We start from the raw sequence: 144,179 nt of genomic DNA on the forward strand, positions 1-144,179 counted from the left end.
TCATGTGCAACAACTTCCTCTAATGCTGAATTATTATCATCATGAGATCCACATGTCTCTACTTGAATTTGTTGAGAACGCACTCTACGAGTGGAAGCTGTAGGTCTATTACGTTTGCTCGTGTATATCTCCTTTCCTGAAAAGTGAAAAAATTACAGGTTTTAAAAAAAGGTATAAATTGTTGCATTTTATGCATAAACTGCATAATTAGAAGCTTCTGTCGTTTTTCATTAAAAAAAATGACATACACTGCCGTTTATCTTTATTAGAAATGGCAGGCTGTGTCGTTTTTTCAATGAAAAAAAGATAGAAGCTGTCGTTTTTGTTGAAGTAAAACGATAGGGCCAGTCATTTTCCATCAAGGAAATCGGCAAGCTGAGTCATTTTCCAGGTAAAAAAATGGCACTACTATGCTGTTTTACACATACAAAACCTGACCTGGTTTGACTTTTTTTGCAAACTGATTCAAACCCAAAAAGCTCCCCATTTCACAATTACCCACACCTACTTATGCTATGTAACAATTGACAAACCCATATTGTTTGATTTGATAGATTTCATAAGGCATTTTAAGAGAAATTTGAATCAAGGGTTTACCTACTTAAACTCACGGTTTGAGCTAGATGTTGGCATTTTCTAGGTTGGAAAGTGACGACGAAACTAGAATGAAGACTCGATAGGGGCGAGGAGATGCTGTATGTGTATAATCGGTAGACCCAATCTTTTGATTGTGATGAAAACAGTAGCGAGGAAAGCTTTTTTGGGTTAAATGTGTGTAAACTTAACATATATTTATAATATTGTATAATATAGGAGTAATTTGGCCTTTTCACTACAAAATTGTGTGTAAACTTATAATTTTTTGGTGTCAACTTATCTTGTTTAAAAAGTGGTGTAAACGTAGTAGATTAGTGGTGTGTAGATAAAATTTCTCGAAAACAATGTTTCAAGCACGTTTTTCTCAAGTATGGCTTTAAGCCTACTCCATTCTTTGACTAACAAGGCCCAAGGCCCACACTTTGTACACAGGTCCAATACGTCGCTTATGGACTACTCATGATTAGGTTCACAGTCCAACATAGGTATGATAGCTATACACTCTACTTTCACTATTCATATCACGTGCATGACTGGAAGCTCTGTCCACATCGCCAACTTTCAGTTTACTTGTCACCCCTATTCCTCTTTTGCCCCGCCATCATCATTGGCTCCAGTAGTAATCACCAAAGTCGACATCAGAGATTACCTAATCAACTACCTTCATTTAGTATCAATGATGCTAGCTCACCTACCCCTTGTAACCTTGGAACTTGCTCCTGTCCTATCACAGAAGACAAGCCACAATTGGTGACAATCTTTTTGTTACCAATTGATGTCACTACTATTTACTTCATACAAATTATAGAAATCTTTCGTCATTCTCGGAGAAAAGAGGATGAACCAGGTCTAACCACGCTCACACTCTTTCAAAACTTGCACCACAATTTTTCCCTTCATCATCCTCTCCAACAATGTCTTCTGCCACGCAACCCTCCACGATCGCCGCCACCCTCCACATCCTTTGTATCTCTCTTTTTGGCTTTTCGTCTTTATTGACTTGACTGTCACCCCTCCAGTGCTAAGATTTTTCTGATTATCCATTACTTACATGTCTTCCAGGTTGCTTATGGCCCACCTTAACTTTTCAACAATTGTAGTTCGAGAACCTACAATTGTAAGTCTACGCAACATATAATTATATTTATTATATATATTCTAGGGTGACCACGCTATACGTGTTCTATAGTTTTTTTCGCAATGAAGGTTTGATCTTGGTGTCCTTCATGACTTTGTTCTCTTACAATCAAGTTTCAAATACGTGAAAACTACTTGATCTTCTCTCCCCTTAGTCACTCTAATATTTTTTGTGAGTGATGAAATTGCTATCAAATTTGTTTGAATAGAGAGAGAGATCAAGAGCCTTATATATAATTTTCTAAGTGACTCAATCCATCTAAAAGGCATAAATGTGTATTTAGCTCGTGTCTTGCTTTACGGTGAATGTATCTTTTTATATTCATCTTGATTAATGTGATACATTAACCTTAGTGATGCATTAATGTCTATCATACATGAATTTGGTCAATGAATTTGATTTTATATTTATGATACATGAATATATAATAATCAAATCTTTATTGTTTAAAACAACTAATGACATGTCAAATATGTCAAGAGTGTTCATGTTTATATGATTTCATAACAAACTAACATTGCAATCTTTAAACTTCCACTTTAGATTATGATATTGATTGATTTGATAAGCTGACAATTTATAGGCAACAATAAGAAACTCTTTTGACATTTTCTAATTTACACACATTTTCATCGAATCAAAATTCGATAATTTTCTTATTTTTCCTCAAAATCTGTACATTTATCATTCAACTATCATCAAATTTTAAATTTTCAACCAAATAAAATTCACCAAATTTTTGACATTTTTCTTTCACCCCCTTGAGACTGAAATCGTGGACTCAAAATAAACTCCAAAACAATGTTCCACTTAAAAACACACTTCCAATCTTACCATGAAACCATTTTGTATGACTTCATATCTTTGATGAATATTCTCCTTATCGCCTACATTTACAAAAATGATAATGCAAGCCTTTATTTTGTACAAACAAATACACACACAAATACATATAAAAACAAAACCCACCCTCAGACTCTCTATCTCTAGCTAAATGTTAGGAGGCCCTGGACTCTTAAGAAGTTGTTGGTCAAGGACCACCTTTTGTTAATTAGTAGTGTTTATGGTCTTAGGCTCATTCCTAGGCCTAGTCTCGTGGAGTTATCTCAGGGCTACTTGCTGGTAGTTAGGGTTATCTAAAAATCTTCTGTTTGTTCTTGTTAGGGTTCGTCCCTTTTCATGTGAAGTTCCTTTGTATTGAGACTCTAAAATCCAATACAAAAGCATTATCTTATCACTAAATTAAACAATGGACGGAGAAGGACATCATCACCACTTAGGAGTTTAATCCGCCTCTCATCGGCCTTCTCGGTATAGTTGCCGGAACCAGGGGCAGACCCAACCTCCCGAGCATAGGGGGTCAGGAGGAAGTGAAAAAAAATATTTGCGGGGTCTAGGGGCAACATCCCCGAAAATTTTTTTGGATTATTTATTAATTATTTCTTCAAAAGTATGGAAAACAATACTAAAAATCAAAATATTATAGGATATATGTGATAATAATTGAAAATTGATTTACAAATTTTGTCTTTTTTTTTTTTTTTTTTATATTTTGAAAGTGGATTATGGAGTCTTTTTATAAGAACTCTATTATGATTCTATCAAAGAATAAGTATGCGCCTTTAAAATACAATACTAATAATGGTTGCCCCCGGGCAGAACCATGATGGTCGTCCCCCCACCACTGCATCTCCGCTGCGTGCAGGTACTTAAGAGGAATCGAAGTAGAAAGGCCAAGGAGAGGCAGCAATGCAAACACCGCACGGACGTTTAGACGCGCTCCAGTCGTCAAGTATACAAAAGGAGGAGAGGAAGGAGTTTGTGCTGTGTGTTTGTGTGAGTTCACTCAAGGCGGAGGATGTTAGGGTATTGTGAGAGTGTAAACAATCGTTTCTTGTGGAGTGGCATGTGGTTGCATTCACACTTTAATTGCCCTCTTTGTAGGGTGGAGACGGGGCAGCGTCAGCCGTAATTGGCCTTGTCAATGCCGGAATCCGGTGGAGCACTACCAAAACAGGAAGCACATAACTAAAATGTGTTGGATCGGAATCCGTTGGACAACGAAATATTTAGATGTTCGGATCTTAACCCGGATAGGATTTCGGACGTAATTAATTGAACAAACTAGATTTGTTTAAATCCGGACAAGTAAATCGAACAATAACCTAATTCGGGTTAGGGTCCGGACAGCTAAATCGGACTATATTTATGTGTTTGGAGCCAAACTCAGTTTTAAAACTAGACAAAAAAAAGTTGTGTTTGGACCCGAATTTCGAACATATAACTTATGTCCAAACTTGATTTAATCTGAGTCAAACAAATTCGATCATCCAAACAAGACATAATTTTGCCACCCAGCCCACCCGTACTTTGAAGTCCAAACGATCAAACAAAGATCACGAAACGCATTAATTTTCAACCCAATTAAAAACATTTGATCTGTGAGTTTTGTCATTTTTTGTTTTTCCTTTCAAATATCTCTTCCATCCTATATTCTTATGGAAGAGAATGAAAAATAACCAAGAAAAAAAAAAGAAACAGAACAATCAACAAGCATTATCCTCTCTCTCTCCTTTTTTTTAAAACCTTTCTTTTTGCATTTTCCTTCACTTTCATGGAAAATCCACCTTCCATTCCCATTCCCCCACTACAACAACCTCCACCACTACTTTCACCATCTCAACGGGTCCATAAAGAGATTTAGGATGCTGACTGCTGAGTAGGCTTCTTCTTTGAGCATTGTTGTCACCAAAATGTGGCCTAAGGTGATGATGATTTGTAGGTGTGCCAAGGCTTATAGTTTCCTACACTAATGAAATGAAATACACCGAATGTAAATAAGACTTCTATCTAGACAATTGAACGAACTATCTTGGGACTTCAATAGCTATAGGTTCCCCAACTCCACTGAAGTGCGCTTTGTTGAGATTAGAATGAAGAAAAATATATAGACACCAAGAACAATTTACACAACGATAGTTGACATTGAAACTTGACAAGAAATAAATACAAGAGAATTTGGAATGAATGACATAATATTTGCTGGAAATTGACAAGGATTTGGAAATGTAATTGAAATGCTAAAATGCTAGGGAGCTTGAAAATGCCTTTGGGCTTGAGTTTTTGTTGTTTGTTTGACTGGTTGTTTGTGTGTCCCGAGCTCTGTCTATCTACCATCTTTTATACCTTCTGCTTTGCACGAAATCCTCCTCCATAAACCATGATCCTACTACAGTTATCCTTGATTTACTCCATGTTCTGTAAGTTGGAAGTTACTGCCATCTTCTCATAACAATTTTCCTCATTTCTCTCATGTGCTGCCACTTGGACCACCTTGTGATAACTGCCACAACTTCTTCCTCTTTTCATGGACCACTCTCAGCACAATTACACCTGGGCAGTTACTCACCAACTGGTCTTCATTTTCTTCTCAATATAATGGGCTCATGGGCTGTGATAAAACATCATGGACCGTATGGGCTGCACCTTGAGCCTCGTACATGGACTAGGCTTGTTAGGCCCAACATATTTTTTGATTCCAACAAGCATGAATCTTCAATCTTGAAGAATATATATAATTACATGAAGGGTGATCCACATGTCCAATTAATTAAGCTGATCAACTTGGGGCATACATATAATTTTCATTCACTTTCATGGGAAAATTGAGAAACTAGCGGGAAAATTTTGTAATTAATGGATTACATATTGAATTCCTTAAAGTAGTGTCCCAAATGATAAAGTGTGGATGAAAATCAGCTTCACATTTCACCACTGTTTTGGCTGGACAATAATGGGGCCATGCATATTCAACACATGTTTGTTACTTTAAAGCAATTCAATTTTAGAAGGACAATAAATGACAAAGTAATCTTATAACGGAAGCACTACATGTCCATAATTTTGATATCTATAATCTAGGTGGCATGAGGAGAAGTGTGGGGGACCTTAAATGGTCCCCCACACTTCTCCTCATGCCACCTAGATTATGAGCAATTATGGACACTAAAATTATAGACACATATCATTTTCGATCTTATAATCTATACGCAACTCCGAATCACAACGCATTTATTTATTTAAAAATATCTAAGGCAAAAAGACAATAAATATGATTGGTCTCTTCTGCGTTGGATTATCTACAGATTCCGACATTTGGGGATAGGAGTGTTTGGGTTGTTGTTGATGTGTGTGTTTACGTGTACCATGGTCCAGTTCAACCCAATCCACATATAAGGGTTCAGTTCAACCCTACATATACACGAGCCAGGCCTAAACATAAGTCTGCAAAGACAAGGTCAAAAATGCCCAATATTAATCAGACCAAGACATACAGTCCAAAAGGACTCGATCAAAATATGGCAATACAAATCCGATACAAATACAGAAGGCTAATATACAAAGGCCGATACACAAAAGCTGAACAAATAGCCAAGAGACGAAGCCGAAGCTAAGGTAGTTATACATTAAGCAGTTATGGTCGAAATCGATAGAGAACTTCTCCAAACTGCTATGAACTTATTAAAACTGTTGTAAACTTCTCCAACTGCCACAACCACTGGTAACTGCTCAAGACAAGTATAAAAGGAGTTCATTAGCAACGATCAAGGTGGGCGGACAACATTGCACCTTTGATTCTTGCTTACCTTGTAATCCACCGAAATAATAAGAATATTATATAGTTCTGCACCGTGGATCTAGGCTCAACACCAAACCACATAAAATCTCTCTGTCTTGTATTATTTTCTCCAAATCATTCTCAAACAATTCGATTATTGATTTATTACATCAACAATTTGGCGTGCCAGATAGAAGTCTGATAATTAAATCAAGATGGCAAGTTTAGAAGGTTCGCGAGATGATGCTATGATTGAGAAGATGAAAGCTTTAATTCAACGCTTCGATGAACACGAGAGAATGGTCCAGCAATTGGAGCAAGAAAACTTAAATGTTCGTGCGGAGAATCAGAGGTTGCTTAATCTAATGACTCCAACGTCAAGTCCTCGTGTTACCAGTACCATCCCTGCTAGTACTATTCCAAACACTTTTGCTCAACCAAACGATGGGCAAACAACATAAATTCCAAGGCAAGTTCTCCCTTGCCCGGATTTGTGCCTCAGACGGGATCTTCAGTAGCATCAACTTCAACTCAATTTCGAAGGCCAACAACGCAATCCATGACACCGTTGTTTCCAATACCAACTTTATCATCAGCTATCCCAGTAGTTGGTGAATGGTCAAACATAACTACGACATTACCAGAAATAGCAACTCAATGAAGTATGGACAAAAGATTGGAGGAAATGGAGTCTGCATTCTTCAAGATACCAGACATTCCACCACCTTTTAAGAAGAATCTCACCTTCCACAAATCTCCGTTCGTCCGTGCCATTGCCATGGAAGACTCCCAAAGAAATTCATCATCCCACATATCAAACCTTACGATGATACCACCGACCCAAAAGATCATATAGATCAGTACAGCCAATGGTTGACTCTGGTGCGATACCCTTTCAACAAGCATGAAGCATGTATGTGCAGAGGATTTAGTTCAACAATGGTTGGACCGCGTTTGAAGTGGTATCTCAGTCTTCCCGAAGGGCAAATTGCTTCATTTGTGTAATTGGCCGATGCATTCGTGGAACAATTTACGAGCAGCAGGAAAATAATTCCAACCTCTGATGATTTGTATCTGCTACGACATAAGCCAGGGGAATCTCTACGATCATTCCTAACAAGGTTCAAAAATGAGAAGCTTGAGATCCCAGGCTACTTAGATGATATCGCTGTCAATGCATTTCGCATGGCGCTTCTTCCTGGAAGCAAGTTATATGGTAAGCTTACTCGATATCCATATAAGTTATTTCAAGAGGTGCAGGCAAGAGCAAACGTCCAAATCAAATGGGAAGAAGATGAAGGAAGACTTCCAGAACGATCTGTAGAGCCATCGAAGAAACCTGAACAGAAGCGACCAAGTTCAGAGGCTTCACGTTATCCTCGTTAGGATCCTAAGCCGATGGACTTGAAGAAGAAGCCCGGTCTCCTGAGCATAATTTGGTAATACCACCCGTTAAAGTTTTATCGGTGCTGAAGAAAATGGGAGACGCTGTCTGATAGCCTGATAAATTTGCAAACCAATTGATCAACAGGACCAGTCCAAATGGTGTGAATATCATAAAGATTATGGTCACACGACAGACTAATGTTTTACACTAAAAAAGGAAGTGAGTCAATTGCTAAAGAAAGGCCATCTTTGGGATTTACTATTTAAGAGAGGAAAAGCGACAATGGCTCAAGCTGAAAAACGGGAAGAAGAACACAAACCACCACCTGCAGACAAAACAATCCATGTCATAATTGGGGGATCTGAAATTAGTGGCATCACACACTCGTCTGCAAAGAAACATGTAAAATAGATAGAAAATTCTGGAGTATGGATGGAGAAGCCGATGGTTCAATTCACAAGACAGGTTGTCAGCTTCACAGACGATGAGATGACTAGATTGCTCAATCCGCATGATGATGCCCTCGTGATCACTTTGCAAATTGCCAATTGTGAAGTCAAAAGAGTCATAATCAAAAGAAAGTAGAGAGCGACAGTATACTATCGGATCCATTCCTGTACAAGTATACGCGAAAGAAGTGAATCTACAGGTTCGATTTAATGTATTAGATTGTCAATCCCTATATAATACGATACTTGGATGACCTTGAATCCATGCAATGAGGGCAATACCTTCAATATATCACTAGGTGATACGATTCCCAACTCGAGATGGAGTGCAGGAGATTTATGGGGACCAACGTCAGGCGAGGAGTTGCTGTGAGCAAGCACTTAAAGGAAAAGCCAAATCCTTGTAGCCATTACAACAGCAACCGATTTTGAGCAGTCAAGAAAAATCGGCTAAGAAAGAGATAGAAGAAGTCATCATTCATTCTGACTACCCAGAATAGAAAGTACAAATTGGAGCATATCTGGATCCTCAACTCCATAAAAGCTTAGTTCAATATTTGAAAGACCATAAGCACACCTTTGCTTGGATGCATGTAGACATGATTGGAATTGATCCAACAATCATCACTCATCAATTGCAAGTAGATGCTAATTTCCCTCCAATGAGGCAGAAGAGACGAAGGTTCACTCCTGAAAGAAACAAAGTCATCAATGAAGATTTCAAAAGTTGATAGATATTGGCTTGTTCGAGAAGTCCAATACCCAGATTGGCTAGTGAATGTGGTCGTGGTGAAAAAGAAAAATGGGAAATTGAGAGTTTGTATCGACTTTACTGATTTGAATAAAGCTTGCCCAAAAGATTCTTTCCCACTTCCACATAATGATGTACTTCTAGATGCAACAGCTGGACATGAATTACTTATCTTCATGGATGCATTCTCTGGATAATATCAAATTTTGATGCACCCCGAGGATCAAGAGAATACTGCATTCATAACCGAATGCGACACTTATTGTTACAAGGTGATGCCGTTTGAATTAAAAAATGCAGGAGAACCATATCAACATTTTGTCAATCGCATGTTCGCAAGTCTACTTGGAAAGACGATGGAGGTGTGTATCGATGATATGTTAGTCAAGAGACTGAAAGCCGAGGATCATATCGAGCATCTCAAACAAGCATTTGAAATCCTGGATGCTCATCAAATGAAATTAAATCCTCTTAAATGTGTTTTCGGAGTCAAAGCAGGAAAGTTTATAGGGTTCATTGTTATACAGAGGGGTATTGAGGCAAATCCATACCAAATTCAAGCAATGCTAAATATTCTTTCCTCAGCAAGCATACAAGTGTACAACGATTAGCAAGAAAGATTGCGGCCTTGAATCGATTTATCTCCAAATCTTTCGAAAGATGTCATCATCTATTCACAGCTTTGAAGAAATCAACTGACTTCAAATGGACGGAGGAATGCGAGATGGCGTTGAAGAAATTGAAAGAATAACTTACTAGTCCTCTAATTCTTCCAAAATCAAAAGACGGTCGACAACATCCAATATACTATGTCAGTCGAAGCTTGTTAGATGCTGAAACAAGATATCCTTTAATGGAAAAGCTTGTTTAAACACTTATCACTACAGCAAAGAAGCTTCATCTGTACTTTCAAAATCATCCCATAACTATGGTGATGAGCTTCCCAATCAAAACAGTTCTTCACAAACCAAAGTTGTCCAGATGATTGACAAAATGGGCAATAGAACTAATAGAGAATGATATCACATATCAACCTCGAACGGCAATCAAGGCTCAAGTTCTGGCAGATTTTATTACCAAATTTAGCCCAGGGATGATCAATGATGCTCAAAAAGAATCGCGACAAATCAACAAATATGATGATGTAATATGGCAATTATTTGTTGATGGTTTGAGCAACATAAAAGGAAGCGGTTTAGGTATCGTCTTAATTTCCCCCCAAGGAGATCAATTCCGTCAGGCTGTGCATTGTGGGTTTCATGCTACAAACAACGAAGCAGAATATGAAGCTTTGATCCAAGGGTTGAAGCTCACAAAGGAAGTCAGAGTTCAACGCGTACATGTGACTTCGGATTCCCAACTGATCGTCAATCAATTAAATAGCGAATATCAAGCAAAAGGCAAGAGAATGAACGCCTATTTGAAGCTGTTGCAACAGTTGAAGCTTTAATTTATGGAGTTTCAAATCAATCAAGTTCCACGAGAGGAGAACCAACAAGCTGATGCATTGGTAAATTTAGGTTCAACAATCTCGACGCAGACAACTTAGACCATCCTTTTGATCTACATGGAGTCACCAGCAATAAATGAGGATGCCGTCATGGAACAATCATTCGTTATAACCACGAATGACGATGATTGAAGAATTCCATTCATGCAATATTTACAAGATGATGTATTGCCTTAGGACAAAAATGAGGCCAGAGCTTTGCAACGAAAAATATCTCGTTACACAATGGTTAATGGAACTCTTTACAAAAGATCATACTCTGGAGTTCTGCTACGATGTCTATTACAAGATGAAGCATAATATACCTTGGCAGAACAACATGAAGGCGTTTGTGGCAACCATTCAGGTGGACAAAGCTTCGCTAGTAAAGTCATGCTGTGTGGAGATGCATATGCTTATATGGCAAAATGTAATAAATGCCAGAGATTTTCACAAGTTCAACATCAACCACTAATGGAACTAGTTCCCATTTCATCTGCATGGCCTTTCATGAGATGAGGTATGGATATTGTTGGAAAGCTTCCACTGGCTTCAGGATAGAAAGTCTATCTATTGATCCTAACATACTACTTTACCAAATGGGCCGACGCTGAAGCATACAAAAAGGTCCGAGATACAGAAGTCAAGAGTTTTATTTGGCAAAACATTAATTGCATATTTGGGGTTCCTTTTGAAATCATTTGTGACAATGGATCTCAATTTATAAGCTACAAACTCCAGGACTTTTGCAATATATGGAAGATAAAGCTCTACTTTGCATCACCTAGACATCTGTAATCGAATGGGCAAGCCGAAACTACTGACAAGACGATTGTCAACACTTTGAAGAACAAGCTGGAAAATGCAAAAGGTGTCTAGGCAGAAGAACTTCCAGGGGTTCTTTGGTCATACCGAATAACAGCCAGAATGTCAACAGGTGAACTTCCCTTCTCCCTAACTTATGGAACCGAAGCAGTTCTACCAGTTGAAATTGGCCTCCCATCAGCACGATTTGAATGGACGAAAGATGAGGAAAATAACATCATCTTAGTCGAAGAATTGGATATGCTCAAAGAAAGACATAAAATTTCATCTATCAAGACGGCGGCCTATAAGCATCAGATTGCAAAATATTACAACAAAATAGTAAATCAAAGAATTTTCAATATTGGTGACTAGGTTCTACGAAAAGTTTTCCAAAACACTCAGCAATTGAATTCCAAAAAACTGGGGGCCACATGGGAAGGACCGTACATAATCGTAGATGTCATCGACAATGGTGCTTACAGATTGCAAACCAAAGAAGGAAAGATGCTTAACAACAGTTGGAACGCAAAGCACCTCAGGTTGTATCTTTTCTAAATATATATATATATATATAGTGGTCTGAATGATGAATCACTAAAATGTATATATTCTCTCAAACGAGTTGAGTATATACATATATATGCCTTAGTATATATAAGTGCCTGACAGACCGCATTAAACCATCACAATCTTTCTATACTCGATTTTTGCAACGTCTATTAATCTATAGGACGAAGATAAGACATTCGGAATAAAGGCCAAGAAGACGAAGGACAAGAGCATGAAGTTTAATATGCGATCTTCTGAAAGGTCCTGCACACTTAATTCTTTTATTAAGTCATGACTTTACTTTAAGATTCTTGTGGTTTCCTTATAATCTCGTTTTTAGTTTAAGTTATTTGTACAATAGTTAAAATCATAAAGAAATCTGATAAGAAATCCAAAGCTTACGGTATTATACTTAGGATTACAAAAATTGGAAAGGAAAATACAAAACAATAAGATCGCTAAGCTTAGGTATCGTCTTCGGCTTCAGAGGCAGAAGTTTGCATCGCATCGGCAGCTTTGAATTCTTCATATTCTTTGATCATACGATCAATCTCTTCCTCAATCAAAGTGCCAGCCATGTATTGCATCATTGCTTCTCCCAAAGCTTTGATCCTTTCTTTACCAGTTGCAAGAGCACCCTCTCCTTTATAAAAATCAGCATCTTTCTTTGCTTCTGTCAATTCATCGGATAGTTGATTTGCTTTCTCAATAGAAGCACTCAGTTCAATCTCATAATCACTTAACATGGAGTCAGCATCATGAAGGTTCTTCAGTTTGACTTCGTTTTCTTGAAATCTTGTCTTGAAAGCCGAGAGTTCTTCTTCAACTGTCTTCTTTTGTTGTTCCATATTAGACAATTGTCTACCTTGGTCAACAAAGTTAGCTTTCAAAGCAAGATGCCTTCCTTGCAGTTCATCCAATCTATCTTCTGCCTTCTTTAAAGCCTCAACAGTAGTATCCTTCATCTTCTCTAATTGAGTTTCGGCTTCCATCCTCAATTTCTTTTCTTGCTCTTCAGCTTTTGAAGCCTTTTCAACGTTGGCCTATAGAAGGTTGCCTAAAAGACGAAGACTCTTGTTCTCCTTCTTTAAATGTTCAACTTCCTTATGAAGGAATAGTTGAACTGACAAAGACTAAAAGAAAAAAAAGACAAAGGTTAGCCTTAATTTAGTATTGGAATAAAAAGAATAAATTAAGCTTTGGGAATACCTAGAAAGAATGAGAGATGCTATACAGAGAAACATCCTTGATGTCTAGTTTGGGAGGAGTGAAACCAAGAGGATAAGCTAGCTTATGTAGGTCAGGAAATAATTCTCCAGGTTTCGAGAAAATGGAGACATTCGGGATTGACATCTCAAAGCTCCTCGTTGAAAACTCAGATGATGGACCAGTACTAGCTATCGCTAATTCTTTTTCGATCAGACCTCTTAAAGGGGAAATTGAGGGAACAGGACCTTCTTCCTACCTACTTGCATCGTCCACCCTCATCTCATCATCAGCAATATGAATAATGTCTTCAGCTTCCTCACTTATTCCCGCATCTTTCCCTCCAAAAGAAGGAGATGGCAGCCCGGCCTTCTTTCTTATCACATCCCTAAGAAGCACAAACTCATCGGCTGTATCACCTTCGAAGATTTTTGGAATCTCGATAGCTTTAAGAATTGTCCCTAACTCACCTTGGACCCCCGAACTAGGCTCATGCCTTTTCTTCATCCTCTTCTCTTTCAAATTCCTTCGGCTTTTCTTCTGCTCAATTATCTCCTTCAAAGTTAAAAGGAACGATTGCCCTCAGAGCCATATGCCATTATATCAAACAACAAGAAAATCTATTATAATTAGACTTGTATCAAAGACGAAGACACCAAAGTGCTAACTTACTATTAAAAAGTATTTGGAGTAGACAGACTTCCAATCTCTTTCAACCCGAGGAACCATCGTTAGGAAATTCCAAAAAAATTTCTTGGCTTCCATGGTAATAATGATTATGGGAGATTTACCTGTAATAAAAAGATAGTTATTTATATCAGGAATTAGGCAAAGATAAACAAAAACTAATTGATTATACCTTGAATCTGCCAAATACTAAGAATGGAGTCATCATCCTCCAGGAGATTTTCCTTCCTTACCAAAAAATATCTCTTTTGCCAATTGTGATCACTGGATGTGGTTCCAGCAATCAAACCATCTTTGCCTTTCTTTGTCAACATATATCTACCTACATCCTTCTTTTTCGTTTGCCAAGAATAAGCAGCAAGAAATTCATGTACCCCAAAAGGAACATTGAATTTTTCACTTAAAGCTTCCAAAGATAATAGAATGCGCCAAGAATTGGGCATTAGTTTGCAGCGGAAAACTCCAAAAAATCTTATAAGAAATCTAACTAAAGGTCCTAAAGGAAATTTTAGCCCACATCTGAGTGCCAGAAGATATACAACAGTCCGCCCTAGAGTTTCATAGGAAGCTAATTCACCAGGGATAGGGAGTCGCATTTCTACTTCTAGAGAAATCTCAAAATCCTTCCTTATGTTATCTAGATCCTCTTCAGTCAGCACAGAAGCAGGGTCTTTATCGATTGTCACTTCTTCTTCATTTGGCTTTTTCTTAATTGCTTTCGAATGGGTATTCGGCACAGGAGCCCTATTTATGGGAGTAGCCATTTTCCTACCCAATCCTCCTTCGAACATGGGAAAGGACGAAGCTTTAGGACTAGTAGTTCTCCCACTTAGTTCCTCTTCGTGTAAATTACCCTCTTTGGAAAACTCATCTTGAGTATCCAAAACAGTACGATTTTCACTTAGAATAATTGAGGGGCCGAAGTTAGATTTTTCCTTCTCAACTTCCTTCTCCATCCTGTCAAGAAATTCTTCGGAACCCATCCAAGCCATAGCATGGAAATCGAAAGAAAGAACAAGGAGACAAGAAACGTATCGTATGTGATTCAAAACCGCACTCTCTAAGTTCTAGATAGTGAGTAGTTACAGAAAACCCATTAAGAACCTTGAGGGACTAAATGGCAATTTCAAAGCTCGAGAAGTTAAAACTTTTTGGAAACCGTTTTCCCGAATTAATCTCAACCGTCCGATCAATCTCAACTCTTCGATAATAGCGAGAAAGGCGGCGTCATTTAAGACATCTCTTTACAACTAGTTAGAATCAAACTAAACTCAACCCAAACGTTACATCCTCCCTCTCATTTAAATACAGAACGAAGACAGAAAGAGAGTCACAAAAGAAGAAACATTACTCTTTAAACTCCATCCATGAGCTCCTCACAAAACCCTAGATTCCCTCCTATTAGGCCCGAGTACCAAAAGATAATGGCCGAACCAGCATCCAACCAAGACAAAGAGCCACCTCAAATCACTATCGAATATGACCCTCGCCAGCACGTTGCCGATTTGCAAAAATTGGTGATACACCTGGACCAAGATCTCCTCAAAGCTGAAAGGAGAATAACGAAACTCACCAGAGCTTATAAACTGACAGGGCATTCCCTTTATCGGCTCCAAGATATGTCCAAATTAGCTGCCACGGAAGAAGATCCTCAGAAGCTGCAAGAAGCTTTGCAAATTATTAATCTTCTAATGAGAAATAATTTAGTTAGAATGGACCATGCCCTGTGGCCACAACCTTAGAAGGTCTAGTTTAGTTGTACTAACATATCAATGAATGAAATATTATATGAAAATTATTATTTTCCAAAATATCCCTATAAAGATGAAATTCTTAAACGAAGCTCGTAGATGAAACAAAACTGCCTCACCTAGGAGACAAAACTCCAATAAAGGGAGACGAAGCTTCAAAAGGACAAAAATCTCAAAATATTCAACAATGCATTCGATCATAGATGTAACACGATTCGTCTGTCTTGATATTTGCAAAATCATCTGAACCACAAATCGGTATTTTGCTCTAGAAGTATTTAAGCCGCAGATTTAACATTTAATTTTTAGCCGGCCAAAATGTCACAACTCCTCGAGAATGAACGTGAGCTGATTTCACAACCGTTCATCTTCCCACGCATTTGAGAATTAACTGTCATGTTTTCCAAAGAGATAACTTTCTCCATACTCTACCTCTATAAATAGAAGAAAGAGAAAAACAAAAGAAAAACAACAAAGAAAAACTTTCCGAAAATATCTTCGAAAGTGAGTACCCCCAACTCTCCATCAGCGAAGAAGTTGAAAACTGATGAAGGTTCTGCTTCTTGGTAAGATGAAAGACAGGGCGACACCATATTCAATTTTTCTCCTATAAAAGAAGAAATGTATGAAGGGGATCCCCAAAAATCCATCGAATCGTCAAAGGAAGCTTTGAAAGAAACTAAGAGAAGACTCAAAAGAAAACTGATCAAAGCCGAGAATATAGGAGACAACTTATGGTCTCAAAATACGCTATACAAGGAATTTGATACATGTCGTGGGGAAAGCAAGCAAGCAGTCAGGACCCAGAAAAATTATATGAAGCTATCACAGAGATATCGGAGCAAATCGGCTCTGTCATATATGGGATAGATATGTTCTTTACAATTGGGAATTAAATGGACCTTAGATTAAAATTCCATACTATTTTTCCTTTGTATTATCTTTTCTGTAATTCCAAGAAAGATTTCAATGAAGTCTACATTTTATACTCCATGAATAATCTTATGTTTTACAATGATGGTACGCACAAAAATTTCATCTAAGATCCTTTAGCCAATATAAGATGATATAAACTTAAATTATATGCAAAATTAAGATAGGAATGCTCTCTTCATCTTAAGCGTCGGGAAGGATGAAGAAAAAAATATTTGAATCATTTAATTCGAATTCAATACCGAGAATACAGAAAGATGCTAAAAGCTCTTTTAGAGGGTGCAACCGTCTAACTTCCCACGTTCTTCAAGAATAATAACTCCCCACTCCTCTCAATGTTTTTCCTTGGTCTTTAAATAAATGAGAGGAAGGAACAAAAGGGAGATCCTTCATCTTCTTAAAATTCTCCCATTCCTACGAAAAATGAGTTCTTCCGATTCCACTCCCGTAAAAAGAGCAAGGATTGAAGAAGAAGATCCTAATCCCACAAGGAGAGTAAGAACTGAAGATCCTACTTCTTCTAAGAAAGCAGGGATCATAGAGGAAGGTTCTATCTCCAGGACAAACAAAGAGTCAGACGACTCTATCGTTGAGGTATTTGTGGTATCTGAAGAGTTATATGGAGACAATCCTCAAAACTCTGTGGAAGAGTTAAAAGAACTTCTGAAGGAAGCTGAAAGGAACCTTCAGAACGAATATGAACGCAACTAGTCCTACACAGTTGTGCTTCGCTCGTCCAGGGACATATTGGTTAGGATTCGTGATAATGCTTGGGGAAGGACTTGAAGTCACAATACCTATCGGCTGCAGGAATCTCTCCTAGATCTTGCAACCTACATTGGGACTGCAATGAACAAGATAGACTATTACAATTACAGAAGAACTTCAATGTCAAAGGTGTGAAGCCACAATTGAAGTGAAGAAGAACAGAACTTAAAAGACGATGTAACCCCAAACATGATATTTTTGAGTTAAATCAAACTAAAAAATAGGGGGCAAAATGTAGGGGTCAAGTTCAACCCCAATCAAATATAAGGGTCCAGTTCAACCCAATCCATATATAAGTGTCACGCCCCGTTTTGGGTGGGGTCATGAGATATGAAAAAAACGCCCATACAAAATTCGATAGACATGACGCAACATTGTAGTACAATGAGCGCCAACCTGCACAGAAATCGACAATTGCCCTAAGGAGGACTCTAATGGCATTCAACCTCCAGAACATAATCCAATACTACTATAGTAATTAAGACCTCCATGGTCCACATCGAGCAGATGCAATAAAACAGCCCACAATCAGAATGCGACCTTAGTGGTCAATATCACAGCGGAAACAAAACAACAGCTCAAGTCAAAGGTGACTGAGTCATACATAAAGTTTAACAATTTAAGACGTCTAACAATCCTAAATAAAGGTAAGGAAACATATATCTAATCAACGCGGGCTACACCACACTGTCACGCCTCCTGCAACGTGGGCTCAGTAGGGAAATAAAAATAGAATGGTAAGCAACAAGGTATAGAAATACAATACCAGAAGGAATCGTACTAGATTCGGGCCCCTATAAAGATTTACAGCACTCAAAGTGCCAAGAGAGTATAAACATGACACATAACAACAATGAATATGGATGAATGGTTACAAGGTACAATATCCAATATGCATCAATGAATGCAATTTACAACATATATATACATTTAAAATATTGTATTTATTAAAAACAACAAGTGGAACAATTGAGGCACACCAAATGCCGAAGCACTCGTTGACCAAGTGTATACAAGTACACGTAAGGTCAGAATCACACACAAGTGCGGATCCATTTAAGGAAAGTGTACTCCCCAACAACAAGGATATCCGGACACCTAAACCGGTATGGGTTGTACACCCCACACCGAATAATGTGATACAAGAACAACGCAACCAACAATTGTCCACAAAACTTGGCTCAATATATGCCACATTACAATACATTTCAAAACATTTACCAATGATATAATTTTTATATCATTACAAGAATTTACTTTAGCAACAACAGTACAACTAGGTTGTCCCCAAAACAGTTTACAATACAGTTTTCTAAAATCTCATCTTGCGGTCCAATAAACTCGGGATCCTCCTGGGAGTCGCACAATATCCAGGCCGAAACCCCGGCATCACTCCTGACCCCTCATCCATTGAACTCCACAAGGGTGTAAAATATGCAAATTATTGGTTTTGAATAAATTTACAATTTTCCTCTTTAATGCGTTAAAAGAATTTGATGCAAATAAAAGTATTTATGCAATATCTTTGTTACGAAAATTTATAGTAAAACATGATGGATGCAAGACGGTCTAAACCCACAACAATGACTTAGGCCACAACATGTCTATGGAGGAAGACAAAGAATAATATAGGCCAACAATTATCCATGAACAACAATCAAACAATTGTAGGAACAAGGAATTTAAGAATTTAGGAAGTTCCTACAATGATTCAATACAAGGCATAAAAGATTTATCAAAGAGAATAGAAATTTTCCTAAAAGGATTAAATACAAGATATACAAAGAATTATTAGAGAGGGTGGTAGTTTCCCTACAATTAATACAAGGCATAGAAGGAATTATCAAGGAGGGTAGAAGTTTCCCTACCTCTTGTAGACACACTTCACAAGCTTAAGCAACACGCGTCAAGTATTATCCAATGAACCAATCCTATGAAAATTAACATAATATGACTTAATTTATCAAGCCTAGTATCAATTTAATAAAACCCCTATTTTTATTTTAACTTAGCACTCATATATAAGTTTTTACCTTAAGTTGCCGAAGAGTGATCGACTCTTGCCTAAGCAATTAAAGGCTATTTCAAGTGATTTTTGGTAGTTTGAATGGAAGATAAAAACTGGTTACAAAGTGCCCGAACATAGTGGCTTGAATTAGCCAAACTTCACAAAAAATTCTCTTCTTAATTGGCAAATCTGTAGTGGACATGAAGGAGCTGATTGAGCCACCTATGGAGCAGCAAATATAGAGGAAGGAAAACATGGGGAAAAAGTAAGAGGAAGGTGCTTACCAACAAGTAAAACAGGGGCTGCTCTTTGTAGTCCAATTTAGTGGGTTTTTCTAGAGTTAAAAGGGAGACTAAGAAGAGAGTGGTTTTTCGGAAGTAAGAAGAGAATGGGTTTCGGGAGTTATAAGGAAGAATAAGAAGAGAATGAACAAGTAGGGTTAAGTTGGAATTGACATTTTTACCATTCTATTTAAAATCAAATTCCTAAATTTCCTATGTCCATATATATTTGTATATTTTATTTTTCACACAATATAAACTCGTTATTTTTTTTCCCAAAGAATTTCAAAAGTAAAACCTTTAGAATACATGGTTCAATGGATACTATAATACTACTATGGACACTTGCCCATTTTAACGGGTCCCAAAAATACTGGATATTACAATAAGGGTCTAGTTCAACCCTACATATACATGGGCCAAGCCTAAACATAAGTCTGCAAAGACAAGGTAAAAAATAACCCAATATTAATCAGACCAAAACATAGAGTCTAAAAGGACTCGGTCAAAATATGACAATACAAAGCCGATACAAATACAAAAGGCTGATATACAAAGGCTGAAAAAATAGCCAAGAGAAGAAGCCGGAGCTAAGGCAGTTATATATAAAGCAGTTATGGCTGAAACCGACAGAGAATTTCTCCAAGCTGCTATAAACTTCTTAAAACTACTGTAGACTGCTCCAACTACCACAACCGCTAGTAACTACTCAATACAAGTATAAAAAGAGTTCATTAGCAACAATCAAGGTGGGTGGACAACATTGTACTTTTGATTCTTGCTTACTTTGTAACCCACAACATAATAAGAACATCATATAGTTTTGCACCGTAGACCTAGCCTCAACGCCGAACCACATAAAATCTCTCTGTCTTGCATTACTTTCTCCAAATCTTTCACAAACAATTCGATTGTCGATTTATTACATCAACAAAGACTAACTCCAGAATGAAAGTATTTCTATTAATGAAACGAAAAGAAAGAAACACGTCATTGAAATGCTTTGGAATCTTTAATTGAGAATACATCTTGAAATGTCTTGAGGGTGTGCTTTAGAAGCTAAAACTAAATATAGTCGTGGAGGCTACAACCATGGAGGCTTGAAAGTAAACAACTGGGCTAAAGATAATTGACTGGAGTCATGCTGAGAAAGTAGTAAAATTTGTAGATGCAAAGTTTGTGTTTGACGCGGGGTGTTTGTGAACTTCTCTTCTCCTTCTTCTTATAGTCCTCATGTTCTTCAATGGTGACCATCATCTCCTGTTTCTCTGGCACAATCTTGACATGTTCTAATACAATGGATCGTGAGAAATCTTGCTTGTTGCTTGAGTTGTTGGATCAAAACTTTTCATAACCGCAACATCATCAGAGTAATGAGAATCATGGTGAAGGTCTCAGGTCGTGTTCCTTCTTCAAGGTGGATATGGGAATACTGAAAACAATGTCCAAAACAATGAAATCAGTCGGGAAGAAGAATTTTTTCACTTTCACCAACACATCTTCAATAACTCCTCTTGGGTGCTTGGTCGATCTATCTGTCAATTGTAAAGAAATTGTAGTTGCCTTCGGCTCACCAAGTCCAAGTTTCCTAAAGACTGAAAAGGCATTAGATGTACGCTTGCACTTAAATCACATAAAGATTTTTCAAAATAAGAATTTTCAATAGTGCAAGGGATTGAGAAACTCTTTGGATCTTTTAGCTTTGGCAGAAGCTTTCTTTGTATAATTGTGCTACACTCTTCCACAAGCATAACAGTTTCATTGTCCTTAAGCTTCTCCTTCATAAACTTGACATAGCTTGGCATTTGTTCTAAATCATCTGCAAAAGGAATGTTAATGTGCAACTTTTTAAATACATCAATAAATTTAGAAAATTGCTTATCTAGTTTATTTTTCGTCAGACGTTGTGGGAAACGAATCGATGGAACATATGATGGTGGACTGACAACTTTGGGTTGTGGTGCATTTGCCTTTGCTATGCTTGAATCTCCCATGGTTTGCTTTGTCTCATTTGTTGGGTGTAAAATATACCTACTTTTACGGGCTTAAAATTACTATTTTTCTATGATATTTAGTGCAAACATACTGCCCATATTGGTATTTTTATGACAGGTATTACAGAAGGATAAAGCTGGCATTAGACGGAATTTGTGACCTGTTTTGCAGCCTGATGAGGTCGCGAATCGCGAGAGTCAAACTTGTGTGATTAAGTTGCTGACGTGGCAGGGACAATTGGGCCAGTTTAGGGCTTGCTAAGGACTATATAAGGAGTGATAAGCCTGGACAAAGGGAACTTTTGGGGGCTGCACGATTAAGGGCTACTATTGGAGAGAGTGTGACGACAATAAGGAGGAGAAGAAATATCAAGTTCAGCAGATCAATTCTCCAGCAACCAAAACTTTGACTTTTCATTGATTTGAACGTTGTCCATGAGTATTTATACTGTTTTAATTATGAGCATGTGTAGCTAAACTCTTTTCTAGCTAGGGTTTGGTAATTCTTCTACCATAAACCTTGTGCACAGATTTAATTGACAATCAGACTAAGTTTAATTCTTTAATCTCTGGATTGATTGCTTATTTCCTATTGTTATGCATGCCTGATCAACATCATAATTTTAGGAATTGTTAGTTAAACATATTCGGCTGACCATGACCCGGTGTTTGATGAAGTAACAAGAACTTGCGTAAGATCCAAGTTTTGGGAACATAGGACATAATTGATTGGGTAATAGACCATTATCCTAGATTGTGCAACTGTCGATTTCCTAGTGCTTATGCTTGTCTTAGGAAACTCTTAGGGTAGACCAACCAAGACTTCTTTCATAAGAAAAGATCTTGCAACTGGACCAAAGTCGGGATCGTTGTTTAGGGAAATCTAATTGACTGCAGCTGGACCAAGGCCTCTCAATTGACATTGTTAAACTTTTAAATTGTGTGATTGCATATTAATCTGTGTGCATAGGTGGAGGTAGTTGGCAAGCCAAACCCAAGCTAGTTTTTCATCCATTGATAGTTATCTAAATTTTATTGCTAGTTAATATTAGAAGCATCTGAATTTAATTTGCACTATTGTTAGTAGTTATAGTTGGTAGTTAATACAGTCCTCATGGATTCGACCACATTCACTATTATACTGTCAGTTGGCACGTACACTTGCGATTGGGATAAACCCGTCGGTATTGAGTTGCAAGTATTTCTTGCAATAAAAAGTATCGATCAAGTTTTTGGCGCCGTTGCCGGGGACTGTTAAGTTTATTATCGGTTGTTTCTTATGGCAGTAGTGTGTATTTATTTATTTAGTTATTGTTCCTACTCAAACTTACTTTAAAAAAAATATGTATATATATTTCTTGTGCAGGTCCAGAATTGTCTCTTAAATTGCATGGTCAACACTCGTTCTCAACATCAACCATTAGAAGAATTTGACCCAGAAATTGAGAGAACAACTAGAGCATTAAGACAAAGAAACATGGCTGAAAATCCACCCAATCGAGAGATTCAAATTGCTGGTGGTGCTGGGAATGCTGAGGGTAATGCGCGTATACCCATGATGAACAAATATATCCCACAGAACATTGCCCAGCCATCATGTATTACATATCAACCTACTGGAGCAGCTAATATCAGTTTATCACCTCAATTGCTGAATTCTGTACCACATTATGCGGGGCGGTTAGATGAAGATCCACACCAACATCTAAAGGATTTTACCGATCTTTGTCGTACTCAACACATGACAGGGATGTCTACTGATAATCTGAAACTGGTACTCTTCCCATTCACTCTTAGAGGAGGAGCAAAGATGTGCTACAACTCTATTGAAGCAGGTACTATTAGCACATGGGAGCAGATGGCGACTAAGTTTTTAAAGGAATTTTTTCCAGCTCATAGAACCAAGCAGCTGGTGCGAGAAATTCAAAATTTTCAGCAAAAAGATGGTGATCTATTCTATGAGGCTTGGAAAGATTTCAAGGGCCGCTTAACTCGTTGCCCAACTCATAATCTGCATAAGGATGATGTTGTGCTGCACTTTTATGAAGGGTTGAATGAGATTAATAGGATGAAGGTTGATTCAGCTTGTAATGGAGTGTTGATGCGAAAAAGTAGTGAGGAAGCGATGGAGCTATTCGAAGAATTGAGTGAAGATTCTCAACAATTTTCTACACGGGGTAGAAGCTCAACAAGGAAGCAAGGCATGTACGAAGTAAGTGCTGACACTATGGTACAAGCTGAGATGGGAAATATCAATCGAAAAATTGACATGATTGTGGAAGCCATGAAGGGAATGAATATGAAAACTTCGGTGCCAGCAAAGCCAGTTATTGTGTGTGTTATTTGTTCAAATAATGACCATGTGACTGAAGCCTATCCATTGACTTCTATGATGGACCAAGAACAAGCCAATTACTTGGGGCAAGGAAATTTCAACATGAGAAATCAATCTTACCTATGGCAAAATCACCCAAATTTCTCATGGAGGAATGAACAGAATTCTGCTGAAACAACAGCTCCTGCACAGCAAACATCAAAGAGGAGTGACTTGGAGACCACAATGATGCAATTTATGCAGCAAACAACTCAAGCCATTCAAAAGTTAGAGACCCAAGTGAGACAAATGGCTAAGGAGATGAGTGAGAGGAAGAAGGGAGAATTACCTTCACAGCCCTTGAATAACCCAGCTGGGCAACCAGAGCAATTGAAAGCTGTAACAACTCTCCGAAGTGGCAAGCAAATCAACAAAACAGAGCAGCTGCAAACAGAGTCCACAAATGGCAGTAAAGCTACAGACAGGGTACAAACAGGCCACAAAACTGCACCAGTGGAGACACAGGAATGGGAAAGAGATCCTCCACCTTTCCTGCAAAGGTTTGCCAAACAGAAAACTGATTCTAAAGCAGTTGATATTTTTGAGAATTTACGTAAGGTCGAAATTAATATTCCATTGCTTGATGCTATTATACAAATTCCATCTTACGCTAAATTTCTTAAAGAATGTTGTACTCAAAAGAGAAAATTTGCTGCTCATGAAAAAATTGCTTTGAAAGAAGAGGTCAGTGCTGTATTGTTAAATAAACTCCCACCAAAACTTAAAGATCCTGGTAGTTTTACTATACCATGTAAAGTGGGAAATCAATTTTTTGAAAAGGCATTATTAGACTTAGGAGCAAGCATTAATTTGTTACCTTACTCTGTCTATGAAAAACTTGGGTTGGGAGAGCTTCAAGAGACTTCTATAATATTGCAACTAGCTGACCGTAGTGTCAAAAGACCCAAAGGGATCTTAGAGGATGTTTTGGTAACTGTAAATGACTTAATCTTGCCTGCTGATTTTATTGTGTTGGATATGGAAGATAGTCCTAGATCCTCATCTTTACCTATCATACTTGGACGACCTTTTATGGTTACTGCTGACATGAATATTAATGTGAGAAAAGGGACTGTAACTATGACAGTAAATGACAAAGAGTTGGAATTTCGTGTGTTTGATGCTCTTAAATCTCATGATGATCATAGTGATTGTTTTGATGTTGATACTACGCATGATCTTGTGAGTGAGGCTTTTCAGGTTACTAGTGTGGAGCCAATTGTAGCAGTAGTGGCGTATGGGTTGAATGAGAAAACAATTTTGGAAGGAGAGTTTGAGGATGACCGTATAGAGGAGGTCATTCAAGCATTCCAGTTGGACCGGCCTTATGGTGGTAAGAATACTCCTCCCTTTGAGCAATTGACGCCTACTAATGCATCTCTTGTTCCTTCTACAGTTAAAGCTCCTAATTTGGAACTGAAGCAGCTACCTAGTCACTTGAAATACATCTACTTGGGTGAACATAATACTTTACCCGTGATAGTGGCAGCAAATCTAAGTTTAGGGGAGGAGGCAAAGTTGATCCGGATACTGAGGCAGCATAAAACAGCCATTGGTTGGACTATTGTAGATATAAAAGGGATCAGCCCCTCAAGATGCATGCATCAGATTTTTCTAGAAAATAATGCAAAGCCTACCCGAGAGGCACAAAGGAGGTTGAACCCACATATGAAGGAGGTTGTCAAAGCTGAAATTCTCAAGCTACTTGATGTGGGGGTAATTTATCCGATTTCAGATAGCAAGTGGGTCAGTCCAATTCATGTAGTCCCGAAGAAAAGTGGCATTACCGTAGTGAAGAATGAAAATAATGAGTTGATACCTACAAGAATGACCACGGGATGGAGAGTGTGTATTGATTACAGGAAGTTGAACAATGAAACGCGAAAAGACCATTTTCCACTACCATTCATTGATCAGATGTTGGAGAGACTAGCCGGGTATAGTCACTATTGCTTTCTTGATGGCTATAGTGGATACAATCAGATTGCCATAGCACCTGAAGACCAGGAGAAGACCACGTTCACATGTCCATATGGCACTTTTGCATACCGAAGGATGCCGTTTGGGCTGTGCAACGCACCAGCTACATTCCAGCGATGTATGATGAGTATTTTCTTTGACATGGTAGAGAAGTTTATTGAAGTTTTCATGGATGATTTCAGTGTATTTGGAGCTGATTTTGATGAATGTCTTGAGCATTTGAGGTTGGTGTTAGAGAGGTGTGAAGAAACCAACCTTGTTTTGAATTGGGAAAAATGTCACTTCATGGTGAAAGAAGGAATTGTGTTGGGTCATCTGATTTCCAGCCGTGGCATTGAAGTCGACAAGGCAAAAATCGAAGTCATATCAAAGCTGCCTCATCCTACCACAGTAAAGGGTGTGCGGAGTTTTCTTGGTCATGCGGGGTTTTACCGAAGATTTATAAAAGACTTTTCCAAGATCTCGCAACCTTTGTGTGTATTGCTGACAAAGGATGCTGAATTTGTATGGACAGATGACTGCCGGACAGATTTGATAAGTTAAAACAAGCACTCACTTCAGCTCCTATTATGCAAGCACCTGATTGGGAGCTGCCATTTGAGTTAATGTGTGACGCCAGTGATTATTCGCTCGGAGCTGTTCTGGGCCAGCGGAAAAATAAGACACCATATGCCATCTATTATGCTTCTCGCACCATGAATGATGCTCAGCTGAATTATTCAACAATGGAAAAAGAATTATTGGCGGTGATTTTTGCATTGGAAAAATTCATATCTTACCTCATTGGCTCCCGAGTTATTGTGTATATGGACCATGCTGCGTTGAGGTATTTAATGACTAAAAAGGATGCCAAGCCTAGGTTAATACGCTGGGTACTTCTTTTGCAGGAGTTCGACTTGAAGATTAAAGATAAAAAGGGAAGTGAGAATGTAGTGGCTGATCATCTTTCTCGGCTGCTACCTGACAATGAACATGAAGAACTTCCTTTGGGTGACTCTTTTCCAGATGAGCAGCTCCTGTCCATAAACACACTGCCATGGTATGTTGACATTGTGAATTATCTTGTTACTAATTATTTTCCTACAGATTTGTCTTACCAGGAAAGGAAGCGAATAATTTCAAGGGCTAAAAATTACATATGGGATGATCCTTACCTCTTTAAGATTTGCCCGGATCAAATTATTCGTAGATGTGTAGCACAAAGTGAACAACAAGAGATCTTGAATCATTGTCATGCCTATGCATGTGGAGGCCACTTTGGGCCTAAAAAGACTGCACTTAAGGTATTCCAAACTGGATTTTATTGGCCTACTATTTTTAAAGATGCTTGGATTTTTTGCAATAAGTGTGATAGATGCCAAAGGACGGGGAACATAGCTGTCAGGGATCAAATGTCATTAACAAATATTCAGGTCATTGAACTTTTTGATGTATGGGGAATTGACTTCATGGGTCCTTTTCCTAACTCTTTTGGTTTTGAATATATTTTAGTTGGTGTTGATTATGTGTCCAAATGGGTCGAGGCTGTCCCCTCACGAACTAATGATCATCGAGTGGTTGTGAAGTTTTTGCAGGACAATATTTTCTCTCGTTTTGGGATGCCACGAGCGATCATTAGTGATGGTGGCAGGCACTTCAATAATTATGCATGTTCCGCCTTAATGAAGAAATATGGGATCACTCACCGGGTGGGCACCCCATATCATCCTCAGACGAGTGGGCAAGTGGAGATAAGCAATAGAGAAATCAAGACCATTCTTGAGAAAACGGTGAATCCAAATAGAAAAGATTGGTCTCTTCGGTTGACTGATGCTTTATGGGCATACCGAACGGCTTATAAAACACAAATAGGGATGTCTCCGTTCCGGTTAGTTTATGGGAAAGAGTGTCACTTGCCGGTTGAATTAGAGCATCGAGCTTATTGGGCCATTAAAAAGCTCAATTTTGACATAAAGGCAGCTGGAGACAGGCGTCGTTTGCAACTGAACGAGCTTGAAGAATTACGGCATGAAGCCTATGAGAATGCCAAATTATACAAGGAGCGAGCGAAGCAGTACCATGACAAGAAGCTTGTGCGGAAAACTTTTTCTGTTGGACAGAAGGTGCTGATATATAACTCTCGTTTGAAATTGTTTCCGGGAAAGCTCAAATCCAAGTGGCATGGACCGTATGTGATCCAAGCAGTGTTCCCTCACAGTGCATTAGAGTTAAAACATCTGGATTCTGATCGGACATTTAAGGTTAATGGCCATCGAGTGAAGCCTTATTGGGAGAATGTACAAGTTCCTGTGGATAAAGTGGTATATCTCCACTCTATTGATGTCTGACCGAATCCAAGGCTATGTCTGGCTGAAGACAATAAATTTAGCACTTCATGGGAGGTAACCCATGTGGAAGAGGAGCACCATTTTAACAATTAAATCAGCTAAGTCTCTTTTCCTTTTCTTTCATTCACTTTTGTCATTCATTTTTGTCATTGCAATTTTCGTTTTGTTTTCTTTTTAAACATTGAGGACAATGTCAACTTCAAGTTTTGGGGAGAGGGAATTTGCTTTTGCCGAAAATTTTTTTAAAAACATTTGAAATTGTTTTGAGACGAGAATTGGCATACTTGTGCTTAATTGTTATGAAGTGCCTTTGAGACTGATGGTGTGATTATTTGCATAATCTTTTGCAATGAATGTCTACTTAGTTTACATATTATTTGCAGCATCAATTAACTTGTGAGGAGCCTTCAGAAATTTTGTGTGCTATGAATTTCATGATGTTGTATAGCCAGAACTTGCATTAGACCATCTGAAATAGATACTATGTTTTTGTTCTTTGAAAGTGATGAAGGCCTTCTTTGTCAATGTTGGCCTACCTTGAACCCTGCCTTTGCTCCCAGTCTTTTGATTGAATATTCTGCTCTTACGCTAAACCCTCCCATCTATGTGATGTGTTATGCCTGTGTCATAAGTCATAAAATAGAATCCATTATGAGACTATGGTTGAAGTGTTTGGAAGGTTATTGAGAAGGTGATGAGGAGTTCAAGTGTGGTGTTAAAGGGAGATAAGTCTGAATAGTGGAGAGAAGTGTATAAGCAGAGTTCTGGGGACTTTGTAGCCTTTTTGTGACATAAGTGTGGCCTGAAGCAGATCCAAATAAGCAATGACCCGTGTCCGTAAAAAAAAAAAGACGAGAAAAAAAAAAGAAAAAAAAAAGATATATACGGAGAAGGGTTGGTGCCTATTACCCACAGCCGCAATCCCTAACCTTTTACCTTCTCTGTCCAAAAGAGGTACCTTCCTAAAAAAGAGATTTGGCAGCAATATCGGGTTCACTAATGGCTACAAGAAGTGCAAAGAGGAAGAAGGAGTTAGCGAGCAAAAAGAAGGGAAAGGTGGGTGCAAGTTCGGATGTCCCTGTGGAAGAAGAGGAGAGTTTTGACCGATTCATATCCCCTGAGGTGCAGATCGAGTGTGAGGAAGTGTGGTCCAAGAGGGCTTTGCATGTGGAACCTCATGTGGTGGTGGAGCACTTCCAGCGGGTCAATTGGTATTACAAATTGAAGGAGAGGGGGTGGCTCAGCATCACCAGTGTTCCAGGTGTGGCTATTCGACAACTGGTTTACGAGTTTTATGCCAATTTAATAGTCAATGATAACCATTGTATGGCATATATGCGAGGTAAGCAATTCTTTTTCAACCCAAGGAGGGTTTCATCTGTTTTGAGCTTACCCGAACCATTGAAGAAACTAGCTTTAAATTTAGGGATTTTGGAACCTCAAATGTTGACACTGTGTGGCCTGATTGGAGAATTGTAGTGGAAACTTTGACTGGGAACTATAGTGATGAGCCGAACAAAAATGTGATTTTATATGTAGATTTGATGTAGCCTTATAGACTGTTAGCTCAGATAGTGACCAGGAATGTGATACCTGTGACTCATCTTTCCAGTGTCAATGCAAAATCTTGCTATTTGATGTATGCCATTATCTGTGATTTGGATTTTTGCATGGCAAGTACTATATATGATCACATTGTTAAAGTGAAAGAGGATAACAAACCTGGTCAAGTGCTGCCATTTGGGGTATTGATTACTACCTTGTGTCTTGCTGAAAGTGTGGAAAAGGAGTTGGGTGATGTTCAGGAGAAAAGGAAAGCACCTCTGAACAGGTTTTGGTTTGATAGAAGTGAGGTGCAGCTTGTTAGGCAGCAACAGAAAACTTCTGGGACATTTGAGGAGTCTCGGGTGCATAATACTGAAGAAGGAAATGATGGTGCAGGGTGTGGTAGTTTGGACGAAAGGTTGGAAGCTGTTAAGGAGAAAGTGACTGATTTGGGTGTCGAGGTTGAGCAAGTTGGGAGTTTGCAGGGGCAGGTGATCACCCGATTGGAGCATCTCGAATCAACAGTTGAGTCACTCCAAATGAGTATTGGAACACATATGTATGAGATGAAGGAGGCAATGCAGCGATTTGAAGCTCAATAGAGGGAGATGTTTGATCTGATCCGTGATAGGAGCTTACCCTGATGTTCTGTGGTTGAGAGCTGATGTCTAGCTAGTTTGCTGATACTCTGACTCATTGATTTGGAGTGGAGGGAGTTTTTTTTTTTTTTAGTACTTAATTATGTTGGTTCGGGTAGATGGAGTTAGGATTAGTCTTATGATGGATGCCTATTTTTGAGACTGTGTGATATATGGCATGATCATCACATATTTTGTTAAACCGTACCCGTATCTAACCTATGTTATTCATTGACGCTTATCCTTGTTGCATTGAGCTTGCTTGTGATTGGATCATGATAACTTTAGTTTGAATCCAGTTTACATTTATTTTGTTCATTTTTGAGCCTTTCTTAGCCAAATTTCTTGCCCCAATAAAGTCCTTCTGATTTATTGAATGAAAATTTTAGTGTGAAGTAAGATTGGTGGACATGTGAGCATATGACTGCAGGTTATGAATTCATAAGAGAGTAAACACCACCCTTATACACTTGAGTGAAAATTCTCTTCTATATATTATGTGTGTACCTTGGTAAGGGTGTGCAAAAATAATTGTGTAGACTAAAGTGGTTGTGAGCAGAGTTAAGGCTGTGCAACTTTCTACCGGATGTCAAGATTGCATTGAAATAATGAAATAGTACTTGTGCTGCCAATTCTTGATTGCAGATTTTCAACTGATGCTTAAAGGGTTTAAACTTTTTCTTGTTTGCTTGCTTGAGGACAAGCAAGGTTGAAGTTTGGGGGATTTTGTTGGATGTAAAATATACCTACTTTTACGGGCTTAAAATTACTATTTTTCTATGATATTTAGTGCAAACATACTACCCATATTGGTATTTTTATGACAGGTATTACAGAAGGATAAAGCTGGCATTAGACGGAATTTGTGACCTGTTTTGCAGCCTGTTGCGGCCGCGGATTGCGAGAGTCAGACTTGTGTGATTAAGTTGCTGACGTGGCAGGGACAATTGGGCCAGTTTAGGGCTTGCTAAGGACTATATAAGGAGTGATAAGCCTGGACAAAGGGAACTTTTGGGGGCTGCACGATTAAGGGCTACTATTGGAGAGAGTGTGACGGCAATAAGGAGGAGAAGAAATATCAAGTTCAGCAGATCAATTCTCCAGCAAACAAAACTTCGACTTTTCATTGATTTGAACGTTGTCCATGAGTATTTATACTGTTTTAATCATGAGCATGTGTAGCTAAACTCTTTTCTAGCTAGGGTTTGGTAATTCTTCTACCATAAACCTTGTGCACAGATTTAATTGACAATCAGACTAAGTTTAATTCTTTGTTCTCTGGATTGATTGCTTATTTCCTATTGTTATGCATGCCTGATCAACATCATAATTTTAGGAATTGTTAGTTAAACATATTCGGCTGACTATGACCCGGTGTTTGACGAAGTAACAAGAACTTGCATAAGATCCAAGTTTTGGGAACATAGAACATAATTGATTGGGTAATAGACCATTATCCTAGATTGTGCAACTGTCGATTTCCTAGTGCTTATGCTTGTCTTAGGAAACTCTTAGGGTAGACCAACCAAGACTCCTTTGATAAGAAAAGATCTTGCAACTGGACCAAAGTCAGGATCGTTGTTTAGGGAAATCTAATTGACTGCAGCTGGACCAAGGTCTCTCAATTGACATTGTTAAACTTTTAAATTGTGTGATGGTAGTTAAGCTTTCCATGGCATCTTTGACAACACTTTGGGGTTGCTCAAGTGTCTTTCCACTCCTCAATGTGATCACATTTGCTTGCTCTTTGGGATTTTGTCTCTATGGTCCTTGGAAAAGAACCTTGAGGTCTCTCAGTTAATATAGCTGCTAACTGTCCAATTTGTCTTTCAATGTTCTGCATAGTGACATCTTGATTTTGAAATCTATTTTCCACCTTGATCATGAATTGTGCTAATAATACCTCCTCCACATTAGCTTTCTTCACTTGTGTTTGAAAACCTGGTGGAGGTTTCAAAAAATTATTAGGATTGCTCCAAGAGAAGTTTGGGTGATTTCGCCATGGCTGATTGTAGTTGTTGGAGTAAGCATTATTTTACCTTCGTGGATTTGCAACATAGTTGTTTTGGTCCGCGTTGTTGGTGACAAATGGACTCCCCATCTGTCAATCTATATCTGCATGATTGTCTGCACAGAATTCACAAATGAGATTAGTAGCTTGAACTGAATTCACTTGCATATTATCTAACCTTCTTGTCAAATTTGCAACTTGAATAGCAAGGTTAGAAACAGTGTCAATTTCATAAGTTCCTGCCAGTTTTTTCGGTGTCACTCGTTCCAATGGCCACTGATAATTGTTGGCAGCTATTTCCTCTAGTAACCGATATGTAATTTTAGGACTCTTCCCCATCAAACTTTCTCCCGCTGCGGCATCTATTATAGATTGGATATTTTGTGCCAAACCTAGGTAGAATGTTTGCACCACTAACCAATGGGGGAGACCATGATGTGGACACTTCCGTCGTAGATCCTTTACCTCTCCCAAGATTCATACAAAGACTCCATCTCAAACTGCACAAAACTTGTGATATCGGTTCGCATCCTAACAGTCTTTGCTGGTGGGAAAAATCTTGCCAAGAATTTTTGGGCAAGCTCATCCCATGTTGTGATAGATCATGCCGAAGAGAATTCAGCCACGCTTTTGCTTTGTCTCTGAGTGAGAACGGAAACAACCTTAGTATAATCGCATCATCTGAAACTCCATTGTCCTTGAAAGTATTGCATATCTCAAGAAAGTTAGTAATATGAGCATTTGGATCATCACTAGGTAGTCCATCGAATGACACTGATGTTTGCATCATTTGTATAATGGTCGGCTTGATTTCGAAGTTGTTCGATTGAATATTTGGCCGCCTGATGCTTGCAGTTGCACCTGTGACAAAAGGCACAGCATAATCTCTTATAGCCCTTTCTTGTGAAACACCCCCAGCTTGGGCTCTATTCTCAGCACCATCACCAATTTGACCTCCAATGATCGCTTGATTATTCATCCCCTCACTAAGATCGTACATGGGTTTTTCTTTCTTTCTAAAGTTTTTCTTCTCTCTTTGTTCAAACGTCGACAAGTCCATTCAATTTCTGGATCAAAAGGCAATCCCACACTTTTGAGCGTCTCATGCAAAGTGCGAGAAACACTCGATGAAAAAGAAGAATGAATGGTAAATCTCAATATCGAGAAAGAGAGTAAAACTAAAAATAAAAGAATCCAAATTAATTTAGAATTAGTTGGTATCAATATCAATAGAACTAAACATTCTCCCGCAACGGCGCCAAAAACTTGTTACGCAAATTCGCAAGTGTACGAATCACTCAAGTAATATAGTGAAAAAAAAGATGTCGATCCCACGAGGACTATTCACCTATTAAGTACTAAAATTGTCCGAATCCTAAATTATTTGGAGAAGTCGAAAGTGATTGTTTGTGGACTTAAACTAAACTAAACTATACTAACAAGAACACGACAGAAAGGATTTAATCAGATTATGAAACACTAAGACATATGATTCACCTAACCAATCCAAGTCAAATATCAAGACTACACTATCAAATCATTATCAATCCTTATTGACGGTGAAATACCCTAACCTATCCAACACTCTCTCTCGTGTAGAATTGAAATTACCCACACACGATAACCCATGATATCTCTATGTGAATTTAAAAACATGCAAGCACATTAAGTTCTATGGTATTTCATAGAACACCGTACAAATCACGTTGACACATCGGTGTCTTTCGTTCAATCATGGCATATATCACAAGAGCACGTAACATGCATCCTCTCTCTATTCAACATGCACAACCAATCAATCGAATGGTGATCAAACATTCAAAAGCATTAAGCACAATGATATATACTCAACAAGATTGATAATCAATTCAATAATATAAATCAATAATCCGAATCATCATGGTTCGGCTACATCGTAGCCTTAGCAAAATGGTTTAGTTCATGCTAAACTTGATACAATCTATCATATTCAAAGATCTCATAAGAAACTACCAAGGAAAAATAAATCAAAGGAGAAAGAAAGAAAACTAGTTGAAGGTAAGCTTCAATCCAATCTTTGCTTCTTCTCCCTACAATATTTTATCTGTTGCAAACTCTTCGGTCTCTCTCAAAAAGCAGTTGCCGTTCAAAGATAATTTGATTTTTATCCCAAATGCCCTTTTTATATTAGATGGGAAATAGGATAAAAACATGGGTCAGCCACGTCACCGCTCGAACACCAGATTGAACGGAGTTCAATTCCATTAATGTTTTAGCTTGAGCATCCGCTCAAATGGTCTACATACTCCAGCTCAAGCATTGGCTTGAGCGGCCGAAATCTGCATTGCTGGTTTCTTCCTTTAATTTCTTGATCCAAAAATGCCCAAATATCAATGATTTTCTCCAAAATCAACTATAAAGCTCAATGCACTGCAAAAGACAACATACAGGCATGAAATATACCAAGTTCCATAAAAAAAACTCAACAAAAACCTAACTTAAAAGTGCATAACTTATATAGATATTTCATGCTATCAAACACCCCCAAACTTAAGTTTTTGCTAGTTCTCGAGCAAAAGAAAACAAAAACACACTAACAAAACTAACTCACTGATTTAGGAATCACGGTTGCATTTAGCACAGGTGTCCCTAGTGGACGTGTTGTAATCTCGTGAACGTTTACCAGAATGACACCACAAACATTTTGAAACACCACAACACATAGAAGTATGTGAACACATTTTTGTTTTCAAATCCACACCAACAATCTGCCGTTAATTCGGACATGTTTTATGTCATGTTTCAAGCCACTGCTTGATGCAATATCGCACATAAGTCTGCAATACGAAGGGAGGTTTAAGTTGAGACAAAATTATCAATATTAATGTTAAATTATTAAGACGACACCTTCTGCTTGCAATAATTCTTCATACTTCTTGAGCATCATATACCTTTCTTACATACCTTCCCGCAAATCTCCAGTAGTATTAATACACATCTTCTCCAAAGCTAACGACTCTTGTTTAAGGTCTTCAGCATCCCTCAATTCTAGCTTTTTGCATAATGTTTGCAGAATATTAGCATCACTCGTGTGATTATAAATAAACGAAAAATCCTCGTATGGCTCTAATTGAGGTGCATCAAGCTGTTTGTCGACAAACTCCCATTACACAGTTTATACAATCAATCTAATTCACAGTCACGTCCAGTATTTGATGCAGCAGTACTTGATTACCTTCTCCTTAAGTTCACAAGCTATATCCAGTTTGTCATAGGAAATTCCACCTAAAGCTCGTTCAAAAAGACCCGCAAGTTCCTGAAATTCACAAATGATCTGTTATCTCTGCAGTACCTTCAAAAACACGAAATAAGAGTTTGGCTATTAAGCAAGCATCAAAATGCAACGTCATTCAAAAAGAAAGAGCGAAAACAATAATACTTAAGACATTGATCCATGAGGTCATATTGCAGCATACACATATACAAGGCATTGCAGCATATGTATTCGTATGAATAAGAAGGACTACAACAACTAGAAGGCATTGCATCAATCCTCACTAACACTTGAAGTGTTATTTTATATGCTTGAAAGTTTAACTCATACAAAAATCAGACCGAAACTAGAGTAATTCAATAATTTTCGCTACACTCAAATCAGTCCTCATTTCTCTGTTATCCCAATCACCATCGGTCCATCACAGGAAGTAGATAGCACGTAAATGTGACCCTTTTTTAAGAGAAAAGGAACACATGTTGCTTATCTTCACAAAAATTATACCCAACATTGATAATCAACCTGCTTGTGTGAACTCCAACAAGTAATCAATGCAGACTTAATCGCATTAGCATCCACTGATACTGTTAGAGTTGTAAGGCTCTTCCTATTTTTGCTTAGTCTGCATAGTTGTATTACATGTATTGTAGTCTATGTTTAGTCAAGGTTACTAGTTAGACTTTGACTTAGTTAAAGGTTATTATTAGTTTATTATGTGGCTGTGAGACAAGGCTCTAGAGTGTTCTAAGAGCTGATAATATCATGTAATATCTTGTACTGTACTGTAAGAAAAGAGTAGATCAAGAAAAAGACTTAGAACTCAAGTTACGTACTTTCTGCTCTCTATTGCTTTTCTATTCTTCTGCTTCACTGAAAGCATCCAGACTAGGAATTGCAATAGTGGTATCGGAGCTTTCAGACCTTAGAGGACCTGTGAAGAAGAGAAGGATGGCTATAGGATCATTAGGCTTACCTCCACATCCAATATTTTCTGGTGAGGGGTTTGATTTTTGGTTAGTAAAGATGGAGGCTCTACTGCAGGCTCATGACTTGTGGTCTACAGTTGAGAATGGGTATACACCCATAGAAATTTCAGAAACTTCTACTGTACAGCAGATCAAGGAGCAGAAGGAGAATAATACCAAGAATTTTAAAGCTCTCTCTTTTTTACATGCAGCAGTATCAGAAGAGATTTTCTCTCGAATAGTTGGCTTGAAAACAGCCAAAGAAGCCTGGGATAAACTCAGAGATGAGTTCCAAGGCAGTGACAGAGTTGGATCAGTAAAGTTGTTAACTTTGAAGAGGGAATTTGAGTCACAAAGAATGAAGGATGGAGAAACAGTGAAAGAGTATTCAGATAAGTTGATGGGTATTGTGAACAAGATGAGATTGTATGGAGAACAATTGTCAGATCAAAGAGTTGTTGAGAAGATGCTGGTAAGCCTACCAGAAAAATTTGAAGCCAAGGTCTCTGCCATAGAAGAGTCCTGTGACCTCACTAAACTCACTATTTCTGAGTTGTGCAGTAAGTTGCAAGCTCAAGAACAAAGTTAAAGGCAAGTCCACTATGCAGTGCTGGTATTGCAACAAACCTGGCCATATAGAGAAAAATTGCTTCAAGAAGCAGCAAAATTCTGGAAGACAGACCACTCAGCAAGCTAATTGTACAGACGATAAGCAAGATGTAGATAGTCTTTTCATGGCTCAGCATTCAACCCAATAGTGTGATTCTCAGGTGTGGCTCATTGATAGTGGTTGTACTAGTCATATGACAAAAGATATAGGGTGTTCGCATCCTTGGACAAGACTGTCAGAACCAAGGTCAAGCTTGGAGATGGAAAAATTGTTGAAGCTGAGGGGAAAGGTGTGGTTGCTGTTAATACAAGAAGAGGTATGAAACTTATTTCAGATGTGTTATATATTCCAGATTTGCATAATAACTTGTTGAGTGTACCTCAAATGATGAAAAAAGGCTATACCTTAAAATTTGAAGACTTGTGTTGTAAAATCTGGAATCCTGAGGGTGTTCAAGTGGCAAAAATACAAATGAAAGACAGTAGTTTTTTGTTGAATTGTGCATCAGCAGTTCATTCAACCTATACAGCCAAGGTTGATGACACTGTGTTGTGGCATAAAAGATATGGTCATTTTAATCTACAAGGGTTAAAGTTGGCTAAAGATAAAGAGTTTGTAAGGGATTTGACTGAGATTGGTGAATCAGAATCAGTGTGTGAGGCATGTCAGCTTGGAAAACTTCCCAGAAAATCATTTCCTACCAATACTGCTCATAGAGCATCTGAAAAGCTGGAATTAGTCCACACTGATTTGTGTGGTCCTATGAACGCAGAGTCCTTGAGCAAAAACAGGTACTTTGTGTTGTTTATAGATGACTTTACAAGAATGACATGGGTTTATTTCTTAAGCAGCAAGTCTCAAGTGTTTAATGTGTTCAAGAAATTTAAAGCCATGGTGGAATTACAGAGTGGTAGGAAGTTGAAGACATTAAGATCAGACAATGGCAAGGAGTACACCTCCTCCAATTTTAATCAATTTTGTGAAGATGCAGGGATTATACATCAGCTAACTGTGGCATACTCACCTGAGCAAAATTGAGTCAGTGAGAGGAAGAACAGAACTGTAGTAGAAATGGCCAAGTGTATGCTAATGGAGAAGAAGTTGCCAAAGACTTTTTGGGCTGAAGCAGTCTATACTTCAGTATATTTGCTCAATAGGCTGCCTACTAGATCAGTGGCTGGTATGACACCAACTGAAGCATGGTTTGGAACAAAACCATCTGCTAAACATCTGAAAGTTTTTGGATTAGTGTGTTACACACATATTCCTGCTGTGAAGAGAAGCAAGCTAGATGAGAAAGCTGCAATGGGAGTGTTTGTAGGCTATTCTACACAGTCCAAGGGATATAGAGTTTATAATCTGCAGACAAGGAAGATTTTGATTAGTAGAGATATTGTTGTTGATGAGAATGCATATTGGGATTGGGACAGAAGTATGGTGGTGAATTCAGAAAAACCTCAGCAGGTTATTGAAATACCTCAAGGCAGTTTAGGAGTAAATGGAGATAGGTTGGTTCTAAATACCACAGATGAATCCTCTGTTAAAAAGAGTAAAACCTTAGCTGAAGTATATGAAAGCTGTAATATGGTGTTTGCTAAACCAACTTGTTTTGAAGAAGCCAGCAAGCAAATGGAGTGGCAGAAAGCTATGAAAGAAGAACTAGAGATGATCAATAAGAATGCTACTTGGAAGTTGACTACCAAGCCAGAAAATCATAATGTTATTGGTGTCAAGTGGGTTTATAGAACCAAACTCAATCCAGATGGGTCTATAAACAAGTTTAAAGCTAGATTGGTTGTGAAAGGTTATGCACAGATGCCAGGAGTTGATTATGGAGAAACCTTTTCTCCTGTTGCTAGGCATGATACCATAAAATTGTTGATTGCCTTAGCAGCAAGGGAAGGGTGGAAGATCTTTCATTTAGATGTGAAGTCAACATTCCTAAATGGCTACCTTGAGGAGGAGATTTATGTTGAACATCCTCAAGGATTTGTCATTGCTGGCCAAGAAGAGATGGTGTACAGGCTAAGAAAAGCTCTTTATGGGCTGAAACAGGCTCCAAGAGCCTGGTACAGCAGGGTTGATAGTTATCTTGTAGATCATGGTTTCTGGAGGAGCTTGAATGAGCCAACTCTGTATACCAAGAATGAAGAGAGTAAGCTGGTGGTTTCATTGTATGTAGATGATTTCTTTATTACTGGGAATTGTCAAGCTGCTGTAGAGAATTTCAAAGAACAAATGAAAGCACAATTTGAAATGTCAGATTTGGGAGAAATGTCCTATTTTTTGGGCATGGAGATTGGTTAGTTTAAGAATGGGATCTTCCTTTCTCAAAGGAAGTATGCTCTAGATGTCTTAAAAAAGTTTCATATGGAGAACTGTAAAGGTGTGGCCAGTCCATTGTCAGTTAAAACCAAATTGTCAGTGGAAGACAAGGCAGAACCAGCTAATGCCTCTGTGTACAGAAGCTTAATTGGTAGTTTATTATACTTAACTGCTTCAAGACCAGATTTAATGTATTGTTTAAGCTTGTTATCATGATTTATGAAGGCACCAAGCAAGATCCACCTTGGAGCAGCTAAGAGGGTACTCAGGTATATCAAGGCTACACTGGATTTTGGAGTTTGGTTTTAGAAGAATGAGGGATATGCACTGGAGGGCTATGCTAATAGTGATTATGCAGGGAGTTATGAAGACTCTAAAAGCACTTCAGGTTATCTTTTTTCACTTGGCTCAGGAATGTTTTCCTGGAGTTCAAAGAAGCAGGATATTGTGGCACAGTCCACTGCTGAAGCTGAGTATGTCTCAATTTCTTCAGCCTCAAACCAGGCTATATGGCTAAGAAAGCTGCTAGCTGATGTTGGACAGCAACAAACAGAACCTACAGTGTTATTTTGTGACAACAAGTCAGCCATAGCAATAGCTGAGAACCCAGTTCATCATGGGAGAACCAAACACATGCGTGTTAGGTTTCATGCAATTCAAGAAGCAAAGAAGGATGGAGAAATTAAACTGCTGCACTGCAATTCAGAAGACCAACTTGCAGACATTATGACCAAGCCATTACCAAAACCAAGATTTGAAGTTCTGAGAGCAAGATTGGGTGTCACTAGAAAGTGCCTTAAGCAGGAGTGTTAGAGTTGTAAGGCTCTTCCTATTTTTGCTTAGTCTGCATAGTTGTATTACATGTATTGTAGTCTATGTTTAGTCAAGGTTACTAATTAGACTTTGACTTAGTTAAAGGTTATTATTAGTTTATTATGTGGCTGTAAGACAAGGCTCTACAGTGTTCTAAGAGCTGATAATATCATGTAATATCTTGTACTGTACTGTAAGAAAAAGTGGATCAAGAAAAAGACTTAGAACTCAAGTTACGTACTATCTGCTCTCTATTGCTTTTCTATTCTTCTGCTTCACTGAAAGCATCCAGACTAGGAATTGCAATAGATACAAACTGAATTTACCTACGCCCCATGTAAATTTTACTGCCTTGGCTACCAAATTTGAGCAAATCCTTAGCTATATCTATGGCATCTTCAACAAGGACAAACCTTTCATGTTTTCCTCCGATATGAGGTCCTTGAGCTCTCCCAATTCCTGAAAAAGGGGTGTCAGTACCCAGGCCTTGAAGCATTGGTGCCTTAGGTTCTTCTGCTTCTGCTGATCTTTCTGAAGACAAATTTATCAACAAAAGCCATTGCATTATTGAGAGGAACCGAAGTTCCCATGGAAGCATTCTGACTGGCTTCAATTTCATATGGGATAATAGCCAGATTGTCATTTTGAGTATTTTGAGTTGGGGCAGCTGCAATAAATAGTGACAGATTGTTGTCATGAAGAACCATAGAATAAGGAGGAGATTCAGACGTGCCATCTTTCTCAAAGCTTGAATGGCCAGATGTACTAGCAATGTCTCTCTATTCATTTGAGGACTCTGAGTGGTGCCATCAAGGAGTACTAGTGGAGTCCTCAATGTTGGAAGGCTTTGGCTGCTCAGCAGTAGGGGTGGAACTCCCCTAAATTTCGGCCTCCATTATCTATTTTCGACCCGCACTTCATTTTGTTATGGGGTTTCAACTTGGCATCGATATACGAACGTCCAGCACTTGGGCCATCATTTAGGCTTCCATTCATACTCAACCTGTATCTCAATAGGGGCTCCTCCCTCATTTATGCTTCCGACCAGAAAAGATTTAGGAGGTTCTACCTTGGCATCAAGCATGACACAAACAAGCGCCAACTGCACTCGCAGCAACACTAAGGGCGTAGGCACGGCACTTGAGTGATTTGTTTGAAGTATTTCCTCAACAAATTCAACACTTTCAAATCTAAAGAAATACAACCCATCCATGAGCATTACTTCGAGACAAGCCCTTTGGCTTTCCACATACGTTAAAAAATGATTTTCACCACTTTAAATGACATGTAGGCACCCACAAAATGCCCAACAAGGCATCTCTCCCATTTCTCTAACCCATCTTTACCATGTCTCAAGTGGGTGGCACACCAAGGGGACCCTATCTTTCATTGAGTGGGGAACATAATGAAGCTTGAGAGATTAGTTCGACCTTTTGTCCCAAATAAACCTGCCCAGGTAGAGATTCAGTATTCGAAGTAGAGTTTCTGGAACACCCAGCTATCGATTCCTTTGACTGAGGGAGCGGAACATTAGTCGGGGATCCGAGATGATTTGCTTTCCCGCAGCCACAGTGGATCTAGGATGTGACTTCCCTCAGCATCGTTAACACTCTGACAAGCCTTTTCTGCTGCCATATGTAGCTTCAGAATTTCAATGGTTGCATAATTTTCAATACATGTCTTCTGGCATTGGTCTAAGATCTCTTCAGAGATAACGAAGTCAGAGGCTTCATGATGTTTCGCAGGGAAAAGATTCATTTTCTACTACAAGTTCATGAGAATATGAGATCGAGGATCCGAGAGATGGGGGCTGTGAGGTCAGAACAAATCAAGATCCATCCAAGCAGCAAAGAGGTGGAACTGGACAGCATAACTCCTCCAAAAGAACCCACATTCAACTCAAGGAGAAAGACCTGCAGTCTGGCATGATGATGAGACACATGATTCTTCATCATCATCATTGTCGCCTTTATCCCAAAAGTTTGGGGTCGGCAACATGAGTTTATAAGAACATCAACGCAAATCCACCACGTGTTTCCATCGTAAATTGGGAACGGACCAATGATATTCTCATTTAGAGTCATGATTAAATTTGTAAAATCTACTAATAACACTTGTTTTCCAAGTAGCAAGCAGCACAAAAACTATAGAGTAACTATGAGCAAAGTTGGATAACTCACCAAATCATGATACACTGGTGAAGTACAAGAACTTAGTACAAATATACACTGCAAAAAGATGCATGTGTAATGTGGGAGAGGGTGGCAAAACAATTATGCCCATTCAGAGTGCAGAATGCTGCATATCATAGTAACAGAGCATTACATCCAGTGGTTGCTGTGACAGTTGGAAAACTACAAACTAAAGCAAGTTATCTACTATCAGGAAGCCCCTGGCTTGTCCAATTTTGAATGTTGAATTAGCGCATTTGTACCTCTGCAGAAAGCCATTACAGGTTCTATTTTGTCCCTCTGCAGAAAGCCATTATAGCTTCTATTTCCCAGACTTCGCCTCTCCGTATGGAGCATTGTGCACGTGACTTGTTTAACTTTCAAATGAGATTCATCAAAAACATCTTAAAAAGCCACAGGACAGAGACTTGGGGGACCGTTGAAGAAGGAATGCCATGAAAAATGAACTTTATTTCATAGGAATGATAATGTAAAAGCAAGGAGATAAAAATAAGACATCCAAACCAAAGGAGATAAAAATAGCAAGTCACCTGATATGAAATTTAAGACCTACTAAAAATATAGTGATTTCAAACCCAAATTATACTCGCAAGTGCACGAATCAATTGTAGTATAGAAGTGGTAAATACGAGTGTCGTACCCACAAGGACTGAATATTAAAGATATGCAATTCCAACTCTTCATAATTATCAGTAGAAACAAAATGAATAAAGATTAACACAACTAGACAAACACTAGGGATCCGATTTCACCAACTCTATTGTATTTAAATTGTTTAGCCAATAATTCTCATTTCATTCATGCATGTCAAAGATCAAGTCCCCTAATTTATGTAATAGTCATGGGCATCTGACTTACCACGTCTATTCTCAACTGCAACCATCCATGGGCATATGGATTGGCTAGGATAATAAAAAATGCATTAAGACCTATGGTAACTTATGTAGCGATCACAGAGATCCTAGCATAAGGCATTTATGTCTAAGTAACTCCGGTGTCAACTGCAAGAAGCTGGTCTCAAATTGGACATGGGCATATGTCTCAAGTTGCATCATGGTAATCAACCCTAGATGATAGCTAAGCATCAGGATTTAATTATCAATAAAGAATAGCTAATTAACACTTGACAAAGCATGAATAAACTAACAATTAATCAAACCAAATTTATTTAAACATAATAGAGTGGATCCATCATCACCCTAGTAAGAGGATTAGTTCCTCATACTAGGTTACACAACCAGTAATTTATCTCACAGAATTCTAGAAAGAATATGTGATAGAATTGCTGTAAAAGAGAAAATGAAACTCCAGAACTCTCTCTATGATTCTAGCACTCTCTGATATTTTTTTCTTCTCTTGCTCTTTGCTTTCTCCAGAGAGACTCTTCTCTTTTTGTCTCAGTGTCTGGTCCTTTTATAAAAGTGAAAAGTTACTGATAAGCTTCACGAATGCCGTATTTTGAAGACTTTAGAGGAAAGTTGGGCTGCATACATGAAATATCAATACAAAGATCATTTATTAATGTCAGACACTTATATACATATACATATATATCTATACATATAACTATTATGTTGGACTTTTGCATATATATATACACACATACATATATATATATATATCTATATATATAACTATTACTCTGACTTTCGTACCACACACACACACATATATATATACAACTATATATATAGACTTATATATGTATATATCTACCTATAACACTGTTTATATATAGACTTTTATACATTTATCACAACCCCCAACCAGCTTATTGCTAATCCCTAGTAATTCAAGCGTTCGGAAAATTCATGCAAAAACTGTAAATAATCCAATTATCTCGATAATATGAATATATTCAAGAATCCATCAACCATTATCACTAGAACAAATAATTCTGACTAAATTTCATACCACCCATTCTTTCTTAGCGTGAGGTGTAGTGCGTAGCGAATTTAACATAAATATGTGGCTTTAATTTAAACTTAACACAAACACTGCAATATCACAAGAATCATCAGACTCAATGAACAGTTAATATCAAGGGATTTTTTTTTTCAATAATATATATATTTTTTATGTGACTTGTGCAATGCTCAGTTTTATTAAGCTTTCTAATTGACCCTTGTAACAAGCGTTCAACCAATGACTCCCAATCCAGTTGGCTCAGGGCATTAGGTGTAAAGACACCCCAACGGGTTTAATAACTCAAGTCAAAAAGGCTACAAAACTTCGCTTGTCACATAGGTTGATGTCTTGATTTTTCTACCTTTTTACGCGAACACTCACTGCTTACTGAGGTAAGAGGTCCGGTTACTCAGCAGAGAAACTCATAGACACGCCTGTTATTTATAATTACTTTTTTTTATTTATTTTTTTATATATATATATCCCAAGATATAAATATTCAAAGAATTCCAAATCAACTCTAGAAAATCACAATATTCATAATTAATCTCAAATATCATACCCCACAAATACGTAATTCTGTGCAATTGATCCAATTATTAAATAGAATAGGTGAGACAAAACTAAAGTAAGAATAATCCACAAGTGATTATGGGTTTTCAACTCAAATTATTATCCATACTTTAGAGATATTTAGACCAATTCAGAAATACGGTAAAATCATAACTTCCAAATCACAAACAATATATATATATTTCAAATAACTAAACGGAATAAACATTTAACAACAAACGGTTCTAAGACTCAATATTCCCAAAGCACCGCAAACAAACGGAATTTGTCTCAACACCAGGATCCTTGAGACTGGATGCTAGGTTACTATCAACCTAACTAAAGAGATGTACCCCGTAGCAAAGGGTAAAAGGCTAACAAGGCCTTACAATAGGTTGTCATTCTCTAAGAGTTTCTGGTCGGCTCAATGGAACCCAAGCCAAGGTCAACAGTCCTTTGTATCTCCACTTTGGGGCTTTACAATTATGGACATTTCGTCCAGTCCATGCTTAGGACTCCCAAATACCTTATCGGTGGTTGTTTCCTGGACAAACTACTAATTACCTAGCTGGTTGAGTTGGCATCCCTCCAAGAGATCAACTACAAGTGTTTGAAGCTTGCACCTAAGGTAGCACAGCACTTGCCTCCTCTAGCTACATTTTTTTTTTCTTTTCTTTTCTTTTTTTTTTAAACTAACCAATCATTTCCTCCCCCACTTAAAATTTTGCATTGTCCTCAATGGGAAAAGACAAAAAAAAACTAAATATGAAAATTAAATATGTTAAACTGTGGTTCAGAGAAATACAACCTGATGCAAAAAATTTGGACCATTGGATTGCTATGTTTTCAATGTCGTATCATATCCATGAGCACGGTCAACATGTGCTCCAGCCTCTATTGTCCAGCCTCTAATGTTTGTAGCCCCATCTCGAGCCGGGCTATCGCTACACTCACGCGATCTGGTTGTTGAGACACTGCAACTGCTGAGGAGGACTCTTCAGGTGGTGATGTTAAGGGTTCTTCCTGGGCCTGCTTCTTTCTAGAAGAAGATGTTTTCAAATGGTTAATGCTTTGACGCCATGTCTTTTTTTCCAGCATGGTGACCTGATATCCCGAAGATGCCTGAGGCAAAGGAGGTCGAATGCTTTTGTACGAAAGCAACCTTGTGATAAGCCGTGGGAAAAATAACTTTCTTGCCTTTGTTGGCTTCTTCTCGACGAAAGATTTGGCTGTGAAAATTATGGCCAGATAGATCTTCCCAATGTCAAACCAATACCCTTTATACATAGAGTATAAAACTGACAAGAATTTTCCCCGTCGTTCTTGCTCATGGCCAATAGGACACAGATTTCCCTGATAGCATCATCCAACAACCACACCTTTGGTGGCAAGTAGGCTCGGCGTGTAGCATTGGTGTGCTTATTCCTCTTTCCGCTACACATATCATCAATCATTTCCTGCTTTGATGCAAAGACCGGTTGTCGAAATCCAATGGTCTTATCATATTTTGGTGGATACCCTAAGCAGCAACACAGATCTGTTGTTGTGAATTGAACAGTCACACCAGCTATAACAACCTGGTAAACAGGTTGATTCCCAGTCCGCTCACTTCGTGGTAGCTCGATGAGAGTGTGATAGAAAGAACGAATGATTTGAGGATACACTAGTAAATTATCTTCTGGATCTGGATCTACGAGAAACAACAAGGAATGCTCCCTCAGGTAGTGCATCACCCATCTGTTGATGACGTCTCGCTGTATCTTTTCATCAATTCTACACTCAGGAATGATTTCAGCTTCGTTGAATAATGCAAACCTGGACTGGGATTTTGATAAGATGGTGTGTGGGCGTCTCGGCATATTTTCTGATCTTTGTTAGAGAGAGAAAAAAAACACACTCCAAAAAAATGGATTTGAGATTTCGATGAATCGAGAATAATAAAGAAAAACGCACTACAAGTATGGAAGAAATTTGGGGTGCCTGTCACATCACCAGTCTATTTACCATCACGCTCCGCTGTTCAGTTCAACGCTCGATGAAGACCAAAATACTTTTTTTTTTCAAATAAATAATAATAATATTAAAAAAAAACAAAAATAAGACAGAAATATGGGTTGCCTCCCATAAGCGCTGTATTTATCGTCTGGGCAAGACGAAGTGTTCCCAACACTCAATTACCTGGGTCTTGGAGAGTAATGTTGGACACTGTTGTGTCATAATTAACTTCCAAATAAGGTTTGAGGCGATGACCGTTAACCTTGAATTCATTTCCCGTCTCCAAGTTGTTAGTGTCAACAGCTCCATGGGGATATGCTCGAACAACTTGAAATGGGCCATACCATCTTAAACGTAACTTCCCTGGAAAAAGTTTTAGACGAGAGTTAAACAAAAGTACCTTTTGACCAGGAAAAAATTCTTTCATTGTGATGCACTGATCATGATATCTTTTTGTCTTTTCCTTATAAATCCTCGCATTTTCGTATGCCTCGTCACGTAGCTCGGCAAGTTCATTGAGCTGTAGTTTCCTCTTCTCACCAGCTGCATCGTAATCAAAATTCAACCTTTTTATTGCCCATAATGCCTTATGCTCGAGCTCTACAGGAAGATGACAAGCCTTGCCGAAAATCAAACGATACGGAGACATGCCAATTGGAGTTTTATATGCAGTGCGATATGCCCAAAGAGCATCATTCAATTTTATACTCCAATCAGTTCTTTTGATATTCACAGTCTTCTCCAAAATTCGTTTAATTTCTCGGTTAGAAATCTCTGCTTGTCCACTGGTTTGAGGATGATAAGCAGTGGCAATCTTATGCGTGATATTGTACTTGGCAAGAAGTGTAGACACACTCCTGTTCAGAAAATGCTTCCCTTCATCACTGATTATAGCACGTGGAGTGCCATATCTTGGAAATATTACACCTTGAAGTAACCGGATTACCACCTCACTTTTGTTGGTTGGGCTTGCAACAGCTTCAACCCACTTGGACACGTAGTCTACTGCCACTAGTATATATTCATTCCCATGAGACTTGGGAAATGGCCCCATGAAATCTATTCCCCAAACATCAAAGATTTCAACCACCAAAATATTGTTGAGTGGCATTTCATTCCTGCGAGAAATGTTGCCAAGTTTCTGACAATTTCCACAGGTGGAACAGAAAATGTGGGCATCCTTGTGAAGAGTTGGCCAATAGAACCCTGATTGTAAAATCTTTGCAGAAGTTCTCTGGGTACCAAAATGACCACCACAGGCGAATGTATGACAGAATTGTAAAATACTCCGTTGTTCTTTCTGTGGCACACACCTCCGAATGATTTGATCAGCACAATGCTTGTATAAGTAAGGCTCATCCCAGAAATAATGCTTGGCTGTGGAGAAAAATTTCTTCCGTTGTTGGTGAGTCCAGTTTTTGGGAATAACACCTTTTGCAAGGTAATTGGCAATATCAGCATACCAAGGTATCTTAATTTGTACGGAGAAAAGTTGTTCATCCGGAAAAGTTTCATTCAATGGAAGCTCCGTCTTCTCACCATCATTTGCTTGGACAATAAGAGAAAGATGATCTGCTACAACATTTTCTGCTCCTTTTTTGTCTCTTATCTCCAAATCAAATTCTTGGAGTAATAACACCCAGCGAATCAACCTCGGCTTTGAATCTTTCTTAGACAGCAAATATTTGAGAGCCGCATGATCACTATAAACAATCACCTTGGATCCAATCAAGTACGATCGGAATTTCTCCAATGCAAAAACTACCGCCAACAATTCTTTTTCTGTTGTTGAGTAATTGAGTTGGGCATCATTGAGAGTACGACTTGCATAATAAATGACATGTGGTAGCTTGTTGACTCTTTGCCCCAATACCGTTCCAATTGCATAGTCACTGGCATCACACATGAGCTCGAATGGTGAAGTCCAATCTGGTGCCATCATGATAGGTGTAGATGTAAGTAATTGCTTCAATTTGCGGAATGCTTGCAAACACTCATCATCAAAGTGGAAAGTGGCATCCTTGGATAGCAAATTGCACAATGGCCTGGAAATCTTCGAGAAATCTTTGATGAAACGACGATAGAACCCCGCATGTCCGAGAAAAGATCGCACACCTCTTACAGAAGTCGGAGGTGGCAATCTAGAAATAACTTCAATTTTTGCTTTGTCAACGGCAATCCCCTTCTCGGAAATAAGATGACCGAGAACAATACCTTCGTGAACCATAAAATGGCATTTCTCCCAATTAAGTACCAAATTAGTCTTCTGGCATCTCTCCAGAACCAAGGCAAGATTGCACAAGCAAGTATCAAAAGATGATCCGAACACGGAGAAATCATCCATAAATACTTCAATAATGTGGCCCACCATGTCAGAAAATATACTTGTCATGCACCGTTGAAAAGTAGCTGGTGCATTGCAAAGCCCAAATGGCATTCTTCTGTACGCAAATGTCCCAAAAGGACATGTAAAAGTTGTTTTCTCTTGATCCTCCGGTGCGATCACAATTTGATTATAGCTAGAGTAGCCATCAAGAAAGCAATAATGGGAATGATCTGCCAGTATTTCCAGCACCTGATCAAGAAATGGTAAAGGGAAGTGATCCTTTCTTGTGGCAGAATTCAGCTTCCTATAATCAATACAAACACGCCACCCTGTCTGTTTTCTTGTTGGAATGAGCTCATTGTTGTCATTAGTAATCACCGTGATTCCCGATTTCTTGGGAACCACTTGAACAGGACTGACCCATTGACTGTCGGAAATAGGATAGATGACTCCTACATCCAACAACTTCAATATTTCAGATCGAACTACCTCCTTCATCGCTGGATTGAGGCGTCTTTGTGCTTCACGTGAGGATTTTGAATCATCTCCCAGTAAAATTCGGTGCATGCACATAGTAGGGCTGATGCCTTTGATGTCAACAATGGACCAGCCAATAACACTTTTGTATTGCCATAGCACCAGCAAGAGACTTTCTTCCTCCGAATTGGTAAGATTAGCGGCTACAATGACAGGTAACGCTTCTTCAGCACTGTTGGGTCTAAATTAACCTTACTAGCAAGTGTACTAGTCGGCGACTACAGCACAATGATAAGCAAGGGTCGAATCCACAGGGACGGTGTTATGTTTAATCCAAATGTATATTTGTATGTATATATGGACAATGCAAACAAAAGTAAAATTCAACTCAAGATTGTTTGGTTTGGTAATTCAACTAAAACAAGCAAAGAGCAAAGTGTTTTTGGTATTTTCTTAGAATTAGGATGCAACTAATGCAAATGAGATGATTTAACAAATATGAGATGAACACCAAGGCTTCGGAATCCCCCTTGGGAAATGACTTGGAATGACATAAATTTACACACATATTTGCTAATTCGGGCATAACGAATCCGTACCTAAGTCGGTTTTAGCGCACCTAAGCCAAATCTCCCTAAAATCGATTACTAGCCATCTTATTGGTCTAGGTCGGATATTCCTAAATACATTCTAGCCATCTTATTGGTCTAAACATGCATAGGAATTCATGGAGTTCTATGGAGATTAGGATTCATACAAATTGTCACCTAATTAAAGGGAGACACATTCATAATCAAGTGTTTCAAGAAGCATAATCTACTTGACATATTATTGTCTAAGCAAATTCTCCAAACAATTTCATCCAAAAACCTAAAGTGTTGGCCAAACACCACAAGCATGAATAAATTGCAATCAAACATCGAAACACAATATTTATACCCAAATCAACTCATATGTATGTAAATCAAGTCATAAACAAAGTCATCAAACCCAAGGCTTCATCCTAGCCTTGGCACAAGAGATTTAGTTACACATAATGAGAGGAAAACACAAGAGAATAGATGAGAAAGGCATGAATAAACCCAATGAGTTGAGTAGATCCAAGTGGAGTTGAAGAATCTCTCCTCCTAGCTCCAAGAATCACCTTCCCCCTCTGTTTTCGCTCTCCAGAAATCTGTTCTAGGTCTCAAAATCCCCCGTAGCTCGGACAAATCGCGACTTAAAACACCTCAGAAAATTGCTTTTCACGCCTAGGCGCGTTGTTTTCACGCCTAGGCGTGCACAACTTAAAATTCAAGTCCAACTCTCTGGACTGGGCGTGCAGGAGTGATCCTGGGCGTGCACAATTTGTGCGCCTAGGCGCGCCACGCCTAGGCGCGTTACCCCTAGGCACATGATTCAAATGACCATAACTTCTCCATATGACCTCCGATTTGCATGATTTTAGATTCTACGGAAAGCTTGAGATGTCTAGTTTCCAATGCCTTTTGTTGCGCTCAATTCCAATAACGTGACAGAAAGTTATGACTATTTGAACACACGAAGGTCGGTGGACATTTTCTTCAATTCAGCCCTTTTTCCGTCGCTTTTCATCCAAACCGCAATCAACCTATCAAAATACAAATCAACACATAAATACACTCATTATTTATCAAAAGAAAGCTTAAGAGGGGGATATTTCTACCAAAAACAATAGGTATTATCATAACTATCAAGCACCAAGATAAACATACTTCAAATGCTCCGGAAGTTGCTTCAAATCTAACTTTGGTGGATTTGCAATTGAAGGAACCACTTTCGGAAGTGGAGGACCGAGAGCTTCAAATGTACGGATCCACCTATGATTCACTGGTTGGTGTGCTTGCAAATATACACAAAATTTTGCAACTTCACCATCTTCTTCAACTTGCAGTTCGGGAAACGCAAGGCAAGTTGCCAAATGGTCAGTAGATTGATGCTCCAAAAATGATTCATAAATTGAGCCATCAAAAACTTCAATGCTAAAACACTCCCCTATATCTGAAGGATGTTGAGTAGCTTCGAACATATTAAATTCCACCGTTTGTCCTTGCACAGTCATGGACAAACAACCCTTTTTTACATCCACAATAGTTCCCGCAGTGGCCAAGAAAGGCCTCCCCAAAATGATTGGTATGTTTCTGTCTTCCTCCATATCAAGGATAATAAAATCTGCTGGAAGGAGAAATGTGTCAACTTTGACAAGAACATCTTCTATGATACCTTGTGGAAATTTTATTGACCGATCCGCCAATTGCAAAGTGATTGAAGTTGGTTGTAATTCCTTTTCGAGACCAAGTTGCACAAAAACTGAATATGGCATCAGGTTGATGCTAGCACCCAGGTCTAGAAAAGCTTTTTCGAAAGAAACTTGCCCAACAGCACAAGGGATAGTGAAACTCCCTGGATCCTTCAGCTTTGGTGGTAGCTTCTTGTTTAGAACGGCACTGCATTGTTCAGACAGCATAACCTTCTCGTATGGTGCCAGTTTCTTCTTTCTGGTGCAGATGTCTTTGAGAAATTTTGCATAGGAAGGAATTTGTTGAACTGCGTCAAGGAGAGGAATGTTGATCTCCACATTTCTGAATATATCCATTATTCACCGCATCTGGTCAATCTTCTTCTCATTCACCAACCGGCTAGGGAAGGGCACATGAGATTCATTCATTTTATGCTTTGATAAGTCAGCTGGCTTGGGTTGAGTTGCATCATCAGGCTTTTGTTCATCAGTTTTTGTTTTCTTCTTGGCCTCTTCACCATCATTCTCTAAAAATCCCACAATTGTTCCGCGTCTGGTGGTAATGGCGTTGATTTGTTCCTTGCCTTTTGGATTGACTTATGGTTGACTCAGCAATCTGCCCAGCTCTCTTTCACTTAATCGCTCAGCAATTTGACCAACTTGAACTTCAAGTTTCTGAATAGATCCATGTATGTTGCTAAATTGTTGGTCGTACCTGCTATTTTGCTCCGTCGTTTTCTAAATAAAATTGTTGGTGTTGAAAGCTAGAAAAGCCATTTGCTCCTCCAAAGAAAACTTCTTTGGTTAGGCAGGGACTTGTTGCGTCATCTTCCGATTGTATTGCTTACTCTGGCCTTGTCCTCCCCAACTGAAATTTGGGTGATTTCTCCATCCTGGATTGTATGTATTTGAAAATGGATTGTTGTTGGGTTGGAAACCACCTTGCCCCACATAATTGGTATGTTCTTGTTCAGAGTTGGAAGACATAGGACATGTTTCCATGGTGTGGTTAGGTTGAGAACAAATGGCACACATCTCAACTTGGCCTGCTTGTTGGGAAGATGATATTGCATTCATTATCATGTCAATCTTCTTCTCCATGGCTTGCAACTGAGGTTGATTTTCTGCTCTGGTGTGAACTTCATACACACTTTTTGGAAGCTTTACCCCTTGCTTTACTCTAGATGAAAATTGTTGAGAATTTTCATTTAAAGTTTCAAATAGTTCAAAAGCTTCTTCACTGCTTTTCTCCATTAATATGCCTCCACAAGCTGAATCTACAATGCTTGTGTTTGTTACGTCGAGTCCTTCATAAAAAGCTTGAACTTGATCATCTTGTGACAAGTTGTGGTGTGGACACTTGAGTAGTAGCTGTTTAAAGTTATCCCAAGCTTCATAAAATAAGTCCCCATCTTTTTGCTGCCATGTTTGAATTTCCCTTCTTAATTGCTTCGTCTTCTGGGCTGGGAAAAACTTCTTCAAAAATTTTGTTGTCATTTCCTCCCATGTAGTGATCGATCCTAGGGTCAAAGAATTGAACCACAGTTTTGCATTGTCTTTGAGAGAAAATGGAAACAATATGAGTTGTACTTCTTCCGACGTCAAACCTTGAACAGATTGTGTCTTACAGAGTTCAAAGAATTCTCTGATGTGTAGGTAAGGGTCATCAAATGTTGTGCCTCGAAATTGTGGGACTGCATTGAGTAGAACTGGAGAGAACGTGACATTGCCTTGAACATTGGGTTGAAATGCTATGCTGGATGGTTGCTCCATATTCTGAGGTACAAATGAATTCTTCATTGGTCTCCGAGCAGGTTCATTGATTGGTGGATTTGCAATTCCAGCAAGAGCATTCTCAGGATTCTCTTCTACCATTTTTCCTCTTACTTCTCTTCTCAGTTGTGCAAGAGTTTGTTCAATCTCTGGATTGTATTTAAGAAGATTTGAACTTTGAGATCGACGTCCTTGCATAAAAGAAAATATAAGCAATAATAATCCCTTTTTTTTTTAACAAAATTAAAAGAGTGAATATAGACAAAATAAGAAATTAATATAAAAAACAATAAAACGGGACATAAAGGCCAACCATAAGTATTAACATAAATAAAAAGTTATATTAGGCGGCTCAGCCGGCCACATAAGCATATATATATATATAAAGGTGGGGCAGTGTAAAGCCAACCACAAATATAAATAAAACTGTAAAAGAAATAAATAAATAAATATTATTGTTAGTGGCAGAAATTTAAATGTTAGTAAGTGTTAGTGACAGTTATTATTAACAGATATAGGCGGTAGCAGTAGAACCAGCCAATAATATATAGTTAGATGGGGCGGTTAAGCCATTCACAAAAAAAAACTGAAAAACCTTCCATTAAGGAGGTGTAGGATACTAATATTAATATATATATATACATAAAAGTTAGATAACAATATATTAAATCAGTCCCCGGCAACGGCGTCAAAAACTTGATATGAAATTTAAGACCTACTAAAAATATAGCGATTTCAAACCCAAATTATACTCGCAAGTGCACGAATCAATTGTAGTATAGAAATGGTAAATACGAGTGTCGTACCCACAAGGACTGAATATTAAATATATGCAATTCCAACTCTTCGTAATTATCAGTAGAAACAAAATGAATAAAGATTAACACAACTAGATTAACACAACTAGACAAACACTAGGGATCCAATTTCACCAACTCTATTGTATTTAAATTGTTTAGCCAATAATTCTCATTTCATTCATGCATGTCAAAGATCAAGTCCCCTAATTTATGTAATAGTCATGGGCATCTGACTTACCACGTCTATTCTCAACTGCAACTATCCATGAGCATATGGATTGGCTAGGACAATAAAAAATGCATTAAGACCTATGGTAACTTATGTAGCGATCACAGAGATCCTAGCATAAGGCATTTATGTCTAAATAACTCCGGTGTCAACTACAAGAAGCTGGTCTCAAATTGGACATGAGCATATATCTCAAGTTGCATCATGGTAATCAACCCTAGATGATAGCTAAGCATCAGGATTTAATTATCAATAAAGAATAGTTAATTAACACTTGACAAAGCATGAATAAACTAACAATTAATCAAACCAAATTTATTTAAACATAATAGAGTGATCCATCATCACCCTAGTAAGAGGATTAGTTCCTCATACTAGGTTACACAACCAGTAATTTATCTCACAAAATTCTAGAAAGAATATGTGATAGAATTGCTGTAAAAGAGAAAATGAAACTCCAGAACTCTCTCCATGATTCTAGCTCACTCTCTGATATTTTTTTCTTCTCTTGCTCTTTGCTTTCTCCAGAGAGACTCTTATCTTTTTGTCTCAGTGTCTGGTCCTTTTATAGAAGTGAAAAGTTACTGATAAGCTTCACGAATGCCGTATTTTGAAGACTTTAGAGGAAAGTTGGGCTGCATACATGAAATATCAATACAAAGATCATTTATTAATGTCACACTTATATACATATACATATATATCTATACATATAACTATTACGTTGGACTTTTGCATATATATATACACACATACATATATATATCTATATATATAACTATTACTCTGACTTTCGTACCACACACACATATATATATACAACTATATATATAGACTTATATATGTATATATATACCTATAACACTGTTTATATATAGACTTTTATACATTTATCATCACCGATGCATAAATCCAGACCTGAATGCACCAGTTATCCAGCCATACATGAGGACCTTTGCTACTCTGACATAATCATAAAATTTGATAACTGAGCCTCCGAGAATCATTGTTTACTCTTTAAGAATGTGATTCGGAAAATTTTGCCACCTGTAAATTTGAAATAAAGCAATCAGTAATAGCATTTTACAAACAAACAATCAAATATGGGGGAGTATAAACATAAAAAATAGAAAAAAAACAACCTTCAACGAGCTTCTTATCCACGCTAATCCAGAAAGAAAGTACCAATGGTTGTTTGACCAAGAACCTTTGAGCTTTGGTCAAGGCCATGAGAAGCAACCTACAACATGAAATATAGATTGTTAACACAGTGAATAACATGAAATAGCTGTCCATAAACAACCTACAGCATATTACAATGGGTTCCAATCATTTATCAACTTTGTCAATCACACATTACACAGACACAAACCCCCTCCCATCCAGACACAAACAAAGAATAAAAAGATATAGAAAGAAAAGCATGTTACCATATGTGTTAGAGCTGCATAACGCTCTTCGTTCAGGTAAAGTGGCTTTCCGCGCTGCATTTCGATGTCCTGCAGAAAGAGAGGTATAAAGGACGTGTAGAAGGAGAGAAGACCAATTAGAACATGCTATAGCCGAACATCTCAAAGCCTCAACCAAGGCTCTCAGCATCAAATTAAATTTCAATGAAAGTTTAACCTTCTCCACATTATATTAGTGCCCAAAAATTGGCAAAGCAGCTACAGAGAGCTCAAGTTTACATTAACATGAACAACTTAAACAAAGAAAATGTAATCTGAAAAGGACCTTACCCACATAAACTTTAAAGGATTCCTTCCCAACAATGGTAAAACCTTACCAATAAACCTTAATATCCGATATCAAGACAGGGAGCGGTCCTAGCAAATCCATATGACCAATGATTCCACATTAAATTTTTGGCTATAAAGCCCAAAGCAATTCCTAATCATGTCCCCAGTTATTTATCTCAAACCCTCAGAGATCATATGTTTTTGTTTCACCGTGGGAAGCGAAGGTACATTTCTTCCTTGTATTTCCAATATGTAATATTCTGAGTAGAAAACTTACCTCTTCACCAAATGCATCTAAGTAGGGTGACGGCCAAGGAGACTGACGGGCAGACCTTAGTAGAAGAATTGTAGTTCTCTGTCAAGAAAACTATTTAGTCACCTCCAGAAAAGGGCAAGCAGAAACGGATAATAAAAACACAACACTATAAGTCCAATATACGTGCATCAAGCAATAAACAGCCCGGTATAGAAGGTAGCAGAGAGTATTCATAAACGTACCCTTATCAAAAGAAACACACCAGTTCCGGCACCACAAGACTTTGCATGAGTTTGGCATCCACTTTTCCTTTTAAAGAAGCAGAAAATAAACTTTCCAAATTAATGACCTAGCTGATTGAACTTCACGATGATATTATATTCTAACAATATATGACATAAAAGACAGGCCATAAAATGTGTGCAAATTCTTCTTATATCCAAACATATGGGTGAAATCTTCAACCCCCCCCCCCCCCCCCCCCCCCTCTCTTCTCAACCAGCATATAAAATCCAGAACATGTGTGCACGTGCAGGTATTTAATGCACATAATATGTACTGATAATAGAGAAAATGGATGGAACATAAACCTGCAGCAGGGCTTCAAGTTTCGTGAGCACAATCTACCACAGAACAGGCATAATGCAGGCTCATCAAGAACAGATTTGCAGTCAGAGCAACATTGTTTTACATACCTAAACAAATCATAAATGTCCACTGAATGAACAGAAACTTACGGGAGAAAAGGGGACTTAAAAACAAGTATCTGAATATTTAGACAACCTTTCCAATAGGTCCTGGTAAAGATGAGGAAGGCGCATTAACTTGAATGGAACTGCAGGTGTGCAATGTAGAACAAATTGAAAACCATAATCCTCACACTCACTGCGCAAATGATTTAACCAATTTTTAACCAAGGACCGTAGCATTTCATCCTTGAGAATAGCATTCAATGGGGGAAACTTAAACATCTTCTCCAGCTCCTTAACCTTATTAAGATCCACCAACTCACCAGCCGTGCTCTCTGTTTTCTCAATAATGTCGTGACAAAATCCATCTGCAGCATAATCACTCTCACAGAATGGTGCTGAGACAGAAGACTTCAGTAATTTCCACAGCAACGCACACCTCCGTAAGAAAGGGAAACTCAATTTTCGAATAGTGTCGGCAACATCGTAACCAGAATCAATATAATTTGAAACAAAATACTGCTGAACCCATCTGGATTCTCCCAAAGCTTTGGAAATGTCAGCAATCAGGCAATCACGAAAAACTTCTGCACTAATCTTGTCTGGATATCTTGCACAATATGTTATTATGGCCTGCATCATCACTCAGAAACTGAACACCAAACTACACATTTTTCGCAGTGGCAAGAAGGGGGAACCTAAGCACACATATGTTGAGGGAAATAGAGAGAGCGAGAAAGAAACGTACCTGAGCTACAGAGACAGCATAAAACATGTGCACAAGGGATAATAATGAGTCCTCACATGATATAAAAGGGCATGGAAGACAAAAGATAACCCACATCAATGACGAAAATGGATCTTGAGCAAGGATAGGTTCTGACGCACAATCCCAGAACTGTACATCAGGAAGTAATACATCCTCCGGATACTTTAAGATAGATAACATCCTACCTGGGAAGCAGAGCATTCTACTAGTAAGTTGATAATAAAAGCAAATATACTTTTTAGAGATTGGATATTAATTCCGTCAATCAAGCTTGGTTACAAAACATATGAATATGCTACTGCTTAAACCTGCGAAGCAAAGCATGTAACTAACAAGTTGATTAAAGAAAATCTAGGAACATCTAAAAATTGATGATCAAGTGCAGATGATATGCAATATGCTTATATTTTAAAGAGATTCCGAATTAATCTCATCATCATCATCATCATCATCCGAGCCTTTATCCCAAAAGTTTGGGCTCGGCTACGTGAGTCTATGAGAACATCATTGGAAATCCACCACATGTATTTGTTTTCGCCATTCATTTCTATCATGGATCATACATTCATCCACTCCTATTAAATTCATATCTGACTATTAAGAGCATATCTGAGGATGACTAAATAAATAGCTTCTTTCAGATTATGCAAAATCATCAAGTAACTCGTGCACAAACAAAAAAGATACAGAACTAAACACAGATAATCGACCCAATTTAGCAGCAGCTAAACTGATCTGGAGCCTTCTCTCAACAACTCTGTAAGAGCTGCAACATCTCTCATAGTGAAAATGACATACACATTCTGGCTGGCATGATTTACCTAGGGCTCAGAGTTTTCCACTAACCCACACTAATGCTTTGAGTCTTTTGACACAGACGACAAATTAAACCTCACAACAACTGATCTGGAGCCTTCTCTCAACAACTCTGTAAGAGCTGCAACATCTCTCATAGTGAAAATGACATACACATTCTGGCTGGCATGATTTACCTAGGGCTCAGAGTTTTCCACTAACCCACACTAATGCTTTGAGTCTTTTGACACAGACGACAAATTAAACCTCACAATTACTCGATGACAGCATAATACAAATCAAACTCTACAAGATACAAAGCAAGCTAAAAGTATTGATCTAAATCAAGGAGTGATTTCTTTCAGATAAGACACTTGAAGCTCATCTAGGGTTTAAAAGTATACATATAAAAACAAATTTTTTAAAACAAATAAGTGCACCTCCTCGCCCAAATTTCCGATCAGGATAATCCCGCAAAATGCCTGAGCAAATAGAGTCTGCAAACAGCTGAATTCCTCTAAACCTTTGAAGCACATGGAGAAAATTCTGACTCCTAAGGCTTTGGACAATTCTGAGTAACAGCGATAATACAAACCCGCTAGAAGATTTGAGTTCCTTGTACAAGGAATCAATGCCATAGGCTGGACTCAGACTAGTCTTTCCACAACGAGCAGCAATCTCCAAACAAATAAGAGAGTATTTCAATGTGTCCCACAAAATCATTGAGTGGCTTACCCTTGAAGAACCTGAAAATTTGTCATATTTGTTTTGAAAATACATTTTGACAAGGAGGCGAGAGACACGTTCGATATTGGGCTCCATCTTTTCACTTTTTTTCTGTGGAAAAGCTTTCAAAATTTCACCCTGGTCAACCACTATGGCAGCAGATTGTAAGAGTGACAAAGCTTGACGAAGCAATAGGGTTTCATTTTCCTCAACTGATGTAGCTGACAAGCCTAGAACAATGGATGAGTCAACAGTTGAAAGCATAGGCTGCTTCAAGACCTTGCGGAAATCCCCAGGAAAGGCAGGCAAAACAGAATTTGCCAGTCGACGACATACAGGGCAGAGAAACTCCCCCTGAAGGGAAAAAAGTGCAATGGTTCATTGAAAGGAGAAAGTAGTCCACCTCCTAGAGATTAAAGATCAACAGAAATCTGGTGCAGATTCATACCTGATCTGGATCCACAATATGCCCTCCTTCAAAGACAATTCTTCTGACATATCTGAACAATTTAAAAGCATATCGTTAAGCCTTGTCACAAATAAGCGCACAATATAGGAACCTCAGGGATACAATAAAATAATCAAGATCTTTCACACATTGAGCAGAAAATCCAGATGATTGAATAAATCTCATAGGATTTGGAGGCACTTTCAATGCTCGTAATGGCACTTGAAGATAAAATCACGGACAACTAAGAAATTTAGGGAGGCAACTTTCAGCTCTATTAGACAATTCAATTATCAATTACTTTGTTGGGCTATATAAAGTTCTTGCCTCCTTAAAAAAGACAACCCCAAAGAGTTAAAGCCCTTCAAATGCCGAGCTTACACTTAAAGTAAACATATTTTACTTCTACAGTTATCATTATTTTTTTAATGATATTAACCCAATGGAGTTGTCATGCCACTACAATCCATTTATTTCACATCTGACTTCACTCATAATCATCATCTTTATATTCAAGTAGACATGGCACTCAAAATTGCTAGTTGTCATTCCCCTCCAACACAGTCATAAGCAGACATATCACATTGTTTGGGATAAGTATTGAAAAAGTTCATGTACTTTTCAAAAAAATAAAACAGGCCTCTGTACAATTTTTTGGACTAAATAAGCCCTCAACTTTTTATTTCGGGCTAAACAAGCCCCTCGTACTGAATTCCGTTATAATGGCACTAACGTGACCGTTAACTTTATTAAACTTATCATTTTAACTTTTAAGATCAAAAAATCCCTTATACTTCATACAAGTGTTAAATAAGCCCCTGTACTTTGAAAAAGTAGGTCAAATGAACTCCTAATTTGAAACAGTGAAAAAAAAAAACAAAAGAAATTAACGATGACTCCCTCACTCCACTTGAGAAACCCATAAGATGAGAACGACAGCTTCAACAGGCTTGGACCACCAACAACAATAATAGAACAAGATTTCATTGAGACCAACAACAACTTCAGCCCTAACTGCAGCCAAACCCCAAACCAAGACGGTCAAGAAGACCAATCAGAAGACCACACCAAACACCCCCACCAAGAAACAACCGAACCAGGCAATAAAACCAATTATCCATTGAGAAAAACCCGGAAGTTGGTCTTGCTTCTCTATATCTTATTCCACCTCCCTTAGTCATACCCCGCTTGTTTCGGCCAGCCGATGATCCCTCAGTCCTTCCCACCATACCTGGACATCGACTAAAGTCTCATTGGTCTCCTCCTCTTAAGTATCCCTTATAGCTTTTGTTAGACCCATGGTCAAGCGCTATGAGAAAAGAAGGAATAAAAGGAGGTGACACGTGGCCTGGTGGGATTGGGAGCACTTGTCTTATCCTGATTGGCTGCTCTTGGGTTTTCTGTTTTATTTAAGAGGGTCTGAGGAGAGAGACCTCAGCCTTTTGGACTATAGTGTTTTCTTTTGGGAGGTTTCCTAGCTCCTCGAATTGCTAGGGTTTATCTACTGTTTGCTATTTCATCTTCCTAGGGCTGTAATTCTCAGGAATCTTATCAATATATCTCCTATTTCTAGTGTGACTCTATCAGCTTTTGATCCACCCTCTTCTCGCCGCTCCAAAGGCCGACCTTCGGCTCCAAAAACAAACCAAAGTCTCCCATTGTTATAACCAAGGAAAGCCCTAATTGTCTCCACAACCACATCCTCAAAATCACAAATGAAGAAGAGAAGAAAAGCGGAGAAGAGTAGAGAAGAGAATCGAATGAGTTTAGGCTTTTGATGTTAGTGATTTATCATATATGACATGGCTTTTACACCTCATTTCTATTTTCTTAAAATAAAAGCCATGTCATATATTTTTCACCATGAAAGCAGATTTTAATGAAAATCTGCAGAACTTGAAAGGCAAAGTAGAGGGGCTTGTTTATCCTAGAAAATTATAGTGGGGCTTGTGTGAACTTTTTGGAAAGTATAGGAGCTTTTCAATACTCATCCCCGCATTTTTTATATCTTATTGAATATATGGTTTAAGAGGAAAAATTCTAACACTAAAACATTTTAAATTATTCGCCTTATTTATTCTTCTATGTATAACCACAATTCATCAATAATCGCATTATGTTCACATGAGATCCATCATATTACACTCCAATAGATGGAGGCATCATATCAAATCATATAACCGCATACTGAAATTGTGTATACATACATCTAGATTAAAAGTGTTCGTAAACACCTTAATTACTCTACATCACTCATTTGTGTCAGTATGCGGGCACAGCCTAACTATTGACCTAGCTTGAGTGCATTTCTAATCTAACCCTTTCATGTATGGATGAATTTCAAGTTTGCATCAAGTCAAACCCTCAAAAACAATCACCAATATGAAAATTGACTCTCAAATAGCCCTATCACACGGTTTATCACAGGACGCTTGTCGTGCGCCTCTATTCCCCAGCCTATCTTTTGCCTCACTTGGAGGGAGCAGAACAAAGGGCTTTTGGCATGAAATGTTTCCTTTTCCTGATTAAAAGTATTGCACAAGAGACCTAAACTGGTTATCATCATTAAAGCCGTTATCCCAATCAATTTTAGATTGGCTGCAAGAACCCAAATTAGAATAATCCTCAATCAATTAGATGCAAGAAATCAAAATACTTTAAACTAAGATCCCAAAACGAGAATAACAAGCAATCAAGAAAAAGTTATGTAAGTTCAGTTCTCCCCGACATACCTTTCCCTCACCGAGGACAAATAACTATCAAGACATCCTTGATGGACAGCATGCCCACAGGACGACATAACAATCCCATCACAATCTCCAGGACCAAATCCATCATATGCTCGAACCTCCAAGGTAGATTCTACTGGCACCATATCATTTTGAGCATTTTCAGAAGCTGAAGGATATTCTGTCATCTCTCCAGAAAGAGCAGCCATATATTTTCCAACTAAAACAGAATCAGCATTCTTGCTTACTCCCAGACCACCATGCTCAGCCGCAGGAAGTGTCTCATTCAGCATGCTATCACACATATTTCTACGGATGGAAACATATGTATTTTGTTCCAGTGTGTCAAGGGTATCTATGCCTCTATCCCTTTCATCATTAGACAAGCATGGCACCTGAATGTTTCCAACATTAGGAAACACGGCCTTGACATATTCAAGAATAGCAATTACTTCCTCAGGATGACCATAAGCGGAAAATTCATTGATGGAATACTCTACAAACTGTGCCAACTGAGCAGACGAAATCATTCCCAACTCACTTGACAAAAAATTTATTCCAGAGTTATCAATCACCCTGTTAATAGTTTTTTGATCGGACATTCTGTTAGTAGTTACAACGACATGCTCCTTGTCTGAACCAAAAACTTGATCCCACAACGGGGGACCTATGTCAACAAAGCTCAGAAGCCTAGATTTCTTGTTCCAGAAAAAACAAATAAGTGTCAGCTTTTAAACTTTGATAGCAGGTAATGGAAGAACAATAATGTAGGAGTATGTCAGTATTAAAAAACTTATTGATATCTCAAATGACAGCAGACAGATTAGAAGTTGGTTACCTGTAGAAGAACCAGGAAAGATAAAGGACTTCTGGAATTCGTATTATGGCAAAGAGAACATACATCTTGCCCAGATTTTTCCAAATCTTGTCCAACATCAGAGTTACTTGCTTCTGTTTCAGAAGTAGAACCATCATCTTCAGAGGAATTCATGCATGACAAGAATTTGGACTGTTCAGCTCTCATTTTTTCCTGCACAACCAACAATGAAATCCTAAGAAAATAAATAAGACCTGTCACAGCTGTTCTGATTTTCAGTTTAATCCGACTGTCTGCACTTTCATTCAATCACCAGTCCTACCAACATGATGACAAATAGTATTATCCTATTCATTTGTACAGCAGATCCGGGGGAGGGGGTGAATAATTTGAGTTTTGAAAAAATCTTAGGACCACACACAAGAATGAGGAATGACATCTCACCAATATTGTAGCCTGCCTTTCTCGAGCTCTAGCCTTTCGTTTCTCACTATCAGAAGCTGATGTCAACATAGCTTTTTCCTCGCTCAAAACAGTTTTTGATAAATGAATCACTATTTCAGGCGCAAGTTGCTGCAGTTTGGTCAGGCATCCCGTATCAATCTCCGCAAACTTCTTCAACAAACTTTCAACTAGAGCAGAAAGGTTACAATTTCCTGCTTCCAAAAGATTCGACACATTTTCTTTATTGTGCATCCTCATTAATGAAACAAGAAGTGACAACAGACTTTGGTCCCCATTACAAGAATTCAATCCGTTACAAGTGTCTTCACAAGCTAAAGCAAGAATTGGAGCTGAATCCTGAATATAAGACGGCTTCTCGATTGATTCCTTCTGCTGAATACATATGTCTAAAGCCAATGAGAGCAAGTGCAATGCAGTCAGAAGAACACTATCAGGAACACGCTTCTCACTTAATTTATCACTCAAAATAGCATAGAATAACACAGCATGAACAATTTTGAAGACTGTTCTACAAGTTGCTACTCTAGCTACACCATTGAGAGGAGGAAATATCTTTGTCCACCTTGGCAGCTGAGTAGTGAATGCAGATACACTACAGAAGCGTGTATATCTTTCTTCTGCGAATTGCAGATCCCTTGAGTTCCAACGAGGATGGTACAGATCTAGTTCTTTCCAGTATACCCACCGCAATGAATACATTCCCTTAACAAAAACAAAGACACATATATCAGGGCACTTACCACAATGTCTGTCAAACAAAGAACCATACCAATTAAGGCTATTGCAACCTGATTAATGCCAGATGGATTAGAGTAGGCTGCAACAGTATCCAAAATCTCCTGGAACTTCTCAAACTTGGATAAATCACAAGGCAAGGATTTCACCAGTTGACTGCGGGTGGCATCTCCGATGGCTAATTTAAGAATCAACTCTCTTTTCACATTTTCAGCTTTTGTTAGGCCAGAAAATCGCCGTTCTTGAACAATCTGTATAATTAGAGTCAGCATCTCCTGCACTAAAACTGGTTCATACCTGAAAAACATAGCTTTCAGTATGACTAAACATTTATAGCATGATAAATAAGCAAACACATTTAACCACCCCCCAACCCACCTACAAAAACCGTGCAGGGCCAAAAAGAGCACAATTGAGGTGAAAAGGTCATTTCCGATCTCCCCCTAGCCCTAACTTCCTCTAGAAAAGTGGAAGGTTTAAATGGGAAGTTTGAAAAGGAAAGCATGTATATAAAAATTGGCACAACCACCATGCTTTCAAATGATAGCAAACAAAGGAGAAGTGTACATACTCGCTGGGTCGTTCCACATTCAGAGAAAGATAATCTGACAGTCCAAATCGTTCCACAATTCTACTGACGAAAAGATCGATTGGTGCCAATGCAGCACAGCACTGCAGAAGGAATAGATCAAGCTCTAAGCCCTGTTCTGACCTGCAATAGAACAATTATCCTGAGTGAGGTAGCACTGGCTTGGAGAGCTCCATGCCTCCACATCATGAAAAAGAAAATAGAATCATTACAGAAACCACGAGCACAATACTTTCTTTTTTTGAAAGCCAAGGAAAACAACAATCCAGGAGAGCAGGATATGAAACTTAGCAAGTCAAAAACCTACCAGCGCACTGATCTGTACCAGTCATAAGATAGAACAGCAGCAGCCCCATTTTTCCTCCACATTCCAGCATGAAATTGAGCACAAAATACCCGGTTCCGTAACGGATGCTCCATAATAAAAGCAGATAATCCGTATGGGTGGCAACCCCCAAGCACATATTTAAAAAAGTCACTATAGACTGCTGATGATTGATTTGTAGAGCAAGCACTAGTTATATCTGGCATTGTAGACTCACCATAACACCTTCTCAACGCTCTTTGTAAAAGCATGGAAAGAAATCGATGTAATGGGATGTTAATAGATACATCTTGTGAACTAACATCATAAATTATGTTTGGCCACTCAGAAAAACTCAAAAAATGTAAGGCATCTACTTCTCTCTCACAATCTACTTCCATTGCATTGTGATCAGAAACTGCAGAACCATGGACATATGAATCACTCTCACCGCACTCGATACTTCTCAAATTTTCTGTCTCCGCATGTGTCTGCAAACTGCTAAGCCATGGTGAAAAATATGGCCTACTATTACCATCACCCAAACTTGTAAATCTACCAAATATATATTTCCCCTTTCTTATATTAAATAATGTTTTCTTCAATGCTAGAAAATTGCCACCAGAGATGCTCCTAGAATTTGGAGATGACACATTGGATAGAGAACCCAATGTATTATCAACTCCCAGCCAGTTCTCAATGGCCCTCAAGCACTCAAAGGTCAACCAAGTTACAGACGAAGGAATTAGACGATGAAAAAATGAATTAGCTTCAAATGCAGTAACCATTGAACCAGAAGCGAAGGCACTGATCCTCCCACTTGCACTGCATACAGAACTTTCCTGAGACAGCCGTCCTACTTTTGCATGCCTCAGGCGATCTCCATCATCAACATCTGGTTCACATGTGCCAAATAAAACATCATCCGTCTCTTCACTGATAACGTCAGAAAATGCTCCATCCACCAAAAGAGAATGAATGTTTCCAATAGAATGCCTTAAACCAAAAGGCAAATTTGCATGGCCACTTTCTTCTTCTATATGAAGGCCAGTTTCTCTTTTTAAAGGGTTCATGCTTTGCACAAAGGCCAAAATGCTCATCCATGTTCTCAAGACGTCTCGCTGCATATAAGTTACATATTTGGGCACTACAGAGTGGCTCATAACAAACCGAATGTCTTCAACCACTCGAATGGTGGCCTCATATAAATTTCCCCATTTAGAAACCTGCAAAGAAAAAATTCTGACAACATCAAATGAAACAAAAGGAATTGGCAACTATCAACAACTTCCATTAAATTAAGTTGGAAGGATCACTATACCCAGATTTTTTAATCAGCACTCAATTGACAAGATCATCTAAATACAATAAAATAACACAATACACAATAAGAATCGGTAAAAAGGATGACAATATCTACTGATAATATCCACACAGGAACTAGGGTTGTCAAACAAAATTGATTTTTATAAAATACAAACATAACAAGTTCAAGGTTGGATTTGGATACGGACTCATTTCTAGGCACACATAGAGATAATAACACTGCTTACAATTAGAACTCACATCGCATTGATGCCAAATTTTCCTATCTTGCTTAAAAATTATTTTATAAGGAAAAAACTCCATCCACCAGACACACACACAAACAAAACCAACACATGCAGAGGAGGACAGGAGTTGCCAGAGATAAAACAAAGGGAGATGAGCCTGTCAAGCAGTATAAAAAATGAACCTCATAATGATTTTGAAGCAATAAGATGGAACACAAATTAATATTTTTTACCCACAGTATAATAATTGCCAAAGCAGCTTTACAGTTCTGTGGAACCAGGACAAGGAAACATAATTCTAATTCGACACGCCCAAACACGATATGGAGTTGGCTTCTCCCAATCCTGCCCCTAAATCCACGACTCAGAGTTCTAAGCAATTGAGCTTCAATTAATGAACATAAAATAAATCAATGAGTAAAGAAAGTGAGCTCAAACGACAACAACAAATTTTTAAGGGCAGATAACGAAAAAATCAAAGATAAAGCAAATATGTTTGTCAGCCATGCAGATAACAAATAATACAAGAAATGGAATACAGTTCAAGAAAAAGAAAGAAACCCAAATATCCTTTGGGAAGAACTGATAGTTTTGTCTATCATTCTTGCAGCAGCAATAAGGTCTATTCACTTATTCATTAATCGAGTAAGAAATCGAAGCATGGGGACTAACAACTCAATGCAGTAATAAATAAATAAAATGAAAGCATCACCTGTAAGTGGCCATCTTGTCCTGTACAAGAAACAAAAATGCTAGCCAAGGATCCCAATAGAATGCCCAGCAGGTTCATCTCCTTCACCAGACGTGGGGTAAGGGTGGGCACTGTGAAGATTTGCACAGATAAACTAGATAGCAGAGGATACTTCCAAAGAAAAACATCGCCGCTTTCTTTAATGGCTTCATTGACAATGAAGGGATAGTATGTTAAAAATGCTTTAGCAAACTCATACTTGAAAATAGGTTCTCCAAGCAATTTCAAGAGAAGCTCGTGAAGCTTCCTCATAACAATTTCACTCAAGAACCTCTCTGCCCTCACCAGAATATCCAATAAACCAGCCGATGAGATCACCCTCTTGGAAACAAAACTAAGCAAACTCTCACTATACATGCAAAATTCTAAAAGCGTCTCAACCATTGCAAAGGTTACCTCATTTGCATACTTTTTATATAAAACGGCACGGTCACTTGCCATAGAATTTTCCGCAGAAATTAGCCTGTCTTTCCAGCAGGAAAGAAGGACGTCAAGGACGGGACCCACGGAGTTGGCAATCTCTTCCGGAAGTGGTTGCATCTGCTCCGCACCTTTATGCTTTGAGCAGAATCCCACACGTTTCCACGCTGTGACATCACCACAATCACAGCAACCACCATTTGTGTAAATAATAGAATAATCATGGTCCTTGTGGTTCCCATTTTGAAAGCACGGAGCACAGATTGCACATGTTGGATCATTTTCACATGTAAGACACTTGTAGGCTATATCATTATTCCCCCAAACAGCACCACAAACGCCACGCCCGGCACTCATTTTAGAAAGATTCTTCAACACTTTAAGAGGTTCACCCTTAAACATCAGCCACTGCAGCCAAACAAGGCTTTCCCTGAATATATTTTTCATGGTAGGATCAACTGAAGTTTTCTTAGACCCTGCCTTAGCTTGGAGTACCTCCACCACTTCCTCATCAGCAGGTAAGATGGTGGTTACCAGCTCTGGTATGCGGGAAGGGTTCCTAATGGCAAAAGCAACTATCCCCTCTTGGAGCATTCCAAGATACTCACCAGGAACTCCAAGGAGAGCAAGCCTCTGTCGTAAAATGGCAAAGTAAAAATGTGAGCAATTGAACCCCACAAGCAGCATTTATAGCTTGCATGCAAGTGATTGTATTCATATGAAAAATGAAAGCTATTATTGCCACTCAATAGTGACCCTACTAACACACGCAGAACACAACTGAAAAATGCACACCAAAACCAGAATTGCATCAAACTGATTCGACCAGAATTGAAAGTATTGAATCAACTCTGACAGCTTTCAAAGCTAAATGAAGCTTAAAAAGTGCATGCTTTGCCAATCATTCCTCGCGTTACAGAAAACATAATAACAAACTATATTTGACAAGTTAGTTTATATTATATTCTCTTCCTAGCAGGAGAAGAAAAAACCCAAAATGAATTGAAAATACAAAAAAAAAAAAAAAATTGAGCTCAATCATGCGACTCAGTTAAGTCACTAGTTACTGTTTCGCTACATGATTCTCACGTACAACAATCCCAAAATTCAACAACTCGGCTTCTTTCACATTTTCCACAGCAGATGTTAACTGAACAACAACCAAAAGGAGAATCTGCCAAAAAAAAGCCGATCATGTTCTTCATTGGATCAAACAAACTAACCATCCACACAATTTCGTACCTCGCCTTTGAAGTAAATTGAGGGGAAAAAAACAATATAACCATATTAAAAGGTTGAAAAGCAGAGCGATACCCCTACAATTCGATCAAGAGGCCTGAGATTGCTCCGTTCTGGAGGCGAATCTATATCCATGTTATTCACACCAGATTTAATCCAAGCTACGCGAACCCCACCTCAACCAGCGCACTTCACCATCCAGTTCTGTCTGGCTCTGTTGCAAAATCAGAGTTTCCAAACCGTAAACCCTAATTTTATTTTATTTCTGATCTTCACAGTTGTTCAGTGGAATAGAAATAGAGAGTTTCATTTCCCATCTGCATCTTCGCGATTTTATGTTTCACCGTCTGTCTCTCCTACAATCGCTGTGCTTATTTTTATAGGTGGATAAAATCGATTTTGTACTTCCTTTTAATTGTCATCATAAGCATAAGCATAAGGGCAAATGCAATAAGAAACAATTTACTGGGCCAACATTTTTGTTGGCCCGGTCCCACCTCTATTACACAAAAAGTCAAGTCAAACACGTATTCTAATACAGCCACATCAGCAAAACACAAATTTCTATACACTTTTTCTTCCCACACACTTTCTCTTTCCACCCAACCCAACAACATTCCATTCCTCCATATTATCCACAACAAAACTACACCAAAACATTAAATATCAATACATCCACATCAGCAAAACACTTATCCCAATACAGCCACATAAGCAAAACACATTTTACAATACAGCCACATCAGTAAAAGACAACATCTTTGTTGGCCCAATATCACTTCACCATTGCATTTGCCCTAAGCATAAGCATAAGCATAAGCAAGGTTTTTAAAATTGTGATCTTATTTAGGTCATGCAAAATGGAATGATAAAATTGTAAGATTTTATAAAGTTTAAAAAATAAATATAAAAAAAATATAATTACTTATTTTTAAATAAATAATTAACATTATATAATATACTATAGTTTATAGGTAATAAAAAATTCAAAATTATGATTATTACTTATTTATAAACATGTTAATATTTTATAAAATTGTAAGCTAGGTTTTTAAAATTGTGATCTTATTTAGGACATGCAAAATGGAATGATAAAATTGTAAGATTTTATAAAATTTTAAAAATAAATATAAAAAAATATAATTACTTATTTTCAAATAAATAATTAACATTATATAATATACTATAGTTTATAGGTAATAAAAAATTCAAAAATATGATTATTATTTATTTATAAACATGTTAATATTTTATAAAATTGTAATTTTTTAAGATCTTCAGAAAACTATTAAAAACAAACACAATAATTGTGTACGATTATATCACGTTAATATATTAGAACCAATTTTTCAATAAAAACTAGGATTATAAACATAAGCACATGATTAGTAGACCACAACCCATAAGTCCATGACTCCATAAGTCTATTAAAGTTAAGATCGGTAAAATCGGTAAGATCGTAGAATCAGTAGCATCGGGTAAGATCGTAAGATAAGATCGATGGATCTTATCAATTTTGATATTTTACATCGATTCGAATCATTTTGGTTACCTAAGATCGTACGATCTTACGATCAAAATCCGGATTTTGACAACCATGAAGTAAGGTATTTTGGGAAAATGAAGAAATTACACTTATGTGTGTGATATTTCATAGAGGTCTCGAGTTCAAGCTTGGCTAACAATTAATCTGTAGAACTCATTTAACATATGTTAGGTCTTTGAGGTGTAATAGTTTCACCCAATATTATTATAATATCGATAAATTACACCTCTACAAAGTCATGGATAAGTAATCACTAATCTGATCAACGTTTTGCTTTTTTTTTCGAGAATTTATACAAAAATACAAGAATACAAGAAATTTATGTACAAATGGTAAGATTTTATCCCATACGATGAACACTAATTTCTTACATGGATGAGTAATCACTAATCTTATCAACGTTTTGCTTTTCTTTTTCGAGAATTTATACAAAAAGGCAAGAAATTTATGTATAGATGCTAAGATTTATCCCATACGATAAACACTAATTTCTTACATGGATAAGTAATCACTAATCTAATCAACGTTTTCTTGTTAGTTTAACTATATTTCTAAATTTTATTGTATAGTTTCTTCATTAGTTTCATATCAATCAAATTACGGGTTTACTTTTTGTCATCGAAAGATTGGTCATTTTTCAATTCAATCACCGAATGTTCAAATGTTGTGACTTAGTAACTTAAAGTTTGAATTTGTTCCAATATAATAATTCGGGTAGATTTTTTGTTAGTCAACATACTTATGTGGAGTGTAAAATTAAACTTACTATTTTTTGTTGATATAGACTAACTTATCTGAAATTGATTTAAAATAAATTAAATAAAAAATGATGATTTGGGTAGATTTTCCTTCGTCCTTCTTCCTCTTTCTTGTGCCACCATGGGGGAAGATTGCCACCGGGCCATTGTTTTCAGAGAACGAAATATCAAAATGAAGCTTCTTGGTAGTCCCACCAAAGTCCAATCATCACCGACCATTTACGATCACTTGAGTAGTCGAAAAAATTTGATGAAATTATGGACCAACCGTTTGAAAAATAGTCTGATTCGGCCAACATCGGCTACCATCACCACCACCAATAAACTCATCGGACGAAGGCGCATCATATTTGAAACTCGATATGATAAAACGAGTAAAGATCATTCTGGTTTCTAGATTTGATTATATGTTACATGTTTCAGATCTATAATATTATATCTATTTTGGATATGATGATATTGTATATGTTTAAACAAAATTTTTGTGTTTCAATCTTCATTGTGATGACATTACCAAATGAAATTCTCGTGTTTCGATATTTAAATAGATATAATAAAACAGATACAAGAAAATAGAAATAATAAAATAGATAACATATGACGCAGATTTAGGGCATGGTGGATTACCCTCGACTCACCAAATACATGTATCGGAGCACCATGAACAATCCCTAGCCATCATTTGTCGTCGTCAAATGTTGATTCCACCGGAATTTGACCTTGAAGTTTCGGCCACTCGTGAAGAAAATTTCCTGATCTGACCGTCAGAGACAACGCTACCGCAAGCCACCACCACAAGAGTGTAATCCAGACCTATGCGCACCATTATCATCCATTGGTTGGCCGTAATAGTCATCATCGTCGAAAAATACGATTTGAGTGTCAAATAGGGAAGATGAGGGTATTTCTATTAATAAAACAAATGTTTATAATTTTGTCCTTCATGAAATATTTTTTAAACTTTATGAATTTTATGGAGCAAAAGTTATTTAAGGGAATTTATTGGATCTTTTGTACAATATAAAATCATAAAATAATATTTAGAAAATGATATAATAGTAAAAAGCCAACAATTGACTACTCCCCATAGAAATAAGAAAGATCGTTCTTAGGGGTAGGACCGTAGGAGATGGGATGATCATTACATCTATCAAGGGATTTACCATTCCCGTTACCATATTTCTAAAACCAACCAAACATGGTATTAGTACCAAACCAAACCAAACCTTTTAGGCTCTGATCCATTGTGGTTGTGTCCAAACGTGGACCTCGTAGAGCCACCATCTCTATCTTCCACTATACAAAACCACGTGTCGATTGTTTGAAACACAAATAATCCAATGGATATATGGGCGGATATCTAGGAGCAGCATCCGCAATGTTGATGCGGAGCACTGTTGCTTTCCTCGTCTATGATTTTCTCATTACAGAATATTTTATTTTATTTGGTTAAGGCAGTTGGCAATGGCTTCTCTTAGATTAAGCTTCCTTGTAAACTTGTGCTCAAAGACCCATTTGGGTTTTGGTCGAAAATTCAATACTTTTATCTTCGCTTCTCGTGCTACCAAGAAATCCAAAAGAGTCTCACTTTCAATTTGTTCAGTAGGCTCTTCTTTTTCTTCTCAGAGTCCAGAAAACATTCAAGGTCTTTATCTATGTCTCTCAAGCTTCGCGAAAGTTAGAAAAAAAAAAATAAGAACTTGATATGATTGTTCAGTTTATTTGAATTTCCTTTTTCACTACCCATTTTGATATTTTCTTTAATTTTGTGCTTTGTTATAATTTTGTGTGAAAGCCTAATATTAAAGGATATTCTGTAAATTTGTTTTTCTTTTTTGCTCTGTAACTATTTGCTCTTTTATCTAATAACCGATGCCTATTCGAGTAAATGTTTGAACACCCTGTAATGTGACTGCTGATTTAGATATTGCTTTTTAACATGTTTGCAATTCTCAATTTGGATAGTGATATTCTGAATAATTTATTGTTGAAAGGGAATTATTTAGATTATAGATTTTGGGGAAAAAATTGGCAACCCTTCTCTCAATTTCAATGCTATACAAGTGACCGAGTCTTTATTCTTTAGGTGGCTATGGATGTTGTCTGAAGAAAAAAATTATCCTGAATGAAGAGTAGTGGTGGCAAAACACAGTCTCAATTACTATGGGTGGGTCTAGAAGTTGATGAGAAAACCCACGGAATTGAATTGTAGAAAAAATTTGGAATGAACAAAACAGTTTTTTCCCATATCCATTTAATGGTGAGAAACGGGCTGAGGGTTAAATGTTTGGCATGATGTTTGCACTGGAACGAAATATCTGAGGCTTTAGACAATGTGATGGTAAGATTTGGGAACACTTCATGAAGGAATAATTTAATTAGGAATGCTCGGGTGATAGAAAATTTTTCGTTACTTTTGGGGAGGTGTTCTATCCTAACTGTTTGATATTGGGAGTAAAATATTACCATTTCTTATGGTATCTAACATTGGTGATTTCTGATGGATGTCCAACAATGGAATGCTTGCAAGAAAGAATAACAAGAATAGTTGAAGATTTGAACTTACCTTGTGAAACAATTTGTAAGTAAAAGATTCTGGCAAGGTTAGATTCTTTAATTGGAAAGTTTCTCTTGGAAGAGTACTGACAATCTTTCAATCATTCTTTTATTTAGTGTAAATGGGCTGAGTTTTGGGTAGTTGCTCTTAAATTAATTCTTAGATCTTGGAAGATAACTTATTCATTGGAAAAATTATTAACTAGTGGTGTTTTTTCTGACGTTCAAAAGGAGGAGAAATATGACACTTTGGTTTCTCTTTACATTTTCTGGGGATGAAACAAAATAGCTTTCTAGGGTGTCAAATCTCTACTGAGTAGTTTTTGACAAGTGGATCAAAACCCTTATATTTTGAAACTTCAGATATTGTAATTTGAATTTCTTTTTTAGATGTCATGAATTACTTGATGTAGTTTGTACATGGGTAGTCTATTGAATCTTATGTAAACTTTCTTTTTTCTGGACACCTCATGGGTGTTGTTCTTTTATAAATTATCATTTTCGATTCGAGGATAATCAATGTTGCCACTAGGCCGAAGGTTTGTCCATAAAAGGTTAAAAATTGCATGCACAAGGCTCCAGCAGTGGAGATAAGTTCAGGGCAGGGTTAGATATTCATATTCTTACACTCTCAATTGAGAGAAGCTTTTTCCAAGGTTTGAATTCTCTTAACTTTAGGTTACCATAAATCTATAATTATGATAATTGAAACTAGTTCAGAGTTTAAATACGTGATATGGCTTATGCCTTATCATGGTGTTGAAAAAGATTAAAAATGAAAGAGGAAACTGGATTGACGAAGAATGTTAAAGTTGATAGCTTGCATTAAAAGAGGAAAATGGAGGAAGTTGCTAAGAGAATCATAATAGCAACTCTAATGAAGTCTAAATATAAATCTACCATGTTTGTTTACCAAGTCTATGAACCTTTTCGTGCTATATATTTCTAGTAAGTTTTGGGGAATGTATTACACACACATAGCTGAGTATATGTTTCCAACATGAGCAGGATTTTCTTTTTTGTTTAATTACACCCTTCCAATATACAAGTCACTGTGTCATCCTTGTTGCACTAACTTATTTAATTCTGCCAGAAACAAGTCCTTGTTTCCTTCTCTAATCTTCATCCTCTTCTTTTTGGTTGTACAATGTCTAAACCTAATGCTGCTTAAGTAAATAGAGTATGTGATTACCATTTGAGGTGCATTTATTGCTTCCTTCTGCACTGTTTATGTATCTTAGTCATGGCATATTTTCCTTTACCTTCTTAATATTATCCTGCGACTTTAACTTTATGGCCGTCATATTGGCTCAAAGAGCTTATAGAAAAATGAAAAATAAGGAATCAAACCTGTTGTTGATTATATTCGCAAGCGGACAAAATCGCACAAGTAATAAAGAGTGAATAGAGTATCATCCCACAAGGATGTTTTGGCAATTTCAAATTAATGACAAAATAAGCAATTAGCACACTAAAATGGCAAGCGAATTGTTGATTTGGTTTTTACCTAATACTAAACAAGTGAATTGAAAGAGAACTAAGTACACTTATATGATTAGCAAAGCAACCAACCAGAAATTTTGTTTCAAGCAAAGTAAACACTAAGGTTCCTAATTTCACCACTTCTTATCCAACTAAACTCCATTGGTTCATTAATTCTCACTTCTCAATTTAGTTGTTGATAATAGATTTCCCAAATTATCCAATGTTCTATTCCTAGATACACTGAAAGTATTTTCAATAGAATCCCTGTTATTCCTAACATTCGGTTTCATATCAAAAATCCCTTAAGCATAATGGAAATCAATTAATGATTGCAAAAGTCTTGAACCTATATTCCTATGGTTCATACAACCTATGTCTTCTATGGATTCTTGCAACCCTAGGTTTATCCTTCCGGTTTCAACCTAGACTAGACATCATTCAAATGGTGATCAAGCATTTGAAAGCAATAAGCATATCCACAGAAAATCAACAACATAAAAAGAGATTCAAGAACAAGAAACCAATTTCATTTAATCTTCAAAGAAGGGTTCCATTAGGATCCTTAGTTAGAGGATTAGTTCCTCATAACTAAGGAATACAATTCAAAATCAGAAATGGCAGTCATTAAAATACAAGAATAAAGAGAAGAGAAGGAAAAACCCTTTAACCCCCTTTCGCTTGCAACAATGGCTGCTGTAGAGAGGTCTCCCCCAAAACCCTAGGTTTTTGCTCCCAAAGGTCCAAGTCCCCCAAAACCCTAGGAATCTAAGCTTATATACCCTCATAACTCTTCAGTCGTTCTATCTAATAAGTCTGTGCCGTTTTGAGTGGGACCATTTGGATTTAGAGTGAGATTGTCGTTTTGCAAATCTTCAGAATCCTTGCGCGATTCTGGCCGATCGATCGGACAGAGGTCCGATCGATCGGACTTCTCTTCTGTCTGATTCTACTTTCTTGATGTCCGATCGATCGGACCATCAGGCCGATCGATCGGATTTTCTCTCTGTCTTCACTTCTTGGCTCTTTTCTCTCCAACTTGCTTCTTTTCTTCCATATTCGCCCTTTACACCTGAATTACACAATTAAACACTCTTTAGGCAGAAATAATCCAAAATAACTCTAAAACAATGCAAGATTTCATGTAAGATGATGCACAATTATATGAATATAATTGGCATATCAAAACCCTTTGTAAAAAGTTGTAGAAAAAGTTGTGTATGCCAGTTGGAGGAAACCGACGAATTATGGGTAATATCAATCAAAATAGTGAATTGGGGGAAACTGGATAGTTATACTGTTATAGTATATGAAATACAGAGTTGGATGCATATTCAGGACAGTTGGTTAAGTTGTGTATCGAAGTCATTATTCATTTTATGCTTTGTATTTTCATAATTGTTGTAATTTTAATTAACTCGCAAGCGCACGAATACAATTATAGCATAGGTATGCAATAGCGAGGTCGATCCCACGGAGATTTGTCAAGTAATTTCAATTTCTACTCAATTCAAATGTCTCGATATAAAACTAAATTATTTCTGAAAATTAAAGAGAAGTCGTGTGAATTTGAAAATCGAGAAAGTGCAAGAATATTAGAAAGATTTAGGGTGTTTTCAATCAAGAGAATGCAAACTAGGACTTCGATTTCACCATAGCAATCCTATTCTATGTCTTATTTGGTTAAGATTCAATTCTCGTTTCTAAGGTTCGTTCTTATCTAAAATATGAAACGCCATTGATTGTGGTCAAGATCAACTATTCTTAAATTGTTATCTAGCCATTGATTGTGGTCAAGATTACAAACAAGAATGCATTGAGTGCAAGAAGAACATCAAGAACCAAGAGTGTTTATGCATGGATCGTGCTTCAACAACATCTCATTCATTCACAAGAGCTATATCAAGTTTACCCATTGATCGTGGTGTAATCTTGTCTCAAACATGTATCTAAATAATGGTGATCAGTCATTAAATCAACACATGATATATGAAGCACAATGAATAAAACTAGAAACTTGAATTGACAACGAATTAATTAAGACATAGAATAGTCATGCTAGGCTACATCGAATCCCTAGTAAAGAGTTTAGCCACACATAATATATAAAAACATCAACAATTCAAGAAATAACAACATCTAGAACTTAAGAAAAAGAACACCCTTTACAAAGTAAGCTTGGTGAAGAGGATTCCCCTTTTAAGAACCTTGTTGCTTTCTTCTCTCCTAGTGATGTTGCTCTCCAATATCTTGCCCTTATGTGATTCTTGAGTCTTTCCCCTCGGTCTGCCCCCCCTTGCTGTGTATGCCAGCCCCTTTTATATCATCCTTGGTTAGGTTAAAGTCTTCCATATGAAAGGAAACAATATAATCCTAGTACAATTAGAATCCTTTAGTTTCCTCTTGCATAAAGATTTCCTCCAGCTGAAATATTGAATCATAATAGTCAAAGATTCATTCAAATCATAAATTGATACTCTATTAGCTTCCTTCAAAGGTTGGAAACGTCCTTGGGCTTTCAAGAAGTCTCAAATCAATATTGTTAAGTATGAGCCCGGATTCCTGATTTTCTGGACTGCGCAGTCCGTATTCAAACTGTCATAACTTTGTCCACAAAACTCGGAATCACAAACTGTAAAATTCTTCAGAAACTAGACTTCCATATCTTTTCAACGGTATATGACACAAAACCCATATCTTCTCAAAGGATTTATGGTGACCTTCACAAGTGGGCTGGACTGAACATGGCAGATTTTGCTGAAATTACCAAGACTCGCATGTGCATGTCCAATAACATTGTCAAAATTGCCATTGACATAATTCATCGTCTAGGATTCGATTAACTGAAATGCAAACAAAAATAACGTAAAACACCCAAGTTTGACTTGAAAACAAAGCAATAAGTTAAGAAAGAGAGGTATAAAATCAATGTAATTTTGCAGTCATCAATAATGCCCCCCACCCTGGGACCATTCTTATCTCTAAGTTTCCCTTAATCCCTTCCCTTCAGTAGTTTGAACTTTGAAGTATGTATTTTTACTACAAAGTTTACTGGATTCGAGTTTTTAAAGATTTTGTCATTGCCTTGTGTAGAGACAGGCAAAGTGGACTATGCTTCTCTAAGTGCAGAAGAATGGAAGAAGAAACTTATCGACGAACAGTTTTACATAACAAGACAAAAAGGAACAGAGAGGGCCTTCACAGGGTATGATTTATGATTCTTTCCCATTTCCCATTTCCCATTGAAGACTTGACTCCCTGAGTTACTTCTTTTCTTTCATTTCTTGGTAAGTTGGTATGTTATATGACTTTCCATTTTCAAAGATCGTGAGATCTGAACTATTTCATACTTGCATCAATGGGTATATTCGCTAATGTGGTAGAAACTGACTAACTTGATAGAGATGTCTGAACATTTTGAGTCCTTAAAAGTTTGGAAATAGTAATATACAAAGTGGGCTCTTGAAATAGTTGCATTTGTATGCTCATCCATGGTTGCAAGACTGATTTTGAACTGGCTAGGCATGGTTGATATGCTAGATTTTTATGGGCCTCATTACTATCTAGTGACCCTCTATCTTATGTCTTTTGGAGTAAGAATTTTCACAATTAGTTGATCCCTTATTTTGATCGATTCTTTTCTAGGAGGCAAGGCATTCAGCGAGGATTTTACAATTATGGCATTCTATTGAGAACTTAGATTCATTTTCTCGAGGAAATATCTTAATGCCAGAGCAAGGCAGGACGTGAAAACTGCAAAAGGGAAATTATCTTGTCTGAATAAAAGCTTCAAATGCACTTCCATTGTGCTCCTTAATAATATCACTTTTGCTTTCAGAAAAAATAAATCATCTCATCCGAGCCTTTATCTCAAAAGTTTTGGATCGGGTACATGAGTGTGAGAGAAAATCAACGGGAATCCACTTCGCCATTCATTTCTATCTAGGATTATACTTTTATCAACTCCTATTGAATCCATAATCCATATCCTTTATTACTACTTCAAGCTATGTATTTTTAGGTCTTCCTCTTCGTTTCCTACTCTCTCCGATACAAATTCTCTCAATTCCCCTCACTCCCCCACTGCTATCTCTACATTGAACATGCCCTTACCACTTTAGCGGTTTTCTCGCAACTTATCTTCAACTTGTGCTACGGCCTTAGATCAAATAATCTTATCTTCCTTGTATGACCACACATCTAGTGAAACATTCGCATTTCTGCTATATGTATTATTTTGATATGTTGTCTCTTAATAGCCCAACACTCAGTACAATACATTATCGCGGATCGTATAGCTGATCTATAAAAAAATTTCTTCAACCTTCAAAGAATTATTGGGTTGCGTATAACCCCAAATGCACTCCTCCACTTCATACACTCATTTTTAATATTATTAACTATATCTTCACTAATGAATAATAAATAAATAAACAAATAATGAAAGCTTTAATTGCGTGTTATTTATTGAATTCAAAAGAACTTTGTTGAGGGGCACAATGATGGGGAAACCTACAGAGAGAATAAGGCTTCAATTAGACAAAACAAAACAAAAGAAAATTATAAAAATACTATAGGAAACCCCAATGGTAGAGTTGTAGTGGTGCGATCTAGATGTCACACGTTTAATTCTTGGAAACAACATCTCTACATATTATGTTGGGGTAAGGTCTGCGTACATTCTTCCTGTCCCCGACCTCCCCCACGTCCACGGCAAGATCCTTGTGAATCGGAGTTTACTTTTTAACTGTACGAAACCCTAAGAGACTCAAATTCAACAACCTCTAAAATAATCCCATTAAAGGAATTATTACAATATCTAGCTAATCAGTGCTTTGTAGTTGAAAGCCAGTCATCTATAAAAGTTGTCCAGAGAAGCTTCTACAGCAGATAACCTTCCATTTTTCGTGTCAAGCAAGTAAATTTAAACTAATCGGTAGCTTCCCATAACTTATTTTCATGCCAAACCAGCCCCAACCCCTCAATTCTACGACAGGTTGTTGCCAATGTGTCACACTAATCCCCAATATTTTCCAAATTTCTCTCCATATCTGTCTGTTGCAAGAGAAATGCAGGAACAAATTTTATTAATGCCCTGCTTCAGTTATATGGAAGAAGAATCTTTTAACAATAGTAAGGCACTTCTGCAGTAGATTGTCAATGGCCAGAAATTTCAGTTGGTCCCCACATAAAGAAGGAAATCTTATTAGAGATTTTGGCCTAAAATACCAAATGCCGAAGAACTTTTGGTTTTTCCTTGACACGATTATGTTACTTTATTCAGTTAACTTTAGTAAGATTTTACTGAAAAAGTATTTTCTCCAAAAAGAGTCCAGTGAAGCTTGTCCTCTTTAATTGTTCTGATTTTATGGGTGTAAATCAATTGCCAAAATACCTGTAACTATCTATTTCTCAATCATGCATATTTCTAGAGAAGCTGATATTCCCAGGGGGTGTGAGGATCACAGGTGGCGATGAGATCAGTGATTAAAGCATCTTTTTTTAATTGGCCATGTTGAATTGGGGGATGTCATGTCCCACATCGGAAGATGTGGGCGTGCCAATGTAGTATTTAGGTGGGATGGCCCTCCCTCCCTAGTAGCCAAGGTTTTCAGGAGGGCGGGGCCAGGGGGCCTTTGGGCCTGACTGGGGCCTTGGTTACAGCTGGCCCATGGGTAGGTGGCCACCCATGCGTGGGTAAGAACGGGCCTGCTTTGGATGGGTGTCTGTTGGGCCTTGGTTGTTAGTGGGTCATCTCATTTGGTACCGCAAGTTCTGGTGCAGTGGGAGACTTTACCTCAAGAGGATACTACTTGGGAGGATGTGACCTTGGTTTCAAAGCAATTTCCTAACTTGAACCTTGAGGACAAGGTTCTCATTGACAAGGGGAGTATTGCCATGAATATGCAGGATAACAAGGACGACGTTGCTGGAACAATCGTGGGTCCTGCTGACGTGGAGTTGGTTACGAGAGAATCAAATGCAAATGATGACACAGGGTGTGCAAGGAGAAAGATGGTGCGTGAAAGAAAAAGGCCTAACAAATTTGGGGATTACGTGTAAGGCTATGATTAGTCTAGTATGGGAATAAATAGATAGTAGTGGAGTGAGGAGGGTAGCGAATGTGTGATGTTTTGAGTTTTCTCTGTCATTCCCTCTCTGAATTCTCCGATTGCATTGTAATTCTCTTGCTCAATACAGATATCATTGCTGGTTCATACCATTTGGTGCTTTCATTGAGAGTCCAGTGCCCTCAACTTGGGGCCGCGTCCGTGGAGTGGCCAGCCATGGTGTCCACCCATGCGTGGGTAAGAACGGGCCATGGTGCGTGACCAACGTGGACGTTGGTCTTTAGAAGGGGAGGGTATTGTCATGTTCCACATCGGAAGATGTGGGCGTGCCAATGTAGTATTTAGGTGGGATGGCCCTCCCTCCCTAGTAGCCAAGGTTTTCAGGAGGGCGGGGCCAGGGGGCCTTTGGGCATGACTGGGGCCTTGGTTACAGCCGGCCCATGCGTGGGTAAGAACGGGCCTGCTTTAGATGGGTGTCGGTTGGGCCTTGGTTGTTAGTGGGTCATCTCAGGGGAACTGTTCCATATATGATGCCAAAGTCGCGGTTTCCGCTTCCTACCTGATGATTGATAAAAATTTCAAACTCCTATCCATTTCTGATATATTTCCATAAGCCTGACCCATATGAATCTCTCTTCTAGTTGGTAATCCAATCTTTGTTGTTTGTAACATGTTTTCCAGCTTCAGTTTCCTCCATAATGCTCTCTGTTGTTGTAGTGGAGTGAAATTCATCAAACAATCTGACCATAACCTCTTTAATTTTCTCCCAATATGGAACCCAGCAGCTCCTGGAGTTTTTCACTTTCACAACTATCAAAGACATTGATTTCCTTGCACTGTAAGACCTTTATTGCCAAGTACCTTCATCAGGCGCAATTGAGGAGAGGGGAAGATCATTCCATGTCTCCAACTCCCCCGTTTGATTTCACTTGTAAATTACTCAAATTCATTCTTCATATTGGCACCCTGATGATATCCTTGATAAAATTGACGTTTGGAGTGAAAGAACTTTGTATTCTGGTCCCCAGAGCCGCATAGCCCTAGTTTTTTTGCTTCCAATTCTCTTATAAACCAAGTTAAGGTTGTCTGCAATGTTGGGAGAAAAGTTGTGACATAGAAACTGCCTACTTTGTGGCTAGTGGTAGAGATATACTAGATTTATTTCATAATCTCCAACTCCTCCGGTAGTTCCCATAGCATCCATATTCAACCAATCTCCCTTACATGACTACAGCTTGTAAATGATGAATTTGGTTTTCACACTCATACACTGAATCCACCAAAATTTTCTTCATACTCAGGGAATACTGGAACACCAAAACTGCTGGAACTTATGATTGCATATGTTGTGACACACCTATATTTGAGTAAGTATTCTACTTATGATTGAACAGTTTTACGCAGCTGCTGTATACAACTCTTATTAACCAAAAAATTGATGTGTTTTCTTCGCTAGATCGTCTACTAAGTTTGACAATGGAACTGGTTGGCCATCTTATTATCGGCCCATAGGGAACAATGTGAAGTCAAAGCTAGATTTGTCAATTATTTTCATGCCGCGCCAAGAAGTCGTTTGTGCTGCTTGTGACGCCCGCCTCGGCCATGTTTTTGACGATGAGCCACCACCAACAGGAAAACGTTATTGTATTAAAAGGTAAATACCTCTTCCATCGAGGTTGTCTTTTTCAGTTTCCTTTATTTTTTTCGTCTTCATCAACTTATCAACTCATGTCTGGCATGACCTTATTTGCAGCACATTGTTGAAACTGAAACCTAAGTAGGAGGCGTACGTGTTCAAATGTATAGGTCATGTATAAATGCAATATGCGGTTCATACCATTTGAAGTTCAACAGGGCCGTCTCTAGCATTTTGGAGGCCCTAGACAAGTTAAGAAAATGAGGCCCTCATTCCCTAAAATAAATTTTTTATAAATCTGAAATCCAACATATCTAATAAATCCAAAATGTAATATAATTAGTTCTGGAATACACAAAAATTATCACCAATATCCAATAAATTAAGTAACTCAAACTTATAAATTTATTACATCAAATGAAACCAAATAACTCACGGGGGAGGGGCCTCACTTGTACGGTTCGGATTTGATTTGTTACACGACAAACAAAGTTCTATGTCAATGAATTACACTTTTTAATTTTTATATATGTGATGGCGTGTCATTTTGTGTTTGGGCTAATGGGTTTGTTTTCTTAAATAGCAATATATTAAGATATTTTTTCTTATATCAATTTGTAAGTACACTATATTGTCTGTAAACACCTAAAAAGCTATACAACTTAATAAAAAGTAAGGCCCCTCCCCCATGAGAGGCCCTAGGCAACTGTCTGTCTAGCCTCCCCAAGGAGCCGGCTCTGAAGTTCAAGAAAGTATTTATTGTTTGTTGGATCTTGAATAATAGAATGCACTAAAATGGTCCTCAAAACCATCATTTCATAATGCTGGTTGAAATTGTCCCCAAATTGTACTTGAAATGCTACTTGTTACTTGTTTGGTTGCAACCCAAATTACATGGTTGGTTAGAATGGTGTGTCAAACAGGGCCTTTATGCTACTTAATATCAATGTTTTAAATGCCGGATGAATTGTATTGGTGAGGCCATCGGCAAACAGTTCATTCGGTTTGAATGCTACTTGTTAGTTGTTTGGTTGCAACCCATATTACATGGTTGGTTAGAATGATGTGCCAAACAGGGCCTTTATGCTACTTAGTATCAATGTTTTAAATGTCGGATTTTGAATTGTGTTGGTGAGGCCATCGGCAAACAGTTCAACCGGTTTGACTAACCGGTTTGGTTTAATTAATGTACTTTTTACTTTTTTTTGTTACATCATTATTTTAGTGTTTTACATATTAACTTTTTGAAATATTACAAAGAAATATCCTTGCGGTTGGAATCAAATTATTAGCATACATATACCTAACTCAGTCGATTGCCAACTGAGTCACCTCTCTCGTCGATACATGTTAACTAATTAACTTATGTAGTTAATAATAACTAATAAGTCAATATAATTAATAACATGTTATAATACTTATACATTAACAATTAACAATTTAACATAACTAATTTCTAATTTGAGGTAATTAGATCGGTCAATCGGTATATAGACTGGTTGATTGCTAGTCGAATTGATATTTCACTAGTATTTGATCGATCCGGTATATTAGTGGTCTTTAATTGAATCATACCGATGAATCCTTCAATTTTCGATTCAACCGGCTAATATAACTTGTTTTTTAAAAGTCTTTGGTGGTGAGATACTTCAAATTGTGCATCAAACACACCCTTAATATATGTTTGTAAATCTATAACATTGTTAACGACAATGGTAGGGCTGTTCTGATACCGATTGGTCGGTTCAATTATTGTCAAAGTAAAAAAAAAATCGACTGTAATTGACAGTTTACATCCCTACATAATAGGTAACATGAGGTCATAAATAATAATGGTAGGTTTATAACAAAGAAAAGTTATTTAAATGTTGGTGCTTTGATCTTCCCGACACCCGAATTCAATTATGGGCGTAGTAGTTCTGTGGCTGTTACGTAATGGACGTGTATTTCCGTTCGCCTAGCAGTTGCACTTCTTTTCATATGTTGTGAACTAAAATAGGTGTTGGCAGAGAAGAGGATGGGTGTCATGGAGGGAAGAAAGCCAACGATAGAGCTCAATGGCCTGAAATTCACTTACCCAGGAATCGACGGCCATCCACCGCCTGGATCTACTCCTTTGATCGGCGATTTCTCTCTCACTCTCAATACCGGCGACCGATGTCTTCTCGTCGGATCCAATGGCGCTGGTTCAAATACTCAAATCCTTTCTAGTTTCATGCTTACAATTTCAATATCATTTCCAAAAATACTTAATGGCAATTGTATCGATTGATTGATCAGGTAAAACTACTATTCTGAAGATATTGGGAGGAAAGCATATGGTGGAGCCTCACATGGTGCGTGTATTGGGAAGATCCGCTTTCCACGACACCGCTTTGACAGCTTCTGGTGATCTCTGTTATCTTGGAGGAGAGGTGATCTTCTTTTTTTCCTTACACTCGTTGCATTTTGGCTTCACTATAATCTGACATTGGTGAATTATGCTTGTGAATTTTATCAATTTTGTATGGTTAAACAATGTCTGTGCACAAGTCCCGCAATGCACGGATCGGGGACAAACGATATGTACATTGACCTTATCTTCATATGTTGAGAGATTATTTCCAAAATTGAACATGTGACCTCCAAGTTATATCCCTACAACTCCACCAATGGGCAACATATTGGCTCATATCTTTAGAAATATGTATTTCTCGTTGAGTTGATACAGTTGTTATTTGGAGCTAACTTGATATATGATGGTAGAAGATCTGGCTCTACTATTCAAATTGGGCTATGGACTTCTAAAGAACTTTAAACAGAAATTATATTCTTTTAATCTGGGTAATCCTCTGATCAGAGAATGTCCATATATCGACAATTGTTAACCAGTGACATAGGGCGTTGGTTAAGGAATACCTGCTTGTGCCACAAATATTAAAGCTTTTTGTTATACACATGACATGACACTGTTCTATGATTTGGACAAAAAGAATCTTAGCATGTTATATTTTGCTTCCAACGTTATTAATAAGTTTAGTTCGAGCCTAACATTTCTTGATATCAACACTGCTCGTTTAGATTTATAAGTTCTAAGATATAATTGAAAGTAGCATATGAGAACAATATTGTTCTAAAATTTTGGATTTTGTGTTGCAGTGGAGGAGGGATGTCGCTTTTGCAGGGTTTGAGGTTTCCATACAGATGGATATTTCTGCGGAGAAAATGATATTTGGAGTTGCAGGTGTTGACCCTCAAAGAAGAGCTGAACTTATCAAAGTAAATTGCAATTCAGTCAGAGACAATACCTAGGCTACTATAAAAATCCCCGTAAAATTTGTATATATACTTATGTTCAGTATACTCATTTACTCCACATAAGCAGCATCTGTTGGCTTATTATCTTTTGTTCTGAAACAATAGACTGACTACATTATATAATATTATGATCTAATTTTTTCCTCAGGATGATGAAGGAAAGGGAGAAAGAAGTTCCTTTCATATGTGCATTTATATGTAGATGAATTTTTCAATTTTTGAATGACGTATGGGTTTCCTTTATTTGTAATTTAGGTAATGGATATTGATTTGTCTTGGAGAATGCACAAGGTATCTGATGGTCAGAAAAGAAGAGTGCAAATTTGTATGGGTCTCCTTAAGCCATTCAAGGTACTTCCATGTTTGCATCATATCTAAGTTCAATTTGGTGGCTTAATCCTTAAATGAACTTTCTTTTTTTCCCCTTTAATTTTCAATATCATAAAATTTTGTTTATCTATTATTTAGGTTCTCCTTCTTGATGAGATAACAGTCGACCTTGACGTGCTGGCAAGGGCTGACCTTTTAAAGTTTCTCAGAAAGGAATGTCAAGAGCGAGGGGCCACAATTATCTATGCTACCCACATATTCGATGGCCTAGAGAATTGGCCATCATATATTGTATGTCTTGCTCCATTTTCCATTTCTTCTTCTTCGTCTTCCTTTTTGTTTATTGGTTTACTACTAAGCTACTATTATCCTTATCAATCTATGTGTTATCTTATTGTTTCACAGGTGTATGTAGCTCATGGCAAGCTGCAATTGGCAATGCCAATGGATGAAGTGAAGGAGATTAGCAGCCTATCACTGATGGTTAGTTTGCGTTATATACGTACTTATTTGTGTTCATCATTGAATACACCCTGAAAATAAACTCCTCAACATTTGATTCTTAGTTAAAGATTTCCTTCGGTTTTTTTTCCTTTGTATAATCATCATTGTTAGATAGCAGTGAGGAATTGAGTGATTAACGCCCTTATTGGCTCGTACTTTCAGAAAACAGTGGAGGCTTGGTTAAGGAAAGAAAGAGATGAAGAGAGGTTGATGAGAAAAGAAAGAAAGGCACGCGGCCTACCCGAGTTTGAAAAACGAATGGAGGAAAGCCGTGTTACTGGTGATCCAGCATGTGCTGCTGTTCGTGTAATTAACAACGGCTGGGCTGCAGGAAGGCTGCACTCTACTGTTGCCGGTGAAGAAAATTTCGTCCTCAGCTCGAACAGAGTTTTGAGACAGTAGATAATCCAATAATAAACAATCCCTATCCTTCCAGATACAATAGTATGAATGAAAATCCATGAACAGTGTAGATAGCGCCTTGCTTTCTTTTGATGAGAGAGGATTTTCATGGAGGATCAGGGATTGACGAGCATAACTGTGGTCATTGGTCAAGCATTTAACATATGCATATTTTTATACTACCACATAGTAGTGTATGTATTATCGAATATTGAGCTGAAATTGATGTTATCTACCACAAAAAACATTCGGGTGCAGCAAGAAGTACCTTCTGAATAATATATTGTATTTTTATTACTAGCTTATTATTAGCCTTTACTTACAAGCAGAATGTGAAACATGTGACATTGGACCATGACTTTCTGAAAATGTTGCTTGCACTATCCATTCCCTTTTCTTCCTTCTGTAATTCTGATGAAGTCCGTCGAAGATTCATAAACCAGGCCCAGTTCCATGTGAAAATGATAGCCTTGCTCTCTTTTGATTATGGTGCTTGGAATATATGTGGCTATCTCGATCCTTTGCAACCATGTTTATGCGCCTGTGGCCACGAAAGATTGGAATTAGGGCTCACTGGAGCTGCGCTGCTCTCATTTTCGTTCTTTCATAATATATTATAATAAAACTAATTTATGAGCCTTGATCTCGTCAGTAGCCGTCTTAGCTCAGCTGGTAGAGCGCGTGGCTTTTAACCACGTGGTCGTGGGTTCGATTCCCACAGACGGCGTCTGGTTAATACATTTTTGGTTTTTTTGGGCATGCGATAATTTGGTCCAGGTTTTTAAGGCCCAACTGTGGCCAATGGCCCATGAGTGAGGTCAAGGCTCGGTTGTGTCAAGATTTGAGCCCGCGATTAGGTACAGGGCCTACAAGCTGAGATGTGCAAAGGCCTACTGACTCTAAGTGGAGCCATTCCATCCAATTTACTCACAAACTGGTGGGTAACTTTAGTCATACCCCTATATTTATTAAAGACACACCGTCAATTGATTTTTTACAAGGGATGATCAATTTAAATTGGGGTGTCTTTAATAAATGTATGGGTGTGACTAAAGTTACCTCAAACTGGTAGCTGGTTTTTTTTTTGTTTTTTTTTTTCCATAAAAATTTTGATTGAAAGTTTAGATTTCATTCGTTTCAACTCGGTTATTCAAAGTTCAAATTTATTAATATAGCCATATTCAAAAATGACATGTAACTTTAGTCATACCCCTATATTTATTAAAGACACACCGTCAATTGATTTTTACAAGGGATGATCAATTTAAATTGGGGTGTCTTTAATAAATGTATGGGTGTGACTAAAGTTACCCCAAACTGGTAGCTGGTTTTTTTTTTGTTTTTTTTTTTCCATAAAAATTTTGATTGAAAGTTTAGATTTCATTCGTTTCAACTCGGTTATTCAAAGTTCAAATTTATTAATATAGCCATATTCAAAAATGACATGTAACTTATCAGTTTGGTAGTTTAAGAGAGCCCAAATTTATTGTTTTAATATAGATTCCATTGTTTTTTAAAACAAAGTCATAGGATTCATTGTTTTAGTTCTGAATCCATTGTTTTTGAAATTCCATTGAAAAAAACAATGGAATTAAGATCCACCGGATAAAACTTATCTATAATGGATCTTGTTAGAAAGAGGTTTATGCGTTGATTCTAAATATGTCATTTTTTTAAAAATCTAACATATATTTTAAGAGTTAAAACGTTTTAAAATTTCGTTTAAAAGACTTGAACTTTCATGAACTATCACTATATGAGTTACTTATCACTACTAATGGATATTTTACCAAAGATGATGAGACTGTAAACTCTCAACTATTTATATGTTGAAGAGACGTTTCTTATTTTGAGTTGATATTAAAAAAGTAAAACAATTAATTTTTTATGGTGCCATTTTGTTGTGAAATTTTATGAGAAAAATTAAATGCTATCTCATCTTCAAGAGCGGAGTTGTAGACACATTTTGGGCCACATTTAAATCATAATAATTATTCGTTATAATGAATCTAATCATATAATTTTTTTTTCAGAAAAATCAAATTCATTTTTTTTTGTTAAGAATTTTTCTTTCAGGGAAAAATCTAGTTAGAGGTTTTTTGATGCATACAAGACAAGCGTATTTTTTAGAAAAATTCTCAATAGAGTAAGAGCATTGACATCGGTGTCTCTAAACTTCGATCTGTCTGTAAAATAGATCTTGAAAATGATAGATTTGAAAAAAAGTAACCATATATTGGTATCTGTTAAGAATATGAGAAATAGCGTTGAAGTGCTTGGATGCGCTAGTTCTATTGCATCCAAAAGTGGATCTGAACTCCACAAAAGTATAAAATATTATCGGTGTTTCTTTTTCTTGGTGCCTCCGATTAGGGGTTAGCATCGGGTCGGGTCTTGGCCGAGCTTGGCTCTCAAAATGAGGCCTAGGCTCGGCCCGGCCCGGGGCTTTGGCTTGGGCTTGGGCTTGGGCCTTTGGATGAGGCAGATCCGACTTTTGACTATATAATATTTATATATGTATTTTTTTGAGGGAAATGTATTATATATATACATATGTGTAAAATATATGTATATGTATTATGTGTATGTGTATATGTATATATATAAATATATATAATATGTGGATATATATATATAAATATATATAACCCGAGGTGTCGGACGTTGGGCCGAGCCCGGCCCCAGAAATGGAGCCTAGGACCACCCAAGGCATCGGGTCAGGCTGTCTAGGCCAAATATAATTTTGGGCTGGGTCGGGCTTAGACCCGCGGGCCAAATGGTGACCCCTACCTACGATAGAACTGCTTGCGACTTTTTTGTTGTTGGTGTTTATGCTCTTCTATGATTTGTAGTGAAGCACATCAGGTCGAATGACTCCATCACCAAGAACGTCCTTTCTCCCTCCCTATGTTGAAATACACAAAATCAAAGAGAAACAATAAAGGATGAAGGATGAAGGAATTAGAGAGCCCAAATAAGAAGAAGAAAGGAGCCCAAATAAGTGAACCCTCTTCCAATTCTAGTTTTTTATATCTCAAGGAGATTGCAAAACGCAGAGTCTCGAAAACCAAATTCGCCTCCGGGTCTAATGCTTCCAAGATAGTTGGTTGTGAACAAATTGAAGCAGCAACAAACCAGTTTTGATTTTTAATCTTTGAAAAATCATATCAATTCACATAGTTCTCTAAAAATTTCATAAAAATATCCGTTAGAAAACTTGTTTCAAGAGCTTTTCAACCATACCAAACTCGTTCATATCAAAATTATATATGATACTCGATTTTGAACTCAAAGTTTCGGTTTTATTCATGAATTTTGAAGAACATAAACCTGATTTACACAATTTTCAACCATGTATATATGTTCTAATCATGCAAATTAGATTCAACATTATAGAAACAATCATCCTCTGATACCAATGTAGTGTTTCTAAGGAAAAATACAAAACTTACTGATTTTGTTGATTGGTACGAGTAAACGAGGATCGGTTTCTAACTTGATTACTAGAACCAAGAATGATTTCACAGTACGAACACCTTTGATTGCTTGTGAGCTTTGTAGTTCTCCAAAATCAAAAGGTATGGAAGATTTGACAGAGAGAGTTTTTCTCTGTACTATAAGTCAGTTACATCTGACGTAGGTTACCAGCAGTTGTCTTGGAAACAACTGTTCAATAACCCACCTAATATGGCGGTTGATTTGGGTCAAGCCCTCATGAGCGACCCATATTTAAAACCCAATTTCCAACAGTAAGCTACGGTAGGGTCCCGAGGGAAATGTCGGAGGACCTCTCCGACATTCAAGTCAGTACTGAACTTAACTTTGGAGAATGACTCGTTGCTCGGAGCTCTGCCTCTTACTCAATAAGTAATTTAGAGTATAAAGGTTCGAATCCTTACCTGGTGTTGGAGGTTCGCTTTTGGAAACCACGTGTCAATATACAATTGGTGTGTATATATATATATATAGATACATACATATATGCATTTTTAGCAACTGTTGCCTGTTGGAGCATCACAAGAACCCATACTCATAAAGGAAGGGAAGGTACCAAATTAGACTCACCCAATCAACGATCCAAAATGAATGCTATGCCGCTACTTCTGATTGAATTGAAAAACTTATTCTGTCTGTGGCTATCTTGACTATATATATATATAAAACACGGGCGTTGTAAGCACCGCCAAGACTTGATTAATTTTATTTAGCATTCTCCTGTTTTTATTAGCGTTGAATTACTCTGGTTTCATACATGCATTAAGGAAGGACAGCCGGTTTTTCTTTGGTTTTGCCGTTACCTTCGGTTACTTACAGAAACAAAAATAAATAAATAAATTGGTGACTTGATCTGACTTGTTAAAGTCTCTCTAACTCTGCCGAACCAAAACTCGATTCTCTTCTTCCATATTTGTTGAGAATCTTACCGTCAATCATGGAGCAGCAGAGGGACCCTTCAACACCACCAGAAACCCATGTCAGAGTTGATTTAAGGCCAGAAAGAGATTGCAGTAGTAGTAGTGGAAGAACTGTGGTGCACCCCGTATCGATCACGCCTCCATTGTTTACAACTCCAGGAGGTCTACCACTCGTAAATAAACAAGTCATCCATTTCAAGAAATGGTTTCCCTGGTTAATCCCAGCATTCGTGATTGCAAACGTCGTCGTCTTTATCGTCACCATGTACATCAATGACTGTCATAAGCGTTGTCTTGGTCGGTTCCTTGGGAGGTTTTCTTTTCAAAACTTTGAGGACAACCCTCTTCTTGGTCCTTCATCTGTAACGTAAATAATTACAATAATCTTTATATGTGTTAGATTATATGTTATGTGAAGAAGAATATATATATAGAAGAACCCATTCGTGTGTTTTTTTATTTATTTAATTAGGCTACAGAAGATGGGGGCTTTGGATAAGAGAAAAGTGGTTGACGATCACCAAGGATGGAGACTCATCACTTCAATGTGGTTACATGGAGGGGTGTTCCATTTGTTGGTCAATATGGTGGGTCTTTTGGTTATTGGGATCCGACTTGAGCTGGAATTTGGGTTTGGTATGTGTTAAGTTGTTACTCAATCTCCCTAATCCCTTTCAATAATTATCATGTATAAGTTAATGAATTGCTCACTTTTGCTGCTTGATGACTTAACAGTACGAATAGGCATGTTGTACTTGATCTCTGGATTCGGTGGGGCGATTCTATCATCTCTTTTCCTTCAAATAAGCATCTCTGTTGGTGCTTCTGGTGCAGTTTTTGGGTTACTTGGAGCAATGCTTTCTGAGCTCATCATTAATTGGACAATATATGATAATGAGGTAATAAAAATTGTTTGATTATGGGAGAAGTTTTGAGATGCCACCTAAACTTTCGTGAATTGATCAATTTACCCCTTGAACTTTATTTAGAATCAATTTAACACCTCAACTTCCAAGACTATAGTCCGTTAGGTCTTTTGTCAAATTTTCGTCTATTTTAGTTAACGTGGCATATTTTTCCGTTAGTTACATGATATATGATAAATTGTAGTTATTTTTTGGAGTCAATTTACCCCACGTAGTTACGAAACTCGTTAATTTAATCCCCCGTAAATTGTTATAACATATCAAATAACCCCTTGTATTTTTTACATGTCATTTGTGAATAAATTAACTTCAGTGTCATGTCTGAAAAAAACTGCCACATTAGCTAAAATGGGCAAAAATTTTGTACAAGGGCTGACGGACTACAGTCTTGGAAGTTGAGGGGTTAAAATGATCCTAAGTGAAGTTCAACGAATAAATTGATCTATTCACTAAAGTTCAAAGGCCATTTCAAAACTTGTCCCTTTGATTATTCATATGAACTTTATATTTATTTTGCTCAATCGTTTCTATTTCAATTCCTTTGTTGTTCAGCTTGCATGGTTCATCACTTTTGTGGGAATCATCATCGTCAATTTGGCATTGGGGGTACTCCCACATGTAGACAACTTTGATCATATTGGAGGATTCATTACTGGGTTTCTTCTTGGGTTTGTGTTCTTGATCCGGCCACAGTTCAAATGGATTACACAAAGACATGCTCCTGCTGAATATTCTTCTGCCCATGCTAGACCAAAGTATAAGACGTATCAGTGTATATTATGGGTTGTTTCTCTAATCCTTTTAGTAGTTGGGTAAGTATTGAAAATTATTCAACATTATGTCAACTCCCAATATTATACAAGGGAGAGTAAAACTGTGCACTTTTTTTTGGTTTTGCAGTATTGTCATTGGCATGGTTTCTCTTCTCCGGGGATTTGATGCAAACAAGTATTGCTATTGGTGCCATTATTTAACTTGTGTTCCTACGCCAAGCTGGAAGTGCGGCAATCTGCATATCTTCTGCAGCGTAAGCGCTCTGGTTTTTCTTTACAATTAAGCTGATATCTGCGAGCAGATTTATATTGTGTTTTATATAAGTTATTGAATTTTTTTTTTAATTCCAATTGATATTATTGCAGTTCAATCAGAATCATGATCAACTGAATATAACATGCTCGTCCAATGGGAAATCCGCCATCTATTTATTACCTGATGCAACAATCCTTCAGCTCGATAGATTGTGTAGTGTTGTTTGCGATTGATTTATGCAACGAGAGAGATGTACAAATGCGGATAATTCAAAGCTACAAAAATTATAAGTTTTCTATACATTATATATACTAGTTTTGTACTTGGCGCGATGCTGTCGGTGTTAAAAATTTTTGTAAATTGTATGTCGTATTTGCAGTATGATCATCATCAGCGTCATCCAAGTCCTTATCTCAAATGTTTAAGATATCTATGTATGGGTTGTTACACATTGTATCAGAATAAATAGGACAAGAACATGCAAATCAGTCATTGGCAAGCAAAGTCTATGAAGGAAATGCAAGAGACCTGGCTTTGCGGGATTTTTTAACAAATCTGGTGGCCGATGACGGTCGAGAGCATTTGGGGTTTGATCGAGCTGTTCTGATAGTTCTTTTGAGTGACTAAGTCTGATTCCATTGCCAGACGACAAAGTTATGTCGCGGGTGGGATCGTTGCATGGAAAGGGGGGGAGAAAAATTTAAAAGTTCAAGAGAGAATATTATAGGGTTTATTTGTGATTATAGGGTTTCAAATATTTTTTCTCAAATTTGCTTTGTAACATGGCATGCCATGTCATTATGTGATATGTATGATTATGGATCTTTTTATAATGTATGTGTATCACTATCATACTGCACACAGACAGATGGTGTTGTCATAGTGCATATCAAATCCTCCTAGCTCTTATCCTACTGCAATAATTTTTGTTAAAAAGAACGTCCATTTTGTGGCAATTCCACCCGGAAAATGATATTTGTACAAAGGTTTTCTGTACATAATTGTGCATAGCCTATGTGGCATGACAAATCATCATGCCACAGAAGAGCATTTTAAATAAAATATATGTTTCCCTTTCCTGGTTCTTTTGTAATTTACTTTACTCTCTCTCTCATACGCACTCACTCTCTTATTTCCTTTTGTTATTTCTTTCTTTTACTCTTTCTCTCTCCAACATTTTCTCTCTTATTTTGCAGCTCCAAGCCGCTGGTTTCCACAGCCAATGGTCAAACTCCTCCATCCAACCATCATACCAACTGCCACCACTCCCAAAAGAAGCATCATGTCCCCAGGAACAAAACTCATCCATCATTAGCAATGGACAGTTGTGGGAATCGTTGGATAATCCCCCGTAATGTCGTAGCCGCCGCCGCCGCCGTCGCCTAAATGAGCTAAATTCAGCCAACTCCAGTGACTTTTTGGCCAACTGTTGGTGCCTTTTGACTGACCAAACCAAGGGCAACATTTCACAACCATTTTCGACCATAACAAACCGTCGAAAGTGCCTGAGCCAGTTCTAGATCCAAACGGGTATTTTTGACCCAGCTTGGTTCTTGCTAAATTTTTATTTTCTGGCGATAATGAGAGCAAATCATAAGATGCTCGAACAATGTAATAAGAGGTTTAAATAACGTAATAAGATGCTCGAACAATGTAATAAAATTTTTAACAATGTACTGTGTTTGAGCTCTACTTTGTAAAGTTCATACTTTTGGGTATTTAGTTCCTGCAAAAACAATGGCCGAATTTATTAAACAATGTAATAAGAAGCTGAAATAATGTAATAAAAGGCTGAAACAATGTAATAAATTTTAAACAACATATTGTTTGAGCTCGGCTTCGTAAAGCTCATACTTTTGGCCTTGGTTCATGCAAAAACAATGGTCGAATTTATTAAAAATGTAATAAGAAGCTGAAATAATGTAATAAGAGCGAGAAATCAATGTGACTAGAGACAGACGCAATGTAGTAAAATGTTTAAACAATCCAATAAGAGGTTGAAACAATGTAATAAATACTTGTCTTTTAATTGTTCTATATCTCTATTACATCGTTGACAAAAAATGTAATTAAGAACTACCAAGCAAAACATATCGACAATAGATCTTGTTGGAAAGAGTTTTACATGTTGATTCTAAATATGAATTTTTTTTGAAAATCCAACATGTATTTTTGAGAATTAAAATGTTTTAAAATTTCGTTTTAGGAAAGAGAGAATAAAAAACATCTGAGAGAAAATGTTAGACCCATTTTTGAAATTGCTTTGTCATTTGTACATGTGGCTTGCCACATGTATTATGTAAGCCTATGTACATTTTTATTATGTATAACTAGTACTGCCGATTCCACCCAGAAGGTCCCTAAAGCATGTCCGCGTACAATGCTCAAGGCTGGGTAGCAAGAGTAACTTTTAATTTATTATGAGCTTGATGCATCTATGCGCACTTTAAAGCAGAAATCAATGGGCATGTTGTCTTAATAAGGTACAAAATGTCATTACCATAAGGAATGAAAAATGGTCACATGAGAAAATACATTCATAAGATTATGAGAAAATGCATAGACGGAAAGTGTTGAAAAAAAAATAAAAAATACTGATTATGAAATAATACCACTGAAAATTTCAAAATAAGTAGAAGCAAAACAACATCAGAATTCAAAGATGTTAATGACCGACTGGCAACAACTATAGGAGCAAACTACAATTTAATAAAATTACAGTCTAAAAATGAGAGACCTTAATTGGAGGTCTCTGTGTCATACTGCCAGGGGTTAAATTCCATTGATGAGACATCAATCTCTGTCGAGCTGTTGGAGCTATCTATGGCGGCCCGATGTTCGTTATATTTGCCATTGTACTCGCACACTTCCAAGTCACCCCAGGGCGTAGGATGAATTTCACTAGTTATATTGAACCATTTTGGAGTAAATTGATCACCATTAGCCTCGCGTTTCCTCTTTTCAGCTCTCTGCTGCTCTTCCAGCCTAGTAAAAGACAGAAGGGGTTAGATCTTTTTTCAGGGTCAACTGATCATTAGCTGGCATAGTCCATAAATTTAAGAAAAACTAGCAAGCACAAGAACTTCTGTGATAAGCATGATTTTTACTACAAAAGCTCGTTTCTTTTTTATCTGATGCAATGCATGAATTTCTTGCCATTAACTAGTCCTAGATTCAATTTGCTTTTGCGTGTTTTTAACACATGATCCCGAGGGAGAGGGAGAGAGAGAGAGAGCAAGAGGAGGAGACACCTGCTCTTTTCTAACCCAGCTTTTGATAGGTCACCCTTCTCAAGGGCATATCTATCAGGACGTAAACGAGAATCTGATGCCAATAATCCTTTGGGAGCAGTTTCAAAGCTGTTAATCTTGTGTGCAAAATGAGTGTACTGGAATTTGTCATTTTTTGGAGGATCTGCAACCCTCCAAACCTGCAAAACATATGAACCATAACAACAAATGATGACTTACTTCAAGATCACAGTTATGCTAATCGCCCCACACAAATATGCACAAGTTACATTCCCTAAAGTCTTATAAAAGCATAAATTCAAATTCATGACAAAAATAATAATTTTGCTCATTATTTAGGCTAGTATCTCAAAGATAATCATTCCCCAGATGAAGATTCCTAATTGAAAATAGGTCTTATATATACATATATGTCTGAATATAATGGAGAACAAGTATTGAGGTACAGTTGCCTAACTGAACCACTTCTGTTCTTACCATAGGATTGGATGATGACCCTCACCCGCCAAAATAGAAAATCAGTCCCCAGTCTTTCAAAATTGTAATTCTGTAACTAGTTTTCCATTTATTGATCAAGTAATATGGTCCATTTCTACTTTTCAAAAACACATACAGAGACTCATCAAGAAGAATGAGTAGTCATGTTGTACATGGCTCGGAGAAATCATCTCAATAACAATGGAAACCTAGAAAAAATTATGCTTTTAAAGAATTTCATATTCACATCCAAAAATCCCCACGAAAACCTTTTTCTAAATAACAAGATTGATAAGCATTAAATGACCAGTACTGCCAAAAGGACAAAATATGCATCCTAAGCCGGCAGTGAGGAACATAAGCGGTGAACCTCTTTTAGTTAAGTGCCTGGAAGTCCATCCAAACATATACATAATACACCCAAGAACAAATACAGGATAGTCCTGCTTGCATGTCGACAAAAGATGGAAACAATTAAAAACACAAACCTCTTTTAGTTCAGTGCCTGGAAGTGGTTCACCTTCTGTATCACAGTTTTGATAATGCAGTGACTCATTCCACTTCCCAGTTATCAATATCTTGGGCTCCTCAGCAGCATTATACACGTATCCATCAATTTCATACCTACCAGCTCTGCAAATGCAAATACTATTCATTGCTAAAGGAAAAAAAGACAACTTGTGCACCTGATTTATAAGTCACAATTAATATTTCCATTGAATGTGTAAATATGGTTTCGAACCGTAGAACGGCCTCCAAGTACAGCAAAGTACAGATGCATAAATTGGCCGGAGTGTGAACCACTCCACACAGAGTTATCATATTATTCAAAGAAGTTAACAGCAGAAAAAATCAACACAGTTCAAAGGAGGTAACCAATACCCAAACCAACCGCAAGGTTGAAAATATAGCACAACTTTGTCTTTTGTAGTCAAGTTAGTCATGATCATCTCCCCTGGTGAATCAATCCAAGTGCGTCCAAAGATTAAGTTGCTAACTTTTGTGGGTGGCGGCACCAAATCAAGAATTACACCATCCCTTTTGAGGGTCACGCGTGTCCTGCACACAAATATGTTGCAAAATAATAAATATACAATTTCTATATTTAGCTCTGTGGAGGTATGAGTAATGACATTTAGACATGTGAAGCAAACCAATCAGTTGGGTTTGAGGGGGAGGGGCATTAAATTGAACAAATTACTGTTAGTCTTAAAGAATAAACCAAACCAAATTAATGATTTTCTTTAGGTGAAATCCCCACATTCCCTCTTTTCAAAATTCTTGAAATGTGTTTATCATAATAGGGTTAGTCAGCTCACTTATCTGTTTTCATTGGTTAAAAATGTTATTCCTAGCACAATTCTAATACCACAAGATATTATGCTAGCTCCAAGTCTTAAATCAAGTGACAGTAGGCTTATAATAAGTATGAACATCTCTACCACTGGTAATATCAAAATACATGCATATATCATTTTCACTTTTCTTCAGCCATCGGCAGAAACAAGAATCACCACAAGTCAAAGAAGACTGGTCTTTGACTTTCAACAAAACATTTATTTCCCATGCTGAGACAATAATTTTCACTTGGGCCCTAAAGTTTGTATTTATTAATGAAGTTTAATTATAAATTTCATGAACACTAGAAAATTAATTGACAGCAATCCTTTCCACCTGTTTCTCCAAAAAAAAGGGAAGGGAAGATATTATGAATCAGTTAAAACAAAAGACCAGGATGGAAACAAGACTACTTATTTAGAGACATATCCAGGATCTCTAGCAACAAGTAGTGCTGTTATTACTAAACAAGCAAGTGCTTGAACACTTACCATATCTTATATTACTTTATTTAAAAATTATCACACAAACCAAAAATATTATTTGATAGCAACATCCTAGAATAAAGATAATCTTATGACTTTAGCTCCAAGTTCAGCATGATGATAGGAATAAAAAAACAAGAAATCATTGATTTAATACCTTCCAAGTGGATATATCTCAACCGAGTTCCCCAAAAACTTAGTTCGCACCTTTGAAGTTAAATCATATGTGAAATGCTCATTTTCAGCATGTGCAGCACCAATTGGAGGGTGATGACTAACCTGGAAGGATATAAATACATTGCAAAGGTTTTAAATATCGACCTTTACTAAACTTACGAGCAAGGCAAGAAGAAACACAAATGTTAACACATTGCTCTAAAAAGCAGTTCAAGATAAATCTGTAACAATATCAGAAAATGACAACTGTTTTCATTTCATTCAACAGCACCAAGAAATGCGAAAGAGAAGGGATTCTAAAAATTTGGTGCTCTATGACTCACCTGTTCTGCTAAAAATGTAACGCCACCATGATTGACCATTTCATAAGTCTCGCCGAGAATTGGATTAAATGGCTTCCAGGTTCGTTGGAGGGCATAGTATAAAGCTATAGCCCAAGATGCTGTAACCAGCTATTGTGAGTACGGTAACAACAAATGCTTCCATATACATGAAACAGATGCAAACCATCACAAACCAAAAAGACAGAGAGAGAAGGTACAGAGTACTCACAAGAATATACTAATCGCATGTATGGATCCTCACATTTATCTGCCAGATCTAACAAATGGGAGTATTCCATAATCTGTGAACAAAAAACAAGCCTTATAGTGGAACAACACTTTGAAAAATAGGAAAGCAAATATACAACAGCTTTTTCAATCTTCTTCTGCTGACAAAAGAAAGAAAAGCAACGGCAACCCCCGTGCACAAGACTCCCACAATGGGTGGGAGTCGGGAACATGTAGGATGTATGTAGACCTTACCCCACATAATATGTGGAGAGGTTGTTTCAAGGAATTGAACTTGTGACCTGTAGGTTGCACCCATGCAACTCTACCATTGGGCAACAAGTTTTCGACTGTGAAACAAACCCCTGCAACTCTGCTGGCCAAAGAAACAGCAATTAAAACAGGAATTATATCAGGATCATGTTCCATTAAAATAAACAAACCTCTGCCATTTTCTGGAGCATTGTCATTGGCTCAAAGATCATCACAGGGAGGGTCACCATTGATGTAATATCTGATCCTATGTACTTCTGCATCATCTTCCAGAAACTGTCCTGGTCCTGTAAGAAACAAACAACTCAACGTTTAGATATGTAAAACACATCAGAAAACAAATTTAGTCATATAGCTCCAGCCTCTCAAATAATAATTTAATGCATTTTTCAGTCACTTAATATAAGCACCTTCTTCTACCTATGAAGCTCATTTTTAAGCTCTTAGAGGCATCAACAAAATCTGGATTTCTAGCAAATAATTTCTTCCACTCGTGCTGGCCAATAGATCAACCACCCATTTCTTTGCTTCAAATTTAATGCAGATAACCAAGATAGTCTTCGTAGTCAAACTTATAAGTTATAATCACAAGTGCCAACCCTTCTACATGGGGTGGACCCAAGAATTTCATTGAGTGGGGGCAAAGTTAAGGCTATTAAGGATTAGATTGAATTTCATAAATTCAGTGGGGCAAAAGTGAGAATTTTATGTATTGCATGTCATTTTCTAAAAAAAGAAAAGGTAACACTTGGGTCCTCCCCTGCCTACAAAACAATCCCCCTCACCAACACAGGTGGAGGTTTCTATGTGCCTTGTGGGCTTCACCGGTCAGTCAGCACCACATACAGGGAAGATATCTTCATGGAGGCCCAACATCTCTACTGGATCCTTCATTTCCCTCCATTCCCCGTGAAAGTCAATCACTGTTAGCAAAGAACTTGCTCAAATTTATAAAGGTATGAACGGAATCTTCTCAATACTTGGAATGTCCATGAAATATACTGACCAATGTGGAATCTCCAATCATATGTGCTAACACTACAATTGAGTCTCAGCAAATTCAAAAACACATGAAGTTTCATGTATAGATTCCAAAAGATATCATATATAATACAAGATTAAGCAACATAGTTTATTGTTACAACACTTATCACCTTAAAAACAGTGAATGAAAGAAATTTAGAAGTTACAACAGCGCAAGTCAATATAAGTTAACATAAGTAATTGTGTGGCACATTCTTGGGCAAGTCAATGGCCTAGTGGTAAACTTGCTTCACACAACCAAGGGCAACACTTTCAAATCCTGGAAACAGTGTCTCCACAAGAGAGTAAGGCTAGATACATCTTGTATATCCTCAATCCAGCCTCTACTAGGAGAGTCTTGTGCACAATAGTTGTTTAACCTTTGTAACCAATTGTTAAACCATTTGGTATCACACATCCTCAGCTTGAAATTTATTTAGTAGCTGGGCCATTCTTGGTACTTTTTCCCAAGAGATCATTTCAAGAAGTACCACATGAATAAAAATTTTATGAACTCATAGCACATCGTCTATGAGTGTTTTGTGTTGCCTCATATAAATTGTTGCATCTAATTATCTAAACCTTTGCACTCAAAATTCCAGTACCCTAATGCATGAAACGATGGTCACATAATTTCAAAGCTAAGCAGAACATGGGTTAGTAATGAACCTCCTGTTTCCATCTTCCTCTCTTTGCTTCCTCTTCGGCATCTTCAGTGCCCCCTTCTGGATTAACAACTTCCAGACCTTCATAATCTTGTGAACTGTTCAATGAAATACTTAAAATTAGCCACTGAGTCAGATTGTTCTATTCAAGATCATTGGCCAGACCATATACTAAATGAATCCCAATCAAGCAAGTATTGAAATTATAGCTAGATGCGACGCACTGTATGTTTACAATTAAGTAAAAAAACACAACAAAAAAAATCCAGATCCTGCACAATTTCAACATCTGATAATCATGCAAATTGAAACCGCGAAAATTAAGAAGAGCGCGAAGCAGATCTGAATTGCCTGTTCACAGATTTGGTAAAGCTCGAAAAGGTCGAAGCGAGCGACGAGAAAAAACCGCCGCCCCCGCCGCCTTGCTTGGGATCGTTAGGATTCATGTCCGTTGAAACAAATCGTTGAAGCCGGTAAAATCGAATTTCCCGACGAGCATCAAGTATGGAGAGAGCGAGAGAGAATTTGAGACTTTTTACTTCTTATTTAATTAAAGTATTTATAGTCCAAAATCCAATAAAGGAAACTCTGAATAACAGCCAGGAGAGGAGAAAAAACTTGGTTGGCGCCTCCTCTGTTTCCCAATTCCCAGGACAAAATGAAAAATGAGATAAATGTAAAGATATTTCAGTCGAAGATTAGGGATGGTACAATTCTGTCCAGTTCGGAAGATCGAAATTTTTTTAACTTGGATTAAAATAAATTTAGACATAACTAATATGTCTGAAATCTATATCCAAACACAAAATATATTTGATTTAAAATCGGATCGTGATCTAAACTAACAAATCTTGTTCGATTTACTTGTTCAAACTTTAATTTATATTAAGTTATTGTTTGATTTATTTGTCCGAATTTAAATTAATATGACTTTGATCAATTAAATGAGTCTAAAAACATGTGATGTTGTTCGACCTAAAATCATCGTCAGACTCATTTTTGTCTCCCCTATTGAAGATTTTATATCCACACGTTTATGTTGCGCGTTGAATTTTGGATACGGAAAATCCATATAGGCGGCCATCATGTGACAATGAGATGCAAGGACACAAGTGGATCTCCCAACGGCAACCACATGGAATCATGGGTCCACAGGCGAATATGTATGAAGTCAACTTTGTGGGATGACTGTATTTTTGATTTCTCTTTGTTATGGAGAATCTTTACGAAGCCCCCAATATATGCACAACACAGGCGATGTAACCACCACGACGAATAATTAATTAATTTTATTTAGCATTCTCTCGTTTCCATCTACGTGTGGTAAAATTATATCCTATCCCAATGAACGAATTTATTTAATTTCTCTTTGTTATGGAGAATCTTTACAAAGGCCCCCATATATGTGTTGACACTAAAAATATTATGGGTTAGGCCTAGTCCTAGTCTATGTATAAGACCCAAGGTGCAGCTCATATGGTCTATCATGTTTTGAATCAATCACAGCCCATTATATTGAGAAGGAGATGAAGCCCAATTGTTGGAGAGCATGGTCTAGGAAGGTTTGTTAAGAGTGGCCCGTGTAAAATGGAAGAAGTGGTGACAGTTACAACAAGGTGGTCCAGGTGGTAGCTTATGAGAGAAATAAGGGAAAAACTGATATGACAAGGTGGTAATGACTTCTTACTGACAGAAAATGACACAAATGATGGGTTAACTACAGTAATATCATGGTTTATGGAGAGAGAATTTCGTGCAAGATAGGAAGTATAAAGCTGGTAGACAGACAGAGAAGGAAGGGACACACAAAACAATCAACAAATCAAACAAACTACTCAAGCCCAAAGGCATTTTCAAGCTTTCGAGCATTCTAGCATTCTAATTACTTTCCAAATCCTTATCTCCAGATCAACAGGTGGTGTTTATGGTGGAATAATAGGTTGAACCCTACGAGTAGTACCCACCCCTGCATCAATGTTGCCTCCCAGTCCAGCAGGTACAGTAGTTGCATAGACAGTTGGATTGTTCATAGGATTAGTATTTCCATGTGCAACAATTTAGGATATTTTCTTTTTATAATTGGTAACCATTTATTTGCAATTTATTTTGTGTGGCCTATGGCCATCTAATATTTTTATTCATAAAATGCGGCCGCTAAGGCCAGCTCACAGTTGCAGCTAAAAAGCCAGCTTTTACATTCTTTATATCATTACAGATGTAGATTCTCAAATGCTTAGGAAATATGGCTTTAAGTATTTACCATTGATAAATCTCTTATGTGACTGACCATCTAGGTTTGCCAGTCAATATGCATTGCCTACGAGAATTCTGTGGACGATCTATCAGCAGAGTCTTCACATGCTTTAAAGCTTCCTTACTATCTGCTTCTTGAACATCTGAAAGATTTTTCTCAAAGAGCTGGACCAACCTATTGGTGGCATGGTGCAGTTCTTCCTCAGTTGGCACTTTACTAGCAAGAGGAGGCGGAGTTAGGAAGGAGAAGTCCAGACTTGCCAATGGATTTACCACACTGGTTGGAATGATGGACGTAAGTACTTTGAAAGATGTTGTTGCCTGCATACATAAAGTACTGCCATAAATATCAAAGAATTATTTGTGGTAGCAAAATAAAGAAACTGAAAGATATCAACCTGAGAAGCGAGAAGAGTAACTGAGTTGGTTATAAATCTTGGGAGTAACAATTGGCTCATCTGATGGAGGAACTCCTTTATAACTGGTAGAAATCTTTTCACTCTCATCTTCAGAAGCTTCACTATCATCATCTCCTGAAATTGTAACAGGCTCTGAACTAGATTAGGTGGTCTTTCTAATTCTAGTAGAAGATCGTTAAGATCTTCTCACAGCCACCACCTTCCTATTGATTTTTCGCTTCTTCTTGGGGGAGATTGGCTCACTTTTAATGTTCAATTTTCTAGAGGAAATTGGAATAGCAGGAATAGCTGCACAGTATGTTACCATATCAGAATCTCATAGACAGACAAGCAAACAGAAAAAAAGGTAAAGAAAACATACCAGGTGTAACATCTGCAATGTCTGCCTCAAATTCAATATTGAGTGGAGGAAGTGGATCAAGCGGAAGCAAACCGGTGTAATACCTTTCCCTCCAAGATAGATAGTCAAAACTACAACCAGGACTGAATGTTGGTAGCAGTTGAAACACAAATCTTCTCAAAGCATTATTATTTGCAGCCACCTGGTTCTCAATCCTTTCTCTGGACTGAATACTAGTCCTCTCTTCTCCAGGAGGGTTGTAATGGGAAAGGCGGTTAAGAGACACATTTTGAGTATCTGAAATCAAGATCCTTTAGAAGAAGTGAACTTGGGGGGCAAGAAGAGTCTAGAGTCACTTACATTAGTTCTACCTTGGATTCATATATTAAGGTAAAACTAATAGCTTTACTTCACGAATTTCGTGATTGTTTTGCTTAGGATTACCAAGAAATTTCAGGGTTGAATAGAAAGGTGGTAGAACACTGGTTGCCCATCAAGCCGGGATACAAACCATACTAGCAACCATCCAGAAGAATGTCTTCAGAAGTGGAGTTGTGTGGGTATGCTTAATGGCTATCCAATATTGTACCGGTAGTTAAGAAAAATGGTAAAATTCGTATCTGTGTTGATTTTCGTGATTTAAACACTACTACACCTAAAGATGTGTATGATGCCGACAATTACTACAACCAACGACCATTGTTTCTTATAGGCCGAGGGGATCAGAGCCAATTATTGAAGAAGTTCCATGAGGTGGTCGAAGGAAGAAGAGAAGATAGTGGCAGCTACAATAAATAAAATTGTAGTACAAGCTGCCATTGACAGAATTGTAACAGAAGAAATTAGTGAAAAAGAAATGATAGTAGAAGATGATGGTTGTTTAGCCACTAATAAAGAAGAAGAATTGAATTGGAATAATTTGAAGATAGCACCGGCCAAATTAGATGATTTGAAGGCCTAAAAAAGGTTGTTGTCACCAAAAAGTGGCCTAAGGTGGTGATGATTTGCAGGTGTGCCAAGGCTTATAGTTTCCTACACTAATTTAAATGAAACACACCAAATGTAAATAAGACTTCTATCTAGACAATTGAACGAACTATCTTGGGACCTCAATAGTTCTAGGTTCCCCAACTCCACTGAAGTGCGCTTTGTTGAGATTGAAATGAAGAAGAATAAATAAATACCAAGAACAATTTACACAACGATGGTTGGCATTGAAACTTGACAAGGAATAAATACAAGAGAATTTGGAATGAATGACATGATAGTTGTTTGAAATTGACAAGGATTTGGAAAGTAATTAGAATGCTCGGAGCTTGAAAATGCATTTGGGCTTGAGTAGTTTGTTTGATTTGTTGATTGTTTGTGTCTGTGTGTCCCTTCCTTCTCTGTCTGTCTACCAGCTTTATACTTCCTATCTTGCACGAAATTCTCCCTCCATAAACCATGATCTTACTGCAGTTAACCCCTCATTTGTGCCATTTTCTGTTAGTTAGAAGTCATTACCACCTTGTCATATCAGTTTCTCCTTTATTTCTCTCATAAGCTGCCACTTGGACAACCTTGTTGTAACTGTCACCACTTCTTCCATTTTACACGGGCCACTCTTAACAAACCTTCCTGAACCATGCTCTCCAACAATTGGGCTTCATCTCCTTCTTAATATAATGGGTTGGCCCTTCTTAAAAATCCTTCTCAAATATCAGTTACTACCGAATAAAATCTATTTAAAATTCAAACTCTTCTCTTACCTCATTTAATTTGATCATTTGATCAGCTGCTGCTTCTTAATCTCTCAATCATGTACGCCTCTTTACTTCTTCATTTGTTTGAGAAAGCCCTGACCATTTAATTCAAGCCATATCTCCAAGCCAATGATCAATGCTTCATATTATGCCTAGTTGTTAGTACAATCAAAATCAAATTAAAACCTAAGGTGGTTTTTATACCTTTTGGGGATTGAATGACTACTCCAGCTCTAGCAGCCATCTCAGTGCTAAACCAGTCGAACTTTAGGACCCATTCACCTTCATCTTCAAAGATTGGTGTAGTGTGCGCATCTAGCATGCCTTGTAAGGTCTCAGGAATTTCTAGGCATGGATGGTCAACAAGGAAATCAGCAAGTGCTTGCCCTTTAACTGCCTGTTGTGGTCTCCATTTGAGGTTGTATTCTGTCAAGGCCAATGACCATCGACCTATCCTTCCTATCAGCAATGGCTTGGTCAGCATGTGCTTGATCAAATCCATTTTTGAGATCACGTACACCTTAGTTTGAAGCAAGCAGTGCCTCAACTTGGTACATGCAAAATATAATGCAAGGTAAAGTTTTTCCACCATGGAATATCGCCTTTCAGTATCTGTCAGTAATATGCTCAGGGAGTAGACTGCCCTTTCTCTTCCAACATCATCATCCTAAGCCAGTAAGCACTCAATGGAATAACCAGTAGCTGATATATACAACTTCAATGGTTTGTGCCTGTTGGGTGGCATGAGAACTGGAGGTTTACTTAGGAAGGCCTTGATGGTTTGAAAAGCCTCTTCGTGTTTTGGCTCCCATCTAAATGCATCCTCCTTCTTTAACTTCAACAGCTCTGAGAAAAAGCCAAAAATATTCTGGTGGTTGGAGATTCTCAATTGGTGCTAAAGCAATTGGCTGGAGAATACAAATGTGCTAGTTTTACATTGGCTCCATACTACAGTACAGCCTTGCAATGGCTTGATGACTTGCGGGAGGTGAAGTTGAGGTACATTCCATGAGAACAAAATCATAAGGCCAATGGATTGGCCCAACTAGCTTATGGTTTAATACTTCCAGAAAGTTTGATACAACAAATCATCAAGGTGGAAAAATGATCTCATCCATCTATTAAAGAGATAGGCATGGCAGTTGAATGCCTAACTCTTGACGATCAGATGGAATATTGGAGGAGAGATATCATTAACCATCTGACATATCCCAATGATCCAGCATCCAAAAAGGTGAAAGTATTGGCACAGAGCTATGTAATGATCGAGGGTGAACTCTTCAGAAAAGGAGTTGATGGTTTGTTACTTCGCTGCCCTAGTTTTATTGAAAGTATGAAAATAATGCAATAGGTACACGAAGGTATCTGTGGCGCACATCAAGCCGGTCCAAAGATGAGATTGTTGATCAAAAGACATGGCTATTATTAGTCGACTATCCTGAAAGATTGTATTAAATATGCAAACGGCTGTCAACAATGCCAAAAATTTCGCAACATTCAAAAAGCATCAGCGTGGATATGCAATCTATCATTAAATCATGGTCATTTAGAAGGTGGGCACTTGATATCATTGGAAAAATCTTTCCTGCCTCATCTAAAGGTCATTATTTTATCTTGATGGCTATTGACTATTTTACAAAATGGGTAGAGGTAATACCCCTGAAAAAGGTCGAACAAGCAGAGGTGGTAGATTTCACCAAAGAACACCTGTTTGTTAAGAGTGGCCAGTGTAAAATGGAAGAAGTGGTGACAGTTACAACAAGGTGATCCAGGTGGCAGCTTATAAGAGAAATAAGGGAAAAACTGATATGACAAGGTGGTAATGACTTCTAATTGACAGAAAATGGCACAAATGAGGGGTTAACTGTAGTAAGATCATGATTTATGGAGGGAGAATTTCGTGCAAGATAGACAAATAGAGAAGGAAGGGACACACAAAACAATCAACAAATCAAACAAACTACTCAAGCCCAAAGGCATTTTCAAGCTTCCGAGTATTCTAGCATTATAATTACTTTCCAAATCCTTGTCAATTTCAAGCAAATATCATGTCGTTCATTCCAAATTCTCTTGTATTTATTCCTTGTCAAGTTTCAATGCCAACCATCGTTGTGTAAATTGTTCTTGGTATTTATTTATTCTTTTTCATTTCAATCTCAACAAAGTGCACTTCAGTGGAGTTGGGGAACCTAGAACTATTGAGGTCCCAAGATAGTTCGTTCAATTGTCTAGATAGAAGTCTTATTTATATTTGGTGTATTTCATTCCAATTAGTGTAGGAAATTATATGCCTTGGCACACCTGCAAATCATCACCACCTTGGGCCACTTTTTGATGACAACAAAGGCGATGTAACCATCGTGACGAATAATTAATTAATTTTAATTAGCATTCTCCCATTTCCATCACTACAAGAAAAATGGTTATTGGCAACGAGAAGTTTTTTGTTGCCAATTCAATGTCATATGCAATGAACAAAACAAGTTGTTTCTATTGGTTTTTATATTGCCAACAAACTTCAAGTTTCGTTGCAATTGAAAGTGGCGTCACAAGCGAATGCTTGGCGCCAAAATAATAAAAACGTAGAATATTGTTTCGTTGCCAATGATTACAATTATTGGTAACGAAATATAATTATTGCCAATACAACATAACTATTGACAATAAATTTCTGTGTTTGTTGCCAATGATTAAACCTATTGGCAACGAAATAAAAGTGTTGCCAGTACACGATAACTATTCATAACAAATTGTTGATTATTATTACCCGTAATTTATCTTTTTGGCAATGAGCGAAAATTATTGCTAATACATAATAAATAGTTACAACAATATTTTATTTTTGTTGCCATTGAGAAAAACTTTTTGTTGTAAATGCTTATTGGTAACAAAAAAGTTGTTGCCAAAGTTAAATTATAGGCAACGAACCAATGAACTTGTTGCCATTGTAATTTGTACATGCATAGTTGAATCAGATCCTGCACTGCATAGAGGACAACTAGCTGAACAAATTGGATGATGATCAACTTATAATTAAGTTCTAGCATGAAGGGATAAGAAGAAGAGGATGCCGATTGGGATTGAAGAGTCAGGTGGTGCGCATTTAGTTGTGATTAGCAATTTTAAGGCCATTGTGGTCCGAGTTGCCTCCTCTTGCTTAGCGATGCATATAGCTCTAATCATTGTAGGTTAAATATATCTTGTTTCTTTTCCTTCGCGGGCCTCTAAGCTTATCGAATCGGATTGACGTAGTGCGAAAGCTAGTAACACTCGAATTCGTTCACAACGAAATCAAGAAACTTGGAATCCACCATTGAGAGAATCTCAAGAATTTTATTAGTAATATACATAATAATAACTTACAAACATTTATGAGACTCTTTATAGTCTGAAAAATAACAATCAAACCCTAATTGGACTATTTGGAACATATTTTTGAGATTAAGTGTATACTCAGATTGAAGTGTGATAGAACTTTTTAATTAAGTGATGGTGATACACTTTTTCTTGTTATGGAGTAAACTTTAAAATGTACTCGTATGTGAACGTTATTTGATGATTGTTTGAGGTTTATTATCTTTTCCAGTTTAAAAATATTATAATATATTATATAAATTTTTAAAGAATTAAATTTTAAAAAAAATTTAAAATAAGTATTAATAACAAAAAAATTGTGGTTAGCAAAATATTATTGACAACAAAATATTTAATTGGAAATACATATATGGCAATGACTTATGTTTTGTTGTCAATACTTCTACGGACAACGACTCAATTTTAGTTGTCAATGCATGTATAGGGAACGAGACAATTGTCATTGCCAATACTTATATAGGCAACGACTAATTACTCGTTAATGCATATAAAGACAACAAAATAATTATCGTTGCCAATACTTATACTGGGGCAACAACTACCACTTCGTTGTTAATATCCGTGGTGGACAATGACTCAAATTTTCATTGTCAATGAGCAAAGAAAACGCGGCATAAACAACAAATGTGGCAACGAAAGTTTTTCGATGCCTTCGATTTATTGGCAATGAAAATCAGGATTATAGACAACGAATATTATTGTTGCCAATGAGGTCTTTTGTTGTAGTGCATCTAGGTGTGGCAAAAATCTATTTGATCCGGATGATCGAATTTATCTAACTTGGATTAAACCAAGTTTGAACATAAGTTATATGTTCAAAATTTGGGACCAACACAAAATTTGTGTCCAGCTTAAAACTGGGTTTGGGTCCGGGTCCAAACATATAAATCTTGTTCGATTTACTTCTCCTGACCCTAACTCGAATTAGGTTATTGTCCGATTTACTTTGTCCAGATTTAAACAAATCTGTGTTTGGTCAATTAAGTATCTCTGAATTGTAATCTAGGTTAGAATCTCGAAATATAAATATTTTGTAAACACGTTTTGTTATCCAATCAAAACTAATTGTTTGCTACCCATATTTCCATGAGCGTCGATCTGTTTCATACATGACTGAGGAGGGACAACCAGTTCCTCTTTGGTTTTTCGTCACCTTCAATTATGATGTGTCAAATATATACATATATTTTTTCATCTTTAACACATAAGTTCATCCCATTTTGAGTTGATTAAGAGTTGATATTGCCTAAGAAAGCTACATTTGCATATTGTAGGTGCCAAGGCAAGAAATGGAGGAAAAGAGTGCAAAATGAAGATTTGGATTCTAGAAGCGATTTTCGATCGATCGGAAGGGACACCCGATCGATCGAACCTACCAAAATACCCTTGAACTCATGGAGGCAGAAACCATTTTCGTTCGATCGTAAATATCACCAATCGATCAGAGTTACTATTCACAACACAACAAATTTCAGAAGAAAGTCCCGAATTCAAGTGGGTTTGATCAAAACGACCCCAACTTGTTAGAGAAACTACCTAGGAGCTTAAGGAGGTATAAAGGGTAGTTTTTAGGGTTTTAGGGAGATTCTCCCCCACTTGGATTGATCTTGGAGGCTAGGGTTTTGAAGCTCTCAAGGAGGAAGCCATTGAAGCTTGGAGAAGAAGAGGATTTCTTTTCTCCTCTTTTATCCTAGTTTTTATGGTTTACTTTCATTCTATTATGATGTATCTTGACTCCATAAGTGGCTATATTCTCTTGCTAGGGGCCTAATGTAATCTAACTTTGATGATTCAATCTATTGTGGATTGTTTATGGGTGTGTTTAATGCTTTTGGATGTTTAGCCATCATTCAATTGATTCGTTGCCTAGATTGAGACCGGAAGGAGATATCTAGGATTTGCCTCTTACCATAGACATCAAAGATTGCATGAACCATAGGAATATAGGGATATGACTTATGCAATTGCTACACAGTTGATCCATAAATATTAATGGGTCTTTGTCTCTTAAACCCGATTGTTAGGAATAACAGTGGTTCGGGATAGACACTTTTGGTGTAACCAGGAATGGAGCATCGGATAGGATAGGGAAATCGATTTTCAACAATGAGGTAGTTATTTAGGAGATTAAGGAGCCAAGAGAGTTGAATCGGATAAGGGACGATGAAATTAGGTACCCTAGTACTTTTCATTCCTGAGTTCAATCTTGTTCTTGCTTACTCGCTTAATTTAGTTGTTAATCACTTATTAATATTTGCTTTAGTTTAGAATTAGAATAAACCAAATCCAAACCAATTCGCTTCTCCATTTTAGCATAATTGTAACTTTGATTGATATTGAATTAAATTGCCAAAATCTCTGTGGGACAATACTTTACTCTCTCTATATTACTTGCGCGATATCGTATACAAACGAATTTACACCAACAAAAAACAAAAAATAAACAAACAAAAAAATCGGTGACTTGCTCTGACTTGTTGCTCATCCGTTTGTTTAGAAATCTCACTCTCAAGCGTGGAGCAGCAGAGGGACCCTTCATCACCACCTAAAACCCAAATCAGAGACGATGTAAGTAGTATAGTAGTGGAAGAAATGTGGTGCACCCTATATTTACATCTCTAGGAGGTCTACCACTTGTAAGCAAACAAGTCAAGCATTTAAAGAAATGGTTTCCCTGGTTAATCCCAGCATTCGTGGTTGCAAACGTTGTCACCTTCATCGTCACCATGTACATCAATGACTGTCACCAGTATTGTATTGGTCGGTTTTTGGGGAGCTTCTCATTTCAAAACTTTGAGGACAACCCTCTTCTTGGTCCTTCATCTATAATGTAAATAATTATAATAACATTTTACATGTTAGATGAATATATATATATATGTATATGTATATGTATATGTATATGTAGAAGAACCCATTGGTGTGTTTTTTTCTTAAATTAGGCTGCAGAAGATGGGGGGCTTTGAGTAGGAGATAAGTGGTTGACGATCACCAGGGATGGAGACTCATCACTTCAATGTGGTTACATGGAGGGATCTTCCATTTGTTGGTCAATATGGGGGGTCTTTTGGTTATTGGGATTAGACTTGAGATGGAATTTGGGTTTGGAATGTGTTAATTTCTTACTCAATCTCACAATCCATTCCAATAATTATCATGCTGTGTTAATTTTGAGAATTGCCATGTCGACGTATCCATGCAGTGACGTGTCCAACATCTGTGTCCGTGTCCGTACTTCCTAGTTATCATGTATACGTTAATGAATTGCTCTTTTGCTTTATGAATTAACATTTCAAATAGGCATGCTGTATGTGATCTCTGGATTTGGTGGGGCTATTCTATCATCTATTTTCCTTCAATTAAGCATATCTGTTGGTGCTTAATATAGAGCCTAGATTTATCACATGGTATCGGAGCGTTTAGGCCCAATTCGATGTGGATCACGTTCTTGTTTGCACGTGTGCTTGGCGTGTGAAGCCCAAGTCTGGCACACGACCCACACACATGAGGGGGGTGTCAAGCCTCCCACATCGGCTGGGAACCAAGTGAAGGGCTTGTATATAGAAGCAAGCCTTCATTCCCTCTAATAGGCCTTTTAAGAGGAAGAATATTGGGCCCAAATTTATTACATGGTATCGGAGCAATTCGGTTCAGTTGGATATGACCTCTACTCCACTTGTTGGGTCTGGCGTAACTAAGCCCACAAGTGCAGGGAGTGTAAAGTCCCACATTGGTAAGATGTGAGAACAATTCCTTATTTATAAGGACCAAGCCCACCCTTAACTACCAACAAGGCCTTTTCCTAGGCTTGAGTGAGTTGAGTCTTGTTTGGGTCTAAGGAGAAATAAAGTCATGCGGGCCCGATGTATCCATGAGAATCTGACAACCCAAAGCGGACAATATTATTGATGTGTATGGGGGTGCGAATTTACAACAACTTCTGGTGCACTTTTTGGGATAATGGGAGCAATGCTTTCAGAACTCTTCATTAATTTGGGAATATATCATAATGAGGCAACAAAACAAATTGTTTGATTTTTCATTATTATTGTGAGAAGTTTAGAATGCGTTTGGTTTGTTTTCTATTTTCTATTTTTCATTTTCATTATCTGTTTTCCATTTCTTATTTTCTATTTGTTTTCTATTTTCTAAGAAAAAAAACATGTTTGATTTTAAGTTTTAAGTACTGTTTTACGAAGCCAACGATATATTTTTGTTAGAAATAAAAATCAAATTTAATAAGTAAAATATATAACAACTTTGTCCTTGAAGTATTTTTGGTTGGGTCCAGGTCCAGGTCCAACTACAAATTTTTGTGTTCGAATCCAAATACAAAATTTTTTCCAGTTTAAAATCAGGTCATGGTCCAAGTACAAAAATCTCGTAAGATTTATTTATCTGAACCCTAATCCGGATTAGGTTATTGTTTAATTTATTTGTCTGGATTTAAATCAATTTGGGTTTGATCAATTAAGTACGTTCGAAATCAAATCCGAGTACGAGTCCGAACATGTAAATATTTCATAAATACATGTTGTTATCCGATCCGAAACCATACTGGAACTGAATTTTTACCACCCCAAATTTTAGGTTATTTCATAAATACATGTTGTTATTGACGTACGTGTTTAAGTTTTCTATTTCAATTCCTCTGTTGTTCAGCTTGCATGGTTCATCACTCTTGTGGGAATCATCATTGTCAATTTGACATTGGGGGTACTCCCGCATGTAGACAACTTTGCTCATATTGGAGGATTTATTACTGGGTTTCTTCTTGGGTTTGTGTTCTTGATCCGGCCACAGTTCAAATGGATTACACAAAGACATGCTCCTGCTGAATATTCTTCTGCCCATATTAGACCAAAGTATAAAACTTATCAGTACTGTATATTATGGATTGTTTCTCTAACCCTTTTAGTAGTTGGGTAAGCATTGGAAAGTATTCAATATTATGTCAACTCCCAATATATACAAGGCAGAGTAAAACTGTGCAAATTTTTTCTTTTTTGCTTTTGCAGGATTGTCGTTGGTCCAGTATCTCTTCTCTGGGGATCTAATGCAAAGAAGTATTGCAATGGTTCGCCTGTCTACTGCGCCATAAGCACTCTGATTTTTCTTTACAAGCAGATATATGCATGCAGATTTATATTGTCGTTTATAATAGTTATTAGAATTTTTTAAGTTTTCAATCGATATTGTCGCAGTTCAATCAGAACGGTGATCAACTTAATATAATATGCTCGTCCAGTGGAAAATCCGCCATCTATTTATTACTTGATGCAACAATACTTCAGATCAATATTCGTTTTATGTAACATTGTCGAAGAAGCAAAGTGGAAGACAATTTTGATGTGAGTCTCTAGATTTCTATGGCTAGTGATTTTTAACTTGGGAGATGAGATTTTGTGGATTGTTTTAGTTCAGGGAACATTGAACATCGTTTATGTTACGTTTGTGTCTGATCTTTTTTTAAAAAAGTTCATTCCCATTCCTGTCCCATTCTCATTTCCGTTCCTGTTCTTATTCCCATGTTGAACCAAACATAGTGTAAGTATTTCAACCCTTCCTAAGTCTACGTGGCACTGATATGACTCAACATGCCAACATGGCATGAATTTTTAAAAAAATATTCTCCTTTTATGACCCACATGTCCTTTTTCTATTTATACACACTCCTTATTTTCTTAGTATCTCTTTGAATTAGGGCTTTTTTTTCCTTCTCTGCATTGCCATCATGATGCTAATAGGAACCTAAATGACATTGTATTGTTTTACATAGTTCCTATTAGTATCGGTTAGTGATTTAGTGGCTTGGTTCATGTTCTGTTAAGCTCAATAGAATTGTGATGATGTGGCTCACATCTATTGGTGTATGTTAGCTTAAGTTAGTGGTTAAGAAATGATATATTAGGTAGTTTAGTAGTATTGTAAAACAGTTTATGAATGATATGAAATGAAGATGATTTCTTCTCTCTGTGTCCTCGTTGTCTTCTTCCTCTGTAAATCTTTCTTTCACCATTGCTAGGGTTAGGTTTGAAAGAGGTTTAACAATTGGTATCAGAGCTTTGATCCTTACTGTTCCCTTCCTTTTTAGGTTAAGGCTTGAAAGAAGTTTCATTTGATCTTGATTCCATTTGATAAATATCTGCCATGGAAACTCTAGCATCCATTCTTGAAGCTAATCTTGAGAATATGATGTCTATTCTTGAAGCAAAAGTCGAAAAAATCTCCAATGAAATTGACAAATTTCAGAGCTTCGTTCATGGTACGTTTGCAAACTTACCAACAACAATCACTTCGCTTATTGATTCTGGTTTCGAGAGATTGCGTCACGATTTGATTTGTCAAGATTCAAGATCTATGGAGGCAGATCAACAATCTGACTTAGGACTTAACACGTACGCTGTTCCGCAAGTTGATTCCCTTGACATTAACCCACTCTCGATTAATAGAACCACATCGGTAGTCTTGGCTTCGAAATCATTGGCCATCCCGGTGATAGCGCTGATTAGGAACGGCCGCATTTGTCAGGAATCAAGAGCCAATCCAATTGAGAATGAAAGACTATCGTCAGATTTGGGAGATCAAATCGCTGGAGAAACAGGAAGCTTCGAGAAAGATTCAGAAAAATGGAACAGAAAATTTTGTTGACAATTCGTTGAAATTGAGGTCCAATTCCATGCAAACACCGAGGTGGTTTGCGGCCATGGTGACTTTTAATACAACGCCACATTCTGAGATGGATGAGTACGAGTATTCCTTGCAACAATCCTGTCACGCCCCGACCCTCGGAGCATGAGGGAAAGGGAAAATGACACAATAACAGTAAACCGAGTAGAAAATCGGACATCATCTCCCCATAAATTAGATAATGTCATCCTGCACATATACAGAAAACTCAACCAGTTCATAATAATCTAATAACATCCAAAAACAATCCGAATCAATCCAGTCAAGACCCTCAGGGTCCACCGCCACAACCATGCTACCAGACACAAGAGTCCCAATATTCCGAAGCACCCTCCTGGTCATCCAAGATAAATTTCGAAAACAATCTCATAATATATATATATATATATAATCCCAAACTAACAGTGGACATCCAAATTCCAACACATAAGCTAATCACCGTCCAGGCCACCACGGTCACACCCCCTCCCGCTGATCTGTAGTACCGGCATCAGAAACAACTCTCCTGAAGATAGAAAAGAGGGAATGAGCCGAATGCCCAGTAGGGATATAAATAGTACTAGAAAAGAATAGTAAGGCTGAAAAAAATAACAAGGTGTAATCAACGCAACAATATGCAATGCAAAACTAATGCACCCGATCAACCCAACCGAACATCCATATCCTCCACCAATGACAACCAAGCCGGCGAATCAGATTCCCGTCCCACGGCGATAAGCCGACGAGAATCCACCGCACTACCTCTCTCTCTAGCATCCAATCAATACCACTATCGCATATCCATCAATCTCAAACCGCTAGAGAGAAGGTTGACACACATGTGGTCGCAACCACTCACTGCTAGCCCACATTGATATCTCAGCCTTTCACACTTGGCCTAGCATCACATACTAACCAACGTGCAGTGACAAATTCCGCTACGGAAATCCTCTGGCCTAGGACCATCACAAGGCTCCTAGTCATGCATCTAATGTAATTCCTACAATTCATGTCATTTATGCAACAATTATAAATACAACATCCATTCATCATGATGCATGAAGATTACATAATGCCCGATTTATGACCAAGCATTTCAAGGGTGATATATCTATTTAGCAAATTAAATTACAAATAACATTGTCATTAACAATAATACAAAGAAATAATGGTAAGCATGCAAGGCTTGTTTCCCTTCGGAAATGATCGAGGCGGAAACCAATGCTTACCATTCAAGCAATTTAGTGGCTTGAAGGTGTTTTGATACAAAAGGGTGATAAATCCCTACCTCGAGAGCAGTGCATAAAATAATTCACCGTCTACAACGTCAAGTCCAACTCCTCGATCACCTATACCAATACACTTGTTTTATACTGGTTAATAATCAATCACAATTCCTAACTAGTCCAATTTACCATTTTACCCTTGAAATTGAAATTATCATTTTACCTCTATTAATATTACCAAATTACCCTTGATTAAAATTATTATAATACCACTAACTTATTTCATTGAGTTGCATGCATGCAACCCGATCACCAACTCGGTCACTAATCATACTATTCACACGTCAACAACTAATACCATCATTGTGGTATAATTGTGATCATATCGTAGTCGTGATTATTCTGGTGGTGATTTAGTGGTCCGACATCGAGTGTACAAATTGATACATTGAGTCAAATTTTTTATGTACTCTCGTTCAACCATTCTAAATTTACTAAACTTATTTAAATAACAATAGATTTTTATAAACCAACTATGATCTCTGTGTATTACCATAATCCATATAAAATATTCATTCATTCAATTAATATAATATTCTCCAATTAATGAAAACTATATTTTGGTTTCGTATTATACCTCCACGTATATCGTATGTATACGTATATTTGTGATGTATCTCTTGGGATGCTCCAAAGATATTCGTATGGATCCAAAATTGTCACCAACAAGTTCAGAGCAGCAAAACAACTCGGAATAGGGCTTTAGGATTGCCGAAAAGTTCAGTTTCAGCCGGGTCAAAAGGACACCATTCGGGTCAAAGTTGAATCTCCGGCATCCGGGGTTGTATTGGCCGGAAATTGGTTGGGCTAGGTGCTCCTCAGCCCGGTGAGGTGAATGGTGGTAATGGCATGCTGAACCATGTCCGGAGTTGGCCGGATCGGAGCTTTTTCTTCACGGTGGCCGTGAGCTTCCAAGCAAGATTCCAGAGGCTACAGGCGACGGTTTGAGGCGAGGTTAGGTGGGTTATGCTCGTGGTGGTCGGGAGAAGCTCTTTGGTATGTCGGCCATCTGAAACGGTGACCGGACGACAAAGTTTGGTGGCTGACCGGTTTGCACGTGAGAGGAAGAAGAAGAGTTTGGGTTCTTTTTGCAATTTTCCATTCTTTCATGTCTTTTTATTAATTTTTCTAAATACAATAAATTACCATCTTTGCCCCCACCTTTTTAAGAAACTTTCAAAATAACCAAGCTTTAATTCCAATAATCCCACCCAATTATGAAGCTCCAAGAATACCCCTACTGACAATCATGTTTACAAAATTACCAATATGCCCCTGAATGTTTTATTTACAGAATTACTAACAAATTATTTACGATTATGCCATTCGAGTTTCTATTATGTTTTTACCCAATTACGGATTCATTTTAAGTTGAATTCTCACCCTTATTGAACCGCAATTTTCACAATAAAACTCCTCAATTTCGTTGTAAGATTTTGACATTTTTAGTTACTTTTATTTGGTTTCATGTTCATTTTTTCGAACAGGGTATTACAAGTCCTGCGCTGCATATGCAACAACATTGCCGAACTTTCGAGTAACGGTGAAGAAGCGTGGGAAAAAGAAAAGAGATATTGATAGTAGGTACGCAAAAGGGAAGAAATTAAAGGAGAAAGAGGGGTGTGATTCGAGGTATTGCAGCAATTGCTTGCTTAAGGCAAAGGATTCAAATGCTATTCGCCAATGGGATCCTGGTGGTGCTGGCAGTCCAGATTCAACAAGGAGATGCCTTCTTCCATTCATGGAGATTTCTATGTTTCGTTTGACAGAAATGGCTTCTTCAATGGGGCAATCTTGGCAATTAATCACCAAAACCTACCTCTTCAGTGACTCGTTTTATGCTATAAAATACATACGGTTCTATGCTATCAATGACGACATTGTTTATGCTCGCAACCTGTTCGAAAAAACTTCTCAATGGACAGTCTTCCTTTGGAATGCCCTTATTCGAGCCAATGCACAGGCACAAAAGTTTGATGATGCTATGAGAAATTATGACTTAGATCGGCTGAGAGTTTTACATGGTGGAGTTACAGTTTCTGGGTTAGGATCAGATTCCATCTCTTGTGCTGCACTTGTCACTGCTTCTTCAAAACTAGACCTTGTTGATAAAGCTAGTGAACTGTTCTATGGGACGTTTGAGTTGGATTTGGTTTTGTGGAATTTAATGATTTGTAGTTATAGCTATTGTGGATTTGGAACATAGAGGTAGAACTGTTTAATAAAATGATAAGTGGTTAAGAAATGATATATTAGGTAGTTTAGTAGTATTGTAAAGCAGTTTATGAATGATATGAAATGAAGATGATTTCTTCTCTCTGTGTCCTCTTTGTCTTCTTCCTCTATAAATCTTTCTTTCACCATTGCTAGGGTTAGGTTTAAAAGAGGTTTAACAGACGTAGTAGGTAAGAGCCGTTGTGGTACCACCACCGATGGGCCAACAATATAGTAGAAGTGTCGACACTGGCAAAGATTAAAGCGTCCAAAGGGCCAAACTCGAAGAAAACAACCACTGTTGTTAAGAAACCTCGGATTCACCCTCCTTATAGGAGGTAACGCAGTGATTTTCAATGTGTTTGTATTATTAGCTGTTTTCTATGATGTTTTGTTGATTGGATCTTGTGGAGTTGGGATGTTGTTTTGATAGGATTTGTGTGTAATTCCACAACATAGAATCCATTAGTATTCTCTCACATCTAGTTTTTTTTTTCCCCAAGTTTCTCATTATTTTGTTAGCTTATAATACTGTTATCATTAATGCATTTTGTTAATAGAAAGAAGACGAGAATAGACGAAAGTGAGCTCTCAAATTTTTCAGATTTGTTATGAGTTTACAAAAGCCCACATCGGTTGAGCATAGCCCAACTAATGGGTTAATAAAGCCAAAGTTCACCTCCTGCAGACAACAATTATGTAACATCTACCCCCGGACTCCATACACATATACATTACTAATACTAATCCAATTTCGCATAATTAGTCTCACAAGAAAATCTAAAGAAAATTCAACCGATGGCCTTAGGCCCTCTACTACGTAAAACGACAATATTATTCATCTACTATGCATAGATACATAAGTAGACCATCATACAATACTATACTCATGTTAATCCATTAAGTCATATTTCATAAAATACTAAAAGTACATTACAAATATCATCTTGGCTCCATGTAAACAAACCTGCAAGCGGTGTTCCTTGATTCCCAGAAGGGCGGAATAGCCTCAATCTGCTAACCACGTGAAAATATATTTTAAAACATAAAAGCGTGAGCTCACAAAGCCTGGTCAGAAATACAATTAAAAAACTAATCTGAAATATGAAATAAATATAAGTATAACGCTACCACAATGATTTTCAGACATACATGCCAAGCCCATTGGAGGTCTGTCTGCCATCATTAGTAGTAGCATAGTTTCTTCGACAGATCAAAGAACCTCATTTATTCACAGTGTCTCAAACATTCATTTTCATGGACTTACTTGAGTCTGAGGGCCAATAAAATATGTTGAAAAAATGTGACAATTTCATACAACCACACTGTGTACTGGTTTATGGTCACAACCACTTATGATGATGATGAATTCAATAGCAGTGATGACCAACAGAGTTATAAAGATTCTGCAGATTTGAATTAATTAAATATCATGGATGAAGCCAATGATTTTTCATTCCATCCTGGAGGATTTAAATGCTATATTGGTGAACATTCATGAAGATTTCATAGCCAAGTTTCTGTTGGACTTGGTCTTGTTTGAATGGGTCTAAGGGAATGCTGTTACAAGTCCTCAAAAATTGGTCCACGAGCATATTTTCCTGGGTCAAAGTAGTTAGCAAGCAAGTCCACATAATTCTCCACCTAACTAGATTATGTGGACCAACCACTTGGGCTCTATGATTATAAATGGAGCCCCCTTCCCATATGCAAATACATACTTTTGATATACCTGCGAAAACTCTCTCTTCCCTACACTCTGCATTCCATATTTCCTTTGTTCTTGAGTCCATGTTCTTGTTCCAAAAATTCTGAGTTTGAGAGTACGTTCTTATATTGGTTCGATTGTGCCGTCGGTATTGAAGTGTCACTTACCTATGGTTGTGGAGCGTTGTATCTTGGGAAGTGATTGTCCGGAGTTGCTGTTGACACCTAGAGGCTGCGGCAAATTCACTTTAAGGAGATTCGGGTCACACCGTATCTCGCTCGTTCTTCTTTTTCGGCTCCTATCAAATCATCCGATCTCGTTTCATCAACTGGTTAGGCTTTATTATGTTTATATACTTGGTTTGATTCATTGTATGACATAACTGGTTGATCCAATTTGTTATTAAAGTGGCATTGTTTATGTCAACTACAAAATTGAAACACGAAACTTTAATTTGTCTTGTTAATCATGCATGTATTCAAGTGTAACTAATATTGCAACTTCAAAGCTTTGTGTATGCTTTTGAAATCATTTATCAAACTAAAGTTAGTCACACGTGTATGATCTAAATACACTAATAATTTGTATGCTTATAATCATATTATAATTTTTAGTTTATGCATGCAATTAAATTGTAAAACGTTTATAACTTCTTGTTTATGCAAGATTGTTTAATTATAATTTAATTTGTATGTCACGTGTGCTAATCAAGTTTCAAGACAATAACATTGATTTTTAATTTAACATAAGTATTTTGATAAACTATATCAACAATATAATTCCAACAGTCTCCTGATCGCTAAGTGTGGTAGTTAGCAGTAGTTACTGGTATGTTAATTGCCACATACCATGTCAAGTCTGTTACAATGCCAGGTTGGCATAAGTCTGTCAAATATCGGCTCCTTTTTTTTTAAAATTATTATTGGAAAATGTATTTTCAATTGTGTCATTATTGGTAACTACCCCTTCAAAAACCTCAATCCCTCATTTGTGAAATTGCTTTCAAACTACACTTAATCGCGTATGTCTTGCTTCTGGAGAGAATCAACTTCTTTTTACTCCATTTCCTGTTGAACGATGCATTCTGAGATCATATAGCCAAGGATGCAAGTACCAAATAAACAAATTCAATTGCAAAGCTAAGCTGATACTGAAACAGAACCTCTGGTACTGAACTCTAACCTCCACAAACAATACATCTTATTTAAATGCCTAGCTGCATGGCTTTAAAGAAACGCAACACATGCAGCTGAATATCATTATTCCTTGGGTTCCCTTCCTTGATCAACTCATTCATTTACAACAACTAAATAAAGCATTCAGAATTGTTGTTTGGTAAAGGTAGTAACATAATCCTTGACCAAACACTAAAACACAGTCGATGTTGAGGGTTAAAACCGGGTTGTAATTTGGGTGAACAGAGACTTGAAATCTTTCGTCGGGGTACCAGTTCCCTCGGGCTTTGATGCCAAATCAAATGCCTTAAATTTGGCCTCCTCAAACTGAAGTGCCTGTTTAAGATTAAAACTAGAGTGAAAAAAACATGTAAAGGACCAGAAAATAAACATTAAAATATGCAATGCAAAGGAAGATTGGGGAAATAAATGTTTGCATAAGTGCAGATACATTACCTGAACGCATACTTCAGCAACGTCAGCCCTTGCTATGGTTTTTGTCTCCGTCTGCAGAAGCTCGTCATCCTTCCCGACAATCAATTCTCGAACACCTCCATCTTTATCTTGTAGCCCTCCAGGCCTAATTAAACCAAGAAGTTCAATGTCAACTGGAAAGAAACATAGTGAAGAAGTCGACAGCTACCATGTCACAACAATGCCATAATTTATGTAAGAGTGAAAGATAAATGATGATGTCGTGGCACTTGACTCAAATAATCAAGGAAAACGGCTTCTTTTTTTTTTGCTTGATGAGTTATAAGTTAAAAAAAAACCAAAGAAATATTTTAAACCACCTAATTACCACATCTGCTAATAGATAAGACATGCTAAGCTTTGCTAAAAGATCAGTTGTTGTCACCTTGACATGATATGTAAACCTTGTCAAGAAACAAGAGAGAGAGAGAGAGAGAGAGAGAAACTACATTGCCACAAATTTGAATGGGTTTACCGTATAATGGTGTAAGGAATACCAGAATCAGCCAAGTATTGCTCAGCCTTTCTCTTCCAAACCTGAAATGAGACAATGGAAGCTATTGAGGCCAATCCCTTAGCAGGTAGACTAGTTATTAAAAGAAAGAGGAGAGAACAACAAAGTCCAATAAGAAAAGGCAATGTGAGGGAGGCCTACTAACCAATATGTTTCCATTTCCAAGATTGTTCAGTGGATGATTAGGGTTTGTCCCACCCATAGATCCAACTAACACAATTTGCTTTACTCCTGCAGCCTTGGCTGTGCATAAAAAAAATATAATTCAGCAGAAGCGTACATAATGTAACTATACTTATATACGGAGATATCAGCAAGGATGAGCAAAGGAATTCTCACCAGCATCTATCTGATTTTTCTGGCCAATCCAGTCAACCTAATATGCAAAAAAAAATTCCTCAGAATACAAATTTAAATGAAAATTTATCTGTTAAACAACTTATAGCAATTTATATAGTAAGCGTGTGCCTGTGTGAATATAGGAAGAAAAAGAGTGAAAAAGAAGTTGAGAAAAAGGGTATTGAAATCCTAAATTCATAAACATAACGCCATTACCTGCTCAGGGAATGCTCCATCTTCAAAATAAAATTCAGGCCTTCCACCTTTGGAAGGATCAAAATCCGGCTTCATCTTTGGCACTGCACTTGTGAGAATTATAAGAGAATCAATGCCTTCGATAGCAGGAACAATGCTGCCGGCATCTCTTATATCCCCAATAAAAACATCATCTGCCCCACCAATTTTCTCCTTGCTCTCCTGAGTTCTGACCAGACCTCTTGCAACATAATGCTCTGATCTTTCCTTCAACTTTTTATAAACTATCTGACCTGCAAAGCTCCACCATCAAAACCACTTCAACAAGCACCAGAACAGGAAAAACAAATTTACTATGCATCTTGAAAAATCAATGAAATATAGTATCCTAAGGACAAAAAAATGAAATTGATGCATTAGCTGCAGCAATAGCGCAAGTGCTATTTTCAAGGCGGAACGCAAGAGTTCTTACATCAGTGTCCACTGTCCATTAATGAGATATAAAAACTGATCCTTAAATTAACTCAGCATAAAGTCTAAAGTTTAGGGGGACAAACAGCAAGGATTTCAACTGTACCATTTCAAAGTAATCAACAGATTTTAGAATCATGTTCATAATTCTGATCCAATTTTATGTAGTCATCCTTTGAACAAAATGTCAGTTGCTTCATTGGACATAAAGTTCAGAACCAATAACCCCAAAAGCAGGGTTGCAAGTTCATTGTCCAGAAAAAACCTAAAAATTCCCCTCAAAATAAAAACTTGTCACTTCTCTTCAGTGAAATCAAAATAAGCTCTATAAAACATATAGTTCATCAGTTCACCTCATCCTCCCTTCGGATTTAAAAAATAATCAGTCATCAGTGAAACAGCGAATCGAACAAAAGACTGTGTTCCAAAACAAGTAATCACCAAATAAATCAAATTGATTTCAGCTTTCAGAAACTCAGTAACAAATGATCATAGAGAGAGTATGAATACCGGTTCTTCCACCAGCGCCGGTGACGAGGACGGTGCTTGTAGATATATCTGCCATCTCCGCCAACAAAACTCTCTAGTTTCCAGAAACCTCTTCTGCCCCTGTTCGGGAGAAATGGCAATGAAAACTAAACTCGACTTATTTATGGACTTGACCAAGAAATAGCTGAAGAGGGACACGTGTCGTAGATGCCATTGGTGGAGACGAGTCCGTGGGAGGCACAGGATTCGCCAGACCGGTGACGAAAGAGATAGATTTCTTGCTACCTGTTCCTCTGTTAGCCGTTAATTAGTAGCCCCTTCATTAAAAAATGAGTGCTGGTATTGAGACCCCCTTTTTACTATTTAAATTTTAAACCCCCTATTGAAAACACAAGCTCAAACACTTAAATCCAATGTGCTTTTGCCAATCACTTTCACGTATGGAACCCACCCTCTCTCTGCCACATGAAATCAAAAATAGTTCGATTTTTTAATTAAAAAATTTCACTCTCAACTTTCTCTCTTCGCAACTTTAGTCTCTTTACTATTATATTCTAGTTATTTCTACCTCTCCCTTGCTATTTCTCAGAGAATAAAAGTACGGCACATGACTGATTTGAACCAAGATTCTCCTAGGCTGCGAATTTGGATTGGTCGTTTTTGAAAATATAACTTGATAATTGTAGTTATCTTCCCAAGTAGCAGTTGTCCTTTGTGTGTCGATAATAGAAACCGAAGTAGTATAAGATGGGGCAACTATTTTTTCTTCTTACCATACACAATTGCATGAGTAATGACTTGAAGAAGTTAGAATTTGTATACTGCCTATATCAGTTCCATCTCTCTCTCTTTTTTTCTAGTCAGATTCTCCCATTCAAGGTTAAGAAAAAATGGATCATCTAAAACTATGGGGGTCAAATTTTGGGGGTCTCTAGCATTGTCCTTCACTTTAATATCTACAATTAATCAGTATATTTTTTTAAAAAAAATAGAAACTAATATATTTACATTATCACTATAATCACTTGACAACCATAGATTTTTTAGCCCATAGTTTTAGATGATCCATTTTTTCTTAACCTTGAATGGGAGAATCTGATTAGAAAAAGAGAGAGAGAGAGAGATGGAACTGATATAGGCAGTATACAAAGGACAATGCTAGAGACCCCCAAAATTTAACCCCCAAAAGTCCTCCAAATCTATGTAGCATTAAAATAGTCATTGATTAAAAACACACATGTTGGGCCCACTTCACATCCAACACTTCACATTAAATGGGGGTCTTTTGGGGGTCTTAAGCATTATTCTAAAGTGAATTTGTATTATTGACAGGATGATATTATTGGAAATGAAATAAAATAAGAAGAAGAACCTGAGGTTGTGGATGAAAGTGAAGAAAATATTGAAGTTGATGTTACAATTTAAGCATCAGTCAAGGCTTGCTAAAGTTGGTCTTCTGAGGAAGTTGAGGAAGATAATTAATCCATCAATAACTGCACTCCTTTAACTAGTTGTTAAAATAAATATTCGTGGACGCTCCTCCTCAAAGAAGAAAGTAGACATATCTACTCGTGGTAATCAGTACACATTCAATTTTGTTCAGCACAATTTGAATCATTTTCAGGATCTAGGTAGACACAGTTGTTCATTAATTCGCCCCTCCTCAAAGAAGAAAGTATACAGATCTACTAGTGGTAATGCGTCTGCATTCGAGTTCGTTTAGCAAGATTTGTGTTATTCTCAAGATCCGGGTAGACACAGTTGTTCATCTCTTTACAACACTCCACTTCCTACGCAAAAGATTTCATGATCGAGGTCAATTGCCCATGAGCATGTATATCTTAGTCAGTTTCCATCTATATTGCATCCTTACATTATGTTCGTAAAAGATGTAAGAGCTGATGAAAATTGTGGCTTCCGGGCTATTGTTGGATTATTTGGTTTTGGTGAGGATGCATGGGTCAAAGTCCAACAAAACTTGATTGACGAGTTGAGAACATTTTGGGCAAAGTATGTTGATCTATTTGGTGGTTATGGTCGAGCATGTTCCATTTACCACTCACTAAACTTCTGGGAATTAGATAGACGAGCACCACTTCAGAACTGGATGACAATGCAAGACATGGGTCACTTGATTGCTTCAAGGTACAATGTTATATTATATCTATTATATCTTCTTAGTTCTGAATAGTGCTTGACATTTTTGTCACTGCGACCAATGCCTCCACTGCCGCATGAACATGTTATTATCACTATCGGGTTCGTTAACAATAATTACTTTGTCCAAGTTGCCTTGACAAACGGTTAACCCATGCCTCCCATTATGATTCAATGGTTTAGATACATGTATGATTGCGCAGCTACATGGGTTACGTCGTACACAGAACAACTAGAAGTATTTATTAATTGTAGACGTTCTATATTTCCTCCTGAAATCACGGTGTTGTAATTTACATAATTTGTTTGAGTATTGAAATGTTATTTGTCTGTATTTTAGTTGAATATTTGGCAAAGAGAGCCAGCCTATAAGTGAAACCAACGAAAATCAATGAGTGCATCAAAACATATATATGTATAAAAAAAATTATTGAAGCATAAAAATAAAAAAATTATGCTTGCAGTAATAAAAATAAAAATAAAAATTTATGTGTATATTGAAACATTTTTATGCTTGCGGTAATAAAAATAAAATAAAAATCTTAATTAAATGGAATTACATATATATGTGTATATATGTTGGCAGTAACGAAAAAAAAATAAAAATAAAGTGGAATCAGTTAATTGTCATATTATGACAAAGGCTAAACAACTTTTATACCTTCGAAGTTGCACGCGTTTATCGCTTCTATCCTTAAAGTTTAAATTTTGCCCCAAATATCCTTGAAGTTTCAAAAAGCTAATCATTTGTGTCTCGAAATCGATTTTCTGACCAATATTCATCGGAACTTGAATAACTGACAATTGGAGGGCATAGCTGGCAATTCCGTGTCATCATGACAATAATAACATTTTACATGTCGTTTTTATTAAAAAAATAAAAAAAAATTGCACCCAAATTAAATCCCGAACCCTAGTTCACCGACCTCTCCTAAACCAATATCTCTACCGCTTCTGAAGACCGTCGTGATTCACGAGTGAACTAGGGGTAAGAGTTCGGTGAACCTTCGTGTCATACTCTACGTGATATGCCTCCAAATTGGGTAATTTCTCATTGATTTGACCAATCCAAGCCTTGTCTTCTTCAAGGAACACAGTCTGTACACCGTGATTGAGAGATGTCCACATTAGGCTGTCATGGCCTAGACCAAAGACCAAGAAGTTGCAGGGTGATTTTTTTGAAGGACTCTAAGCGAGACCGAGATTTCTTTGAGGGTTTGTTGTGGGGTTATGTTGGTTGTTGCGTAGTGGACAAGAGCATTTGCTCGGGAAGGTGGGGTTTTTTATGCAAGTTGGGATTAATGGAGGAGATGGGCAATCTTGTGCTGATGATGATGATGGTTCAAGATCAGGAGGATTTGATGAATTTGAAATGTGGGTTTCTGTGATTGTTGATGGTTTTTGCTTGGGAGATGCAAAAGTGGACCACAGAATCAAGAAGAGAAGGAATAGAAAGAAGAAGAAGAGGACAATGGACTTGAGATTGATAACGGATATAGCTTTGTGCCTCAACATTTCCCCTGCAATCTACACTAATCAAGGGGGCTCCCCAAGCTGTGAAAGAAGCAACGTCGATTGTAAGAGATCGGCTTCGGCGCACAATAGCTGTCTGTCTCTGGTTTTGGTCCACGTGCTACAAATTAAAATGACATGGAATTGCTAGCTGGGCCCTCCAGTTGGAAGCTATTCAAGTTCAGATGAACATTGGTCGGAAAATCGATTTCGGGACACAAATGATTAACTTTTTGAAACTTCAAGGACATTTATGGTAAAATTTAAACTTCAATGCTAGAAACGAGAAATGTGTGCAACTTCGAGGGTATAAAAGTTGGTTTACCCTTATGACAAATGAAATGATGTGAAGATTAGCAGGCAACAAAATGTCTAGGCGGATATTTTCGCCAAATGGGCCGCTGCTTTGAAGCTTTCGGGCAGCATTCCCACGCATTTTCTTTCGGAGTTCCAATGCTGGTTGCATAGTGGTCATGATCCTCCAGATCATTTTTTTGGTCTGTCATGGTGTGGTGTGTAATCTGTGTTGGTGTGCTTGATAAAAAAAAATGAAATGATGTGACATGATTATATATGTGACATGACGTGGGGGTGAAAGAACCAAATTAGATGGGTGAAAATAGCAACGCCGTTAAAAAATTCAGTATTATCCAACAATCTTATCCTTCTCAGATTTCTCTGTCTCGTACTCCGTTAGACTGTAATTACGATCAAGGTTGTCAAAATTTACCAAATTATATGAATACATTGATCAAAATTTTGAATCCTCTCTGTCCCATACTCCGATCGTGATTCACTTAATTTTGAATAATGTATTATAAAATATATGTACATTCATATAAAATAAATCTATGATATTGTTGAATGTGTTATGCGCTGCACAATAGATCTTTCGATCCCGGCCTCTGGTGATAGCGGTGTTTGATTTTGGAATGTGTAATGTATGTTACGAGCGTGCTAGACTTGCTGTCAATCCAAATGATTTTGATATAAGATTTGTGCAGCAATCTGACCTGTTAGCAAACGATTTGTGTGTAGTTTGAGAACACAAAATCGCTGGTTAGAAACTTGCCTTATTGAAAAAGAGTTAAAATGTATTTAGTGTCAAGTGAGAAAAGCTGAAGATAGAAGACAAAGATAGGAATGAGTACTTCTATTGATAGAATGAAAACAACACATCGTTGTAATATATTAGGGTTTTCATTCGGAATACATCAAGCAATATATGAAATAGTGTGCTTTACAAGTTAAAATAAAAATGATAGCCGTGGAGGCTATTACCACGGAGGATTGAAAAAGAAATAACTGAGATAAACTAGTTAACTAGAGTCATGCTAATGTAAAGGATAGAGCTTAGAGACGCGAAGTCTTTGTTTTACGTGGGTTCCTTACAAATCTTGTTTCTTCTTCTCTTTATAGTTTTCTTGGTCTTCAATGGTGGTTATCATATCTTGGTTCCTAGGCACGATCTTGGCACATCCTATCATGGTAGATCATGAAAAATTACCGACTTGCCTGCTGCTTGGTTTACTAGACCATATTTCCTGTAACCGCAACATCTTCAAGTTGTGTGGATCATGATGGTAAATCCATGTCGTGGTGCTACTTCATAGAGGTTGTTGGAGTGCTAACCACATGTAGCTCACCCTACTCCCTGGAATATAGGCTTCAAGCTTAGTATTGATAGAAAGAGGCTGACGATTGTCATTCTAGGCCTCTTTTGGTTTATAAAAGTGGGAAGGTGTTTTGACTTTCAAAGTACAGGAGAATGGTTGCCAACCGACATTGTCAGTGGTTGATGGGTCAGGTGATGGGTAAACCCGCCCTTTTTGTTTATTGCCCACCTTACCTTGATTAGTTAGTTTGGGCTTTGTGATGGATATATCTTTGGGTTTGGGTCTTCTTGATAGTTAGCCTAGTTTGGGTTTGGATCTCCTTTGGGCTTTGAGGAGGGTAAATCTAAGTTTAGCCTAGTTTGGGTCCATAGTTGTTAACAATTAATAAATACGATAATATTTAACTATGAAGTCAATCGATTGATAATTATCGGCCAATCGACTTTTGAGTATATTGACAACCACCATCCGAGTCATCGAATGAAATTATTGACATGACTGTGTGGGTCCGTTGATAGTTGATTATTGGTTGGCTGATAATGGATTGATTGACTAGTAATGACTAATATAACCGATTCATGGTCAACCCTAGCTCCAACTGGGGAGGCCCCTCTTACTATCGGTAACCCTTGAATATTTTCTAGATTTGTTTGGATTCTTCTGTTTTGGTACTGCTTAATTTGGATTAGGGGGCTCCGCAATTAGTTTCATATTGTAGAATCTACAATCGGAATCCAATAGCTTGAGAGATGTGGCACATCACATCACATTTTTGTTTTTTCATTTTTAAAATTTGTATGACTTTTTCTTCACCATTAGATATGAATTGTAGACTCTACGGAATTGTGGAGCCTTTAAATCCGTTTAATTTGGGTAATATGGTGGTGTTTTTGTTTATTTTCCTTTGGATATTTTTATGATATTTTATAATATTTTTTGAATATTTCAGATCAAGAGAAGAACCTGTCAAACCAAAAGATCCTACCACATGCCATTGACCTCTCGACAAAGATAAATAGTATTTTCAAAGTTTGTATTCAAACCAATCTTCTAAATTTCTAATGGTACATCCCCCAGACCTTGGGATGCTTAGAAAAGTTGAGCATGTACTGGAGAACCGAACTAAAAAAAATAGTGATGATTTTTTGTAGAAATAGTCAAAATCATGTACAGAAAGGTATAAGAATTTGGTGTAAGTGACCGGACCTCTATTTTGAGGTCCTAATATCATCTAATTAGGGGGTTCTAGTATCTAAAGTAATGTATTTGTGTTTAAATAAGTTAGTTTTACTCTTATGGTTGCCTCTCATTGCTTTTGTAGAAAATATGACTAAACCGGCAAAGTTGAAAACTTTCGGGACTGAAGAAAAGTGCATAGACATGAAGAATTGTCTAGACACCTTCATTGGATGTTCGGATAGTTGAATCCAAGGGCAAAAAGGTCAAAGAATCATGAAGCTACAGCCAAAAATGAAAATTTGCACAAACTGTCCAAACACCTTATAATCTGTCTGGACAGTTGGAACCAGAAGATTTAATCGTCCATATAGATTTCTCAACTGTCCGAACAGTTGCCCCGATTTCTGCATTTCGAGAATGGTTAATTGAGCTGGGTTTTTGGGTATTTCTCAAATATAACCAATGGGAGAAAGCCTTGTAAGGGTAAATAGGTAATTGTACTTGTAAAAAGAGGGGAAAACCCTAAGATTTGAGTTTTCTTTCTCATTCATTCACTCTTGAACATCTAGTCACCATAGTTTTTCTCTCTCTTTCTCTCTCTAGGGGTTTGCTTAGTTCTTGTGATCTTGATTGTAAACATTGGTTTTCTTCTATAAAATTTATGTTTATTCTCATTATAATGAGTGGCTAAGTTCCCTTTCTAGTTTCTAGTCCTGAACGGTGGGTACAAGGTTTCGATTACTCAAGGTATGTTCAAAGGGTCGTAGCTTGGATCCCTCTCTTTTAATTTCGTGATAGTTTTGTGATTGGATATATGAGAATGACATATTTGATTGTATTATTAGATTGTCTAGTCTAGGGATTGCATCTAATGTGTTCGATTGAGAATTGTTAAACCCATTGCATGATTTCCTTAATTAATCGAGTTTTCCATTGCATAGCTGTTAATTATGTGTATTGATGATGGGGTTTTGGGTTAATTTAGGAATGTGCATGGGAGAGTTATGGTTAATTGATCTTTGAGTGTGAAACTAGGGTGTTAGTCAAGCCGAGCTCCAAGGGGGAGCATTAGTCCATAATATTATGTGCTTATCCCTTTGCATTCATCGTAGATTAAGAGGTCCGATGGCCTACATGTATGAATTGAAGTCTTATATCCCAATTCTCTTTGCATATGCATAATTGATAGTATCACACAATGTATTGTTTATGGTTATGTGTGTTTGCAATGATACCTCGAGTATGAGAACCGAGTAGCCACCAGGACGGATTAAAGACTAGGTTTTTAATTAATTGTTTTAAATCCAATTCGTGCTTACTTTGATTACAAAATCGCTCATGCTACCGAGTCATTCGGCCCATTTTATTTACTTGCTTTTATTAGATATTCATTGTTAGTTAGTCATTTGCATATCATTCATCATCAAATTTGCATTGCTTCCTAGTGGATCGATACCGGACTCACCGATTTATTATTTACCGATACCCTACCCTTGGGATAAGAACACACACACACACTTTGGTGTCGGTCAAGTTTTTGGCGCCGTTACCAGGGAAGCGAGTGTCAAAGACGGAGCTGGTTGGCTTGTAGATGCTAGTTTTATGCTATTAAACGCCATCAAATAAGGAAGGAGCACGGTGACGCTTCAAGGGTAACTTTGTTCCTCCTTTTACTTGCTTTCTAGTGTAGTTGTTGAAAAGAGAGAAAAAAAATTGTGGGGAGAACTTGGCGGATGGGGCTAACTTAGATTCTTGTGGGCGATGGATGCCACCTTGTTTGCTGCTTGGTAGTGATACGTTGTTTGAGAGAGCTTTGCGCAATTTTTCTTTCTATCACTACTTGCTACATCTTGGTGTGTTTTTTGTTCCTAAGATTGATTGTTGCTCTATTCCTATCTTTGCTCTTGTTCTTGTTTGATATTGTTCTTGGTTGTTCATTGATTGAAAAAAAAATCGTGTTACTTGACTTGGTTAATTGCCATCTTTTATACTACTTGCTATCTTTGTTGTCATCATGTCTCAATCTAGAGATAATTTTAGTGGGCGTGGGTCTAATAGAGATGAGAGAGGTGGTGATATAAATGCAAGTGATGCAGAGAGTGTACGTGGGGATGATATGAATCTTGATGCATTGCGTCATCTTTTGCAACATGTGAATATTGATGAATTAATGAATCTGATGCAAGGGCAAGATGCCCAAGTTGGCAATGCCCAAAATGCGCCAAATGTTCAAGTTGAGCATGCTTTGCAAAATGCACCTCAATCACTTCAACAAGACAATGCGGCACAATTTGCCCCACAAAATGTCTACCAACCTACCAATATGCCTCCCGCATACCATATGCCTCCCCCATATAATTATGTGCATCCCATGTATTACAATATGTCTCAAATGCCACAAATGCCACAATATGCTCACCTTGGGTAAAAATTACATGCACCTCCTCCTATGGAGTACATTCTTGCCCAAGCCCAAGAGCATCGCACTTTGAGGGCGCTTACACATCCCGCAAGGCAAACCCAACCTTCTTGCATCATCATGCCACCGAACCAACAAAATGTGAGCCTTAAACCATCGTTGTTCCAAATGATTCCCAAATTCCATGGAATAGAATCGGAACGACCATATTCACATGTGCGTTATTTTGAATCGGTGTGTATTACTTTTGGTGATGTCACATGCACACAAGAAATTTTGAGACTCAAAATTTTTCCATTCTCTTTGAAGCATCATGCAAAACAATGGTTTAAGAACTTGCGCCCCCAATCCAATGCGACTTGGGAGGCAATGCAAGAAGAATTTCTCGACAAATATTTTCCTTCTTCCCGCACCATTCTTATCAAACACAAATCATGATTTTTCATTGCAAAGAACATGAAACCTTCTTCCAAGCTTGGGAGGGGTTTAAACATTTATTGTTTATGTGCCCTCACCATGGATTTCAAAAATTCCAAATTGTGAATTTCTTTCATAAATCTTTGACTCCATCTTTGAAGAAATTGGTTTCCACTATGACTCAAGGTGATTTTCTAAATAGGGATGCCAATGAGGCATTCACTTTCTTTGATAGGTTGGCAGAGGAATCCCGATCTTGGAAAGCTCCTCCACTAACCCAACATGATGTTGTGCCAAGCTCTAGTGGCAAGTTTGTGTTGAATGAAAATGATGATGTGCATACTAAACTTGCTTTGTTGTCCATGAAGTTGGAGTCCCTAGAGTCACAAAAGGCCCCTATAAATGTGGTTGGTGTTGATGAACATGTTGCTTGTACTTTGTGTGAAAGTATGGACATAGGACTGATGAGTGTAATGCTTTACCGGCTTGTAAGGAAGTCCTATTTGGACAAGGTTATAATGGGAACAATTCTCAAAATTTTAGGAAGCCTTACCCTACCAATAACCAAGGTAAAAATTCTTACAACGAGAATTACCCTTGGAGGAATCGTCCAAATTTTGGGTGGAGGAATGATCAATCTCAATCACTCCTCAATCCACCCCAACAACAATTGCCTCCTTCAAGTATTGCACAACCAACCCAACAACCATATATTCCGCCCCCTAAGAGGTCCCTTGATGACACTCTTAACATTTTCATGCAAGCTCAAATAGGGGAGAATTAAAAGGTCACCAAATTTCAAGAACAAACCAATAGGGCCATTGAGGATTTAAGGAGTCAAATTACCAAGGTCACACAAGCTCTCACCACCTATGAAAAGGGGAAATTTTCGACTCAGCCTTACCCTAATCCTTCAAAACAAACCAATTTGGTAAATTCATCTAGTAGGAGTGGGGAGGTTAGTGGACATGAGCAAGTGCAATCCATCCTTACTTTAAGAAATGGAAAAGTTGTGGATAGACCTATACCCTTTGAGAATAGTGATGAAAATGATGTGGTGCAAGACTTTGGTGATGGTGTGAAAGAGAAAGATGAAGAGAAAAGTGAAAATGAGAAAATTTTACTTGATGAAAAGAGAGTTAAGAAGCAAAGAGCACAAGTAGAATAAAATGAGAGACAACCAAGAGAGGATAAGGTAGAGCCTAGCAAGGAGAGTGAGTACATCCCCAAGCTACTATTTCCCCAACGGCTAAGAAAGAGCACCAATGAGGCATTGCATAAGAAAATGTTTGAGCTATTTAGATAAGTTAAGATCAATATACCTCTCCTAGATGCCATTAAGCGGATACCCTCTTATGCCAAGTTCCTTAAGGATTTGTGTACGGTGAAGAGGAAATTAAATGTTAAGGAGAAAGCTTTCCTAGCGGAGCAAGCAAGCTTCATTATTCAAACCAACACTCTTCCTAAGTACAAAGATCCCGGTTGCCCTACTATCCCTTGTGTCATAGGGAACCATAGGGTAGAGCAAGCATTGTTAGACTTGGGAGCAAGTGTGAATCTCCTTCCATACTCAGTCTATCAACAATTGGGGTTAAGTGAATTGAAACCCACTAGGATTACCCTACAATTAGCCGATCGATCCGTTAGGGTTCCTAGGGGTATTGTTGAAGATGTGTTAGTGCAAGTGGATAATTTTTATTATCCCGTGGATTTCATTGTGTTAGATACTCAACCTCCCACTAGCTTTAGCACTTCCTTTCTGATCATTTTAGGTAGCCCATTCCTAGCAACTTCCAATGCCTTAATCAATTGTAGGAGTGGGGTGCTACAAATTTCTTTTGGGAATATGGCCATGGAGATGAATATCTTTAGTGTGACTAAGCTTATGAGTGAGTGTGAAGATATAAGGAATGTAAATTTTATTCATGCCCATGTTGAGGATAGTTTGGAGTAAACCATTGCAAAAGATCCGGTTGAAGGTGTGCTAGCATTAGGTGCAAAATTTAGTCAACCTTTGTGTGAGAGAAGATGACATTGAGGAACTAGAGCCACCTACACTAAGAGTTGAATCATCCTAGTTGCATCCACCAAGACCGAAAAGAAAACCTTTCGCAAGTGGAGTGAAAAAATCTCATAAACATCACTTTGTGCAAAAAGTTATTGGAAAAGTTAGAAAAGTGTGGCGGCCCAAATCTCGGTATAATTTTTTCCTGGAGATTTACGGACCAAGGAGAATGAACTTTTAGATGTCCGCCATATTCCTTAACATGGAAGTAGTGATTTTGAGGACACTAGTGGAGGGAAAGTGTTTTTGAGGTGAATGACCAATGTTTGATACCATTCATGGAGAACTTTGATGCTTTGGTTGTTCTCCGAGATCTAAATGATCCCACCCCCACCTAGTTTGTGGGAGACTCCACCTTTGTACTATAGTATAGTTGTGATTAGTTTTGGTTTGATTTCAATTTTTGTGTGTCTTGTATGCTCACAATCCATTTCGTAATTTTTGCTCCTTGTGCACTCATTGAAGTTGGGGGTGAGAATTGTGAAATGGTTGTGTGTTATGGTGATTTTCTTACCCTTAATTTTGGTGTATTTTTGTATGTTCACAATACATTTCATAATTTGTTCTTGCCTTGTTTTGTATTCTTGACATTAGGTACAATGTCTCATTTAAGTTGGGGGGTGAGGGAATTGCGAACTCATTGTGAAACTTGCTTTATTTTGGTGTGTTTTTGTGAATATCAAAAATTTGAAAATTTTGGTATTAACTTTTCAGGATATACTTTATTTCCCATGATTCCGACCCTTTTGAAGAGTATGGTATGACTTCCTACCCTCTATCCTATTGTGTTGTGCTTTGTTGTTCATACATGCTAGATGGACTCTAGGAAAGGATAGGTAGACGCTTTTGGGATTCACTACCAATTTGAACGTTAATTTATTATTCTTGTTTAAACGTGCAAGTGTAGAGTAGGTTTCTTGATTTCTTTTGTGAAGTTGATACATGCAATTGGGTGGGATAATTGTAATCAATCTTTCTTGGGATGATTGGGATCTAGTTTGATATAAAATTGTGTAGTTGAGCAGACATCTTGGCATTGAAGCATTTGTATGTCTACGTTTTTGGATCCTTTTATCTGAAAAACTACTTTTTTACCCTTCTCATTCTTTTGAGCCATTCTTCATTGATATACATTGGGTTTTGGGTGATGCTCTTCACTGATAATCATTTGACATCTTATGCGCGTGTTCTTGAATAGCTTTGTATCCATTACATTTTATTATTGGGAAGTGTGATTTTATATTTTGCCACTTGCTTGTGAACTTAGGATTGAATGATTCATTAGGTTGAGAGATTTGAGCCTAGCCTATTCATTTGTGAGTGATTATAAGCCTAAATTTCTTTAAGCATTTTTATTTCACTTATAAGCCTTGTGTGAACCACTTTCTTAAATACTTCCCACCTTTAGTTGCAAGGTTGAGTAGGAGCTTGAAAAAAATAAGTTGGTAATGATATTACCCTTTCTTATGTTGAAAAAAATTGAGGGTTGTTGTATAAATGTTGTTCATTTTCGAGGAAAAACAAGAAAAAAAAAAGAAGAAAAGAAAAAAAAAGCGTAGAAAAGAGAAGAAAAACATCAAAAAGAGGTGTATGCAACAAAGTTAATCCTTTGTGTGTAAAGGATGAGAAGTGTTTGGATTTGTGGTACAATGGAAGGGGTGACAAAATGAAAATTTAGCTCACATGTTTGAACTTAACCTTGCAACTTGTTACTTAGTTCCAAATTCTTCCTACCTTGTCCCTTAGCCACATTACAACCCATTTAACCTTTTGATGAATTTGATCCAAGATAAGGAAGTGAGTTGGTGAAAGCATTAATTGCTCTTGTAGGTGATTTCTTTCTCAAAGCTATGCCCATCCAAATTATCTTTTATAAACACATACATTTAAATCAATTGTGTAAGTCATTCACTTACCACAATGCTTTTATGTTTTTGTGTACATTTGGGATTGGGGATTTATGAACACCAAAAGGGTCCATAACAAGGTTTTACCTGTGTGAATGTGTTGAGTTATCTTGCTTGATTGCACATATATTTTTCATAGTATAAAATGTTCTTGGTCAACTTTAAGGGGATTGAGATTGATTTTTCAAAGATTTTGCATGTTTTTGACTAAGTGGGGGAATTGGGGGATTAGCTCTATTTCTTGCATGTGAGAACTTAAGAATCATTTATGGTGCTTTCAAAGTAATGGTGGATCCCTTGGCAAGTGTTTGTAGGTATTGCTCTGATAAGCCCTCACGAGACTACAACTCATCCACCAGGGTGACCTAGGGGTTTAAAGGTTTGTTGCATATGTTAAATGCAACCATGATTCATACATCAGTGAGTTAGGTTTTCATTTTTAGGTAGTGTTTGCATTGCTAGGGACTAGCAACATCTAAGTTGGGGGGTGTGACCAAGCCTCTATTTTGAGGTCCTAATATCATCTAATTAGGGGGTTCTAGTATCTAAAGTAATGTATTTGTGCTTAAATAAGTTAGTTTTACTCTTATGGTTGCCTCTCATTAGTTTTGCAGAAAATATGACTAAACCGGCAAAGTTGGAAACTTTCGGGACTGAAGAAAAGTGCATAGAGATGAAGAATTGTTCGAACACCTTCATTGGATGTTCGGATAATTGAATCCAAGGGCAAAAAGGTCTAAGAATCATGAAGCTACAGCCAAAAATGGAAATCTAGACAAACTGTCCAAACACCGTATAATCTATCTGGACAGTTGAAACCAGAAGATTTAATCATCACACAGATTTCTCAACTGTCCGGACAGTTGCCTGATTTCTGCATTTCGAGAATGGTTAATTGAGCTGGGGTTTTTGGTATTTCTCAAATATAACCAATGGGAGAAAGCTTTGTAAGGGTAAATAAGTAATTATACTTATAAAAAGAGGGGAAAATCCTAAGATTTGGGTTTTCTTTCTCATTCATTCACTCTTGAACATCTAGCCACCATAGTTTTTCTCTCTCTTTCTCTCTCTAGGGGTTTGCTTAGTTCTTGTGATCTTGATTGTAAACATTGGTTTTCTTCTATAAAATTGATGTTTCTTCTCATTATAATGAGTGGCTAAGTTCCCTTTCTAGTTTCTAGTCCCGAACGGTGGGTATAAGGTTTCGATTACTCAAGGTATGTTCAAAGGGTCGTAGCTTCGATCCCTCTCTTTTAATTTCGTGATAGTTTTGTGATTGGATATATGAGAATGACATATTTGATTGTATTCTTGGATTGTCTAGTCTAGGGATTGCATTTAATGTGTTCGATTGAGAATTGTTAAACCCATTGCATGATTTCCTTAATTAATCGAGTTTTCCATTGCATAGCTGTTAATTATGTGTATTGATGATGGGGTTTTGGGTTAATTTAGGAATGTGCATGGGAGAGTTATGGTTAATTGATCTTTGCGTTCATCATAGATTGAAAGACCCGATGACCTACATGTATGAATTGAAGTCTTATATCCCAATTCTCTTTGCATATGCATGATTGCTAGTATCACACAATGCATTATCTATGGTTGTGTGTGTGTTTGCAATGATACCTTGAGCAGCTCATTCGCACTAAGTTTTTACCTGCTGATTATTTGCAATATTTATTTCAGCTATATCAAATTGTAGTAAATGAAATCGAACTATTTGTGACTATACATCTGAGTGGCAACGACTGAAGATGTGTAACAAACTTGAACAAGTCTGAACATGTTCAGGTGTCACAGTATTTGGCTGGATTGAGACCATCAATTCAGGACAAAATTGGGCTGCAAAAGTTCTGGATAGTGATTGAAGCATATAATTTGGCTTTGAAGGCTGAGGCCAAAGAGAGAGCACCTAGTAGGCCTGTATATCAAAGACAAAATGAGTCTGAATCCTATAGTGCTACTGCTAGCAGAGAAAAATCGCCATAGGTGGGTAACCGGTTTCAAGCTAAACCTACACACCAACAGTCGGAAGGAAAAGGCAGTGGTAGTGTAGGAATGAAACAACCCGTGCCAAATCAGACGCAGAATCAAGCACGTCTAGCCTAGGGGGCAGAGGTAACAATTCTAATAATCCATATACTTATCCTACTAGTAATAAGAGTTTTATGTGCAATAAACTTGGTCACCGTTCCAATGAGTGTCCTGAACGTCGACTAGTTAATATGGTGGAACAAACAGACGATCAGTATGATGGTTTTGATTGTGAGTATGATGATGCCTTTGATGGAGACTATATTGAGAACGTTGATGGTGTGCCTAAGGAAGAAGGGTCTTTAGTGAACTGTGTGGTGAAACGTGTGATGTATGCACCAAAACTAGAGGAGTCTCAATGAAGAAAAATATTTATGAGTTTTTGCAGTGTTGATAATAATGTTTGCAAGCTTATTGTTGACAATGACATTCATGAGAATTGTGTGGCGAAGAGGCTGGTGGATCACCTAGGGTTGCGTACAGAAAAGCATCTGACGCTCTATGCGATCGGATGGATTCAGAAACGTCCGAAACTGCAAGTGACCGAGATTTACAGAATACCTATTTCTATTGGTAAGTTTTACCGGGAAGAAGTAGTTTGTGATATGGTTGATATGGATGCTAGTCATGTTCTTCTTGGCAGACCTTGGCAGTATGATGTTGATGTTAACTATAAGGGCCGAGACAATATTTATGCATTCATATGAAAGGGGAAGAAGATAGTCATGGTTCCTCGACAAAAAACCCTTACACTTCTAAAGTGGAGGGGAAGACTTTAGTGATTTTCACAGATTTTGAGTAAGCATTCGAGGCTGACATGAAGGCATCTAGAGAGTGTCATGCACTAGTAGTTCGATCTTTAGTGATGGGAGACCAGTAGGATTTGATGCAGAAGCTGCCGAATAAAGTTCAATTGATATTGACAGATTTTAGTGAGTTGGTGGCGAATGAGATACTAGATGAGTTACTGCCTATGCAAAATATTCAGCACCTTATTGATTTGATGTCATGTGCGAGTTTACCAAATCTGTCGCATTATCGCATGAGTCCGTAAGAGAATGATATTTTGTGGGAAAAGGTAGAAAAGTTGCAAAAAAAGGGGTTCATCTAAGAGAGTATGAGTCCATGTGTTGTGTCTGCGTTATTGACGCCAAAGAAAGATGAAAGCTGGCTAATGTGTGTAGACAGCCACACCATCAACAAAATTACAGTTAGGTATAGATCTCTTATTCCACGCCTTGATGATATGTTAGATATGCTGTCTAGTTCAAAATTATTTTCGAAGATAGATTTGAGGAGTGTTTACCATCAGATTCGTATAAGGCCAGAAGATGAATGGAAAACTACATTTAAGACAATAGAAGGATTATTTGAGTGGTTGGTTATGACGTTTGGTTTGTCTAATGCTCCTAGTACTTTCATGAGGCTCATGAATTAGGTATTATGCCCTTTTATAGGTAGATTCGTGGTTGTTTATTTCTATGATATTATGATTTATAGTCGTAGTGAGGAGGAGCATCTTTCACATATTCGAGAAGTCTTAATGGCCTTGTAAGAAAATAAGTTGTATATTTAGTTAAAAAAGTGCAGTTTTCTTATGGAAAGATTGATGTTTTTGGGTTATATTGTGAGTCACAATGGCATTCAAGTGGATGAGGAGAAAGTGAAGGCAATTCGTGACTGGCCAACACCAAAGACAGTGGGTGACGTGAGGAGTTTTCATGGTTTGACGACATTCTATTGTCATTTTATTCACGAACTTGGTAGCATTGCGGCTCCAATAACCGAGTGTTTGAAGAAGGACAATTCAATTGGGGTGAGGAGGCCAAACAAACTTTTGCATTAATTAAGGAGCGCTTATGTTTAGCACTAGTTCTAGCTCTACCAGATTTTGATAAATTATTTGAAGTTGAATGTGATGCTAGTGGTGTAAGAGTTGGGGCTGTTTTGTCACAAAAGAAGCGACCAGTTGCATTTTTAGTGAAAAATTGAGTGATGCCAGGCATAAGTGGAGTACATATTATCAAGAATTTTATGCTGCGGTGAGGGCACTAAAAAATTGGGAGCATTATCTGGTTTAGAAGGAATTTATTTTGTATACTGATCATCAAGCACTAAAATTTATTAATAGCCAGAAGCATATGAATAAGATGCATGCATGTTGGAGCACTTTCTTGTAGAAATTTCCCTTTGTTATAAAACACAAATATGGTGCTTTAAACAAG

General features: G+C 37.5%; 6 protein-coding genes, 2 non-coding genes and 2 pseudogenes across 13 annotated transcripts; 5 read left to right on the forward strand and 5 right to left on the reverse strand.

Annotated features, from left to right (window-relative positions):
* Positions 1-34,144: 34,144 nt before the first annotated feature.
* LOC119998658 (E3 ubiquitin-protein ligase PRT6-like) lies at positions 34,145-70,144 on the reverse strand. Of its 6 annotated transcripts, XM_038845998.1 has the most exons (20): positions 69,863-69,922; positions 68,090-69,181; positions 65,828-67,050; positions 65,503-65,643; positions 64,985-65,228; positions 64,176-64,898; positions 63,753-63,944; positions 62,918-63,612; positions 60,186-60,237; positions 59,452-60,091; positions 58,196-58,401; positions 57,542-58,080; positions 57,349-57,453; positions 57,001-57,067; positions 56,780-56,857; positions 56,194-56,262; positions 55,906-56,003; positions 55,682-55,810; positions 35,175-35,619; positions 34,145-34,697 (listed from the first exon to the last, which is right to left on the reverse strand). In XM_038845998.1, exons 1-17 carry the CDS (start codon positions 69,920-69,922, stop codon positions 55,929-55,931), a joined length of 6,201 nt encoding a protein of 2,066 aa, XP_038701926.1. In that variant the 3' UTR covers positions 34,145-34,697; positions 35,175-35,619; positions 55,682-55,810; positions 55,906-55,928. The 6 variants fall into 6 exon arrangements, with proteins under 6 accessions (XP_038701926.1, XP_038701922.1, XP_038701927.1 ...); XM_038845994.1 differs by having other exon boundaries at positions 34,145-35,619; XM_038845999.1 differs by lacking the exons at positions 34,145-34,697; positions 35,175-35,619 and adding an exon at positions 42,422-42,976 and having other exon boundaries at positions 55,664-55,810; positions 69,863-70,144.
* A 3,411-nt stretch (positions 70,145-73,555) lies between these two features.
* LOC119998581 (peptide methionine sulfoxide reductase B1, chloroplastic) lies at positions 73,556-84,100 on the forward strand. The gene is made up of 5 exons (XM_038845927.1): positions 73,556-73,736; positions 79,223-79,334; positions 83,502-83,567; positions 83,657-83,854; positions 84,007-84,100. Exons 1-5 carry the CDS (start codon positions 73,556-73,558, stop codon positions 84,098-84,100), a joined length of 651 nt encoding a protein of 216 aa, XP_038701855.1.
* Positions 84,101-85,717: 1,617 nt separating this feature from the next.
* On the forward strand, positions 85,718-88,657 carry LOC119998321 (ABC transporter I family member 20-like). The gene is made up of 7 exons (XM_038845622.1): positions 85,718-86,022; positions 86,117-86,250; positions 86,975-87,094; positions 87,389-87,484; positions 87,602-87,754; positions 87,869-87,946; positions 88,130-88,657. Exons 1-7 carry the CDS (start codon positions 85,854-85,856, stop codon positions 88,367-88,369), a joined length of 990 nt encoding a protein of 329 aa, XP_038701550.1. The 5' UTR covers positions 85,718-85,853; the 3' UTR covers positions 88,370-88,657.
* Positions 88,658-89,023: 366 nt separating this feature from the next.
* TRNAK-UUU lies at positions 89,024-89,096 on the forward strand. The gene has a single exon. It is a non-coding gene; the product is annotated as a tRNA-Lys (tRNA).
* A 3,861-nt stretch (positions 89,097-92,957) lies between these two features.
* On the forward strand, positions 92,958-94,972 carry LOC119999049 (RHOMBOID-like protein 1). The gene is made up of 6 exons (XM_038846551.1): positions 92,958-93,151; positions 93,257-93,420; positions 93,520-93,683; positions 94,263-94,522; positions 94,611-94,737; positions 94,850-94,972. The coding sequence occupies exons 1-6, from the start codon at positions 93,048-93,050 to the stop codon at positions 94,970-94,972; spliced, it is 942 nt and encodes a 313-aa protein (XP_038702479.1). The 5' UTR covers positions 92,958-93,047.
* A 2,338-nt stretch (positions 94,973-97,310) lies between these two features.
* On the reverse strand, positions 97,311-103,630 carry LOC119998126 (oxysterol-binding protein-related protein 3B-like). The gene is made up of 10 exons (XM_038845353.1): positions 103,331-103,630; positions 102,984-103,077; positions 101,462-101,578; positions 101,020-101,092; positions 100,791-100,909; positions 100,448-100,569; positions 99,350-99,526; positions 98,956-99,100; positions 97,991-98,169; positions 97,311-97,724 (listed from the first exon to the last, which is right to left on the reverse strand). Exons 1-10 carry the CDS (start codon positions 103,423-103,425, stop codon positions 97,478-97,480), a joined length of 1,368 nt encoding a protein of 455 aa, XP_038701281.1. The 5' UTR covers positions 103,426-103,630; the 3' UTR covers positions 97,311-97,477.
* A 5,582-nt stretch (positions 103,631-109,212) lies between these two features.
* On the forward strand, positions 109,213-116,426 carry LOC119998582 (annotated as a pseudogene).
* Positions 116,427-124,133: 7,707 nt separating this feature from the next.
* On the reverse strand, positions 124,134-126,821 carry LOC119998315 (uncharacterized protein At2g37660, chloroplastic). The gene is made up of 7 exons (XM_038845615.1): positions 126,667-126,821; positions 125,707-125,978; positions 125,491-125,527; positions 125,297-125,394; positions 125,113-125,174; positions 124,620-124,743; positions 124,134-124,499 (listed from the first exon to the last, which is right to left on the reverse strand). The coding sequence occupies exons 1-7, from the start codon at positions 126,719-126,721 to the stop codon at positions 124,380-124,382; spliced, it is 768 nt and encodes a 255-aa protein (XP_038701543.1). The 5' UTR covers positions 126,722-126,821; the 3' UTR covers positions 124,134-124,379.
* Positions 126,803-130,789, reverse strand: LOC119998583 (annotated as a pseudogene).
* A 5,153-nt stretch (positions 130,790-135,942) lies between these two features.
* On the reverse strand, positions 135,943-136,051 carry LOC119999180. The gene has a single exon (XR_005468355.1). It is a non-coding gene; the product is annotated as a small nucleolar RNA R71 (small nucleolar RNA).
* Positions 136,052-144,179: the final 8,128 nt, after the last annotated feature.

The sequence above is a fragment of the Tripterygium wilfordii genome, chromosome 5 (genome assembly GCF_013401445.1).
Source record: "Tripterygium wilfordii isolate XIE 37 chromosome 5, ASM1340144v1, whole genome shotgun sequence".
Classification (NCBI taxonomy): Eukaryota; Viridiplantae; Streptophyta; class Magnoliopsida; order Celastrales; family Celastraceae; genus Tripterygium; species Tripterygium wilfordii.

Coding starts and splice junctions, on each gene's coding strand:
- LOC119998658 (XM_038845998.1), bottom strand. CDS start 69,922: ATGGATATAGATTCGCCTCCAGAACGGAGCAATCTCAGGCCTCTTGAT. Junction 63,613..63,752: donor CTTTCCTGGTTCTTCTACAG/GTAACCAACTTC, acceptor TTCTGGAACAAG/AAATCTAGGCTTCTGAGCTT. Junction 57,068..57,348: donor AACTTGAAGCCCTGCTGCAG/GTTTATGTTCCA, acceptor CTTCTTTAAAAG/GAAAAGTGGATGCCAAACTC.
- LOC119998581 (XM_038845927.1), top strand. CDS start 73,556: ATGGCTTCTCTTAGATTAAGCTTCCTTGTAAACTTGTGCTCAAAGACC. Junction 73,737..79,222: donor GAGTCCAGAAAACATTCAAG/GTCTTTATCTAT, acceptor TGCCTTGTGTAG/AGACAGGCAAAGTGGACTAT. Junction 83,855..84,006: donor AAACGTTATTGTATTAAAAG/GTAAATACCTCT, acceptor TCAAATGTATAG/GTCATGTATAAATGCAATAT.
- LOC119998321 (XM_038845622.1), top strand. CDS start 85,854: ATGGGTGTCATGGAGGGAAGAAAGCCAACGATAGAGCTCAATGGCCTG. Junction 87,485..87,601: donor GTCTCCTTAAGCCATTCAAG/GTACTTCCATGT, acceptor TCTATTATTTAG/GTTCTCCTTCTTGATGAGAT. Junction 87,947..88,129: donor TTAGCAGCCTATCACTGATG/GTTAGTTTGCGT, acceptor TCGTACTTTCAG/AAAACAGTGGAGGCTTGGTT.
- LOC119999049 (XM_038846551.1), top strand. CDS start 93,048: ATGTACATCAATGACTGTCATAAGCGTTGTCTTGGTCGGTTCCTTGGG. Junction 93,421..93,519: donor TGAGCTGGAATTTGGGTTTG/GTATGTGTTAAG, acceptor ATGACTTAACAG/TACGAATAGGCATGTTGTAC. Junction 94,738..94,849: donor ATCTGCATATCTTCTGCAGC/GTAAGCGCTCTG, acceptor ATATTATTGCAG/TTCAATCAGAATCATGATCA.
- LOC119998126 (XM_038845353.1), bottom strand. CDS start 103,425: ATGAATCCTAACGATCCCAAGCAAGGCGGCGGGGGCGGCGGTTTTTTC. Junction 100,570..100,790: donor TTACATTTTTAGCAGAACAG/GTGAGTCATAGA, acceptor ATATCCTTCCAG/GTTAGTCATCACCCTCCAAT. Junction 99,527..100,447: donor GAGATATATCCACTTGGAAG/GTATTAAATCAA, acceptor ATTTGTGTGCAG/GACACGCGTGACCCTCAAAA.
- LOC119998315 (XM_038845615.1), bottom strand. CDS start 126,721: ATGGCAGATATATCTACAAGCACCGTCCTCGTCACCGGCGCTGGTGGA. Junction 125,979..126,666: donor CGGCGCTGGTGGAAGAACCG/GTATTCATACTC, acceptor GGAGCTTTGCAG/GTCAGATAGTTTATAAAAAG. Junction 124,500..124,619: donor TTGCTGAAGTATGCGTTCAG/GTAATGTATCTG, acceptor AATCTTAAACAG/GCACTTCAGTTTGAGGAGGC.